The sequence below is a fragment of the Heterodontus francisci genome, chromosome 18 (assembly GCF_036365525.1).
Source record: "Heterodontus francisci isolate sHetFra1 chromosome 18, sHetFra1.hap1, whole genome shotgun sequence".
Taxonomy (NCBI): domain Eukaryota; kingdom Metazoa; phylum Chordata; class Chondrichthyes; order Heterodontiformes; family Heterodontidae; genus Heterodontus; species Heterodontus francisci.
This window is the reverse complement of record NC_090388.1, coordinates 84,883,089-85,027,267: the sequence shown is the minus strand read 5'-3', so window position 1 is coordinate 85,027,267 and position 144,179 is coordinate 84,883,089.

The following is a 144,179-nucleotide window of genomic DNA, read 5'->3' as shown; positions in this document are numbered from 1 at the left end:
CAGATAGAGGGCACCTCAACCAAGCTGGGACCAATATCTTGTCAGGAAGGTTTGCTAGTGATGTCAGAGAGGGTTTAAGCTGGCTTGGTGGGTGGATGGGAACCTGAGAGTAAATTCAAAAGGGAGAGAAGCAAAGTTGGAAATGGAAGGCAGGAAATTAGTGATTATGGAAGGCAGAGGAAGAAAACGCTAAAAAAAAATAGACAACAAAGGAGTTTGGTGGTGCTTGAAGCTATATAACTTCAATGCAAAGAATCTGGTGAATAAGGCAGATGAGCTGAGGGCATAGATAGACACTTGGAAATATGATATAATTATTACTGAAACATGGCTTAAAGAAGGACAGGAATGGCAGCTCATCATTCCTGGTTACAGGGTTTTCCAATGAAATAGGGGATAAAAAAGAGGAAGGGTCACAATATTGGTTAAAGAATTAATCACAGCTGTGAGGAGGGATGATATGATGGATGGAGCATCATATGAGGCCATATGGGTTAAACTGAGGAACAAAAAAGGAGCAGTCACACTGCTGGGAGTGTACTATAGACCCCCAAACAGTCAGAGGGAGATAGAAGAGCAGATATGTAGGCAAATCTCTGAGAAGAGCAGAAAGCATAGGGCAGTATTAGTCGGAGATTTCAACTACTCTAATATTAACTGGGACAAAATCAGTGTAAAAAGTACAGTGGATGCAGAATTCTTAAAATGGATTCAGAACTTTTATAGCCAGTACATAGCAAGCTCAAAAAGAAAAGGGGCTGTTTTGGATTTAGTTTTAGGGAATGAAGCTGGGCAGGTGGAAAGGGTATCAGTGGGAAAATATTTTAGTGATAATGATCATAATTCAGTTAGATTTAGAGTAGTTATGGCAAAGGACAAAGATAGACCAAGAGGAGAAAATTTAAAATGGGGAAAGGACAATTATACTAAGCTGTGATTTGGCAGCTTGAAGGTAAATCAGTGTCAGAGCAGTTGGAGGCATTCAAGAAGGAGATAGAGAGGTTTCAGAACTACAATGTTCCCCCAAAGAAAGAGGATAGGACTCTGAAACCTAGACTCTTTGACATCCAGGGTAGGAGTGGGAAAAAAAGGGGAGGGGCGGCAGTATTGGTTAAGGTGATCACTGCAGTGCTGGAGAAAAAGGATGTCCCAGAGGGGTCGAGGACAGAATCTATTTGGCTACAGCTAAGGAATAAAAAAGGTACAAATACATTGCTCGGTGTTGTCTATAGGCCACCAACTAGTGGAAAGGATGTGGAGGAACAAATTTGCAAGGAAATTACAGAGAGGTGCAAAAATTATAGGGTAGTTATAATGAGGGAATTTAATTATTCAAACATAGACTGAGATAGTAGTAGTGAAAAGGGCAGTGAGGTGCAAGAGTTCCGGGAGTATGCTTCTAGTCCAACGAGAAAGGAGGCAAAGCCAGACCAGGTTCTTGGGAATGAGGTGGGCCAAGTGGATCAAATATCAGTAGAATATTTAGGGGATAGTGATCATTGTATCATAAAGTTTAGGCTGACTATGGAAAAGGACAAAGAACAATCCAGAGTAAGAATAATTAACTGGGGGTAAGCCAACTTCAATGGGCTAAGAATGGAGCTGGGGTGAATAAAGTGAAGTCAAATGCTGGCAGGAAAAACAATAGCTGAACAATGGGCTACCTTCAATGAAGAGATAGTTCGGGGACAGTCAAGGTATGTTCCCTCGAAGGGGAAAGGTCGGGTAAACAAATCCAGAGCTCCCTGGATGACAAAAGAGATATAGAGATTAAGATAAAGAAGAAAAAGTGTGTTTATGACAGATGCCAGGTAGAAAATACTATTGAGAATCAGGTTGAATATAGAAGGTCCGGAGGGGAAGTGAAAAAGCAAATAAGAGAATCCAAGAGAGAGCATGAAAAGAAACTGGCTGCTAACATTAAAGGAAATCCCAAAGTTTTCTCTAGTCATATAAATAGTAAAAGGGTAGTAAAAGGAGGAGTGGGGCTGATTAGGGACCATAAACGGGATTTACACATGGAGGCAGAGGGCATAGTTGAGGTATTAAATGAATACTTTGCATCTGTCTTTATCAAGAAAAAAGATGCAACCCAGGCAATGGTGAAAGAGGAGGTAAGTCAGACATTAGAAGGGTTTAAAATTGATAAAGAGGACGTATTACATAGTCTGTCTGTACTTAAAGTGGATAAAGTACCAGGGTCAGATGAGATGCATCCAAGGATACTGAGGGAAGTGAGGTGGAAATTGTGGAGGCACTGGCCATAAATTTTCAGTCTTCCTTCAACTCGGGGGTGGTGCCAGAGGACTGAGGAATTGCAAACATTACACCCTTGTTCAAAAAAGGGTGTAAAGATAAGCCCAGCAACTACAGACCAGTCAGTTTAACTTCGGTGGTGGGGAAACATCTAGAAAGAATAATTAGGGACAAAATTAATTGTCACATGGACAAATGCGGGTTAATCAAAGAAAGTCAGCATGGATTTCATAAGGGAAAATCATGTTTAACTAACAAAGCTAATTAACAAAGGTATAGCTCACGGAACAAAAGAGACGGTAGCAACACGGATACAAAATTGGCTGAGTGAGAGGAAACAAAGAGTAGTGGTTAATGGATGTTTTTTGGGCTGGAGGAGGGTTTGTCATGGAGTTCCCCAGGAGTTGGGCTGCCTGCTTTTCCTGATATATATTAATGGCCTGGACCTTGGTGTACAGGACACAATTTCAAAATGTGCAGGTGATATTTATTTTTATTTATTTATTTATTTTATTTAGAGATACAGCACTGAAACAGGCCCTTCGGCCCACCGAGTCTGTGCCGACCATCAACCACCCACCTATACTAATCCTACACTAATTCCATATTCCTACCACATCCCCACATTTCCCTACCACCTTCCTATACTAGGGGCAATTTATAATGGCTAATTTACCTATCAACCTGCAAGTCTTTGGCATGTGGGAGGAAACCGGAGCACCCGGAGGAAACCCACGCAGACACAGGGAGAACTTGCAAACTCCACACAGGCAGTACCCGGAATTGAACCCGGGTTGCTGGAGCTGTGAGGCTGCAGTGCTCACCACTGCGCCACTGTGCCGCCCTATATGAAACTTGGAAACATTGTGAACTGTGAGGAGGATAGTGCAGAACTCCAAAAGGACATAAGACAAAATACTGTGGATGCTGGAACTCTGAAATAAGAACAGAAAGTGCCAGAAATACTCAGCAGGTCTGGTAGCATCTGTGGAGAGAGAAACAGAGTTACCGTTTCAGGGTCGCAAAAGGACACAGACAAGTTGGTGGAATGGGAGCACAGGTGGCAGATGAAGTTCAATGTAGAGAAATGTGAAATGTTACATTTTGGTAGGAAGAACATGGAGAGACATTATAAAATAAAAGGTACAATTCTAAAGTGGGTGCAGGAGCAGAGAAGCCTGGGTGTATATGTGCATAAGTTATTGAAGGTCCTATACCACGGTCATGTACGCCTTCTAGAGTGCTTCCATCAGCGCTGCCTCCCAGCATTCTCAAGATCTGCTGGCAGGACCACATCACAAACACTGAAGTCCTGGAAGCAGGCAACATCACCAGGATTGAGGCCATCCTCCTACAAAGCCAACTCCATTGGGAGGGTCACATTGCCCGGATGGACGACAGTCACCTGCCCAAGATCGTGTTGTATGGAGACCTGACCACGGGTAAAAAGAACAGAGGGGCCCCTTGCAAACATTTCAAGGACTCCCTGAAGAAGCCCCTCTCTGTGTGCCACATCGACCATCGCCAGTGGGAAGTGCAGGTCAGATCGTGATGCCTGGAGATGCTACATAGGGCTACAGATACCTTTGAGACTGAGCAAAGAACCAGCATGAAAGAGAAAAGGAGGAGAAGGATAGATCCAATTGCCCCCAGCAGTGACTACACCTTCATTTGTACCCGCTGTGGGAGAATCTGCCGGTCGCGGATAGACCTGACTAGCCACCAGTGGGCTTGCAACCGATGTCTACAACCTTCCCAAAATCTTCGTCCACGAAGAAATGCCAAGAGAGGAGCATTGGAGGTGGCAGGACAGGTTGAGAGCGAGGTTAATAAAGCATACAGTATTCTGGGCTTTATTAATAGGGGCATAGAGTACAAGAGCAAGGAGGTTATGTTGAACTTGTATTTCAACATATTTCAATTGTATTTTCACTACTTTCGCCTCAGCTGGAGTATTGCATCCAGTTCTGGACACCGTACTTTAGGAAGGATGTGAAAGCGTTAGAGAGGGTGCAGAAAAGATTCATGAGAATGGTTCCAGGAATTTCAGTTATGAAGATAGATTGGAGAAGTTAGGACTGGTTTCCTTGAAGAGAAGGCTGAGAGGTGATTTGATAGAGGTATTCAAAATCATGAGGGGTCTAGACAGAGAAGATAGAGAGAAACTGTTCCCACTGGTGAAAGGATCGAGAACGAGAGGGCACAGATTTAAAGTAATTGGTAAAAGCAGCAAAAAATGACATGAGGATAAATATTTTTCATGCAGCGAGTGGTTAAGGTCTGGAATGTGCTACCTGAGAGTGTGGTGGAGGCAGGTTCAATTGAAGCATTCAAAAGGGAATTAGACAGTTATATGAAAAGAAACAATGTGCAGGGTAACTGGGAGAAGGTGGGGGAGTGGCGCTTGTGAATTGTTCTTTCGGAGAGTCGGTGCAGACACGATGTGCTGAATGCCCTTCTTCTGTGCTGTAACAATTCTGTGACTCTGTGATTCCTGCCATCAGGGCTGAAAGAGAGAGACGATGCACTTTGGCAGGTGGCAAGACCCGGGACAGCGTATTGCAAGCGGCAGCCAGTCAAGAGGCCCCACTAGGGCTGCTGTTCAATTAATGATAGTGGCTTGCTTCTGGGCCAGTAACTCAGCAGCACCACTGCTACTGGTGGCCATTGCTAAGGCTACAATTCCAGGGAGAGAGTGCCTCAATGGCAAGGCATCCTCGAAGAGGCGGATGGTTTCTGTGGGGAAGTCGAGGCCTGGCAACCAGACTGGGGGGTGGGGAGGGGGCAGGGGTCATTGGGCACCGATGGCACAGATGCTGTGAGGGCAGCCATTGCCGCCGAGGGACCCCTTCATGGGTCATGGAGTTCCTATAAAGGTAGGCTACCAGGTTTCACCCTGCAGACTTCACAGGTGGCGGCAGGCCCTCTCGAGATGGGCAAAATGCCCATGGAGGTGGGAAGTAGCCCTTAATTCCTCAATTGACCACTTAAGTGGTTCAATTGGCCAGTGAGAGGCCAGGTTGTCAGTTTTCCCACAGCTGGCAATATGGCATGGTGGCAGGAAGATATCAGGCCACTGCCGCCTCCATCAATTTTTTCAGCTGTCCCGCCTTCCAGCCCGTTGCCAATCGGCCAGAGTCTGTTTCCCATGCTAAAACTAGAGGGCACAGATTTAAGGTGAGAGGGAGGAGGTTTAAAGGGGATCAAAGGGGTAAATTTTTCACACAAAGAATAGTGGGTATCTGGAATGAGCTGCCTGAGGAGGTGGTGGAGGCAGGAACAGTAGCGACATTTAAGAGGCATCTGGACAGGTACTTGAATGAGCAAGGCATAGAGGGATATGGAATTAATGCAGGCAGGTGGGATTAGTATAGATAGGCATTGTGGTCGACATGGACACGGTGGGCCGAAGGGCCTGTTTTTATGCTGTACGGCTGTATGACTCTATGACTAAAACTCAACCCTTGGATATGCACTTGAAGTGCCCTAACCTACAGGGCAACAGAGCAAGAGCTGGAAAGTGGGAATCAACTGGATAACTCTTTTGCCCAGCACTGACATGATGGGCTGAACGGCCTTCTTCTGTGCTGTAAATGTTCTATGTTTCTATGTGAGTGCCTCTGCTAAGGCTAGCATCTATTGCCCAATCCGAATAAACCTTTAAGTTCTTGCTTTTCCATTTCAGTGGGCAGATCAAAGTCAATCACATCGGTGTGGGAATGAGATCTTGTAAGGATGGCACATTTCCTTCCCTAAGTGCCATCGTGTCAATTGAGCAGCTTTATTGTCACTTTGACTGATACCAGCTTTTTAACTCTGCTTTAAAATGAACTGAAATACACCAGCTGCCTTGTTGAGCTGTCATATTATAGAAGCATCCAGTCCCGGAGGAGGCCATGCAGGCCATCGTGCCTGTGCCAGCATTTTGAAAGAGCTATCCAATTCATCCCACTCTCCTGCTCTTTCCCGATAGACCTGTAAATTTCTCAACTTTTGAAATTTGCCTTTGAATCTGCTTTGACCATCCTTTCAGGCAGCGCATTTCAGATCACACCAACTCGCTGTGTGAAAAGAATTCTCTGAAATTTCTGCTACATAATTGTATCTCTTATCTTCCAGGGTCTAGGTTTCACAATGAATCCGATGTCTTCCACTACACTTCCCTTGTTTCTCAGGAGTCCGGGATCCACTGTGCACTTCCTTGCCTCTCATTGAATATCCCTCTTCTGACAAGAGCCAGGCTTCCACACCCCTCGCCTGACGTCACATATCCCTCATTGCCCTGGAATAGGATTCATCTATTTGTCCCTCACTTTCAACAGCACATCTCCCAGGAAGCAGGCTGCCATTGTGTATTCTGCAGTTTCCAGGAGTCAGGCTTCCTATCCAGGTTGTGTTTCAGCCAGCATCACTTCCACTACTGCCTCTAATAGCTTGGAGAGTGGACAGGGGGAATCCTGTGCCCAGCAGTGAACCTCAGAGTCATTATACAAAGATTTACAGTTCTGGTGGGTGGGCACAGAACATCTGGTGCATCTCAAAATGGCCAACATTGCTCCATTGGCTCTCCTTTTCTTCCTTGAATCACAGAATGGTTACAGTAGAGAAGGAGGCCATTCGGCCCATTGTGTCTTGAGCTCCTCTCTCCTCAGTCATCTTAACCTGCATACGAAAGCATAGACATGGAAGGATTAAGGCCTGCCCATTGTCACATTCTAATCAGCCCAACCATGCATCTGCATTGATGCAGTAGAGTCATAGAGTCATAGAGTTATACAGCACAGAAACAGGCCCTTCGATCTATCGTGTCTATGCAGCATGGCTCTATAGTAGTACCAGATACACTCTTGTATCCCAGGAGATGCTCACTCACTCTCTTGGGTAGGCGCCCCTGCCTCACCATCAGCTATGGTGCAGCCGACTTGTTGCCCTGCCAGATCCTCGGCCTCCTCCTCCATCGGGGTGAGGCCATGGAGATCAGGCCATGGTCTTGGCATGCTCCTTCCTATTGTGGGCTGTCTTCTCCTGTAGACACAATGATGAACAAAGTTAGACTCCCAGTGGGGAAAAGCCCCAGACTTCTGATAGTGATATTCCAGCGAGCCACGACAGGGGCACACAAACGTCACCCTTGTGGGACTATAGCAGGGGAATGCATTGACAGACAGGTACCTCTCACTGAGATGCAGCCATCCTCAGGCCCCATTCCCAACTTCAGCACCCTATTGCCAAGGCTGGGTGCTCCTTCCTTCTCCAGCAAACATAGCCTCTCGCTCTGACACAAACTAGTCCCAAAGGGTTGGAAGTGTATGGCACACTCACCTTGAAGACCCGATCAGGTCATTGACTCTTTTCCGGCATTGGATCCATGTCCTTGGAGTGACCCCATAGCTGCTGACCTACTCTGCTACCTCCATCCAGGCTTGTTTGATCAGGTGGGCTGGTCTCCTAAACTCATCCCTTCAGCAATTCAGCCTATAGGCGTCCGATCAGATCCCGAGCAGTACTGAATGCAGGGTCTGTGGAACAGCTGGCAGCAGCAGGCAGGGGCTCTGAAGCAACAGGCAGCAGCAGGCAGGGGTTGTGGAAAAACAGGCAGCAGCAGGAAGGGGCTGTGGAACAGGAGGGAGCGGCAGGCAGGGGCTCTGAAACAACAGGCAGCAGCAGGCAGGGGCTGTGGAACAACAGGCCGCAGCAGGCATGGGCTGCGGAACAGAAGGGAGCATCAGGCAGGGGCTCTGAAACAACAGGCAAATGCAAGCAGGGGCTGTGGAACAACAGGCAGCAGCAGGCATGGACTGAGGAACAGTAGGGAGCATCAGGCAGGGGCTCTGAAACATCAGGCAGCAGCAGGCACGGGCTGTGGAACAACAGGCAGCAGCAGGCAGGGGCTGTGGAACAACAGGCAGCAGCAGGCAGGGGCTGTGGAGCAACATGAGGCAACAGGCAGGGGCTCTGGAAGAACAGGCAGCAGCAGGCAGGGGCTGTGGAACAACAGGCAGCAGCAGGCAGGGGCTGTGGAACAACACGAGGCAACAGGTAGGGTCTCTGGAAGAACAGGCAGCAGCAGGCAGGGGCTCTGGAACAGCAGGCAGCAGCAGGCAGGGGCTCTGAAACAACAAGCAGCAGCAGGCAGGGGCTGTGGAAAAACAGGCAGCAGCAGGCAGGGGCTGTGGAACAACACGAGGCAACAGGCTGAGACTCAGGGACAACAGGCAGCAGTAGGAAGCAAGGGCTGTGGAACAACAGGCAGCAGCAGGCAGGGGCTGTGGAACAGCAGGCAGCAGCAGGCAGGGGCTGTGGAACAGCAGGCAGCAGAAGGCAGGGGCTGTGGAACAACAGGAGGCAGAAGGCAGGGGCTGTGGCACAGCAGGCAGCAGCAGGCAGGGGCTGTGGAAAAGCAGGCAGCAGCAGGCAGCAGCTGTGGAACAACAGGCAGCAGCAGGCAGAGGCTCTGGAACAGCAGGGAGCCGAAGGCAGGGACCCTGAAACAGCAGGCAGCCGCAGGCAGGGGCTGTTGAAAAGCAGGCAGCAGCAGGCAGGAGCTGTGGAACAAAAGGCAGCAGACGGCAGGTGCTGGAGAAAAACAGGCAGCAGCTGCCAGGGGCTCTGGAACAGCAGGCAGCAGCAGGCAGGGGCTGTGGAAAAACAGGCAGCAGCAGGCAGGTGCTGGGGACCAACAGGCAGCAGCATGCAGGGGCTCTAGAACAACAGGTGGCAACAGGCAGGGGCTCTGGAAGAACAGGCAGCAGAAGGCAGGGGCTGGGGAACAACAGGCAGCAGCAGGCAGGGGCTATGGAACAACAGGCAGCAGCAGGCAGGGGCTCTGGAACAGCATGCAGCAGCAGGCAGGGGCTGGGGAACAACACGCAGCAGCAGGCAGAGGCTGTGGAAAAGCAGGCACAGCAGGCAGGGGCAGTGGAACAACAGGCAGCAGCAGGCAGGGGCTATGGAACAACAGGCAGCAGCAGGCAGGGGCTGGGGAACAACAGGCAGCAGAAGGCAGGGGCTCTGGAACAGCATGCAGCAGCAGGCAGGGGCTGGGGAACAACACGCAGCAGCAGGCAGAGGCTGTGGAAAAGCAGGCACAGCAGGCAGGGGCAGTGGAACAACAGGCAGCAGCAGGCAGGGGCTCTGAAACAACAGGCAGCAGCAGGCAGGGGCTGGGGAACAACAGGCAGCAGAAGGCAGGAGCTCTGGAACAGCATGCAGCAGCAGGCAGGGGCTGGGGAACAACAGGCAGCAGCAGGCAGAGGCTGTGGAAAAGCAGGCACAGCAGGCAGGGTCTGTGGAACAACAGGCAGCAGCAGGCAGTGGCTCTGAAACAACAGGCAGCAGTAGGCAGGGGCTGGGGAGCAACAGGCAGCAGCAGGCAGTGGTTGTGGAACAACAGGCAGCAGCAGGCAGGGGTTGTGGAAGAACAGGCAGCAGCAGGCAGGGGCTCTGGAACAGCATGCAGCAGCAGGCAGGGGCTGGGGAACAACACGCAGCAGCAGGCAGAGGCTGTGGAAAAGCAGGCACAGCAGGCAGGGGCAGTGGAACAACAGGCAGCAGCAGGCAGGGGCTATGGAACAACAGGCAGCAGCAGGCAGGGGCTGGGGAACAACAGGCAGCAGAAGGCAGGGGCTCTGGAACAGCATGCAGCAGCAGGCAGGGGCTGGGGAACAACACGCAGCAGCAGGCAGAGGCTGTGGAAAAGCAGGCACAGCAGGCAGGGGCAGTGGAACAACAGGCAGCAGCAGGCAGGGGCTATGGAACAACAGGCAGCAGAAGGCAGGGGCTCTGGAACAGCATGCAGCAGCAGGCAGGGGCTGGGGAACAACAGGCAGCAGCAGGCAGGGACTGTGGAACAGCAGGCAGCAGCAGGCAGGGGCTGTGGAACAACAGGCAGCAGCAGAAGGCAGGGGTGTGGAACAACAGTCAGCCGAAGGCAGGGGCTGTGGAACAGCAGGCAGCAGCAGGCAGGGGCTCTGGAACAACAGGCAGCAGCAGACAGGGACCTGGAATAACAGGCAGCAGCCGGCAGGAGCTCTGGAACAACGGGCAGGAGCTCTGGAACAACAGGCAGCAGTAGGCAGGGGCTCTGGAGCAACAGGCAGCAGCAGGCAGGGACAACAGGCAGCAGCAGCAACCGGCAGGAGCTCTGGAACAACGGGCAGCAGCAGGCAGGAGCTCTGGAACAACGGGCAGCAGCAGGCAGGAGCTCTGGAACAACAGACAGCTGCACGCAGGGGCTCTGGAACAGGAGGGATCAGCAGGCCGGGGCTCTGGAACAACAGGCAGCAGCAGCAGGCAGGGGCTCTGGAACAGTAGGGATCAGCAGGCAGGGGCTCTGGAACAACAGGCAGCAGCACGCAGGGGCTCTGGAACAACAGGCAGCAGCAGGCAGGGGCTCTGGAACAACGGATAGCAGCAGGCAGGGACTCTGGAACAACAGGCAGCAGCAGGCTGGGGCTCTGGAAAAGGAGGGAGCAGCAGGTAGGTTGTCTGGAATAACAGGCAACAGCAGGCATGGGCTCTGAAACAGGAGGGAGTAGCAGCAGGCAGGGGCTCTGGAATAACAGGCAACAACAGGCAGGGGCTTCGGAACAACAGGCACAGCAGGCAGGGACTGTGGATCAGGAGGAAGCAGCAGGCAGGGGCTCTTGAGCAACAGACAGCAGCAGACAGGGGCTGTGGAACAGCAGGCAGCAGCAGGTAGGGGCTGTGGAACTACAGGCAGCAGCAGGCAGGGGCTCTGAAACAAAAGGCAGCAGCAGGCAGGGGCTCTGGAGCAACAGGTAGCAGCAGGCAGGGGCTGTGGAAAAATAGGCAGCAGCAGGCAGGGGCTCTGGAACAGCTGGCAGCAGCAGGTAGGGGCTGTGGAACTACAGGCAGCAGCAGGCAGGGGCTATGGAATAACAGGCAGCAGCGGGCAGGGGCTCTGCAACAACAGGCAGCAGCAGGCAGGGGCTCTCGAACAACTGGCAGCAGCAGGCCTGGGCTCTGGAACAACAGGAGGCAACAGGCAGGGGCTCTGGAACAACAGGCAGCAGCAGGCAGGGGCTCTGGAATAACAGGCATCAGCGGGAAGGGGCTCTGGAACAACAGGCAGCAGCAGGCAGGGGCTGTGGAACAACAGGTAGCAGCCGCCAGGAGCTCAGGAAAAACAGGCAGCAGCAGGCAGGGTCTCTGGAATAACAGGCAACAGCAGACAGGGTCTGTGGAACAGCAGGCAGCAGCTGAGAGGGGACCTGCAATAACAGGCAACAGCAGGCAGTGGCTGTGGAACAGCAGGGAGCCGAAGGCAGGGGCTCTGGGATAGCTGGCAGCAGTAGGCAGGAGACCTGGAATAACAGGCAGCAGCAGGCAGGGGCTGTGGAACAACAGGCAGCAGCAGGCAGGGGCTCTGACACAACAGGCAGCAGAAGGCAGGGGCTCTGGAACAACAGGAGGCAGCAGGCATGGGCTCTGGAAGAACAGGCAGCAGCAGGCAGGGGCTCTGGAACGACAGGCAGCAGCAGGCAGCGGCTGTGGAACAACAGGCAGCAGCAGGCAGGGGCTGTGGAACAACACGAGACAACAGGCTGGGGCTCAGGGACAACAGGCAGCAGCAGAAGGCAAGGGCTGTGGAACAACAGGCAGCAGAAGGCAGGGGCTGTGGAACAACAGGCAGCAGAAGGCAGGGGCTCAGGAACAACAGGCAGCAGCAGGCAGGGACCTGGAATAACAGGCAGCAGCAGGCAGGAGCTCTGGAACAGCAGGCGTCAACCGGCAGGAGATTTGGAACAACAGGCAGCATCAGGCAGGGGCTGTGAAACAACAGGCAGCAGCAGACAGGGGCTGTCGAACAACAGGCAGCAGAAGGCAGGGGCTGTGGAACAACAGGCAGCAGAAGGCAGGGGCTGGGGAACAACAGGCAGCAGAAGGCAGGGGCTGGGGAGCAACAGGCAGCAGAAGGCAGGGGCTGGGGAGCAACAGGCAGCAGCAGGCAGGGGCTGTGGATCAACAGGCAGCAGCAGGCAGGGGCTCTGGAACAACAGGCAGCAGCAGGCAGGGGCTGTGGAACAACAGGCAGCAGAAGGCAGGGGCTGTGGATCAACAGGCAGCAGAAGACAGGGGCTGGGGAACAACAGGCAGCAGCAGGCAGGGGCTGTGGAACAACAGGCAGCAGGAGGAAGGGGCTCTGGAACAACAGGAGGCAACAGTCAGGGGCTCTGAAAGAACAGGCAACAGAAGGCAGGGGCAGGGGAACAACAGGAGGCAACAGTCAGGAGCTCTGGAAGAACAGGCAACAGAAGGCAGGGGCTGTGGAACAACAGGCAGCAGAAGGCAGGGGCTCTGGAACAACAGGCAGCAGCAGGCAGGGGCTCTGGAACAACAGGAGGCAACAGTCAGGGGCTCTGGAAGAACAGGCAACAGAAGGCAGGGGCTGGGGAACAACAGGCAGCAGTAGGCAGGGGCTGTGGAAAAGCAGGCACAGCAGGCAGGGGCTGTGGAACAACAGGCAGCAGCAGGCAGGGGCTGGGAAACAACAGGCAGCAGCAGGCAGGGGCTGTGGAACAACAGGAGGCAGAAGGCAGGGGCTGTGGCACAGCAGGCAGCAGCAGGCAGGGGCTGTGGAAAAGCAGGCAGCAGCAGGCAGCAGCTGTGGAACAACAGGCAGCAGCAGGCAGAGGCTCTGGAACAGCAGGGAGCCGAAGGCAGGGACCCTGAAACAGCAGGCAGCCGCAGGCAGGGGCTGTTGAAAAGCAGGCAGCAGCAGGCAGGAGCTGTGGAACAAAAGGCAGCAGACGGCAGGTGCTGGAGAAAAACAGGCAGCAGCTGCCAGGGGCTCTGGAACAGCAGGCAGCAGCAGGCAGGGGCTGTGGAAAAACAGGCAGCAGCAGGCAGGTGCTGGGGACCAACAGGCAGCAGCATGCAGGGGCTCTAGAACAACAGGTGGCAACAGGCAGGGGCTCTGGAAGAACAGGCAGCAGAAGGCAGGGGCTGGGGAACAACAGGCAGCAGCAGGCAGGGGCTATGGAACAACACGCAGCAGCAGGCAGGGGCTCTGGAACAGCATGCAGCAGCAGGCAGGGGCTGGGGAACAACACGCAGCAGCAGGCAGAGGCTGTGGAAAAGCAGGCACAGCAGGCAGGGGCAGTGGAACAACAGGCAGCAGCAGGCAGGGGCTATGGAACAACAGGCAGCAGCAGGCAGGGGCTGGGGAACAACAGGCAGCAGAAGGCAGGGGCTCTGGAACAGCATGCAGCAGCAGGCAGGGGCTGGGGAACAACAGGCAGCAGCAGGCAGAGGCTGTGGAAAAGCAGGCACAGCAGGCAGGGGCAGTGGAACAACAGGCAGCAGCAGGCAGGGGCTCTGAAACAACAGGCAGCAGCAGGCAGGGGCTGGGGAACAACAGGCAGCAGAAGGCAGGAGCTCTGGAACAGCATGCAGCAGCAGGCAGGGGCTGGGGAACAACAGGCAGCAGCAGGCAGAGGCTGTGGAAAAGCAGGCACAGCAGGCAGGGTCTGTGGAACAACAGGGAGCAGCAGGCAGTGGCTCTGAAACAACAGGCAGCAGTAGGCAGGGGCTGGGGAGCAACAGGCAGCAGCAGGCAGTGGTTGTGGAACAACAGGCAGCAGCAGGCAGGGGTTGTGGAAGAACAGGCAGCAGCAGGCAGGGGCTGTGGAACAGCAGGCAGCGGAAGGCAGGGGCTGTGGAACAACAGGCAGCAGCAGAAGGCAAGGGCTGTGGAACAACAGGCAGCAGCAGGCAGGGACTGTGGAACAGCAGGCAGCAGCAGGCAGGGGCTGTGGAACAACAGGCAGCAGCAGAAGGCAGGGGTGTGGAACAACAGTCAGCCGAAGGCAGGGGCTGTGGAACAGCAGGCAGCAGCAGGCAGGGGCTCTGGAACAACAGGCAGCAGCAGACAGGGACCTGGAATAACAGGCAGCAGCCGGCAGGAGCTCTGGAACAACGGGCAGGAGCTCTGGAACAACAGGCAGCAGTAGGCAGGGGCTCTGGAGCAACAGGCAGCAGCAGGCAGGGACAACAGGCAGCAGCAGCAACCGGCAGGAGCTCTGGAACAACGGGCAGCAGCAGGCAGGAGCTCTGGAACAACGGGCAGCAGCATGCAGGAGCTCTGGAACAACAGGCAGCAGCAGCAGGCAGGGGCTCTGGAACAGTAGGGATCAGCAGGCAGGGGCTCTGGAACAACAGGCAGCAGCACGCAGGGGCTCTGGAACAACAGGCAGCAGCAGGCAGGGGCTCTGGAACAACGGATAGCAGCAGGCAGGGACTCTGGAACAACAGGCAGCAGCAGGCTGGGGCTCTGGAAAAGGAGGGAGCAGCAGGTAGGTTGTCTGGAATAACAGGCAACAGCAGGCATGGGCTCTGAAACAGGAGGGAGTAGCAGCAGGCAGGGGCTCTGGAATAACAGGCAACAACAGGCAGGGGCTTCGGAACAACAGGCACAGCAGGCAGGGACTGTGGATCAGGAGGAAGCAGCAGGCAGGGGCTCTTGAGCAACAGACAGCAGCAGGCAGGGGCTGTGGAACAGCAGGCAGCAGCAGGTAGGGGCTGTGGAACTACAGGCAGCAGCAGGCAGGGGCTCTGAAACAAAAGGCAGCAGCAGGCAGGGGCTCTGGAGCAACAGGTAGCAGCAGGCAGGGGCTGTGGAAAAATAGGCAGCAGCAGGCAGGGGCTCTGGAACAGCTGGCAGCAGCAGGTAGGGGCTGTGGAACTACAGGCAGCAGCAGGCAGGGGCTATGGAATAACAGGCAGCAGCGGGCAGGGGCTCCAACAACAGGCAGCAGCAGGCAGGGGCTCTCGAACAACTGGCAGCAGCAGGCATGGGCTCTGGAACAACAGGAGGCAACAGGCAGGGGCTCTGGAACAACAGGCAGCAGCAGGCAGGGGCTCTGGAATAACAGGCATCAGCGGGAAGGGGCTCTGGAACAACAGGCAGCAGCAGGCAGGGGCTGTGGAACAACAGGTAGCAGCCGCCAGGAGCTCAGGAAAAACAGGCAGCAGCAGGCAGGGTCTCTGGAATAACAGGCAACAGCAGACAGGGTCTGTGGAACAGCAGGCAGCAGCTGAGAGGGGACCTGCAATAACAGGCAACAGCAGGCAGTGGCTGTGGAACAGCAGGGAGCCGAAGGCAGGGGCTCTGGGATAGCTGGCAGCAGTAGGCAGGAGACCTGGAATAACAGGCAGCAGCAGGCAGGGGCTGTGGAACAACAGGCAGCAGCAGGCAGGGGCTCTGACACAACAGGCAGCAGAAGGCAGGGGCTCTGGAACAACAGGAGGCAGCAGGCATGGGCTCTGGAACGACAGGCAGCAGCAGGCAGCGGCTGTGGAACAACAGGCAGCAGCAGGCAGGGGCTGTGGAACAACACGAGACAACAGGCTGGGGCTCAGGGACAACAGGCAGCAGCAGAAGGCAAGGGCTGTGGAACAACAGGCAGCAGAAGGCAGGGGCTGTGGAACAACAGGCAGCAGAAGGCAGGGGCTCAGGAACAACAGGCAGCAGCAGGCAGGGACCTGGAATAACAGGCAGCAGCAGGCAGGAGCTCTGGAACAGCAGGCGTCAACCGGCAGGAGATCTGGAACAACAGGCAGCATCAGGCAGGAGCTCTGAAACAACAGGCAGCAGCAGACAGGGGCTGTCGAACAACAGGCAGCAGAAGGCAGGGGCTGTGGAACAACAGGCAGCAGAAGGCAGGAGCTCTGGAACAACATGCAGCAACCGGCAGAAGCTCTGGAACAATAGGCAGCAGCAGGCAGGGGCTCTGAAACAACAGGCAGCAGCAGGCCGCGGCTGTGGAACAACAGGCAGCAGAAGGCAGGGGCTGTGGAACAACAGGCAGCAGAAGGCAGGGGCTGGGGAACAACAGGCAGCAGCAGGCAGGGGCTGTGGAACAACAGGCAGCAGATGGCAGACGCTAGGGAACTACAGGCAGCAGCAGGCAGGGGCTCTGGAACAGCATGCAGCAGCAGGCAGCAGCTGCCAGGGGCTGTGGAACAAGAGGCAGCAGCAGGCAGGTGCTCTGGAACAACAGGAGGCAACAGTCAGGGGCTCTGGAAGAACAGGCAACAGAAGGCAGCGGCTGGGGAACAACAGGAGGCAACAGTCAGGGGCTCTGGAAGAACAGGCAACAGAAGGCAGGGGCTGGGGAACAACAGGAGGAAACAGTCAGGGGCTCTGGAAGAACAGGCAACAGAAGGCAGGGGCTGGGGAACAACAGGCAGCAGAAGGCAGGGGCTGGGGAACAACAGGCAGCAGCAGGCAGGGGCTGTGGAACAACAGGCAGCAGAAGGCAGGGGCTGGGGAACAACAGGGAGGAGAAGGCAGGGGCTCTGGAACAACAGGCAGCACCCGGCAGGAGCTCTGGAACAACACGCAGCAGCAGGCAGGGGCTCTGAAACAACAAGCGGCAGCAGGCAGGGGCTGTGGAACAGCAGGCAGCAGAAGGCAGGGGCTGTGGAACAACAGGCAGCAGAAGGCAGGGGCAGGGAACAACAGGCAGGGGCTGTGGAACAACAGGCAGCAGAAGGCAGACGCTGGGGAACTACAGGCAGCAGCAGGCAGGTGCACTGGAACAGCAGGCAGCAGCAGGCAGCAGCTGGCAGGGGCTGTGGAACAACAGGCAGGAGCAGGCAGCGGCTCTGGAACAACAGGAGGCAACAGTCAGGGGCTCTGGAACAACAGGCAAAAGAAGGCAGGGGCTGGGGAACAACAGGCAGCAGAAGGCAGGGGCTGGGGAACAACAGGCAGCAGCAGGCAGGGGCTGTGGAACAACAGGCAGCAGAAGGCAGGGGCTGGGGAACAGCAGGGAGCAGAAGGCAGGGGCTCTGGAACAACAGGCAGCAGCAGGCAGGGGCTCTGGAACAACAGGAGGCAACAGTCAGGGGCTCTGGAAGAAGAGGCAACAGAAGGCAGGGGCTGGGGAACAACGGGCAGCAGAAGGCATGGGCTGGGGAACAACAGGCAGCAGATGGCAGGGGTTGTGGAAAAACAGGCAGCAGCAGGCAGGGGCTCTGGAACAACAGGCAGCAGCAGGCATGGGCTGTGGAACAACACGAGGCAACAGGCAGGGGCTCTGGAAGAACAGGCAGCAGCAGGCAGGGGCTGTGGAACAACAGGCAGCAGGAGGAAGGGGCTCTGGAACAACAGGAGGCATCAGTCAGGGGCTCTGGAAGAACAGGCAACAGAAGGCAGCGGCTGGGGAACAACAGGAGGCAACAGTCAGGGGCTCTGGAAGAACAGGCAACAGAAGGCAGGGGCTGGGGAACAACAGGCAGCAGAAGGCATGGGCTGGGGAACAACAGGCAGCAGCAGGCAGGGGCTGTGGAACAACAGGCAGCAGAAGGCAAGGGCTGGGGAACAACAGGCAGCAGAAGGCAGGGGCTCTGGAACAGCATGAAGCAGCAGGCAGGGGCTGGGGAACAACAGGCAGCAGGAGGAAGGGGCTCTGGAACAACAGGAGGCAACAGTCAGGGGCTCTGGAAGAACAGGCAACAGAAGGCAGCGGCTGGGGAACAACAGGAGGCAACAGTCAGGGGCTGTGGAAGAACAGGCAGCAGAAGGCAGGGGCTGTGGAACAACACGAGGCAACAGGCAGGGGCTCTGGAAGAACAGGCAGCAGCAGGCAGGGGCTGTGGAACAACAGGCAGCAGGAGGAAGGGGCTCTGGAACAACAGGAGGCAACAGTCAGGGGCTCTGGAAGGACAGGCAACAGAAGGCAGCGGCTGGGGAACAACAGGAGGCATCAGTCAGGGGCTCTGGAAGAACAGGCAACAGAAGGCAGGGGCTGGGGAACAACAGGCAGCAGAAGGCATGGGCTGGGGAACAACAGGCAGCAGCAGGCAGGGGTTGTGGAACAACAGGCAGCAGAAGGCAAGGGCTGGGGAACAACAGGCAGCAGAAGGCAGGAGCTCTGGAACAGCATGAAGCAGCAGGCAGGGGCTGGGGAACAACAGGCAGCAGCAGGCAGGGGCTGTGGAAAAGCAGGCAGCAACAGGCAGGGGCTGTGTAACAACAGGCAGCAGCAGGCATGGGCTGTGGAACAACACGAGGCAACAGGCAGGGGCTCTGGAAGAACAGGCAGCAGCAGGCAGGGGCTGTGGAACAACAGGCAGCAGGAGGAAGGGGCTCTGGAACAACAGGAGGCAACAGTCAGGGGCTCTGGAAGAACAGGCAACAGAAGGCAGCGGCTGGGGAACAACAGGAGGCAACAGTCAGGGGCTCTGGAAGAACAGGCAACAGAAGGCAGGGGCTGGGGAACAACAGGCAGCAGAAGGCATGGGCTGGGGAACAACAGGCAGCAGCAGGCAGGGGCTGTGGAACAACAGGCAGCAGAAGGCAAGGGCTGGGGAACAACAGGCAGCAGAAGGCAGGGGCTCTGGAACAGCATGAAGCAGCAGGCAGGGGCTGGGGAACAACAGGCAGCAGGAGGAAGGGGCTCTGGAACAACAGGAGGCAACAGTCAGGGGCTCTGGAAGAACAGGCAACAGAAGGCAGCGGCTGGGGAACAACAGGAGGCAACAGTCAGGGGCTGTGGAAGAACAGGCAGCAGCAGGCAGGGGCTGTGGAACAACAGGCAGCAGGAGGAAGGGGCTCTGGAACAACAGGAGGCAACAGTCAGGGGCTCTGGAAGGACAGGCAACAGAAGGCAGCGGCTGGGGAACAACAGGAGGCATCAGTCAGGGGCTCTGGAAGAACAGGCAACAGAAGGCAGGGGCTGGGGAACAACAGGCAGCAGAAGGCATGGGCTGGGGAACAACAGGCAGCAGCAGGCAGGGGTTGTGGAACAACAGGCAGCAGAAGGCAAGGGCTGGGGAACAACAGGCAGCAGAAGGCAGGAGCTCTGGAACAGCATGAAGCAGCAGGCAGGGGCTGGGGAACAACAGGCAGCAGCAGGCAGGGGCTGTGGAAAAGCAGGCAGCAACAGGCAGGGGCTGTGTAACAACAGGCAGCAGCAGGCAGTGGCTCTGAAACAGTAGGCAGCAGCAGGCAGGGGCTGTGGAACAGCAGGCAGCAGAAGGCAGGGGCTGTGTAACAACAGGCAGAAGCAGGCAGGAGCTCTGGAACAACAGGCAGCACCCGGCAGGAGCTCTGGAACAACACGCAGCAGCAGGCAGGGGCTCTGAAACAACAGGCAGCAGCAGGCAGGGGCTGTGGAACAGCAGGCAGCAGAAGGCAGGGGCTGTGGAACAACAGGCAGCAGAAGGCAGGGGCTGGGGAACAACAGGCAGCAGCAGGCAGGGGCTGTGGAACAACAGGCAGCAGATGGCAGGGGCTGTGGAACAGCAGCAGAAGGCAGGGGCTGGGGAACAACAGGCAGCAGCAAGCAGGGGCTGTGGAACAACAGGCAGCAGAAGGCAGTGGCTGTGGAAGAACAGGCAGCAGCAGGCAGGGGCTGTGGAAAAGCAGGCAGCAGCAGGCAGGAGCTGTGGAACAGCAGGCAGCAGCAGGCAGGAGCTGTGGAACAACAGGCAGCAGCAGGCAGGACCTCTGGAACTGCAGGCAGCAGCCGGCAGGGGCTCAGGAACAACAGGCAGCAGCAGGCAGGGACCTGGAATAACAGGCAGCAGCAGGCAGGAGCTCTGGAACAACAGGCAGCACCCGGCAGGAGCTCTGGAACAACACGCAGCAGCAGGCAGGGGCTCTGAAACAACAGGCAGCAGCAGGCAGGGGCTGTGGAACAGCAGGCAGCAGAACGCAGGGGCTGTGGAACAACAGGCAGCAGAAGGCAGGGGCTGGGGAACAACAGGCAGCAGCAGGCAGGGGCTGTGGAACAACAGGCAGCAGATGGCAGGGGCTGTGGAACAGCAGCAGAAGGCAGGGGCTGGGGAACAACAGGCAGCAGCAAGCAGGGGCTGTGGAACAACAGGCAGCAGAAGACACTGGCTGTGGAACAGCAGGCAGCAGCAGGCAGGGGCTGTGGAACAACAGGCAGCAGAAGGCAAGGGCTGGGGAACAACAGGCAGCAGAAGGCAGGAGCTCTGGAACAACATGAAGCAGCAGGCAGGGGCTGGGGAACAACAGGCAGCAGCAGGCAGGGGCTGTGGAAATGCAGGCAGCAGCAGGCAGGGGCTGTGTAACAACAGGCAGAAGCAGGCAGGGGCTCTGAAACAGCAGGCAGCAGCAGGCAGGGGCTGTGGAACAACACGAGGCAACAGGCTGGGCTCAGGGACAACAGGGAGCAGCAGGTAGGGGCTGTGGAACAACAGGCAGCAGAAGGCAGGGGCTGTGGAACAGCAGGCAACAGCAGGCAGGGGCTGTGGAACAGCAGGCAGCAGAAGGCAGGGGCTGTGGAACAGCAGCAGAAGGCAGGGGCTGGGGAACAACAGGCAGCAGCAGGCAGGGGCTGTGGAACAACAGGCAGCAGAAGGCAGGGGCTGTGGAACAGCAGGCAGCAGCAGGCAGGGGCTGTGGAAAAGCAGGCAGCAGCAGGCAGGAGCTGTGGAACAGCAGGCAGCAGCAGGCAGGGGCTGTGGAACAACAGGCAGCAGCAGGCAGGACCTCTGGAACTGCAGGCAGCAGCAGGCAGGGGCTCAGGAACAACAGTCAGCAGCAGGCAGGGACCTGGAATAACAGGCAGCAGCAGGCAGGAGCTCTGGAACAACAGGCAGCACCCGGCAGGAGCTCTGGAACAACACGCAGCAGCAGGCAGGGGCTCTGAAACAACAGGCAGCAGCAGGCAGGGGCTGTGGAACAGCAGGCAGCAGAACGCAGGGGCTGTGGAACAACAGGCAGCAGAAGGCAGGGGCTGGGGAACAACAGGCAGCAGCAGGCAGGGGCTGTGGAACAACAGGCAGCAGATGGCAGGGGCTGTGGAACAGCAGCAGAAGGCAGGGGCTGGGGAACAACAGGCAGCAGCAAGCAGGGGCTGTGGAACAACAGGCAGCAGAAGGCACTGGCTCTGGAACAGCAGGCAGCAGCAGGCAGGGGCTGTGGAAAAGCAGGCAGCAGCAGGCAGGAGCTGTGGAACAGCAGGCAGCAGCAGGCAGGGGCTGTGGAACAACAGGCAGCAGCAGGCAGGACCTCTGGAACTGCAGGCAGCAGCAGGCAGGGGCTCAGGAACAACAGGCAGCAGCAGGCAGGGACCTGGAATAACAGGCAGCAGCAGGCAGGAGCTCTGGATCAACAGGCAGCACCCGGCAGGAGCTCTGGAACAACACGCAGCAGCAGGCAGGGGCTCTGAAACAACAGGCAGCAGCAGGCAGGGGCTGTGGAACAGCAGGCAGCAGAACGCAGGGGCTGTGGAACAACAGGCAGCAGAAGGCAGGGGCTGGGGAACAACAGGCAGCAGCAGGCAGGGGCTGTGGAACAACAGGCAGCAGATGGCAGGGGCTGTGGAACAGCAGCAGAAGGCAGGGGCTGGGGAACAACAGGCAGCAGCAAGCAGGGGCTGTGGAACAACAGGCAGCAGAAGGCACTGGCTGTGGAACAGCAGGCAACAGCAGGCAGGGGCTGTGGAAAAGCAGGCAGCAGCAGGCAGGAGCTGTGGAACAGCAGGCAGCAGCAGGCAGGGGCTGTGGAACAACAGGCAGCAGCAGGCAGGACCTCTGGAGCTGCAGGCAGCAGCAGGCAGGGGCTCAGGAACAACAGGCAGCAGCAGGCAGGGGCTCGGGAACAGGCAGCAGCAGACAGGGACCTGGAATAACAGGCAGCAGAAGTCAAGGGCTGTGGAACAACAGGCAGCAGAAGGCAGGGGCTGTGGAACAGCTGGCAGCAGCATGCAGGGGCTCGGGAACAGGCAGCAGCAGACAGGGACCTGGAATAACAGGCAGCAGAAGTCAAGGGCTGTGGAACAACAGGCAGCAGAAGGCAAGGGCTGTGGAATAACAGGCAGCAGAAGGCAGGGGCTGTGGAACAGCAGGCAGCGGCTGGCAGGGGCTGTGGAACAGTAGGCAGCAGAAGTCAAGGGCTGTGGAACAACAGGCAGCAGAAGGCAGGGGCTGTGGAATAGCAGGCAGCAGAAGTTAAGGGCTGTGGAACAACAGGCAGCAGGAGGAAGGGGCTCTGGAACAACAGGAGGCAACAGTCAGGGTCTCTGGAAGAACAGGCAACAGAAGGCAGCGGCTGGGGAACAACAGGAGGCAACAGTCAGGGGCTGTGGAAGAACAGGCAGCAGCAGGCAGGGGCTGTGGAACAACAGGCAGCAGGAGGAAGGGGCTCTGGAACAACAGGAGGCAACAGTCAGGGGCTCTGGAAGGACAGGCAACAGAAGGCAGCGGCTGGGGAACAACAGGAGGCATCAGTCAGGGGCTCTGGAAGAACAGGCAACAGAAGGCAGGGGCTGGGGAACAACAGGCAGCAGAAGGCATGGGCTGGGGAACAACAGGCAGCAGCAGGCAGGGGTTGTGGAACAACAGGCAGCAGAAGGCAAGGGCTGGGGAACAACAGGCAGCAGAAGGCAGGAGCTCTGGAACAGCATGAAGCAGCAGGCAGGGGCTGGGGAACAACAGGCAGCAGCAGGCAGGGGCTGTGGAAAAGCAGGCAGCAACAGGCAGGGGCTGTGTAACAACAGGCAGCAGCAGGCAGTGGCTCTGAAACAGTAGGCAGCAGCAGGCAGGGGCTGTGGAACAGCAGGCAGCAGAAGGCAGGGGCTGTGTAACAACAGGCAGAAGCAGGCAGGAGCTCTGGAACAACAGGCAGCACCCGGCAGGAGCTCTGGAACAACACGCAGCAGCAGGCAGGGGCTCTGAAACAACAGGCAGCAGCAGGCAGGGGCTGTGGAACAGCAGGCAGCAGAAGGCAGGGGCTGTGGAACAACAGGCAGCAGAAGGCAGGGGCTGGGGAACAACAGGCAGCAGCAGGCAGGGGCTGTGGAACAACAGGCAGCAGATGGCAGGGGCTGTGGAACAGCAGCAGAAGGCAGGGGCTGGGGAACAACAGGCAGCAGCAAGCAGGGGCTGTGGAACAACAGGCAGCAGAAGGCAGTGGCTGTGGAAGAACAGGCAGCAGCAGGCAGGGGCTGTGGAAAAGCAGGCAGCAGCAGGCAGGAGCTGTGGAACAGCAGGCAGCAGCAGGCAGGAGCTGTGGAACAACAGGCAGCAGCAGGCAGGACCTCTGGAACTGCAGGCAGCAGCCGGCAGGGGCTCAGGAACAACAGGCAGCAGCAGGCAGGGACCTGGAATAACAGGCAGCAGCAGGCAGGAGCTCTGGAACAACAGGCAGCACCCGGCAGGAGCTCTGGAACAACACGCAGCAGCAGGCAGGGGCTCTGAAACAACAGGCAGCAGCAGGCAGGGGCTGTGGAACAGCAGGCAGCAGAACGCAGGGGCTGTGGAACAACAGGCAGCAGAAGGCAGGGGCTGGGGAACAACAGGCAGCAGCAGGCAGGGGCTGTGGAACAACAGGCAGCAGATGGCAGGGGCTGTGGAACAGCAGCAGAAGGCAGGGGCTGGGGAACAACAGGCAGCAGCAAGCAGGGGCTGTGGAACAACAGGCAGCAGAAGACACTGGCTGTGGAACAGCAGGCAGCAGCAGGCAGGGGCTGTGGAACAACAGGCAGCAGAAGGCAAGGGCTGGGGAACAACAGGCAGCAGAAGGCAGGAGCTCTGGAACAGCATGAAGCAGCAGGCAGGGGCTGGGGAACAACAGGCAGCAGCAGGCAGGGGCTGTGGAAATGCAGGCAGCAGCAGGCAGGGGCTGTGTAACAACAGGCAGAAGCAGGCAGGGGCTCTGAAACAGCAGGCAGCAGCAGGCAGGGGCTGTGGAACAACACGAGGCAACAGGCTGGGCTCAGGGACAACAGGGAGCAGCAGGTAGGGGCTGTGGAACAACAGGCAGCAGAAGGCAGGGGCTGTGGAACAGCAGGCAACAGCAGGCAGGGGCTGTGGAACAGCAGGCAGCAGAAGGCAGGGGCTGTGGAACAGCAGCAGAAGGCAGGGGCTGGGGAACAACAGGCAGCAGCAGGCAGGGGCTGTGGAACAACAGGCAGCAGAAGGCAGGGGCTGTGGAACAGCAGGCAGCAGCAGGCAGGGGCTGTGGAAAAGCAGGCAGCAGCAGGCAGGAGCTGTGGAACAGCAGGCAGCAGCAGGCAGGGGCTGTGGAACAACAGGCAGCAGCAGGCAGGACCTCTGGAACTGCAGGCAGCAGCAGGCAGGGGCTCAGGAACAACAGTCAGCAGCAGGCAGGGACCTGGAATAACAGGCAGCAGCAGGCAGGAGCTCTGGAACAACAGGCAGCACCCGGCAGGAGCTCTGGAACAACACGCAGCAGCAGGCAGGGGCTCTGAAACAACAGGCAGCAGCAGGCAGGGGCTGTGGAACAGCAGGCAGCAGAACGCAGGGGCTGTGGAACAACAGGCAGCAGAAGGCAGGGGCTGGGGAACAACAGGCAGCAGCAGGCAGGGGCTGTGGAACAACAGGCAGCAGATGGCAGGGGCTGTGGAACAGCAGCAGAAGGCAGGGGCTGGGGAACAACAGGCAGCAGCAAGCAGGGGCTGTGGAACAACAGGCAGCAGAAGGCACTGGCTCTGGAACAGCAGGCAGCAGCAGGCAGGGGCTGTGGAAAAGCAGGCAGCAGCAGGCAGGAGCTGTGGAACAGCAGGCAGCAGCAGGCAGGGGCTGTGGAACAACAGGCAGCAGCAGGCAGGACCTCTGGAACTGCAGGCAGCAGCAGGCAGGGGCTCAGGAACAACAGGCAGCAGCAGGCAGGGACCTGGAATAACAGGCAGCAGCAGGCAGGAGCTCTGGATCAACAGGCAGCACCCGGCAGGAGCTCTGGAACAACACGCAGCAGCAGGCAGGGGCTCTGAAACAACAGGCAGCAGCAGGCAGGGGCTGTGGAACAGCAGGCAGCAGAACGCAGGGGCTGTGGAACAACAGGCAGCAGAAGGCAGGGGCTGGGGAACAACAGGCAGCAGCAGGCAGGGGCTGTGGAACAACAGGCAGCAGATGGCAGGGGCTGTGGAACAGCAGCAGAAGGCAGGGGCTGGGGAACAACAGGCAGCAGCAAGCAGGGGCTGTGGAACAACAGGCAGCAGAAGGCACTGGCTGTGGAACAGCAGGCAACAGCAGGCAGGGGCTGTGGAAAAGCAGGCAGCAGCAGGCAGGAGCTGTGGAACAGCAGGCAGCAGCAGGCAGGGGCTGTGGAACAACAGGCAGCAGCAGGCAGGACCTCTGGAGCTGCAGGCAGCAGCAGGCAGGGGCTCAGGAACAACAGGCAGCAGCAGGCAGGGGCTCGGGAACAGGCAGCAGCAGACAGGGACCTGGAATAACAGGCAGCAGAAGTCAAGGGCTGTGGAACAACAGGCAGCAGAAGGCAGGGGCTGTGGAACAGCAGGCAGCAGCATGCAGGGGCTCGGGAACAGGCAGCAGCAGACAGGGACCTGGAATAACAGGCAGCAGAAGTCAAGGGCTGTGGAACAACAGGCAGCAGAAGGCAAGGGCTGTGGAATAACAGGCAGCAGAAGGCAGGGGCTGTGGAACAGCAGGCAGCGGCTGGCAGGGGCTGTGGAACAGTAGGCAGCAGAAGTCAAGGGCTGTGGAACAACAGGCAGCAGAAGGCAGGGGCTGTGGAATAGCAGGCAGCAGAAGTTAAGGGCTGTGGAACAACAGGCAGCAGAAGGCAGGGGCTGTGGAACAGCAGGCAGCAGCCGGCAGGAGCATTGGAACAACGGGCAGCTGCAGGCAGGTGATCTGGAACAACAGGCAGCAGCAGGCAGGAAGTCGGGAACAGCAGGCAGCAGCAGGCAGGGGCTCTGGAACAGGAGGGATCAGCAGGCAGGGGCACCGGAACAACAGGCAGCAGCAGGCAGGGGCTCACGAACAGGAGGGATCAGCAGGCAGGGGCTCTGGAACAACAGGCAGCAGCGCGCAGTCACTCTGTAACAACAGGCAGCAGAAGGCTGGGGCTCTGGAACAACGGGTAGCAGCAGGCAGGGGCTCTGGAACAACAGGGAGCAGCAGGCAAGGACTCTGGAACAACGGGGAGCTGCAGGCAGGGACTCTGGAACAACAGGCAGCAGCAGGCTGGGGCTCTGGAAAAGGAGGGAGCAGCAGGCAGGGACTCTGGAATAACAGGCAACAACAGGCAGGGGCTTTGGATCTAGAGGAAGCAGCAGGCAGGGGCTCTGGAACAGCTGGCAGCAGCAGGTAGGGGCTGTGGAACTACAGGCAGCAGCAGGCAGGGGCTCTGAAACAACAGGTAGCAGCAGGCAGGGGCTGTGGAAAAATAGGCAGCAGCAGGCAGGGGCTCTGGTACAACAGTCAGCCGCAGGCAGGAATTCTGGAGCAACAGGCAGCAGCAGGCAGGGGCTCTGGAATAACAGGCAACATCAGGCAGGGGCCTCGGAACAACAGGCAGCAGCATGCAGGGACTCTGGAACAACAGGCAGCAGAAGGCTGGGGCTCTGGAACAACGGGTAGCAGCAGGCAGGGGCTCTGGAAAAACAGGGAGCAGCAGGAAAGGGTTCTGGAACAGGAGGGGTAAGCAGGCAGGGGCTCTGGAACAACAGGCAGCAGCACGCAGGGACTCTGGAACAACAGGCAGCAGAAGGCTGGGGCTCTGGAACAACGGGTAGCTGCAGGCAGGGACTCTGGAACAACAGGCAGCAGCAGGCTGGGGCTCTGGAAAAGGAGGGAGCAGCAGGCAGGGGATTTCTCTGCAGAGACATACCTGCCATGGAGTGCATTCTCTCCACAAAGACATTCCTGACATGGAGTGCTCTCTCCCTGCTGAGACATTCTGAGATGGAGTGCACTCTCTCTACATGAACATTCCTGACATGGAGTGCACTCTCTCGACAGAGACATTTCTGACATGGCGTGCACTCGCTCGACAGAACCATTCCTGACATGGAGTGCTCTCTCCCTGCTGAGACATTCCGGAAATGGAGCGCACACTCTCCACAGAGACATTTCTGACATAGAGTGCACTCTCTCCACAGAACCATTCCTGACATGGAATGCACTCTCTCTACAGAGATATTCCTGACATAGAGTGCACTCTATCCAAAGAACCATTCCTGACATGGAGTGCACTCTCTCCACAGAGACATTTCTGACATGGAGTGCACTCTCTCCACAGAGATATTCCTGACATGGAGTGCACTCTCTCCACAGAACCATTCCTGACGTGGAGTGCACTCTCTCCACAGAGATATTCCTGACATGGAGTGCACTCTCTCGACAGAGACATTCCTGACATGGAGTGCACTCTCTCGACAGAGACATTCCTGACATGGAGTGCACTCTCTCGACAGAGACATTTCTGACATGGAGTGCAATCACTCTGCAGAGACATACCTGACATGGGGTGCAATCTCTCAACAGAGACATTTCTGACATGGAGTGCACTCTCTCGACAGAGATATTTCTGACATGGAGTGCACTCACTCTGCAGAGACATACCTGACATGGAGTGCTCTCTCCCTGCTGAGACATTCCGGAAATGGAGTGCACACTCTCCACAGAGACATTTCTGACATGGAGTGCAATCTCTCTACAGAGATTTTCCTGACATGGACTGCACTCTCTCCACAGAGACATTCCTGACATGGAGCGCACATTCTCTACAGAGACATTCCTGACATGGACTGCAGTCTCTCCACAGAGACATTCCTGACATGGAGTGCTCTCTCCCTGCTGAGACATTCCGGAAATGGAGTGCACTCTCTCTACAGAGACATTCCTGACATGGAGTGCACTCACTCCGCAGAGACATACCTGACATGGAGTGCACTCTCTCCACAGAACCATTCCTGACATGGAGTGCTCTCTCCCTGCTGAGACATTCCTGACATGGAGTGCACACTCTCCACAGAGACATTTCTGACATGAAGTGCAATCGCTCTGCAGAGACATTTCTGACATGGAGTGCACTCTCCCTACTGAGACATTTCTGACTTGGAGTGCACTCTCTCGACAGAGACATTCCTGACATGGAGTGCACTCTCTCCACAGAGACATTTCTGACATGGAGGGCAATCTCTCTTCAGAGACATTTCTGACATGGAGTGCACTCTCCCGACTGAGACATTTCTGACTTGGAGTGCACTCTCTCGACAGAGACATTCCTGACATGGAGTGCACTCTCTCCACAGAGACATTTCTGACATGGAGGGCACTCTCGCTGCAGAGACATTCCTGACATCGAGTGTATTCTCTCTGCAGAGACATTCCTGACATGGAGTGCACTCTCTCCACAGAGACATTTCTGACATGGAGAGCAATCTATCCACAGAGACATTTCTGACTTGGAGAGCTCAGTCTCTGCAGAGACATTCCTGACATGGAGTGCACTCTCCCGACAGAGACATTCCTGATATGGAGTGCACTCTCTCTGCAGAGACATTTCTGACATGGAGAGCAATCTCTCTTCAGAGACATTTCTGACATGGAGTGCACTCTCTCCACAGAGAGATTTCTGACTTGGAGAGCACATTCTCTACAGAGACATTACGGACATGGGGTGCACTCTCTCAGCAGAGACATTCCTGACATCGAGTGCACTCTCTCTACAGAGACATTCCTGACATGGAGGGCACTCTCTCTACAGAGACATTTCTGACACGGAGTGCACTCTCTCCACAGAGACATTTCTGACATGGAATGCACTCTCTCCACAGAACCATTCCTGACATGGAGTGCTCTCTCCCTGCTGAGACATTCCGGAAATGGAGTGCACACTCTCCACAGAGACATTTCTGACATGGAGGGCACTCTCTCTACAGAGACATTTCTGACATGGAGTGCACTCTCTCCACAGAGACATTTCTGACATGGAGTGCACTCTCTCGACAGAGACATTCCTGACATGGAGTGCACTCTCCCTGCTGAGACATTCCGGAAATGGAGTGCACACTCTCCACAGAGACATTCCTGACATGGAGGGCACTCTCTCCACAGAGACATTTCTGGCATGGAATGCACTCTCTCTACAGAGATATTCCTGACATGGAGTGCACTCTCCCTGCTGAGACATTCCGGAAATGGAGTGCACACTCTCCACAGAGACATTCCTGACATGGAGGGCACTCTCTCCACAGAGACATTTCTGACATGGAATGCACTCTCTCTACAGAGATATTCCTGACATGGAGTGCACTCTCTCCACAGAACCATTCCTGACATGGAGTGCACTCTCTCCACAGAGACATTTCTGACATGGAGTGCACTCTCTCCACAGAGATATTCCTGACATGGAGTGCACTCTCTCCACAGAACCATTCCTGACGTGGAGTGCACTCTCTCCACAGAGATATTCCTGACATGGAGTGCACTCTCTCGACAGAGACATTCCTGACATGGAGTGCACTCTCTCGACAGAGACATTTCTGACATGGAGTGCAATCACTCTGCAGAGACATACCTGACATGGAGTGCAATCTCTCAACAGAGACATTTCTGACATGGAGTGCACTCTCTCGACAGAGACATTTCTGACATGGAGTGCACTCACTCTGCAGAGACATACCTGACATGGAGTGCTCTCTCCCTGCTGAGACATTCCGTAAATGGAGTGCACACTCTCCACAGAGACATTTCTGACATGGAGTGCACTCTCCCTACTGAGACATTTCTGACTTGGAGTGCACTCTCTCTACAGAGACATTTCTGACATGGAGCGCACATTCTCTACAGAGACATTCCTGACATGGAGTGCAATCTCTCTACAGAGATTTTCCTGACATGGACTGCACTCTCTCCACAGAGACATTCCTGACATGGAGCGCACATTCTCTACAGAGACATTCCTGACATGGACTGCAGTCTCTCCACAGAGACATTACTGACATGGAGTGCTCTCTCCCTGCTGAGACATTCCGGAAATGGAGTGCACTCTCTCTACAGAGACATTCCTGACATGGAGTGCACTCACTCTGCAGAGACATACCTGACATGGAGTGCACTCTCTCCACAGAACCATTCCTGACATGGAGTGCTCCCTCCCTGCTGAGACATTCCGGAAATGGAGTGCACACTCTCCACAGAGACATTTCTGACATGAAGTGCAATCGCTCTGCAGAGACATTTCTGACATGGAGTGCACTCTCCCTACTGAGACATTTCTGACTTGGATTGCACTCTCTCGACAGAGACATTCCTGACATGGAGTGCACTCTCTCCACAGAGACATTTCTGACATGGAGTGCACTCTCCCTACTGAGACATTTCTGACTTGGAGTGCACTCTCTCGACAGAGACATTCCTGACATGGAGTGCACTCTCTCCACAGAGACATTTCTGAAATGGAGGGCACTCTCGCTGCAGAGACATTCCTGACATCGAGTGTACTCTCTCTGCAGAGACATTCCTGACATGGAGTGCACTCTCTCCACAGAGACATTTCTGACATGGAGAGCAATCTCTCTTCAGAGACATTTCTGACATGGAGTGCACTCTCTCCACAGAGAGATTTCTGACTTGGAGAGCACATTCTCTCCAGAGACATTACGGACATGGAGTGCACTCTCTCTGCAGAGACATTCCTGACATCGAGTGCACTCTCTCTACAGAGACATTCCTGACATGGAGGGCACTCTCTCGACAGAGACATTTCTGACATGGAGTGCACTCTCTCCACAGAGACATTTCTGACATGGAGTGCACTCTCTCCACAGAACCATTCCTGACATGGAGTGCTCTCTCCCTGCTGAGACATTCCGGAAATGGAGTGCACACTCTCCACAGAGACATTTCTGACATGGAGGGCACTCTCTCTACAGAGACATTTCTGACATGGAGTGCACTCTCTCGACAGAGACATTCCTGACATGGAGTGCACTCTCCCTGCTGAGACATTCTGGAAATGGAGTGCACACTCTCCACAGAGACATTCCTGACATCGAGTGCACTCTCTCTACAGAGACATTCCTGACATGGAGTGCACTCTCCCTACTGAGACATTGCTGACATGGAGGGAACTCTCGCTGCAGAAACATTCCTGAAATCGAAAGTACTCTCTCCACAGAGACATTCCTGACATGGAGTGCACTCTCTCAACAGAGACATTTCTGACATGGAGTGCACTCTCTCGACAGAGACATTTCTGACATGGAGTGCACTCACTCTGCAGAGACATACCTGACATGGAGTGCTCTCTCCCTGCTGAGACATTCTGGAAATGGAGTGCACACTCTCCACAGAGACATTTCTGACATGGAGTGCACTCTCCCTACTGAGACATTTCTGACTTGGAGTGCACTCTCTCTACAGAGACATTTCTGACATGGAGCGCACATTCTCTACAGAGACATTCCTGACATGGAGTGCAATCTCTCTACAGAGATTTTCCTGACATGGACTGCACTCTCTCCACAGAGACATTCCTGACATGGAGCGCACATTCTCTACAGAGACATTCCTGACATGGACTGCAGTCTCTCCACAGAGACATTCCTGACATGGAGTGCTCTCTCCCTGCTGAGACATTCCGGAAGTGGAGTGCACTCTCTCTACAGAGACATTCCTGACATGGAGTGCACTCACTCTGCAGAGACATACCTGACATGGAGTGCACTCTCTCCACAGAACCATTCCTGACATGGAGTGCTCTCTCCCTGCTGAGACATTCCGGAAATGGAGTGCACACTCTCCACAGAGACATTTCTGACATGAAGTGCAATCGCTCTGCAGAGACATTTCTGACATGGAGTGCACTCTCCCTACTGAGACATTTCTGACTTGGATTGCACACTCTCGACAGAGACATTCCTGACATGGAGTGCACTCTCTCCACAGAGACATTTCTGACATGGAGTGCACTCTCCCTACTGAGACATTTCTGACTTGGAGTGCACTCTCTCGACAGAGACATTCCTGACATGGAGTGCACTCTCTCCACAGAGACATTTCTGAAATGGAGGGCACTCTCGCTGCAGAGACATTCCTGACATCGAGTGTACTCTCTCTGCAGAGACATTCCTGACATGGAGTGCACTCTCTCCACAGAGACATTTCTGACATGGAGAGCAATCTCTCTTCAGAGACATTTCTGACATGGAGTGCACTCTCCCGACAGAGACATTCCTGATATGGAGTGCACTCTCTCGACAGAGACATTCCTGACATGGAGTGCACTCACTCTGCAGAGACATACCTGACATGGAGTGCACTCTCTCCACAGAACCATTCCTGACATGGAGTGCTCTTTCCCTGCTGAGACATTCCGGAAATGGAGTGCACACTCTCCACAGAGACATTTCTGACATGAAGTGCAATCGCTCTGCAGAGACATTTCTGACATGGAGTGCACTCTCCCTACTGAGACATTTCTGACTTGGATTGCACTCTCTCGACAGAGACATTCCTGACATGGAGTGCACTCTCTCCACAGAGACATTTCTGACATGGAGTGCACTCTCCCTACTGAGACATTTCTGACTTGGAGTGCACTCTCTCGACAGAGACATTCCTGACATGGAGTGCACTCTCTCCACAGAGACATTTCTGACATGGAGGGCACTCTCGCTGCAGAGACATTCCTGACATCGAGTGTACTCTCTCTGCAGAGACATTCCTGACATGGAGTGCACTCTCTCCACAGAGACATTTCTGACATGGAGAGCAATCTCTCTTCAGAGACATTTCTGACATGGAGTGCACTCTCTCCACAGAGAGATTTCTGACTTGGAGAGCACATTCTCTCCAGAGACATTACGGACATGGAGTGCACTCTCTCTGCAGAGACATTCCTGACATCGAGTGCATTCTCTCTACAGAGACATTCCTGACATGGAGGGCACTCTCTCGACAGAGACATTTCTGACATGGAGTGCACTCTCTCCACAGAGACATTTCTGACATGGAGTGCACTCACTCTGCAGAGACATACCTGACATGGAGTGCTCTCTCCCTGCTGAGACATTCCGGAAATGGAGTGCACACTCTCCACAGAGACATTTCTGACATGGAGTGCACTCTCCCTACTGAGACATTTCTGACTTGGAGTGCACTCTCTCTACAGAGACATTTCTGACATGGAGCGCACATTCTCTACAGAGACATTCCTGACATGGAGTGCAATCTCTCAACAGAGATTTTCCTGACATGGACTGCACTCTCTCCACAGAGACATTCCTGACATGGAGCGCACATTCTCTACAGAGACATTCCTGACATGGACTGCAGTCTCTCCACAGAGACATTCCTGACATGGAGTGCTCTCTCCCTGCTGAGACATTCCGGAAATGGAGTGCACTCTCTCTACAGAGACATTCCTGACATGGAGTGCACTCACTCTGCAGAGACATACCTGACATGGAGTGCACTCTCTCCACAGAACCATTCCTGACATGGAGTGCTCTCTCCCTGCTGAGACATTCCGGAAATGGAGTGCACACTCTCCACAGAGACATTTCTGACATGAAGTGCAATCGCTCTGCAGAGACATTTCTGACATGGAGTGCACTCTCCCTACTGAGACATTTCTGACTTGGATTGCACACTCTCGACAGAGACATTCCTGACATGGAGTGCACTCTCTCCACAGAGACATTTCTGACATGGAGTGCACTCTCCCTACTGAGACATTTCTGACTTGGAGTGCACTCTCTCGACAGAGACATTCCTGACATGGAGTGCACTCTCTCCACAGAGACATTTCTGAAATGGAGGGCACTCTCGCTGCAGAGACATTCCTGACATGGAGTGCACTCTCTCCACAGAGACATTTCTGACATGGAGAGCAATCTCTCTTCAGAGACATTTCTGACATGGAGTGCACTCTCCCGACAGAGACATTCCTGATATGGAGTGCACTCTCTCTACAGAGACATTCCTGACATGGAGTGCACTCACTCTGCAGAGACATACCTGACATGGAGTGCACTCTCTCCACAGAACCATTCCTGACATGGAGTGCTCTTTCCCTGCTGAGACATTCCGGAAATGGAGTGCACACTCTCCACAGAGACATTTCTGACATGAAGTGCAATCGCTCTGCAGAGACATTTCTGACATGGAGTGCACTCTCCCTACTGAGAGATTTCTGACTTGGATTGCACTCTCTCGACAGAGACATTCCTGACATGGAGTGCACTCTCTCCACAGAGACATTTCTGACATGGAGTGCACTCTCCCTACTGAGACATTTCTGACTTGGAGTGCACTCTCTCGACAGAGACATTCCTGACATGGAGTGCACTCTCTCCACAGAGACATTTCTGACATGGAGGGCACTCTCGCTGCAGAGACATTCCTGACATCGAGTGTACTCTCTCTGCAGAGACATTCCTGACATGGAGTGCACTCTCTCCACAGAGACATTTCTGACATGGAGAGCAATCTCTCTTCAGAGACATTTCTGACATGGAGTGCACTCTCTCCACAGAGAGATTTCTGACTTGGAGAGCACATTCTCTCCAGAGACATTACGGACATGGAGTGCACTCTCTCTGCAGAGACATTCCTGACATCGAGTGCACTCTCTCTACAGAGACATTCCTGACATGGAGGGCACTCTCTCGACAGAGACATTTCTGACATGGAGTGCACTCTCTCCACAGAGACATTTCTGACATGGAGTGCACTCTCTCCACAGAACCATTCCTGACATGGAGTGCTCTCTCACTGCTGAGACATTCCGGAAATGGAGTGCACACTCTCCACAGAGACATTTCTGACATGGAGGGCACTCTCTCTACAGAGACATTTCTGACATGGAGTGCACTCTCTCGACAGAGACATTCCTGACATGGAGTGCACTCTCCCTGCTGAGACATTCTGGAAATGGAGTGCACACTCTCCACAGAGACATTCCTGACATCGAGTGCACTCTCTCTACAGAGACATTCCTGACATGGAGTGCACTCTCCCTACTGAGACATTGCTGACATGGAGGGAACTCTCGCTGCAGAAACATTCCTGAAATCGAAAGTACTCTCTCCACAGAGACATTCCTGACATGGAGTGCACTCTCTCAACAGAGACATTTCTGACATGGAGTGCACTCTCTCGACAGAGACATTTCTGACATGGAGTGCACTCACTCTGCAGAGACATACCTGACATGGAGTGCTCTCTCCCTGCTGAGACATTCCGGAAATGGAGTGCACACTCTCCACAGAGACATTTCTGACATGGAGTGCACTCTCCCTACTGAGACATTTCTGACTTGGAGTGCACTCTCTCTACAGAGACATTTCTGACATGGAGCGCACATTCTCTACAGAGACATTCCTGACATGGAGTGCAATCTCTCTACAGAGATTTTCCTGACATGGACTGCACTCTCTCCACAGAGACATTCCTGACATGGAGCGCACATTCTCTACAGAGACATTCCTGACATGGACTGCAGTCTCTCCACAGAGACATTCCTGACATGGAGTGCTCTCTCCCTGCTGAGACATTCCGGAAATGGAGTGCACTCTCTCTACAGAGACATTCCTGACATGGAGTGCACTCACTCTGCAGAGACATACCTGACATGGAGTGCACTCTCTCCACAGAACCATTCCTGACATGGAGTGCTCTCTCCCTGCTGAGACATTACGGAAATGGAGTGCACACTCTCCACAGAGACATTTCTGACATGAAGTGCAATCGCTCTGCAGAGACATTTCTGACATGGAGTGCACTCTCCCTACTGAGACATTTCTGACTTGGATTGCACACTCTCGACAGAGACATTCCTGACATGGAGTGCACTCTCTCCACAGAGACATTTCTGACATGGAGTGCACTCTCCCTACTGAGACATTTCTGACTTGGAGTGCACTCTCTCGACAGAGACATTCCTGACATGGAGTGCACTCTCTCCACAGAGACATTTCTGACATGGAGGGCACTCTCGCTGCAGAGACATTCCTGACATCGAGTGTACTCTCTCTGCAGAGACATTCCTGACATGGAGTGCACTCTCTCCACAGAGACATTTCTGACATGGAGAGCAATCTCTCTTCAGAGACATTTCTGACATGGAGTGCACTCTCTCCACTGAGAGATTTCTGACTTGGAGAGCACATTCTCTCCAGAGACATTACGGACATGGAGTGCACTCTCTCTGCAGAGACATTCCTGACATCGAGTGCACTCTCTCTACAGAGACATTCCTGACATGGAGGGCACTCTCTCGACAGAGACATTTCTGACATGGAGTGCACTCTCTCCACAGAGACATTTCTGACATGGAGTGCACTCTCTCCACAGAACCATTCCTGACATGGAGTGCTCTCTCCCTGCTGAGACATTCCGGAAATGGAGTGCACACTCTCCACAGAGACATTTCTGACATGGAGGGCACTCTCTCTACAGAGACATTTCTGACATGGAGTGCACTCTCTCGACAGAGACATTCCTGACATGGAGTGCACTCTCCCTGCTGAGACATTCTGGAAATGGAGTGCACACTCTCCACAGAGACATTCCTGACATCGAGTGCACTCTCTCTACAGAGACATTCCTGACATGGAGTGCACTCTCCCTACTGAGACATTGCTGACATGGAGGGAACTCTCGCTGCAGAAACATTCCTGAAATCGAAAGTACTCTCTCCACAGAGACATTCCTGACATGGAGTGCACTCTCTCAACAGAGACATTTCTGACATGGAGTGCACTCTCTCGACAGAGACATTTCTGACATGGAGTGCACTCACTCTGCAGAGACATACCTGACATGGAGTGCTCTCTCCTTGCTGAGACATTCCGGAAATGGAGTGCTCACTCTCCACAGAGACATTTCTGACATGGAGTGCACTCTCCCTACTGAGACATTTCTGACTTGGAGTGCACTCTCTCTACAGAGACATTTCTGACATGGAGCGCACATTCTCTACAGAGACATTCCTGACATGGAGTGCAATCTCTCTACAGAGATTTTCCTGACATGGACTGCACTCTCTCCACAGAGACATTCCTGACATGGAGCGCACATTCTCTACAGAGACATTCCTGACATGGACTGCAGTCTCTCCACAGAGACATTCCTGACATGGAGTGCTCTCTCCCTGCTGAGACATTCCGGAAATGGAGTGCACTCTCTCTACAGAGACATTCCTGACATGGAGTGCACTCACTCTGCAGAGACATACCTGACATGGAGTGCACTCTCTCCACAGAACCATTCCTGACATGGAGTGCTCTCTCCCTGCTGAGACATTACGGAAATGGAGTGCACACTCTCCACAGAGACATTTCTGACATGAAGTGCAATCGCTCTGCAGAGACATTTCTGACATGGAGTGCACTCTCCCTACTGAGACATTTCTGACTTGGATTGCACACTCTCGACAGAGACATTCCTGACATGGAGTGCACTCTCTCCACAGAGACATTTCTGACATGGAGTGCACTCTCCCTACTGAGACATTTCTGACTTGGAGTGCACTCTCTCGACAGAGACATTCCTGACATGGAGTGCACTCTCTCCACAGAGACATTTCTGAAATGGAGGGCACTCTCGCTGCAGAGACATTCCTGACATCGAGTGTACTCTCTCTGCAGAGACATTCCTGACATGGAGTGCACTCTCTCCACAGAGACATTTCTGACATGGAGAGCAATCTCTCTTCAGAGACATTTCTGACATGGAGTGCACTCTCCCGACAGAGACATTCCTGATATGGAGTGCACTCTCTCTACAGAGACATTTCTGACATGGACAGCAATCTCTCTTCAGAGACATTTCTGACATGGAGTGCACTCTCTCCACAGAGAGATTTCTGACTTGGAGAGCACATTCTCTACAGAGACATTACGGACATGGAGTGCACTCTCTCTGCAGAGACATTCCTGACATCGAGTGCACTCTCTCTACAGAGACATTCCTGACATGGAGGGCACTCTCTCTACAGAGACATTTCTGACATGGAGTGCACTCTCTCCACAGAGACATTTCTGACATGGAGTGCACTCTCCCTACTGAGACATTTCTGACTTGGACTGCACACTCTCGACAGAAACATTCCTGACATGGAGTGCACTCTCTCCACAGAGACATTTCTGACATGGAGTGCACTCTCCCTACTGAGACATTTCTGACTTGGAGTGCACTCTCTCGACAGAGACATTCCTGACATGGAGTGCACTCTCTCCACAGAGACATTTCTGACATGGAGGGCACTCTCGCTGCAGAGACATTCCTGACATCGAGTGTACTCTCTCTGCAGAGACATTCCTGACATGGAGTGCACTCTCTCCACAGAGACATTTCTGACATGGAGAGCAATCTCTCTTCAGAGACATTTCTGACATGGAGTGCACTCTCTCCACAGAGAGATTTCTGACTTGGAGAGCACATTCTCTCCAGAGACATTACGGACATGGAGTGCACTCTCTCTGCAGAGACATTCCTGACATCGAGTACACTCTCTCTACAGAGACATTCCTGACATGGAGGGCACTCTCTCGACAGAGACATTTCTGACATGGAGTGCACTCTCTCCACAGAGACATTTCTGACATGGAGTGCACTCTCTCCACAGAACCATTCCTGACATGGAGTGCTCTCTCCCTGCTGAGACATTCCGGAAATGGAGTTCACACTCTCCACAGAGACATTTCTGACATGGAGGGCACTCTCTCTACAGAGACATTTCTGACATGGAGTGCACTCTCTCGACAGAGACATTCCTGACATGGAGTGCACTCTCCCTGCTGAGACATTCTGGAAATGGAGTGCACACTCTCCACAGAGACATTCCTGACATCGAGTGCACTCTCTCTACAGAGACATTCCTGACATGGAGTGCACTCTCCCTACTGAGACATTGCTGACATGGAGGGAACTCTCGCTGCAGAAACATTCCTGAAATCGAAAGTACTCTCTCCACAGAGACATTCCTGACATGGAGTGCACTCTCTCAACAGAGACATTTCTGACATGGAGTGCACTCTCTCGACAGAGACATTTCTGACATGGAGTGCACTCACTCTGCAGAGACATACCTGACATGGAGTGCTCTCTCCCTGCTGAGACATTCCGGAAATGGAGTGCACACTCTCCACAGAGACATTTCTGACATGGAGTGCACTCTCCCTACTGAGACATTTCTGACTTGGAGTGCACTCTCTCTACAGAGACATTTCTGACATGGAGCGCACATTCTCTACAGAGACATTCCTGACATGGAGTGCAATCTCTCTACAGAGATTTTCCTGACATGGACTGCACTCTCTCCACAGAGACATTCCTGACATGGAGCGCACATTCTCTACAGAGACATTCCTGACATGGACTGCAGTCTCTCCACAGAGACATTCCTGACATGGAGTGCTCTCTCCCTGCTGAGACATTCCGGAAATGGAGTGCACTCTCTCTACAGAGACATTCCTGACATGGAGTGCACTCACTCTGCAGAGACATACCTGACATGGAGTGCACTCTCTCCACAGAACCATTCCTGACATGGAGTGCTCTCTCCCTGCTGAGACATTACGGAAATGGAGTGCACACTCTCCACAGAGACATTTCTGACATGAAGTGCAATCGCTCTGCAGAGACATTTCTGACATGGAGTGCACTCTCCCTACTGAGACATTTCTGACTTGGATTGCACACTCTCGACAGAGACATTCCTGACATGGAGTGCACTCTCTCCACAGAGACATTTCTGACATGGAGTGCACTCTCCCTACTGAGACATTTCTGACTTGGAGTGCACTCTCTCGACAGAGACATTCCTGACATGGAGTGCACTCTCTCCACAGAGACATTTCTGAAATGGAGGGCACTCTCGCTGCAGAGACATTCCTGACATCGAGTGTACTCTCTCTGCAGAGACATTCCTGACATGGAGTGCACTCTCTCCACAGAGACATTTCTGACATGGAGAGCAATCTCTCTTCAGAGACATTTCTGACATGGAGTGCACTCTCCCGACAGAGACATTCCTGATATGGAGTGCACTCTCTCTACAGAGACATTTCTGACATGGACAGCAATCTCTCTTCAGAGACATTTCTGACATGGAGTGCACTCTCTCCACAGAGAGATTTCTGACTTGGAGAGCACATTCTCTACAGAGACATTACGGACATGGAGTGCACTCTCTCTGCAGAGACATTCCTGACATCGAGTGCACTCTCTCTACAGAGACATTCCTGACATGGAGGGCACTCTCTCTACAGAGACATTTCTGACATGGAGTGCACTCTCTCAACAGAGACATTTCTGACATGGAGTGCACTCTCCCTACTGAGACATTTGTGACTTGGATTGCACACTCTCGACAGAGACATTCCTGACATGGAGTGCACTCTCTCCACAGAGACATTTCTGACATGGAGTGCACTCTCCCTACTGAGACATTTCTGACTTGGAGTGCACTCTCTCGACAGAGACATTCCTGACATGGAGTGCACTCTCTCCACAGAGACATTTCTGACATGGAGGGCACTCTCGCTGCAGAGACATTCCTGACATCGAGTGTACTCTCTCTGCAGAGACATTCCTGACATGGAGTGCACTCTCTCCACAGAGACATTTCTGACATGGAGAGCAATCTCTCTTCAGAGACATTTCTGACATGGAGTGCACTCTCTCCACAGAGAGATTTCTGACTTGGAGAGCACATTCTCTCCAGAGACATTACGGACATGGAGTGCACTCTCTCTACAGAGACATTCCTGACATGGAGGGCACTCTCTCGACAGAGACATTTCTGACATGGAGTGCACTCTCTCCACAGAGACATTTCTGACATGGAGTGCACTCTCTCCACAGAACCATTCCTGACATGGAGTGCTCTCTCCCTGCTGAGACATTCCGGAAATGGAGTTCACACTCTCCACAGAGACATTTCTGACATGGAGGGCACTCTCTCTACAGAGACATTTCTGACATGGAGTGCACTCTCTCGACAGAGACATTCCTGACATGGAGTGCACTCTCCCTGCTGAGACATTCTGGAAATGGAGTGCACACTCTCCACAGAAACATTCCTGACATGGAGTGCACTCTCTCCACAGAGACATTTCTGACATGGAGTGCACTCTCCCTACTGAGACATTTCTGACTTGGAGTGCACTCTCTCGACAGAGACATTCCTGACATGGAGTGCACTCTCTCCACAGAGACATTTCTGACATGGAGGGCACTCTCGCTGCAGAGACATTCCTGACATCGAGTGTACTCTCTCTGCAGAGACATTCCTGACATGGAGTGCACTCTCTCCACAGAGACATTTCTGACATGGAGAGCAATCTCTCTTCAGAGACATTTCTGACATGGAGTGCACTCTCTCCACAGAGAGATTTCTGACTTGGAGAGCACATTCTCTCCAGAGACATTACGGACATGGAGTGCACTCTCTCTGCAGAGACATTCCTGACATCGAGTGCACTCTCTCTACAGAGACATTCCTGACATGGAGGGCACTCTCTCGACAGAGACATTTCTGACATGGAGTGCACTCTCTCCACAGAGACATTTCTGACATGGAGTGCACTCTCTCCACAGAACCATTCCTGACATGGAGTGCTCTCTCCCTGCTGAGACATTCCGGAAATGGAGTTCACACTCTCCACAGAGACATTTCTGACATGGAGGGCACTCTCTCTACAGAGACATTTCTGACATGGAGTGCACTCTCTCGACAGAGACATTCCTGACATGGAGTGCACTCTCCCTGCTGAGACATTCTGGAAATGGAGTGCACACTCTCCACAGAGACATTCCTGACATCGAGTGCACTCTCTCTACAGAGACATTCCTGACATGGAGTGCACTCTCCCTACTGAGACATTGCTGACATGGAGGGAACTCTCGCTGCAGAAACATTCCTGAAATCGAAAGTACTCTCTCCACAGAGACATTCCTGACATGGAGTGCACTCTCTCAACAGAGACATTTCTGACATGGAGTGCACTCTCTCGACAGAGACATTTCTGACATGGAGTGCACTCACTCTGCAGAGACATACCTGACATGGAGTGCTCTCTCCCTGCTGAGACATTCCGGAAATGGAGTGCACACTCTCCACAGAGACATTTCTGACATGGAGTGCACTCTCCCTACTGAGACATTTCTGACTTGGAGTGCACTCTCTCTACAGAGACATTTCTGACATGGAGCGCACATTCTCTACAGAGACATTCCTGACATGGAGTGCAATCTCTCTACAGAGATTTTCCTGACATGGACTGCACTCTCTCCACAGAGACATTCCTGACATGGAGCGCACATTCTCTACAGAGACATTCCTGACATGGACTGCAGTCTCTCCACAGAGACATTCCTGACATGGAGTGCTCTCTCCCTGCTGAGACATTCCGGAAATGGAGTGCACTCTCTCTACAGAGACATTCCTGACATGGAGTGCACTCACTCTGCAGAGACATACCTGACATGGAGTGCACTCTCTCCACAGAACCATTCCTGACATGGAGTGCTCTCTCCCTGCTGAGACATTACGGAAATGGAGTGCACACTCTCCACAGAGACATTTCTGACATGAAGTGCAATCGCTCTGCAGAGACATTTCTGACATGGAGTGCACTCTCCCTACTGAGACATTTCTGACTTGGATTGCACACTCTCGACAGAGACATTCCTGACATGGAGTGCACTCTCTCCACAGAGACATTTCTGACATGGAGTGCACTCTCCCTACTGAGACATTTCTGACTTGGAGTGCACTCTCTCGACAGAGACATTCCTGACATGGAGTGCACTCTCTCCACAGAGACATTTCTGAAATGGAGGGCACTCTCGCTGCAGAGACATTCCTGACATCGAGTGTACTCTCTCTGCAGAGACATTCCTGACATGGAGTGCACTCTCTCCACAGAGACATTTCTGACATGGAGAGCAATCTCTCTTCAGAGACATTTCTGACATGGAGTGCACTCTCCCGACAGAGACATTCCTGATATGGAGTGCACTCTCTCTACAGAGACATTTCTGACATGGACAGCAATCTCTCTTCAGAGACATTTCTGACATGGAGTGCACTCTCTCCACAGAGAGATTTCTGACTTGGAGAGCACATTCTCTACAGAGACATTACGGACATGGAGTGCACTCTCTCTGCAGAGACATTCCTGACATCGAGTGCACTCTCTCTACAGAGACATTCCTGACATGGAGGGCACTCTCTCTACAGAGACATTTCTGACATGGAGTGCACTCTCTCAACAGAGACATTTCTGACATGGAGTGCACTCTCCCTACTGAGACATTTGTGACTTGGATTGCACACTCTCGACAGAGACATTCCTGACATGGAGTGCACTCTCTCCACAGAGACATTTCTGACATGGAGTGCACTCTCCCTACTGAGACATTTCTGACTTGGAGTGCACTCTCTCGACAGAGACATTCCTGACATGGAGTGCACTCTCTCCACAGAGACATTTCTGACATGGAGGGCACTCTCGCTGCAGAGACATTCCTGACATCGAGTGTACTCTCTCTGCAGAGACATTCCTGACATGGAGTGCACTCTCTCCACAGAGACATTTCTGACATGGAGAGCAATCTCTCTTCAGAGACATTTCTGACATGGAGTGCACTCTCTCCACAGAGAGATTTCTGACTTGGAGAGCACATTCTCTCCAGAGACATTACGGACATGGAGTGCACTCTCTCTACAGAGACATTCCTGACATGGAGGGCACTCTCTCGACAGAGACATTTCTGACATGGAGTGCACTCTCTCCACAGAGACATTTCTGACATGGAGTGCACTCTCTCCACAGAACCATTCCTGACATGGAGTGCTCTCTCCCTGCTGAGACATTCCGGAAATGGAGTTCACACTCTCCACAGAGACATTTCTGACATGGAGGGCACTCTCTCTACAGAGACATTTCTGACATGGAGTGCACTCTCTCGACAGAGACATTCCTGACATGGAGTGCACTCTCCCTGCTGAGACATTCTGGAAATGGAGTGCACACTCTCCACAGAGACATTCCTGACATCGAGTGCACTCTCTCTACAGAGACATTCCTGACATGGAGTGCACTCTCCCTACTGAGACATTGCTGACATGGAGGGAACTCTCGCTGCAGAAACATTCCTGAAATCGAAAGTACTCTCTCCACAGAGACATTCCTGACATGGAGTGCACTCTCTCAACAGAGACATTTCTGACATGGAGTGCACTCTCTCGACAGAGACATTTCTGACATGGAGTGCACTCACTCTGCAGAGACATACCTGACATGGAGTGCTCTCTCCCTGCTGAGACATTCCGGAAATGGAGTGCACACTCTCCACAGAGACATTTCTGACATGGAGTGCACTCTCCCTACTGAGACATTTCTGACTTGGAGTGCACTCTCTCTACAGAGACATTTCTGACATGGAGCGCACATTCTCTACAGAGACATTCCTGACATGGAGTGCAATCTCTCTACAGAGATTTTCCTGACATGGACTGCACTCTCTCCACAGAGACATTCCTGACATGGAGCGCACATTCTCTACAGAGACATTCCTGACATGGACTGCAGTCTCTCCACAGAGACATTCCTGACATGGAGTGCTCTCTCCCTGCTGAGACATTCCGGAAATGGAGTGCACTCTCTCTACAGAGACATTCCTGACATGGAGTGCACTCACTCTGCAGAGACATACCTGACATGGAGTGCACTCTCTCCACAGAACCATTCCTGACATGGAGTGCTCTCTCCCTGCTGAGACATTACGGAAATGGAGTGCACACTCTCCACAGAGACATTTCTGACATGAAGTGCAATCGCTCTGCAGAGACATTTCTGACATGGAGTGCACTCTCCCTACTGAGACATTTCTGACTTGGATTGCACACTCTCGACAGAGACATTCCTGACATGGAGTGCACTCTCTCCACAGAGACATTTCTGACATGGAGTGCACTCTCCCTACTGAGACATTTCTGACTTGGAGTGCACTCTCTCGACAGAGACATTCCTGACATGGAGTGCACTCTCTCCACAGAGACATTTCTGAAATGGAGGGCACTCTCGCTGCAGAGACATTCCTGACATCGAGTGTACTCTCTCTGCAGAGACATTCCTGACATGGAGTGCACTCTCTCCACAGAGACATTTCTGACATGGAGAGCAATCTCTCTTCAGAGACATTTCTGACATGGAGTGCACTCTCCCGACAGAGACATTCCTGATATGGAGTGCACTCTCTCTACAGAGACATTTCTGACATGGACAGCAATCTCTCTTCAGAGACATTTCTGACATGGAGTGCACTCTCTCCACAGAGAGATTTCTGACTTGGAGAGCACATTCTCTACAGAGACATTACGGACATGGAGTGCACTCTCTCTGCAGAGACATTCCTGACATCGAGTGCACTCTCTCTACAGAGACATTCCTGACATGGAGGGCACTCTCTCTACAGAGACATTTCTGACATGGAGTGCACTCTCTCAACAGAGACATTTCTGACATGGAGTGCACTCTCCCTACTGAGACATTTGTGACTTGGATTGCACACTCTCGACAGAGACATTCCTGACATGGAGTGCACTCTCTCCACAGAGACATTTCTGACATGGAGTGCACTCTCCCTACTGAGACATTTCTGACTTGGAGTGCACTCTCTCGACAGAGACATTCCTGACATGGAGTGCACTCTCTCCACAGAGACATTTCTGACATGGAGGGCACTCTCGCTGCAGAGACATTCCTGACATCGAGTGTACTCTCTCTGCAGAGACATTCCTGACATGGAGTGCACTCTCTCCACAGAGACATTTCTGACATGGAGAGCAATCTCTCTTCAGAGACATTTCTGACATGGAGTGCACTCTCTCCACAGAGAGATTTCTGACTTGGAGAGCACATTCTCTCCAGAGACATTACGGACATGGAGTGCACTCTCTCTGCAGAGACATTCCTGACATCGAGTGCACTCTCTCTACAGAGACATTCCTGACATGGAGGGCACATTCTCTACAGAGACATTCCTGACATGGACTGCAGTCTCTCCACAGAGACATTCCTGACATGGAGTGCACTCTCTCAACAGAGACATTTCTGACATGGAGTGCACTCTCTCGACATAGACATTTCTGACATGGAGTGCACTCACTCTGCAGAGACATACCTGACATGGAGTGCTCTCTCCCTGCTGAGACATTCCGGAAATGGAGTGCACACTCTCCACAGAGACATTTCTGACATGGAGTGCACTCTCCCTACTGAGACATTTCTGACTTGGAGTGCACTCTCTCTACAGAGACATTTCTGACATGGAGCGCACATTCTCTACAGAGACATTCCTGACATGGAGTGCAATCTCTCTACAGAGATTTTCCTGACATGGACTGCACTCTCTCCACAGAGACATTCCTGACATGGAGCGCACATTCTCTACTGAGACATTCCTGACATGGACTGCAGTCTCTCCACAGAGACATTCCTGACATGGAGTGCTCTCTCCCTGCTGAGACATTCCGGAAATGGAGTGCACTCTCTCTACAGAGACATTCCTGACATGGAGTGCACTCACTCTGCAGAGACATACCTGACATGGAGTGCACTCTCTCCACAGAACCATTCCTGACATGGAGTGCTCTCTCCCTGCTGAGACATTACGGAAATGGAGTGCACACTCTCCACAGAGACATTTCTGACATGAAGTGCAATCGCTCTGCAGAGACATTTCTGACATGGAGTGCACTCTCCCTACTGAGACATTTCTGACTTGGATTGCACACTCTCGACAGAGACATTCCTGACATGGAGTGCACTCTCTCCACAGAGACATTTCTGACATGGAGTGCACTCTCCCTACTGAGACATTTCTGACTTGGAGTGCACTCTCTCGACAGAGACATTCCTGACATGGAGTGCACTCTCTCCACAGAGACATTTCTGAAATGGAGGGCACTCTCGCTGCAGAGACATTCCTGACATCGAGTGTACTCTCTCTGCAGAGACATTCCTGACATGGAGTGCACTCTCTCCACAGAGACATTTCTGACATGGAGAGCAATCTCTCTTCAGAGACATTTCTGACATGGAGTGCACTCTCCCGACAGAGACATTCCTGATATGGAGTGCACTCTCTCTACAGAGACATTTCTGACATGGACAGCAATCTCTCTTCAGAGACATTTCTGACATGGAGTGCACTCTCTCCACAGAGAGATTTCTGACTTGGAGAGCACATTCTCTACAGAGACATTACGGACATGGAGTGCACTCTCTCTGCAGAGACATTCCTGACATCGAGTGCACTCTCTCTACAGAGACATTACTGACATGGAGGGCACTCTCTCTACAGAGACATTTCTGACATGGAGTGCACTCTCTCCACAGAGACATTTCTGACATGGAGTGCACTCTCCCTACTGAGACATTTCTGACTTGGATTGCACTCTCTCGACAGAGACATTCCTGACATGGAGTGCACTCTCTCCACAGAGACATTTCTGACATGGAGTGCACTCTCCCTACTGAGACATTTCTGACTTGGAGTGCACTCTCTCGACAGAGACATTCCTGACATGGAGTGCACTCTCTCCACAGAGACATTTCTGACATGGAGGGCACTCTCGCTGCAGAGACATTCCTGACATCGAGTGTACTCTCTCTGCAGAGACATTCCTGACATGGAGTGCACTCTCTCCACAGAGACATTTCTGACATGGAGAGCAATCTCTCTTCAGAGACATTTCTGACATGGAGTGCACTCTCTCCACAGAGAGATTTCTGACTTGGAGAGCACATTCTCTCCAGAGACATTACGGACATGGAGTGCACTCTCTCTGCAGAGACATTCCTGACATCGAGTGCACTCTCTCTACAGAGACATTCCTGACATGGAGGGCACTCTCTCGACAGAGACATTTCTGACATGGAGTGCACTCTCTCCACAGAGACATTTCTGACATGGAGTGCACTCTCTCCACAGAACCATTCCTGACATGGAGTGCTCTCTCCCTGCTGAGACATTCCGGAAATGGAGTGCACACTCTCCACAGAGACATTTCTGACATGGAGGGCACTCTCTCTACAGAGACATTTCTGACATGGAGTGCACTCTCTCGACAGAGACATTCCTGACATGGAGTGCACTCTCCCTGCTGAGACATTCTGGAAATGGAGTGCACACTCTCCACAGAGACATTCCTGACATCGAGTGCACTCTCTCTACAGAGACATTCCTGACATGGAGTGCACTCTCCCTACTGAGACATTGCTGACATGGAGGGAACTCTCGCTGCAGAAACATTCCTGAAATCGAAAGTACTCTCTCCACAGAGACATTCCTGACATGGAGTGCACTCTCTCAACAGAGACATTTCTGACATGGAGTGCACTCTCTCGACAGAGACATTTCTGACATGGAGTGCACTCACTCTGCAGAGACATACCTGACATGGAGTGCTCTCTCCCTGCTGAGACATTCCGGAAATGGAGTGCACACTCTCCACAGAGACATTTCTGACATGGAGTGCACTCTCCCTACTGAGACATTTCTGACTTGGAGTGCACTCTCTCTACAGAGACATTTCTGACATGGAGCGCACATTCTCTACAGAGACATTCCTGACATGGAGTGCAATCTCTCTACAGAGATTTTCCTGACATGGACTGCACTCTCTCCACAGAGACATTCCTGACATGGAGCGCACATTCTCTACAGAGACATTCCTGACATGGACTGCAGTCTCTCCACAGAGACATTCCTGACATGGAGTGCACTCTCTCCACAGAGACATTTCTGACATGGAGTGCACTCTCCCTACTGAGACATTTCTGACTTGGAGTGCACTCTCTCGACAGAGACATTCCTGACATGGAGTGCACTCTCTCCACAGAGACATTTCTGAAATGGAGGGCACTCTCGCTGCAGAGACATTCCTGACATCGAGTGTACTCTCTCTGCAGAGACATTCCTGACATGGAGTGCACTCTCTCCACAGAGACATTTCTGACATGGAGAGCAATCTCTCTTCAGAGACATTTCTGACATGGAGTGCACTCTCCCGACAGAGACATTCCTGATATGGAGTGCACTCTCTCTACAGAGACATTTCTGACATGGACAGCAATCTCTCTTCAGAGACATTTCTGACATGGAGTGCACTCTCTCCACAGAGAGATTTCTGACTTGGAGAGCACATTCTCTACAGAGACATTACGGACATGGAGTGCACTCTCTCTGCAGAGACATTCCTGACATCGAGTGCACTCTCTCTACAGAGACATTCCTGACATGGAGGGCACTCTCTCTACAGAGACATTTCTGACATGGAGTGCACTCTCTCCACAGAGACATTTCTGACATGGAGTGCACTCCCTCCACAGAACCATTCCTGACATGGAGTGCTCTCTCCCTGCTGAGACATTCCGGAAATGGAGTGCACACTCTCCACAGAGACATTTCTGACATGGAGGGCACTCTCTCTACAGAGACATTTCTGACATGGAGTGCACTCTCTCGACAGAGACATTCCTGACATGGAGTGCACTCTCCCTGCTGAGACATTCCGGAAATGGAGTGCACACTCTCCACAGAGACATTCCTGACATCGAGTGCTCTCTCTCTACAGAGACATTCCTGACATGGAGTGCACTCTCCCTACTGAGACATTGCTGACATGGAGGGAACTCTCGATGCAGAAACATTCCTGAAATCGAAAGTACTCTCTCCACAGAGACATTCCTGACATGGAGTGCACTCTCTCTACAGAGACATTTCTGACATGGAGAGCAATTGCTCTTCCGAGACATTTCTGACATGGAGTGCACTCTCTCCACAGAACCATTCCTGACATGGAGTGCTCTCTCCCTGCAGAGTCATTCCGGAAATGGAGTGCACACTCTCCACAGAGACATTCCTGACATGGAGTGCACTCACTCTGCAGAGACATTCCTGACATGGAGTGCACTCTCTCCACAGAACCATTCCTGACATGGAGTGCTCTCTCCCTGCTGAGACATTCCGGACATGGAGTGCACTCTCTCCACAGAACCATTCCTGACATGGAGTGCTCTCTCCCAGCTGAGACATTCCGGAAATGGAGTGCACACTCTCCTCAGAGAAATTCCTGACATGGAGTGCACTCTCTCTACAGAGACATTCCTGACATGGAGTGCACTCTCTCCACAGAACCATTCCTGACATGGAGTGCTCTCTCCCAGCTGAGACATTCCGGAAATGGAGTGCACACTCTCCACAGAGAAATTCCTGACATGGAGTGCACTCTCCCTACTGAGACATTTCTGACTTGGAGTGCCGTCTCTCTACAGAGAAATTCCCGACATGGAGTGCACTCTCAAGAGAGAGACATTCCTGACATGGAGTGCACTCTCTCCACAGAGACATTCCTGACATGGAGTGCACTCTCTCTACAGAGACATTCCTGATATGGAGTGCAAACTCTATTCAGGACATTCCTGACATGGAGAGCAATCTCTCGACAGAGACATTTCTGACATGGAGTGCACTCTCTCTTCAGAGACATTTCTGACATGGATTGCACTCTCTCCACAGAGACATTCCTGACATGGTGTGCACTCTCTCGACAGAGATATTTCTGACATGGAGTGCACTCTCTCGACATAGACATTTCTGACATGGAGTGCACTCTCTCTGCAGAGACATTTCTGACATGGATTGCACTCTCTCCACAGAGACATTCCTGACATGGTGTGCACTCTCTCCACAGAACCATTCCTGACATGGAGTGCACTCTCTCCACAGAACCATTCCTGACATGGAGTGCTCTCTCCCTGCTGAGACATTCCGGAAATGGAGTGCACACTCTCCACAGAGACATTTGTGACATGGAGGGCACTCTCTCGACAGAGACATTCCTGACATGGAGTGCACTCTCTCCACAGAGACATTTCTGACATGGAGGGCAATCTCTCTTCAGAGACATTTCTGACATGGAGTGCACTCTCCCGACTGAGACATTTCTGACTTGGAGTGCACTCTCTCGACAGAGACATTCCTGACATGGAGTGCACTCGCTCCATAGAGACATTTCTGACATGGAGGGCACTCTCGCTGCAGAGACATTCCTGACATCGAGTGTATTCTCTCTGCAGAGACATTCCTGACATGGAGTGCACTCTCTCCACAGAGACATTTCTGACATGGAGAGCAATCTATCCACAGAGACATTTCTGACTTGGAGAGCTCAGTCTCTGCAGAGACATTCCTGACATGGAGTGCACTCTCCCGACAGAGACATTCCTGATATGGAGTGCACTCTCTCTGCAGAGACATTTCTGACATGGAGAGCAATCTCTCTTCAGAGACATTTCTGACATGGAGTGCACTCTCTCCACAGAGAGATTTCTGACTTGGTGAGCACATTCTCTACAGAGACATTACGGACATGGAGTGCACTCTCTCAGCAGAGACATTCCTGACATCTAGTGCACTCTCTCTACAGAGACATTCCTGACATGGAGGGCACTCTCTCTACAGAGACATTTCTGACACGGAGTGCACTCTCTCCACAGAGACATTTCTGACATGGAATGCACTCTCTCCACAGAACCATTCCTGACATGGAGTGCTCTCTCCCTGCTGAGACGTTCTGGAAATGGAGTGCACACTCTCCACAGAGACATTTCTGACATGGAGGGCACTCTCTCTACAGAGACATTTCTGACATGGAGTGCACTCTCTCCACAGAGACATTTCTGACATGGAGGGCACTCTCTCCACAGAGACATTTCTGACATGGAATGCACTCTCTCTACAGAGATATTCCTGACATGGAGTGCACTCTCTCCACAGAACCATTCCTGACATGGAGTGCACTCTCTCCACAGAGACATTTCTGACATGGAGTGCACTCTCTCCACAGAGATATTCCTGACATGGAGTGCACTCTCTCCACAGAACCATTCCTGACGTGGAGTGCACTCTCTCCACAGAGATATTCCTGACATGGAGTGCACTCTCTCGACAGAGACATTCCTGACATGGAGTGCACTCTCTCGACAGAGACATTTCTGACATGGAGTGCAATCACTCTGCAGAGACATACCTGACATGGAGTGCAATCTCTCAACAGAGACATTTCTGACATGGAGTGCACTCTCTCGACAGAGACATTTCTGACATGGAGTGCACTCACTCTGCAGAGACATACCTGACATGGAGTGCTCTCTCCCTGCTGAGACATTCCGTAAATGGAGTGCACACTCTCCACAGAGACATTCCTGACATGGAGTGCACTCTCTCCACAGAGACATTTCTGAAATGGAGGGCACTCTCGCTGCAGAGACATTCCTGACATCGAGTGTACTCTCTCTGCAGAGACATTCCTGACATGGAGTGCACTCTCTCCACAGAGACATTTCTGACATGGAGAGCAATCTCTCTTCAGAGACATTTCTGACATGGAGTGCACTCTCCCGACAGAGACATTCCTGATATGGAGTGCACTCTCTCTACAGAGACATTTCTGACATGGACAGCAATCTCTCTTCAGAGACATTTCTGACATGGAGTGCACTCTCTCCACAGAGAGATTTCTGACTTGGAGAGCACATTCTCTACAGAGACATTACGGACATGGAGTGCACTCTCTCTGCAGAGACATTCCTGACATCGAGTGCACTCTCTCTACAGAGACATTACTGACATGGAGGGCACTCTCTCTACAGAGACATTTCTGACATGGAGTGCACTCTCTCCACAGAGACATTTCTGACATGGAGTGCACTCTCCCTACTGAGACATTTCTGACTTGGATTGCACTCTCTCGACAGAGACATTCCTGACATGGAGTGCACTCTCTCCACAGAGACATTTCTGACATGGAGTGCACTCTCCCTACTGAGACATTTCTGACTTGGAGTGCACTCTCTCGACAGAGACATTCCTGACATGGAGTGCACTCTCTCCACAGAGACATTTCTGACATGGAGGGCACTCTCGCTGCAGAGACATTCCTGACATCGAGTGTACTCTCTCTGCAGAGACATTCCTGACATGGAGTGCACTCTCTCCACAGAGACATTTCTGACATGGAGAGCAATCTCTCTTCAGAGACATTTCTGACATGGAGTGCACTCTCTCCACAGAGAGATTTCTGACTTGGAGAGCACATTCTCTCCAGAGACATTACGGACATGGAGTGCACTCTCTCTGCAGAGACATTCCTGACATCGAGTGCACTCTCTCTACAGAGACATTCCTGACATGGAGGGCACTCTCTCGACAGAGACATTTCTGACATGGAGTGCACTCTCTCCACAGAGACATTTCTGACATGGAGTGCACTCTCTCCACAGAACCATTCCTGACATGGAGTGCTCTCTCCCTGCTGAGACATTCCGGAAATGGAGTGCACACTCTCCACAGAGACATTTCTGACATGGAGGGCACTCTCTCTACAGAGACATTTCTGACATGGAGTGCACTCTCTCGACAGAGACATTCCTGACATGGAGTGCACTCTCCCTGCTGAGACATTCTGGAAATGGAGTGCACACTCTCCACAGAGACATTCCTGACATCGAGTGCACTCTCTCTACAGAGACATTCCTGACATGGAGTGCACTCTCCCTACTGAGACATTGCTGACATGGAGGGAACTCTCGCTGCAGAAACATTCCTGAAATCGAAAGTACTCTCTCCACAGAGACATTCCTGACATGGAGTGCACTCTCTCAACAGAGACATTTCTGACATGGAGTGCACTCTCTCGACAGAGACATTTCTGACATGGAGTGCACTCACTCTGCAGAGACATACCTGACATGGAGTGCTCTCTCCCTGCTGAGACATTCCGGAAATGGAGTGCACACTCTCCACAGAGACATTTCTGACATGGAGTGCACTCTCCCTACTGAGACATTTCTGACTTGGAGTGCACTCTCTCTACAGAGACATTTCTGACATGGAGCGCACATTCTCTACAGAGACATTCCTGACATGGAGTGCAATCTCTCTACAGAGATTTTCCTGACATGGACTGCACTCTCTCCACAGAGACATTCCTGACATGGAGCGCACATTCTCTACAGAGACATTCCTGACATGGACTGCAGTCTCTCCACAGAGACATTCCTGACATGGAGTGCACTCTCTCCACAGAGACATTTCTGACATGGAGTGCACTCTCCCTACTGAGACATTTCTGACTTGGAGTGCACTCTCTCGACAGAGACATTCCTGACATGGAGTGCACTCTCTCCACAGAGACATTTCTGAAATGGAGGGCACTCTCGCTGCAGAGACATTCCTGACATCGAGTGTACTCTCTCTGCAGAGACATTCCTGACATGGAGTGCACTCTCTCCACAGAGACATTTCTGACATGGAGAGCAATCTCTCTTCAGAGACATTTCTGACATGGAGTGCACTCTCCCGACAGAGACATTCCTGATATGGAGTGCACTCTCTCTACAGAGACATTTCTGACATGGACAGCAATCTCTCTTCAGAGACATTTCTGACATGGAGTGCACTCTCTCCACAGAGAGATTTCTGACTTGGAGAGCACATTCTCTACAGAGACATTACGGACATGGAGTGCACTCTCTCTGCAGAGACATTCCTGACATCGAGTGCACTCTCTCTACAGAGACATTCCTGACATGGAGGGCACTCTCTCTACAGAGACATTTCTGACATGGAGTGCACTCTCTCCACAGAGACATTTCTGACATGGAGTGCACTCCCTCCACAGAACCATTCCTGACATGGAGTGCTCTCTCCCTGCTGAGACATTCCGGAAATGGAGTGCACACTCTCCACAGAGACATTTCTGACATGGAGGGCACTCTCTCTACAGAGACATTTCTGACATGGAGTGCACTCTCTCGACAGAGACATTCCTGACATGGAGTGCACTCTCCCTGCTGAGACATTCCGGAAATGGAGTGCACACTCTCCACAGAGACATTCCTGACATCGAGTGCTCTCTCTCTACAGAGACATTCCTGACATGGAGTGCACTCTCCCTACTGAGACATTGCTGACATGGAGGGAACTCTCGATGCAGAAACATTCCTGAAATCGAAAGTACTCTCTCCACAGAGACATTCCTGACATGGAGTGCACTCTCTCTACAGAGACATTTCTGACATGGAGAGCAATTGCTCTTCCGAGACATTTCTGACATGGAGTGCACTCTCTCCACAGAACCATTCCTGACATGGAGTGCTCTCTCCCTGCAGAGTCATTCCGGAAATGGAGTGCACACTCTCCACAGAGACATTCCTGACATGGAGTGCACTCACTCTGCAGAGACATTCCTGACATGGAGTGCACTCTCTCCACAGAACCATTCCTGACATGGAGTGCTCTCTCCCTGCTGAGACATTCCGGACATGGAGTGCACTCTCTCCACAGAACCATTCCTGACATGGAGTGCTCTCTCCCAGCTGAGACATTCCGGAAATGGAGTGCACACTCTCCTCAGAGAAATTCCTGACATGGAGTGCACTCTCTCTACAGAGACATTCCTGACATGGAGTGCACTCTCTCCACAGAACCATTCCTGACATGGAGTGCTCTCTCCCAGCTGAGACATTCCGGAAATGGAGTGCACACTCTCCACAGAGAAATTCCTGACATGGAGTGCACTCTCCCTACTGAGACATTTCTGACTTGGAGTGCCGTCTCTCTACAGAGAAATTCCCGACATGGAGTGCACTCTCAAGAGAGAGACATTCCTGACATGGAGTGCACTCTCTCCACAGAGACATTCCTGACATGGAGTGCACTCTCTCTACAGAGACATTCCTGATATGGAGTGCAAACTCTATTCAGGACATTCCTGACATGGAGAGCAATCTCTCGACAGAGACATTTCTGACATGGAGTGCACTCTCTCTTCAGAGACATTTCTGACATGGATTGCACTCTCTCCACAGAGACATTCCTGACATGGTGTGCACTCTCTCGACAGAGATATTTCTGACATGGAGTGCACTCTCTCGACATAGACATTTCTGACATGGAGTGCACTCTCTCTGCAGAGACATTTCTGACATGGATTGCACTCTCTCCACAGAGACATTCCTGACATGGTGTGCACTCTCTCCACAGAACCATTCCTGACATGGAGTGCACTCTCTCCACAGAACCATTCCTGACATGGAGTGCTCTCTCCCTGCTGAGACATTCCGGAAATGGAGTGCACACTCTCCACAGAGACATTTGTGACATGGAGGGCACTCTCTCGACAGAGACATTCCTGACATGGAGTGCACTCTCTCCACAGAGACATTTCTGACATGGAGGGCAATCTCTCTTCAGAGACATTTCTGACATGGAGTGCACTCTCCCGACTGAGACATTTCTGACTTGGAGTGCACTCTCTCGACAGAGACATTCCTGACATGGAGTGCACTCTCTCCATAGAGACATTTCTGACATGGAGGGCACTCTCGCTGCAGAGACATTCCTGACATCGAGTGTATTCTCTCTGCAGAGACATTCCTGACATGGAGTGCACTCTCTCCACAGAGACATTTCTGACATGGAGAGCAATCTATCCACAGAGACATTTCTGACTTGGAGAGCTCAGTCTCTGCAGAGACATTCCTGACATGGAGTGCACTCTCCCGACAGAGACATTCCTGATATGGAGTGCACTCTCTCTGCAGAGACATTTCTGACATGGAGAGCAATCTCTCTTCAGAGACATTTCTGACATGGAGTGCACTCTCTCCACAGAGAGATTTCTGACTTGGTGAGCACATTCTCTACAGAGACATTACGGACATGGAGTGCACTCTCTCAGCAGAGACATTCCTGACATCTAGTGCACTCTCTCTACAGAGACATTCCTGACATGGAGGGCACTCTCTCTACAGAGACATTTCTGACACGGAGTGCACTCTCTCCACAGAGACATTTCTGACATGGAATGCACTCTCTCCACAGAACCATTCCTGACATGGAGTGCTCTCTCCCTGCTGAGACGTTCTGGAAATGGAGTGCACACTCTCCACAGAGACATTTCTGACATGGAGGGCACTCTCTCTACAGAGACATTTCTGACATGGAGTGCACTCTCTCCACAGAGACATTTCTGACATGGAGGGCACTCTCTCCACAGAGACATTTCTGACATGGAATGCACTCTCTCTACAGAGATATTCCTGACATGGAGTGCACTCTCTCCACAGAACCATTCCTGACATGGAGTGCACTCTCTCCACAGAGACATTTCTGACATGGAGTGCACTCTCTCCACAGAGATATTCCTGACATGGAGTGCACTCTCTCCACAGAACCATTCCTGACGTGGAGTGCACTCTCTCCACAGAGATATTCCTGACATGGAGTGCACTCTCTCGACAGAGACATTCCTGACATGGAGTGCACTCTCTCGACAGAGACATTTCTGACATGGAGTGCAATCACTCTGCAGAGACATACCTGACATGGAGTGCAATCTCTCAACAGAGACATTTCTGACATGGAGTGCACTCTCTCGACAGAGACATTTCTGACATGGAGTGCACTCACTCTGCAGAGACATACCTGACATGGAGTGCTCTCTCCCTGCTGAGACATTCCGTAAATGGAGTGCACACTCTCCACAGAGACATTTCTGACATGGAGTGCACTCTCCCTACTGAGACATTTCTGACTTGGAGTGCACTCTCTCTACAGAGACATTTCTGACATGGAGCGCACATTCTCTGCAGAGACATTCCTGACATGGAGTGCAATCTCTCTACAGAGATTTTCCTGACATGGACTGCACTCTCTCCACAGAGACATTCCTGACATGGAGCGCACATTCTCTACAGAGACATTCCTGACATGGACTGCAGTCTCTCCACAGAGACATTACTGACATGGAGTGCTCTCTCCCTGCTGAGACATTCCGGAAATGGAGTGCACTCTCTCTACAGAGACATTCCTGACATGGAGTGCACTCACTCTGCAGAGACATACCTGACATGGAGTGCACTCTCTCCACAGAACCATTCCTGACATGGAGTGCTCTCTCCCTGCTGAGACATTCCGGAAATGGAGTGCACACTCTCCACAGAGACATTTCTGACATGAAGTGCAATCGCTCTGCAGAGACATTTCTGACATGGAGTGCACACTCCCTACTGAGACATTTCTGACTTGGATTGCACTCTCTCGACAGAGACATTCCTGACATGGAGTGCACTCTCTCCACAGAGACATTTCTGACATGGAGTGCACTCTCCCTACTGAGACATTTCTGACTTGGAGTGCACTCTCTCGACAGAGACATTCCTGACATGGAGTGCACTCTCTCCACAGAGACATTTCTGACATGGAGGGCACTCTCGCTGCAGAGACATTCCTGACATCGAGTGTACTCTCTCTGCAGAGACATTCCTGACATGGAGTGCACTCTCTCCACAGAGACATTTCTGACATGGAGAGCAATCTCTCTTCAGAGACATTTCTGACATGGAGTGCACTCTCTCCACAGAGAGATTTCTGACTTGGAGAGCACATTCTCTCCAGAGACATTACGGACATGGAGTGCACTCTCTCTGCAGAGACATTCCTGACATCGAGTGCACTCTCTCTACAGAGACATTCCTGACATGGAGGGCACTCTCTCGACAGAGACATTTCTGACATGGAGTGCACTCTCTCCACAGAGACATTTCTGACATGGAGTGCACTCTCTCCACAGAACCATTCCTGACATGGAGTGCTCTCTCCCTGCTGAGACATTCCGGAAATGGAGTGCACACTCTCCACAGAGACATTTCTGACATGGAGGGCACTCTCTCTACAGAGACATTTCTGACATGGAGTGCACTCTCTCGACAGAGACATTCCTGACATGGAGTGCACTCTCCCTGCTGAGACATTCTGGAAATGGAGTGCACACTCTCCACAGAGACATTCCTGACATCGAGTGCACTCTCTCTACAGAGACATTCCTGACATGGAGTGCACTCTCCCTACTGAGACATTGCTGACATGGAGGGAACTCTCGCTGCAGAAACATTCCTGAAATCGAAAGTACTCTCTCCACAGAGACATTCCTGACATGGAGTGCACTCTCTCAACAGAGACATTTCTGACATGGAGTGCACTCTCTCGACAGAGACATTTCTGACATGGAGTGCACTCACTCTGCAGAGACATACCTGACATGGAGTGCTCTCTCCCTGCTGAGACATTCCGGAAATGGAGTGCACACTCTCCACAGAGACATTTCTGACATGGAGTGCACTCTCCCTACTGAGACATTTCTGACTTGGAGTGCACTCTCTCTACAGAGACATTTCTGACATGGAGCGCACATTCTCTACAGAGACATTCCTGACATGGAGTGCAATCTCTCTACAGAGATTTTCCTGACATGGACTGCACTCTCTCCACAGAGACATTCCTGACATGGAGCGCACATTCTCTACAGAGACATTCCTGACATGGACTGCAGTCTCTCCACAGAGACATTCCTGACATGGAGTGCTCTCTCCCTGCTGAGACATTCCGGAAATGGAGTGCACTCTCTCTACAGAGACATTCCTGACATGGAGTGCACTCACTCTGCAGAGACATACCTGACATGGAGTGCACTCTCTCCACAGAACCATTCCTGACATGGAGTGCTCTCTCCCTGCTGAGACATTCCGGAAATGGAGTGCACACTCTCCACAGAGACATTTCTGACATGAAGTGCAATCGCTCTGCAGAGACATTTCTGACATGGAGTGCACTCTCCCTACTGAGACATTTCTGACTTGGATTGCACACTCTCGACAGAGACATTCCTGACATGGAGTGCACTCTCTCCACAGAGACATTTCTGACATGGAGTGCACTCTCCCTACTGAGACATTTCTGACTTGGAGTGCACTCTCTCGACAGAGACATTCCTGACATGGAGTGCACTCTCTCCACAGAGACATTTCTGAAATGGAGGGCACTCTCGCTGCGGAGACATTCCTGACATCGAGTGTACTCTCTCTGCAGAGACATTCCTGACATGGAGTGCACTCTCTCCACAGAGACATTTCTGACATGGAGAGCAATCTCACTTCAGAGACATTTCTGACATGGAGTGCACTCTCCCGACAGAGACATTCCTGATATGGAGTGCACTCTCTCTACAGAGACATTTCTGACATGGACAGCAATCTCTCTTCAGAGACATTTCTGACATGGAGTGCACTCTCTCCACAGAGAGATTTCTGACTTGGAGAGCACATTCTCTACAGAGACATTACGGACATGGAGTGCACTCTCTCTGCAGAGACATTCCTGACATCGAGTCCACTCTCTCTACAGAGACATTCCTGACATGGAGGGCACTCTCTCTACAGAGACATTTCTGACATGGAGTGCACTCTCTCCACAGAGACATTTCTGACATGGAGTGCACTCCCTCCACAGAACCATTCCTGACATGGAGTGCTCTCTCCCTGCTGAGACATTCCGGAAATGGAGTGCACACTCTCCACAGAGACATTTCTGACATGGAGGGCACTCTCTCTACAGAGACATTTCTGACATGGAGTGCACTCTCTCGACAGAGACATTCCTGACATGGAGTGCACTCTCCCTGCTGAGACATTCCGGAAATGGAGTGCACACTCTCCACAGAGACATTCCTGACATCGAGTGCTCTCTCTCTACAGAGACATTCCTGACATGGAGTGCACTCTCCCTACTGAGACATTGCTGACATGGAGGGAACTCTCGCTGCAGAAACATTCCTGAAATCGAAAGTACTCTCTCCACAGAGACATTCCTGACATGGAGTGCACTCTCTCTACAGAGACATTTCTGACATGGAGAGCAATTGCTCTTCAGAGACATTTCTGACATGGAGTGCACTCTCTCCACAGAACCATTCCTGACATGGAGTGCTCTCTCCCTGCAGAGTCATTCCGGAAATGGAGTGCACACTCTCCACAGAGACATTCCTGACATGGAGTGCACTCACTCTGCAGAGACATTCCTGACATGGAGTGCACTCTCTCCACAGAACCATTCCTGACATGGAGTGCTCTCTCCCTGCTGAGACATTCCGGACATGGAGTGCACTCTCTCCACAGAACCATTCCTGACATGGAGTGCTCTCTCCCAGCTGAGACATTCCGGAAATGGAGTGCACACTCTCCACAGAGAAATTCCTGACATGGAGTGCACTCTCTCTACAGAGACATTCCTGACATGGAGTGCACTCTCTCCACAGAACCATTCCTGACATGGAGTGCTCTCTCCCAGCTGAGACATTCCGGAAATGGAGTGCACACTCTCCACAGAGAAATTCCTGACATGGAGTGCACTCTCTCTACAGAGACATTCCTGACATGGAGTGCACTCTCTCCACAGAACCATTCCTGACATGGAGTGCTCTCTCCCAGCTGAGACATTCCGGAAATGGAGTGCACACTCTCCACAGAGAAATTCCTGACATGGAGTGCACTCTCCCTACTGAGACATTTCTGACTTGGAGTGCCGTCTCTCTACAGAGAAATTCCCTACATGGAGTGCACTCTCGAGAGAGAGACATTCCTGACATGGAGTGCACTCTCTCCACAGAGACATTCCTGACATGGAGTGCACTCTCTCCACAGAGACATTCCTGATATGGAGTGCAAACTCTATTCAGGACATTCCTGACATGGAGAGCAATCTCTCGACAGAGACATTTCTGACATGGAGTGCACTCTCTCTTCAGAGACATTTCTGACATGGATTGCACTCTCTCCACAGAGACATTTCTGACATGGAGTGCACTCTCTCTGCAGAGACATTTCTGACATGGATTGCACTCTCTCCACAGAGACATTCCTGACATGGTGTGCACTCTCTCCACAGAACCATTCCTGACATGGTGTGCACTCTCTCGACAGAGATATTTCTGACATGGAGTGCACTCTCTCTGCAGAGACATTTCTGACATGGAGTGCACTCTCTGTGCAGAGACATTTCTGACATGGATTGCACTCTCTCCACAGAGACATTCCTGACATGGTGTGCACTCTCTCCACAGAACCATTCCTGACATGGAGTGCACTCTCTCCACAGAACCATTCCTGACATGGAGTGTACTCTCTCCACAGAACCATTCCTGACATGGAGTGCTCTCTCCCTGCTGAGACATTCCGGAAATGGAGTGCACACTCTCCACAGAGACATTTCTGACATGGAGGGCACTCTCTCGACAGAGACATTTCTGACATGGAGTGCACTCTCTCCACAGAGACATTTCTGACATGGAGGGCAATCTCTCTTCAGAGACATTTCTGACATGGAGTGCACTCTCCCGACTGAGACATTTCTGACTTGGAGTGCACTCTCTTGACAGAGACATTCCTGACATGGAGTGCACTCTCTCCACAGAGACATTTCTGACATGGAGGGCACTCTCGCTGCAGAGACATTCCTGACATCGAGTGTATTCTCTCTGCAGAGACATTCCTGACATGGAGAGCAATCTATCCACAGAGACATTTCTGACTTGGAGAGCACATTCTCTACAGAGACATTACGGACATGGAGTGCACTCTCTCAGCAGAGACATTCCTGACATCGAGTGCACTCTCTCTACAGAGACATTCCTGACATGGAGGGCACTCTCTCTACAGAGACATTTCTGACACGGAGTGCACTCTCTCCACAGAGACATTTCTGACATGGATTGCACTCTCTCCACAGAGACATTCCTGACATGGTGTGCACTTTCTCAACAGAATCATTCCTAACATGGAGTGCACTCTCTCGACATAGACATTTCTGACATGGAGTGCACTCTCTCTGCAGAGACATTTCTGACATGGAGTGCCCTTTCTCTGCAGAGACATACCTGACATGGAGTGCACTCTCTCCACAGAGACATTCCTGACATGGAGTGCTCTCTTCCTGCTGAGAGATTCTGGAAATGGAGTGCACTCTCTCCACAGAGACATTCCTGACATGGAGTGCACTCTCCCTGCGGTGACACTTCTGAGATGGAGTGCACTCTCTCTACAGAGATATTGCTGACATGGAGTGCACTCTCTCCACAGAACCATTCCTGACATGGAGTGCTCTCTCCCTGCTGAGAAATTCTGGAAATGGAGTGCACACTCACCACGGAGACATTTCTGACATGGAGTGCACTCTCTCTACAGAGATATTGCTGACATGGAGTGCACTCTCTCCACAGAACCATTCCTGACATGGAGTGCTCTCTCCCTGCTGAGAAATTCCGGAAATGGAGTGCAATCTCTCTACAGAGACATTCCTTACATGGAGTGAACTCACTCGACAAGGACATACCTGACATGGAGGGCACTCTCTCCACAGAACCATTCCTGACATGGAGTGCACTCTCTCCACAGAGACATTTCTGACATGGAGTGCAATCACTCTGCAGAGACATTCCCGACATCGAGTGCACTCTCTCTCTCTCGAGAGACATTCCTGACATGGAGGGCACTCTCGCTGCAGAGACTTTCCTGAAATCGAGTGTACTCTCTCTGCAGAGACATTCCTGACATGGAGTGCACTCTCTCTTCAGAGACATTTCTGACATGGAGTGCACTCTCTCAACAGAGACTTACCTGACATGGAGAGCAAACTCTCTTCAGAGACATTCCTGACATGGAGTGCAATCTTTCTACAGAGACATTCCTGACATGGAGTGCACTCTCTCAACAGAGACATTCCTGACATGGAGTGCACTCTCTCTTCAGAGACATTTCTGACATGGAGTGCAATCTCTCCAGAGAGACATTTCTGACATGGTGTGCACTCTCTGCACCGAGACATTCCTGACATGGAGTGCTCTCTCCCTTTTGAGACATTCTGGAAATGGAGTGCACTCTCTCCACAGAGACATCCCTGACATGGTGTGCACTCTCTGCACAGAGACATTCCTGACATGGAGTGCTCTCTCCCTTTTGAGACATTCTGGAAATGGAGTGCACTTTCTCCACCGACACATTCCTGACATGGAATGCACTCTCTCTACAGAGACATTTCTGACATGGAGTGCCCTTTCTCTGCAGAGACATCCCTGACATGGAGTGCACTCTCTCCACAGAGACATTCCTGACATGGAGTGCACACTCCCTACGGAGACATTTCTGAGATGGAGTGCACTCTCTCTCCAGAGATATTCCTGATACGGAGTGCACTCTCTCCACAGAACCATTCCTGACATGGAGTGCTCTCTCGCTGCTGTGACATTCTGGAAATGGAGTGCACACGCTCTACAGAGAAATTCCTGACATGGAGTGCACTCTCTTTGCAGAGACATTCCTGACATGGAGTGCACTCACTCTGCAGAGACATTCCTGACATGGAGTGCACTCTCTCAACAGAGACATTTCTGACATGGAGAGCACTCTCTCCACAGAGACATTTCTGACATGGAGTCCATTCACTCTGCAGAGACATACCTGACATGGAGTGCACTTTCTCAACAGAGACATTTCTGACATGGTGTGCACTCTCTCCACAGAGACATTCGTGACATGGAGTGCACTCTCTCCACAGAGACATACCTGACATGGAGTGCACTCTCTCAACAGAGACATTTCTGACATGGAGAGCACTCTCTCCACAGAGACATTTCTGACAGGGAGTCCATTCACTCTGCAGAGACATACCTGACATGGAGTGCACTCTCTCGACAGAGAAATTCCTGACATGGAGTGCACTCTCTCGACAGAGACATTTCTGACATGGAGTGCACTCTCTCGACAGAAACATTCCTGACATGGAGTGCACTCTCTCGACATAGACATTTCTGACATGGAGTGCACTCTCTCTGCATAGACATTTCTGACATGGAGTGCCCTTTCTCTGCAAAGACATACCTGACATGGAGTGCACTCTCTCCACAGAACCATTCCTGACATGGAGTGCTCTCTCCCTGCTGAGACATTCCGGAAATGGAGTGCACACTCTCCACAGAGACATTTCTGACATGGAGTGCACTCTCCCTACTTAGACATTTCTGACTTGGAGTGCACTCTCTCCACAGAGACATTCCTGACATGGAGTGCATTCTCTCCAGAGAGACGTTCCTGACATGGAGTGCACTCTCCCTACGGAGACATTTCTGACATGGAGTGCATTCTCTCTGCAGAGACATTTCTGACATGGAGTGCACTCTCTCTGCAGTGGCATTCCTGACATGCATTGCACTCTCCCTACTGAGACATTCCTGACATGGAGTGCAATCTCTCCACAGAGACATTTCTGACATGGCGTGCACTCTCTCTGCAGAGACATTTCTGACATGGAGTGCGCTTTCTCTACAGAGCCATATCTGACATGGAGTGCACTGGCTCCACAGAGACGTTCCAGACATGGAGTGCCCTCTCCCTCCAGAGATATTTCTGACATGGAGCGCTCTCTAAATACAGAGACATTCCAGACATTGAGTGCAGTCTCTCTGCAGAGACATATCTGACATGGAGTGCTCTCTCCCGACTGAGACATTTCTGACATGGAGTGCACTCTCTCTGCACAGACATTTCTGACATGGAGTGCAATTTCCCTGCAGAGACATTTCTGAAATGGAGTGCACTGGCTCCACAGAGACATTTCGGACATGGAGTGCACTCTCTCTGCAGAGACATTTCTGACATGGAGAGCAATATCTCTTCAGAGTCATTTCTGACATGGAGTGCAATGTCTCTACAGAAACATTCTGAGATGGAGTGCACACTCTCCACAGAGTCATTCCAGACATGGAGTGCACTCTCCCTTCAGAGACATTCATGACATGGAGTGCAATCTCACTACCGAGACATTTCATGCATCGAGTGCCGAATCACTACAGAGACATTCCTGACATGGAGTGCACGTTCTCGACAGAGACATATGTGACATGGAGTGCAATCGCACCACAGAGACATTCCTGACATGGGGTTCACTCCCTCAACAGAGTTATTCCTGACATGGAGAGCAATCTATCGCCAGAGACATTTCAGACATGGAGTGCACTCTCCCTACTGAGAAATTCCTGACATGGAGTGCGTTCTCTCCACAGAAACATTCCTGACATGGACTGCATTCTCTCTACAGAGACATTCCTGATATGGAGTGCTCTCTCTCTACAGAGACATTTCTGACATGGAGAGCATCTCTCTTCAGAGACATTTCTGACATGGAGTGCACTCTCTCTACAGAGACATTCCTGATATGGAGTGCACTCTCTCCACAGAGACATTTCTGACATGGAGAGCACACTCTCGACAGAGACATTTCTGACATGGTTTGCACTCTCTGTGCAGAGACATTCCTGACATCGAGTGCAATCTCTCTGCAGAGACATTCCTGACATGGAGTGCACTCTCTCAACAGAGACTTACCTGACATGGAGTGCACTCTCTCTTCAGAGACATTTCTGACATGGAGTGCAATCTCTCCAGAGAGACATTTCTGACATGGTGTGCACTCTCTCTTCAGAGACATTCCTGACATGGAGTGCAATCTCTCCAGAGAGACATTTCTGACATGGTGTGCACTCTCTCCAGAGAGACATTTCTGACATGGTGTGCACTCTCTCGACAGAGACATTCCTGACATGGAGTGCACTCTCTCTGCAGAGACATTTCTGACATGGAGTGCCCTTACTCTGCAGAGACATCCCTGACATGGAGTGCACTCTCTCCAGAGAGACATTTCTGACATGGTGTGCACTCTCTCGACAGAGACATTCCTGACATGGAGTGCACTCTCTGCACAGAGACATTCCTGACATGGAGTGCTCTCTCCCGTTTGAGACATTCTGGAAATGGAGTGCAATCTCTCCACAGAGTCATTCCTGACATGGAATGCACTCTCTCTGCAGAGACATTTCTGACATGGAGTGCCCTTACTCTGCAGAGACATCCCTGACATGGAGTGCACTCTCTCCACAGAGACATTCCTGACATGGAGTGCTCTCTCCCTGCTGAGACATTCTGTAAATGGAGTGCAATCTCTCCACAGAGACATTCCTGACATGGAGTGCACACTCCCTACGGAGACATTTCTGAGATGGAGTGCACTCTCTCTCCAGAGATATTCCTGATATGGAGTGCACTCTCTACACAGAACCATTCCTGACATGGAGTGCTCTCTCCCTGCTGTGACATTCCGGAAATGGAGTGCACACTCTCTACAGAGAAATTCCTGACATGGAGTGCACTCTCTTTGCAGAGACATTCCTGACATGGAGTGCACTCACTCTGCAGAGACATACCTGACATGGAGTGCACTCTCTCAACAGAGACATTTCTGACATGGAGAGCACTCTCTCCACAGAGACATTTCTGACATGGAGTCCATTCACTCTGCAGAGACATACCTGACATGGAGTGCACTCTCTCAACAGAGACATTTCTGACATGGAGTGCACTCTCTCCACAGAGACATTCCTGACATGGAGTGCACTCTCTCCACAGAGACATTCCTGACATGGAGTGCACTCTCTCGACAGAGACATTCCTGACATGGAGTGCACTCTCTCAACAGAACCATTCCTGACATGGAGTGCTCTCTCCCTGCTGAGACATTCCGGAAATGGAGTGCACACTCTCCACAGAGACATTTCTGACATGGAGTGCACTCTCCCTACTTAGACATTTCTGACTTGGAGTGCACTCTCTCCACAGAGACATTCCTGACATGGAGTGCATTCTCTCTAGAGAGACATTCCTGACATGGAGTGCACTCTCCCTACGGAGACATTTCTGACATGGAGTGCACTCTCTCTTCAGAGACATTTCTGACATGGAGTGTACTCTCTCTGCAGTGGCATTCCTGACATGCAGTGCACTCTCCCTACTGAGACATTCCTGACATGGAGTGCACTCTCCCTACTGAGACATTCCTGACATGGAGTGCAATCTCTCCACAGAGACATTCCTGATATGGAGTGCACTCTCTCTCTACAGAGACATTTCTGACATGGAGAGCATCTCTCTTCAGAGACATTTCTGACATGGAGTGCACTCTCTCCACAGAGACATTTCTGACATGGAGAGCACACTCTCGACAGAGACATTTCTGACATGGTTTGCACTCTCTGTGCAGAGACATTCCTGACATCGAGTGCAATCTCTCTGCAGAGACATTCCTGACATGGAGTGCACTCTCTCAACAGAGACTTACCTGACATGGAGTGCACTCTCTCCACAGAGACATTCCTGACATGGAGTGCACTCTCTCGACAGAGACATTCCTGACATGGAGTGCATTCACACTGCAGAGACATACCTGACATGGAGTGCACTCTCTCCACAGAACCATTCCTGACATGGAGTGCTCTCTCCCTGCTGAGACATTCCGGAAATGGAGTGCACACTCTCCACAGAGACATTTCTGACATGGAGTGCACTCTCCCTACTTAGACATTTCTGACTTGGAGTGCACTCTCTCCACAGAGACATTCCTGACATGGAGTGCATTCTCTCTAGAGAGACATTCCTGACATGGAGTGCACTCTCCCTACGGAGACATTTCTGACATGGAGTGCACTCTCTCTTCAGAGACATTTCTGACATGGAGTGTACTCTCTCTGCAGTGGCATTCCTGACATGCAGTGCACTCTCCCTACTGAGACATTTCTGACATGGAGTGCACTCTCCCTACTGAGACATTCCTGACATGGAGTGCAATCTCTCCACAGAGACATTTCTGACATGGCATGCACTCTCTCTGCAGAGACATTTCTGACATGGAGTGCGCTTTCTCTACAGAGCCATATCTGACATGGAGTGCACTGGCTCCACAGAGACATTCCTGACATGGGGTTCACTCCCTCAACAGAGTTATTCCTGACATGGAGAGCAATCTATCGCCAGAGACATTTCTGACATGGAGTGCACTCTCCCTACTGAGAAATTCCTGACATGGAGTGCGTTCTCTCCACAGAAACATTCCTGACATGGACTGCATTCTCTCTACAGAGACATTCCTGATATGGAGTGCTCTCTCTCTACAGAGACATTTCTGACATGGAGAGCATCTCTCTTCAGAGACATTTCTGACATGGAGTGCACTCTCTCTACAGAGACATTCCTGATATGGAGTGCACTCTCTCTCTACAGAGACATTTCTGACATGGAGAGCATCTCTCTTCAGAGACATTTCTGACATGGAGTGCACTCTCTCCACAGAGACATTTCTGACATGGAGAGCACACTCTCGACAGAGACATTTCTGACATGGTTTGCACTCTCTGTGCAGAGACATTCCTGACATCGAGTGCAATCTCTCTGCAGAGACATTCCTGACATGGAGTGCACTCTCTCAACAGAGACTTACCTGACATGGAGTGCACTCTCTCTTCAGAGACATTTCTGACATGGAGTGCAATCTCTCCAGAGAGACATTTCTGACATGGTGTGCACTCTCTCTTCAGAGACATTCCTGACATGGAGTGCAATCTCTCCAGAGAGACATTTCTGACATGGTGTGCACTCTCTCGACAGAGACATTCCTGACATGGAGTGCACTCTCTGCACAGAGACATTCCTGACATGGAGTGCTCTCTCCCTTTTGAGACATTCTGGAAATGGAGTGCAATCTCTCCACAGAGTCATTCCTGACATGGAGTGCACTCTCTGCACAGAGACATTCCTGACATGGAGTGCTCTCTCCCTTTTGAGACATTCTGGAAATGGAGTGCAATCTCTCCACAGAGTCATTCCTGACATGGAATGCACTCTCTCTGCAGAGACATTTCTGACATGGAGTGCCCTTACTCTGCAGAGACATCCCTGACATGGAGTGCACTCTCTCCACAGAGACATTCCTGACATGGAGTGCTCTCTCCCTGCTGAGACATTCTGTAAATGGAGTGCAATCTCTCCACAGAGACATTCCTGACATGGAGTGCACACTCCCTACGGAGACATTTCTGAGATGGAGTGCACTCTCTCTCCAGAGATATTCCTGATATGGAGTGCACTCTCTACACAGAACCATTCCTGACATGGAGTGCTCTCTCCCTGCTGTGACATTCCGGAAATGGAGTGCACACTCTCTACAGAGAAATTCCTGACATGGAGTGCAATCTCTTTGCAGAGACATTCCTGACATGGAGTGCACTCACTCTGCAGAGACATACCTGACATGGAGTGCACTCTCTCAACAGAGACATTTCTGACATGGAGAGCACTCTCTCCACAGAGACATTTCTGACATGGAGTCCATTCACTCTGCAGAGACATACCTGACATGGAGTGCACTCTCTCAACAGAGACATTTCTGACATGGAGTGCACTCTCTCCACAGAGACATTCCTGACATGGAGTGCACTCTCTCCACAGAGACATTCCTGACATGGAGTGCACTCTCTCGACAGAGACATTCCTGACATGGAGTGCATTCACACTGCAGAGACATACCTGACATGGAGTGCACTCTCTCCACAGAACCATTCCTGACATGGAGTGCTCTCTCCCTGCTGAGACATTCCGGAAATGGAGTGCACACTCTCCACAGAGACATTTCTGACATGGAGTGCATTCTCTCTAGAGAGACATTCCTGACATGGAGTGCACTCTCCCTACGGAGACATTTCTGACATGGAGTGCACTCTCTCTTCAGAGACATTTCTGACATGGAGTGTACTCTCTCTGCAGTGGCATTCCTGACATGCAGTGCACTCTCCCTACTGAGACATTCCTGACATGGAGTGCACTCTCCCTACTTAGACATTTCTGACTTGGAGTGCACTCTCTCCACAGAGTCATTCCTGACATGGAGTGCATTCTCTCTAGAGAGACATTCCTGACATGGAGTGCACTCTCCCTACGGAGACATTTCTGACATGGAGTGCACTCTCTCTTCAGAGACATTTCTGACATGGAGTGTACTCTCTCTGCAGTGGCATTCCTGACATGCAGTGCACTCTCCCTACTGAGACATTCCTGACATGGAGTGCACTCTCCCTACTGAGACATTCCTGACATGGAGTGCAATCTCTCCACAGAGACATTTCTGACATGGCATGCACTGGCTCAACAGAGACGTTCCAGACATGGAGTGCCCTCTCCCTCCACAGACATTTCTGACATGGAGCGCTCTCTATCCACAGAGACATTCCAGACATTGAGTGCACCCTCGCTGCAGAGACATTTCGGACATGGAGTGCACTCTCTCTGCAGAGACATTTCTGACATTGAGAGCAATCTCTCTTCAGAGTCATTTCTGACATGGAGTGCAATGTCTCTACAGAAACATTCTGAGATGGAGTTCACACTCTCCACAGAGTCATTCCAGACATGGAGTGCACTCTCCCTTCAGAGACATTCATGACATGGAGTGCAATCTCACTACCGAGACATTTCATGCATCGAGTGCCGAATCACTACAGAGACATTCCTGACATGGAGTGCACGTTCTCGACAGAGACATATGTGACATGGAGTGCAATCGCTCCACAGAGACATTCCTGACATGGAGTTCACTCCCTCAACAGAGTTATTCCAGACATAGAGAGCAATCTATCGCCAGAGACATTTCTGACATGGAGTGCACTCTCCCTACTGAAAAATTCCTGACATGGAGTGCGTTCTCTCCACAGAGACATTCCTGACATGGACTGCATTCTCTCTCGACAGAGACATTCCTGTCATGGAGTGCACTCTCTCTACAGAGACATTTCAGACATGGAGTGCACTGACTCCACAGAGACATTCCAGACATGGAGTGCACTCTCGCTACCGAGGCATTCCTGACATGGAGTGCACTGTCTCCACAGAGACATTCCAGACATGGACTGCACTCTCCCGACAGAAACATTCCTGACATGGAGTGCAGTCTCTCTCCCGAGACATTTCTTACATCGAGTGCCCACTCTCCACAGAGACATTTCTGACATGATTTGCACTCTCTCGCCAGAGACATTTCTGACATTTTGAGCAATCTCTCTACAGAGACATTCCTGACATGGAGAGCAATCTCTCCACCGTGACATTCCTGCCATGGAGTGCAATCTCTCTGCAGAGACATTTCTGACCTGGAGAGCAATCTCTCTACAGAGACATTCCTGACATGGAGCGCACTCTCTCTGCAGAGACATTCCTGACATCGAGTGCACTCTCTCTGCAGAGACATTCCTGACATGGAGTGCACTCTCTCTACAGAGACATTCCTGACATGGAGTGCACTCTCTCTACAGAGACATTTCTGACATGGAGTGCACTCTCACCACAGAGACATTTCTGACATGGAGTGCACTCTCTCGACAGAGACATTCCTGACATGGAGTGCACTCTCTCCACAGAGACATTCCTGACATGGTGTGCTCTCTCCCTGCTGAGACATTCTGGAAATGGAGTGCACTCTCTCCACAGAGACATTCCTGACATGGAGTGCACTCTCTCGACAGAGACATTTCTGACATGGAGTGCACTCTCTCTACAGAGACATTCCTGACATGGAGTGCACTCTCTCCACAGAGACATTCCTGACATGGAGTTCTCTTTCCCTGCTGAGACATTCTGGAAATGGAGTGCACTCTCTCCACAGAGACATTCCTGATATGGAGTGCACTCTCTCGACAGAGACATTTCTGACATGGAGAGCAATCTCTCTTCAGAGACATTTCTGACATGGAGTGCAAACTCTATTCAGGACATTCCTGACATAGAGAGCAATCTCTCGACAGAGACATTTCTGACATGGAGTGCACTCTCTCTTCAGAGACATTTCTGACATGGATTGCACTCTCTCCACAGAGACATTTCTGACATGGAATGCACTCTCTCTACAGAGACATTTCTGACATGGAGTGCCCTTTCTCTGCAGAGACATCCCTCTCATGGAGTGCACTCTCTCCACAGAGACATTCCTGACATGGAGTGCTCTCTCCCTGCTGAGACATTCTGTAAATGGAGTGCAATCTCTCCACAGAGACATTCCTGACATGGAGTGCACACTCCCTACGGAGACATTTCTGACATGGAGTGCACTCTCTCGACATAGACATTTCTGACATGGAGTGCAATCACTCTGCAGAGACATTCCTGACATGGAGGGCACTCTCTCCACAGAGACATTTCTGACATGGAGAGAACATTCTCTACAGAGACATTTCTGACATGGAGTGCACTCTCTGTGCAGAGACATTCCTGACATCGAGTGCAATCTCTCTTCAGAGACATTCCTGACATGGAGTGCACTCTCTCTACAGAGACTTACCTGACATGGAGTGCAAACTCTCTTCAGAGACATTCCTGACATGGAGTGCAATCTCTCTTCAGAGACATTTCTGACATGGAGTGCAATCTTTCTGCAGAGACATTCCTGACATGGAGTGCACTCTCTCAACAGAGACATTTCTGACATGGAGTGCACTCTCTCTTCAGAGACATTTCTGACATGGAGTGCAATCTCTCCAAAGAGACATTTCTGACATGGTGTGCACTCTCTGCACAGAGACATTCCTGACATGGAGTGCTCTCTCCCTTTTGAGACATTCTGGAAATGGAGTGCACTCTCTCCACAGAGACATTCCTGACATGGAGTGCACTCTCTGCACAGAGACATTCCTGACATGGAGTGCTCTCTCCCTTTTGAGACATTCTGGAAATGGAGTGCACTCTCTCCACAGAGACATTCCTGACATGGAATGCACTCTCTCTACAGAGACATTTCTGACATGGAGTGCCCTTTCTCTGCAGAAACATCCCTGACATGGAGTGCACTCTCTCCGCAGAGACATTCCTGACATGGAGTGCTCTCTCTCTGCTGAGACATTCTGTAAATGGAGTGCAATCTCTCCACAGAGACATTCCTGACATGGAGTGCACACTCCCTACGGAGACATTTCTGAGATGGAGTGCACTCTCTCTCCAGAGATATTCCTGATATGGAGTGCACTCTCTCCACAGAACCATTCCTGACATGGAGTCCTCTCTCCCTGCTGTGACATTCCGGAAATGGAGTGCACACTCTCTACAGAGAAATTCCTGACATGGAGTGCACTCTCTTTGCAGAGACATTCCTGACATGGAGTGCACTCACTCTGCAGAGACATACCTGACATGGAGTGCACTCTCTCAACAGAGACATTTCTGACATGGAGAGCACTCTCTCCACAGAGACATTTCTGACATGGAGTCCATTCACTCTGCAGAGACATACCTGACATGGAGTGCACTCTCTCAACAGAGACATTTCTGACATGGAGTGCACTCTCTCCACAGAGACATTCCTGACATGGAGTGCACTCTCTCCACAGAGACATTCCTGACATGGAGTGCACTCTCTCGACAGAGAGATTCCTGACATGGAGTGCACTCACACTGCAGAGACATACCTGACATGGAGTGCACTCTCTCCACAGAACCATTCCTGACATGGAGTGCTCTCTCCCTGCTGAGACATTCCGGAAATGGAGTGCACACTCTCCACAGAGACATTTCTGACATGTAGTGCATTCTCTCCAGAGAGACATTCCTGACATGGAGTGCACTCTCCCTACGGAGACATTTCTGACATGGAGTGCACTCTCTCTGCACAGACATTTCTGACATGGAGTGCAATTTCCCTGCAGAGTCATTTCTGAAATGGAGTGCACTGGCTCCACAGAGACGTTCCAGACATGGAGTGCCCTCTCCCTCCAGAGACATTTCTGACATGGAGCGCTCTCTATCCACAGAGACATTCCAGACATTGAGTGCAGTCTCTCTGCAGAGACATATCTGACATGGAGTGCTCTCTCCCGACTGAGACATTTCTGACATGGAGTGCACTCTCTCTGCACAGACATTTCTGACATGGAGTGCAATTTCCCTGCAGAGACATTTCTGAAATGAAGTGCACTGGCTCCACAGAGACATTCCAGACATGGAGTGCCCTCTCCCTCCAGAGACATTTCTGACATGGAGCGCTCTCTATCCACAGAGACATTCCAGACATTGAGTGCACCCTCGCTGCAGAGACATTTCGGACATGGAGTGCACTCTCTCTGCAGAGACATTTCTGACATGGAGAGCAATCTCTCTTCAGAGTCATTTCTGACATGGAGTGCAATGTCTCTACAGAAACATTCTGAGATGGAGTTCACACTCTCCACAGAGTCATTCCAGACATGGAGTGCACTCTCCCTTCAGAGACATTCATGACATGGAGTGCAATCTCACTAGCGAGACATTTCATGCATCGAGTGCCGAATCACTACAGAGACATTCCTGGCATGGAGTGCACGTTCTCGACAGAGACATATGTGACATGGAGTGCACTCTCTCCACAGAGACATTCCTGACATGGAGTGCTCTCTCCCTGCTGAGACATTCTGTAAATGGAGTGCAATCTCTCCACAGAGACATTCCTGACATGGAGTGCACACTCCCTACGGAGACATTTCTGACATGGAGTGCACTCTCTCGACATAGACATTTCTGACATGGAGTGCAATCACTCTGCAGAGACATTCCTGACATGGAGGGCACTCTCTCCACAGAGATATTTCTGACATGGAGAGAACATTCTCTACAGAGACATTTCTGACATGGAGTGCACTCTCTGTGCAGAGACATTCCTGACATCGAGTGCAATCTCTCTTCAGAGACATTCCTGACATGGAGTGCACTCTCTACAGAGACATTCCTGACATGGAGTGCACTCTCTCAACAGAGACTTACCTGACATGGAGTGCAAACTCTCTTCAGAGATTTTCCTGACATGGAGTGCAATCTCTCTTCAGAGACATTTCTGACATGGAGTGCAATCTTTCTGCAGAGACATTCCTGACATGGAGTGCACTCTCTCAACAGAGACATTTCTGACATGGAGTGCACTCTCTCTTCAGAGACATTTCTGACATGGAGTGCAATCTCTCCAAAGAGACATTTCTGACATGGTGTGCACTCTCTGCACAGAGACATTCCTGACATGGAGTGCTCTCTCCCTTTTGAGACATTCTGGAAATGGAGTGCACTCTCTCCACAGAGACATTCCTGACATGGAGTGCACTCTCTGCACAGAGACATTCCTGACATGGAGTGCTCTCTCCCTTTTGAGACATTCTGGAAATGGAGTGCACTCTCTCCACAGAGACATTCCTGACATGGAATGCACTCTCTCTACAGAGACATTTCTGACATGGAGTGCCCTTTCTCTGCAGAAACATCCCTGACATGGAGTGCACTCTCTCCACAGAGACATTCCTGACATGGAGTGCTCTCTCCCTGCTGAGGCATTCTGTAAATGGAGTGCAATCTCTCCACAGAGACATTCCTGACATGGAGTGCACACTCCCTACGGAGACATTTCTGAGATGGAGTGCACTCTCTCTCCAGAGATATTCCTGATATGGAGTGCACTCTCTCCACAGAACCATTCCTGACATGGAGTCCTCTCTCCCTGCTGTGACATTCCGGAAATGGAGTGCACACTCTCTACAGAGAAATTCCTGACATGGAGGGCACTCTCTTTGCAGAGACATTCCTGACATGGAGTGCACTCACTCTGCAGAGACATACCTGACATGGAGTGCACTCTCTAAACAGAGACATTTCTGACATGGAGAGCACTCTCTCCACAGAGACATTTCTGACATGGAGTCCATTCACTCTGCAGAGACATACCTGACATGGAGTGCACTCTCTCAACAGAGACATTTCTGACATGGAGTGCACTCACTCCACAGAGACATTCCTGACATTGAGTGCACTCTCTCCACAGAGACATTCCTGACATGGAGTGCACTCTGTCGACAGAGAGATTCCTGACATGGAGTGCACTCACACTGCAGAGACATACCTGACATGGAGTGCACTCTCTCCACAGAACCATTCCTGACATGGAGTGCTCTCTCCCTGCTGAGACATTCCGGAAATGGAGTGCACACTCTCCACAGAGACATTTCTGACATGTAGTGCATTCTCTCCAGAGAGACATTCCTGACATGGAGTGCACTCTCCCTACGGAGACATTTCTGACATGGAGTGCACTCTCTCTGCACAGACATTTCTGACATGGAGTGCAATTTCCCTGCAGAGTCATTTCTGAAATGGAGTGCACTGACTCCACAGAGACGTTCCAGACATGGAGTGCCCTCTCCCTCCAGAGACATTTCTGACATGGAGCGCTCTCTATCCACAGAGACATTCCAGACATTGAGTGCAGTCTCTCTGCAGAGACATATCTGACATGGAGTGCTCTCTCCCGACTGAGACATTTCTGACATGGAGTGCACTCTCTCTGCACAGACATTTCTGACATGGAGTGTAATTTCCCTGCAGAGACATTTCTGAAATGAAGTGCACTGGCTCCACAGAGACATTCCAGACATGGAGTGCCCTCTCCCTCCAGAGACATTTCTGACATGGAGCGCTCTCTATCCACAGAGACATTCCAGACATTGAGTGCACCCTCGCTGCAGAGACATTTCGGACATGGAGTGCACTCTCTCTGCAGAGACATTTCTGACATGGAGAGCAATCTCTCTTCAGAGTCATTTTTGACATGGAGTGCAATGTCTCTGCAGAAACATTCTGAGATGGAATGCACACTCTCCACAGAGTCATTCCAGACATGGAGTGCACTCTCCCTTCAGAGACATTCATGACATGGAGTGCAATCTCACTACCGAGACATTTCATGCATCGAGTGCCGAATCACTACAGAGACATTCCTGGCATGGAGTGCACGTTCTCGACAGAGACATATGTGACATGGAATGCAATCGCTCCACAGAGACATTCCTGACATGGAGTTCACTCCCTCAACAGAGTTATTCTGACATGGAGAGCAATCTATCGCCAGAGACATTTCTGACATCGAGTGCCCACTCTCCACAGAGACATTTCTGACATGATTTGCACTCTCTCGACAGAGACATTTCTGACATGGAGAGCAATCTCTCTGCAGAGACATTCCTGACATGGAGAGCAATCTCTCTACAGAGACATTCCTGACATGGAGTGCACTCTCTCTGCAGAGACATTCCTGACATCGAGTGCACTCTCTCTGCAGAGACATTCCTGACATGGAGTGCACTCTCTCTACAGAGACATTCCTGACATGGAGTGCACTCTCTCGACAGAGACATTTCTGACATGGAGTGCACTCTCTCCACAGAGACATTTCTGACATGGAGTGCACTCTCTCTACAGAGACATTCCTGACATGGATTGCACTCTCTCCACAGAGACATTCCTGGCATGGAGTGCTCTCTCCCTGCTGAGACATTCTGGAAATGGAGTGCACTCTCTCCACAGAGACATTCCTGACATGGAGTGCACTCTCTCGACAGAGACATTTCTGACATGGAGTGCACTCTCTCGACAGAGACATTTCTGACATGGAGAGCACTCTCTCCACAGAGACATTCCTGACATGGAGTTCTCTCTCCCTGCTGAGACATTCTGGAAATGGAGTGCACTCTCTCCACAGAGACATTCCTGATATGGAGAGCACTCTCTCCACAGAGACATTCCTGACATGGAGTTCTCTCTCCCTGCTGAGACATTCCTGATATGGAGTGCACTCACTCTACAGAGATATTTCTGACATGGAGAGCAATCTCTCTTCAGAGACATTTCTGACATGGAGTGCAAACTCTATTCAGGACATTCCTGACATAGAGAGCAATCTCTCGACAGAGACATTTCTGACATGGAGTGCACTCTCTCTTCAGAGACATTTCTGACATGGATTGCACTCTCTCCACAGAGACATTTCTGACATGGTGTGCACACTCTCCACAGAGACATTCCTGACATGGAGTGCACTCTCTCTGCAGAGACATTTCTGACATGGAGTGCACTCTCTCTCGAGAGAGACATTCCTGACATGGCGGGCACTCTCGCTGCAGAGACTTTCCTGAAATCGAGTGTACTCTCTCTGCAGAGAAATTCCTGACATGGAGTGCACTCTCTCTACAGAGACATTCCTGATATGGAGTGCACTCTCTCTACAGAGACATTTCTGACATGGAGAGCAATCTCTCTTCAGAGACATTTATGACATGGAGTGCACTCTCTCCGCAGAGACATTTCTGACATGGAGAGCACACTCTCTACAGAGACATTTCTGACATGGAGTACACTCTCTGTGCAGAGACATTCCTGACATCGAGTGCAATCTCTCTACAGAGACATTCCTGACATGGAGTGCACTCTCTCGACAGAGACATTCCTGACATGGAGTGCACTCTCTCGACAGAGACATTCCTGACATGGAGTGCACTCTCTCAACAGAGACTTACCTGACATGGAGTGCAAACTCTCTTCAGAGACATTCCTGACATGGAGTGCAATCTCTCTTCAGAGACATTTCTGACATGGAGTGCAATCTTTCTACAGAGACATTCCTGACATGGAGTGCACTCTCTCTGCAGAGACATTCCTGACATCGAGTGCACTCTCTCTGCAGAGACATTCCTGACGTGGAGTGCACTCTCTCGACAGAGACATTTCTGACATGGAGTGCACTCTCTCCACAGAGACATTTCTGACATGGATTGCACTCTCTCCACAGAGACATTCCTGGCATTGAGTGCTCTCTCCCTGCTGAGACATTCTGGAAATGGAGTGCACTCTCTCCACAGAGACATTCCTGACATGGAGTGCACTCTCTCCACAGAGACATTTCTGACATGGAGTTCACTCTCTCGACAGAGACATTCCTGACATGGATTGCACTCTCTCCACAGAGACATCCCTGGCATGGAGTGCTCTCTCCCTGCTGAGACATTCTGTAAATGGAGTGCACTCTCTCCACAGAGACATTCCTGACATGGTGTGCACTCTCTCGACAGAGACATTTCTGACATGGAGTGCACTCTCTCTACAGAGACATTCCTGACATGGAGTTCTCTCTCCCTGCTGAGACATTCCTGACATCGAGTGCACTCTCTCTGCAGAGACATTCCTGACATGGAGTGCACTCTCTCGACAGAGACATTTCTGACATGGAGTGCACTCTCTCCACAGAGACATTTCTGACATGGAGTGCACTCTCTCTACAGAGACATCCCTGACATCGAGTGCACTCTCTCTGCAGAGACATTCCTGACATCGAGTGCACTCTCTCTGCAGAGACATTCCTGACATCGAGTGCACTCTCTCTGCAGAGACATTCCTGACGTGGAGTGCACTCTCTCGACAGAGACATTTCTGACATGGAGTGCACTCTCTCCACAGAGACATTTCTGACATGGAGTGCACTCTCTCTACAGAGACATTCCTGACATGGATTGCACTCTCTCCACAGAGACATTCCTGGCATGGAGTGCTCTCTCCCTGCTGAGACATTCTGGAAATGGAGTGCACTCTCTCCACAGAGACATTCCTGACATGGAGTGCACTCTCTCCACAGAGACATTTCTGACATGGAGTGCACTCTCTCGACAGAGACATTCCTGACATGGATTGCACTCTCTCCACAGAGACATTCCTGGCATGGAGTGCTCTCTCCCTGCTGAGACATTCTGTAAATGGAGTGCACTCTCTCCACAGAGACATTCCTGACATGGAGTGCACTCTCTCGACAGAGACATTTCTGACATGGAGTGCACTCTCTCCACAGAGACATTCCTGGCATGGAGTGCTCTCTCCCTGCTGAGACATTCTGGAAATGGAGTGCACTCTCTCCACAGAGACATTCCTGACATGGAGTGCACTCTCTCGACAGAGACATTTCTGACATGGAGTGCACTCTCTCCACAGAGACATTTCTGACATGGAGTGCACTCTCTCTACAGAGACATTCCTGACATGGATTGCACTCTCTCCACAGAGACATTCCTGGCATGGAGTGCTCTCTCCCTGCTGAGACATTCTGGAAATGGAGTGCACTCTCTCCACAGAGACATTCCTGACATGGAGTGCACTCTCTCCACAGAGACATTTCTGACATGGAGTGCACTCTCTCGACAGAGACATTCCTGACATGGATTGCACTCTCTCCACAGAGACATTCCTGGCATGGAGTGCTCTCTCCCTGCTGAGACATTCTGTAAATGGAGTGCACTCTCTCCACAGAGACATTCCTGACATGGAGTGCACTCTCTCGACAGAGACATTTCTGACATGGAGTGCACTCTCTCTACAGAGACATTCCTGACATGGAGTTCTCTTTCCCTGCTGAGACATTCCTGACATCGAGTGCACTCTCTCTGCAGAGACATTCCTAACATGGAGTGCACTCTCTCTACAGAGACATTCCTGACATGGATTGCACTCTCTCCACAGAGACATTCCTGGCATGGAGTGCTCTCTCCCTGCTGAGACATTCTGGAAATGGAGTGCACTCTCTCCACAGAGACATTCCTGACATGGAGTGCACTCTCTCGACAGAGACATTTCTGACATGGAGTGCACTCTCTCCACAGAGACATTTCTGACATGGAGTGCACTCTCTCTACAGAGACATTCCTGACATGGATTGCACTCTCTCCACAGAGACATTCCTGGCATGGAGTGCTCTCTCCCTGCTGAGACATTCTGGAAATGGAGTGCACTCTCTCCACAGAGACATTCCTGACATGGAGTGCACTCTCTCGACAGAGACATTTCTGACATGGAGTGCACTCTCTCCACAGAGACATTTCTGACATGGAGAGCACTCTCTCCACAGAGACATTCCTGACATGGAGTTCTCTCTCCCTGCTGAGACATTCTGGAAATGGAGTGCACTCTCTCCACAGAGACATTCCTGATATGGAGTGCACTCTCTCTACAGAGACATTTCTGACATGGAGAGCAATCTCTCTTCAGAGACATTTCTGACATGGAGTGCAAACTCTATTCAGGACATTCCTGACAAAGAGAGCAATCTCTCGACAGAGACATTTCTGACATGGATTGCACTCTCTCCACAGAGACATTTCTGACATGGTGTGCACACTCTCCACAGAGACATTCCTGACATGGAGTGCACTCTCTCTACAGAGACATTTCTGACATGGAGTGCACTCTCTCTCGAGAGAGACATTCCTGACATGGAGGGCACTCTCGCTGCAGAGACTTTCCTGAAATCGAGTGTACTCTCTCTGCAGAGACATTCCTGACATGGAGTGCACTCTCTCTACAGAGACATTCCTGATATGGTGTGCACTCTCTCTACAGAGACATTTCTGACATGGAGAGCAATCTCTCTTCAGAGACATTTCTGACATGGAGTGCACTCTCTCCGCAGAGACATTTCTGACATGGAGAGCACACTCTCTACAGAGACATTTCTGACATGGAGTGCACTCTCTGTGCAGAGACATTCCTGACATCGAGTGCAATCTCTCTACAGAGACATTCCTGACATGGAGTGCACTCTCTCGACAGAGACATTCCTGACATGGAGTGCACTCTCTCAACAGAGACTTACCTGACATGGAGTGCAAACTCTCTTCAGAGACATTCCTGACATGGAGTGCAATCTCTCATCAGAGACATTTCTGACATGGAGTGCAATCTTTCTACAGAGACATTCCTGACATGGAGTGCACTCTCTCTGCAGAGACATTCCTGACATCGAGTGCACTCTCTCTGCAGAGACATTCCTGACATGGAGTGCACTCTCTCGACAGAGACATTTCTGACATGGAGTGCACTCTCTCCACAGAGACATTTCTGACATGGAGTGCACTCTCTCTGCAGAGACATTCCTGACATGGATTGCACTCTCTCCACAGAGACATTCCTGGCATGGAGTGCTCTCTCCCTGCTGAGACATTATGGAAATGGAGTGCACTCTCTCCACAGAGACATTCCTGACATGGAGTGCACTCTCCCGACTTAGACATTTCTGACTTGGAGTGCACTCTCTCCACAGAGACATTCCTGACATGGAGTGCACTCTCCCTACGGAGACATTTCTGACATGGAGTGCACTCTCTCTGCAGAGACATTTCTGACATGGAGTGCACTCTCTCTGCAGTGGCATTCCTGACATGCAGTGCACTCTCCCTACTGAGACATTCCTGACATGGAGTGCACTCTCCCTACTGAGAAATTCCTGACATGGAGTGCAATCTCTCCACAGAGACATTTCTGACATGGCGTGCACTCTCTCTGCAGAGACATTTCTGACATGGAGTGCGCTTTCTCTACAGAGCCATATCTGACATGGAGTGCACTGGCTCCACAGAGACGTTCCAGACATGGAGTGCTCTCTCCCTGCTGAGACATTATGGAAATGGAGTGCACTCTCTCCACAGAGACATTCCTGACATGGAGTGCACTCTCCCGACTTAGACATTTCTGACTTGGAGTGCACTCTCTCCACAGAGACATTCCTGACATGGAGTGCATTCTCTCCAGAGAGACATTCCTGACATGGAGTGCACTCTCCCTATGGAGACATTTCTGACATGGAGTGCACTCTCTCTGCAGAGACATTTCTGACATGGAGTGCACTCTCTCTGCAGTGGCATTCCTGACATGCAGTGCACTCTCCCTACTGAGACATTCCTGACATGGAGTGCACTCTCCCTACTGAGAACTTCCTGACATGGAGTGCAATCTCTCCACAGAGACATTTCTGACATGGCGTGCACTCTCTCTGCAGAGACATTTCTGACATGGAGTGCGCTTTCTCTACAGAGCCATATCTGACATGGAGTGAACTGGCTCCACAGAGACGTTCCAGACATGGAGTGCCCTCTCCCTCCAGAGACATTTCTGACATGGAGCGCTCTCTATCCACAGAGACATTCCAGACATTGAGTGCGGTCTCTCTGCAGAGACATATCTGACATGGAGTGCTCTCTCCCGACTGAGACATTTCTGACATGGAGTGCACTCTCTCTGCACAGACATTTCTGACATGGAGTGCAATTTCCCTGCAGAGACATTTCTGAAATGGAGTGCACTGGCTCCACAGAGACATTCCAGACATGGAGTGCCCTCTCCCTCCAGAGACATTTCTGACATGGAGCGCTCTCTATCCACAGAGACATTCCAGACATTGAGTGCACCCTCGCTGCAGAGACATTTCGGACATGGAGTGCACTCTCTCTGCAGAGACATTTCTGACATGGAGAGCAATCTCTCTTCAGAGTCATTTCTGACATGGTGTGCAATGTCTCTACAGAAACATTCTGAGATGGAGTTCACACTCTCCACAGAGTCATTCCAGACATGGAGTGCACTCTCCCTTCAGAGACATTCATGACATGGAGTGCAATCTCACTACCGAGACATTTCATGCATCGAGTGCCGAATCACTACAGAGACATTCCTGACATGGAGTGCACGTTCTCGACAGAGACATATGTGACATGGAGTGCAATCGCACCACAGAGACATTCCTGACATGGAGTTCACTCCCTCAACAGAGTTATTCCTGACATGGAGAGCAATCTATCGCCAGAGACATTTCTGACATGGAGTGCACTCTCCCTACTGAGAAATTCCTGACATGGAGTGCGTTCTCTCCACAGAGACATTCCTGACATGGACTGCATTCTCTCTCGACAGAGACATTCCTGTCATGGAGTGCACTCTCTCTGCAGAGACATTTCAGACATGGAGTGCACTGACTCCACAGAGACATTCCAGACATGGAGTGCACTCTCGCTACCGAGGCATTCCTGACATGGAGTGCACTGTCTCCACAGAGACATTCCAGACATGGACTGCACTCTCCCGACAGAGACATTCCTGACATGGAGTGCAGTCTCTCTCCCGAGACATTTCTGACATCGAGTGCCCACTCTCCACAGAGACATTTCTGACATGATTTGCACTCTCTCGACAGAGACATTTCTGACATGGAGAGCAATCTCTCTGCAGAGACATTCCTGACATGGAGAGCAATCTCTCCACCGTGACATTCCTGCCATGGAGTGCAATCTCTCGACAGAGACATTTCTGACCTGGAGAGCAATCTCTGTACAGAGACATTCCTGACATGGAGAGCACTCTCTCTACAGAGACATTCCTGACATGGAGTGCACTCTCTCTACAGAGACATACCTGACATGGAGTGCACTCTCTCTACAGAGACATTCCTGACATGGAGTGCACTCTCTCTACAGAGACTTTTCTGACATGGAGTGCACTCTCTCAACAGAGACATTCCTGACATGGAGTGCTCTCTCCCTGCTGAGACATTCTGGAAATGGAGTGCACTCTCTCCACAGAGACATTCCTGACATGGAGTGCACTCTCTCGACAGAGACATTTCTGACATGGAGTGCACTCTCTCGACAGAGACATTCCTGACATGGAGTTCTCTCTCCCTGCTGAGACATTCTGGAAATGGAGTGCACTCTCTCCACAGAGACATTCCTGACATGGAGTGCACTCTCTCGACAGAAACATTCCTGACATGGAGTGCACTCTCTCGACAGAGACATTTCTGACATGGAGTGCACTCTCTCCACAGAGACATTTCTGACATGGAGTGCTCTCTCCCTGCTGAGACGTTCTGGAAATGGAGTGCACTCTCTCCACAGAGACATTTCTGACATGGAGTGCTCTCTCCCTGCTGAGACGTTCTGGAAATGGAGTGCACTCTCTCCACAGAGACTTTCCTGACATGGAGTGCACTCTCCCGACGGAGACATTTCTGAGATGGAGTGCACTCTCTCTACAGAGATAGTCCTGACATGGAGTGCACTTTCTCCACAGAACCATTCCTGACATGGAGTGCTCTCTCCCTGCTGAGACATTCCGGAAATGGAGTGCACACTCTCCACACTGAAATTTCTGACATGGAGTGCACTCACTCTGCAGAGACATACCTGACATGGAGTGCACTCTCTCAACAGAGACATTTCTGACATGGAGTGCACTCTCTCCACAGAGACATTTCTGACATGGAGTGCACTCTCTTGACAAAGACATTCCTGACATGGAGTGCACTCTCTCCACAGAGACATTCCTGACATGGAGTGCACTCTCTCCACAGAACCATTCCTGACATGGAGTGCTCTCTCCCTGCTGAGACATTCCGGAAATGGAGTGCACACTCTCCACAGAGACATTCCTGAGATGCAGTTGACTCTCTCTCGAGAGACAATCCTGACATGGAGTTCATTCTCTCTGGAGAGACATTCCTGACATGGAGTGCACTCTCGCTACGGAGACATTTCTGACATGGAGTGCACTCTCTCTGCAGTGACATTTCTGACATGGAGTGCACTCTCCCTACGGAGACAGTTCTGACATTCAGTGCACTCTCTCTGGAGAGACATTCCTGACATGCAGTGCACTTTCTCGACCGAGACATTCTGAGATGGAGTGCACTCTCTCCACAGAGATAGTCCTGACATGGAGTGCACTCTCTCCACAGAGCCATTCCTGACATGGAGTGTAATCTCTCTACAGAGACATTCCTGACATGGAGTGCACTCACTCTGCAGAGACATACCTGACATGGTGTGCACTCTCTCAACAGAGACATTTCTGACATGGAGTGCACTCTCTCCACAGAGACATTTCTGACATGGAGTGCACTCTCTCTACAGAGACATTCCTGACATGGAATGCACTCTCTCCACAGAGACATTCCTGACATTGAGTGCACTCTCTCCACTGAACCATTCCTGACATGGAGTGCTCTCTCCCTGCTGAGACATTCCGGAAATGGAGTGCACTCTCTCTATAGAGACATTCCTGACATGGAGTGCACTCACTCTGCAGAGACATACCTGACATGGAGTGCACTCTCTCCACAGAAACATTCCTGACATGGAGTGCATTCTCTCTGGAGAGACATTCCTGACATGGAGTGCACTTTCTCGACCGAGACATTCTGAGATGGAGTGCACTCTCTCTGCAGTGGCATTCCTGACATGGAGTGCACTCTCTCTGCAGTGGCATTCCTGACATGCAGTGCACTCTCCCTACTGAGACATTCCTGACATGGAGTGCACTCTCCCTACTGAGAAATTCCTGACATGGAGTGCAATCTCTCCACAGAGACATTTCTGACATGGCGTGCACTCTCTCTGCAGAGACATTTCTGACATGGAGTGCGCTTTCTCTACAGAGCCATATCTGACATGGAGTGCACTGGCTCCACAGAGACGTTCCAGACATGGAGTGCCCTCTCCCTCCAGAGACATTTCTGACATGGAGCGCTCTCTATCCACAGAGACATTCCAGACATTGAGTGCGGTCTCTCTGCAGAGACATATCTGACATGGAGTGCTCTCTCCCGACTGAGACATTTCTGACATGGAGTGCACTCTCTCTGCACAGACATTTCTGACATGGAGTGCAATTTCCCTGCAGAGACATTTCTGAAATGGAGTGCACTGGCTCCACAGAGACATTCCAGACATGGAGTGCCCTCTCCCTCCAGAGACATTTCTGACATGGAGCGCTCTCTATCCACAGAGACATTCCAGACATTGAGTGCACCCTCGCTGCAGAGACATTTCGGACATGGAGTGCACTCTCTCTGCAGAGACATTTCTGACATGGAGAGCAATCTCTCTTCAGAGTCATTTCTGACATGGAGTGCAATGTCTCTACAGAAACATTCTGAGATGGAGTTCACACTCTCCACAGAGTCATTCCAGACATGGAGTGCACTCTCCCTTCAGAGACATTCATGACATGGAGTGCAATCTCACTACCGAGACATTTCATGCATCGAGTGCCGAATCACTACAGAGACATTTCTGACATGGAGTGCACGTTCTCGACAGAGACATATGTGACATGGAGTGCAATCGCACCACAGAGACATTCCTGACATGGAGTTCACTCCCTCAACAGAGTTATTCCTGACATGGAGAGCAATCTATCGCCAGAGACATTTCTGACATGGAGTGCACTCTCCCTACTGAGAAATTCCTGACATGGAGTGCGTTCTCTCCACAGAGACATTCCTGACATGGACTGCATTCTCTCTCGACAGAGACATTCCTGTCATGGAGTGCACTCTCTCTGCAGAGACATTTCAGACATGGAGTGCACTGACTCCACAGAGACATTCCAGACATGGAGTGCACTCTCGCTACCGAGGCATTCCTGACATGGAGTGCACTGTCTCCACAGAGACATTCCAGACATGGACTGCACTCTCCCGACAGAGACATTCCTGACATGGAGTGCAGTCTCTCTCCCGAGACATTTCTGACATCGAGTGCCCACTCTCCACAGAGACATTTCTGACATGATTTGCACTCTCTCGACAGAGACATTTCTGACATGGAGAGCAATCTCTCTGCAGAGACATTCCTGACATGGAGAGCAATCTCTCGACAGAGACATTTCTGACCTGGAGAGCAATCTCTGTACAGAGACATTCCTGACATGGAGAGCACTCTCTCTACAGAGACATTCCTGACATGGAGTGCACTCTCTCTACAGAGACATACCTGACATGGAGTGCACTCTCTCTACAGAGACATTCCTGACATGGAGTGCACTCTCTCTACAGAGACATTTCTGACATGGAGTGCACTCTCTCAACAGAGACATTCCTGACATGGAGTGCTCTCTCCCTGCTGAGACATTCTGGAAATGGAGTGCACTCTCTCCACAGAGACATTCCTGACATGGAGTGCACTCTCTCGACAGAGACATTTCTGACATGGAGTGCACTCTCTCGACAGAGACATTCCTGACATGGAGTTCTCTCTCCCTGCTGAGACATTCTGGAAATGGAGTGCACTCTCTCCACAGAGGCATTCCTGACATGGAGTGCACTCTCTCGACAGAAACATTCCTGACATGGAGTGCACTCTCTCGACAGAGACATTTCTGACATGGAGTGCACTCTCTCCACAGAGACATTTCTGACATGTAGTGCTCTCTCCCTGCTGAGACGTTCTGGAAATGGAGTGCACTCTCTCCACAGAGACTTTCCTGACATGGAGTGCACTCTCCCGACGGAGACATTTCTGAGATGGAGTGCACTCTCTCTACAGAGATAGTCCTGACATGGAGTGCACTCTCTCCACAGAACCATTCCTGACATGGAGTGCTCTCTCCCTGCTGAGACATTCCGGAAATGGAGTGCACACTCTCCACACTGAAATTTCTGACATGGAGTGCACTCACTCTGCAGAGACATACCTGACATGGAGTGCACTCTCTCAACAGAGACATTTCTGACATGGAGTGCACTCTCTCCACAGAGACATTTCTGACATGGAGTGCACTCTCTTGACAAAGACATTCCTGACATGGAGTGCACTCTCTCCACAGAGACATTCCTGACATGGAGTGCACTCTCTCCACAGAACCATTCCTGACATGGAGTGCTCTCTCCCTGCTGAGACATTCCAGAAATGGAGTGCACACTCTCCACAGAGACATTCCTGAGATGCAGTGCACTCTCTCTCGAGAGACAATCCTGACATGGAGTTCATTCTCTCTGGAGAGACATTCCTGACATGGAGTGCACTCTCGCTACGGAGACATTTCTGACATGGAGTGCACTCTCTCTGCAGTGACATTTCTGACATGGAGTGCACTCTCCCTACGGAGACAGTTCTGTCATTCAGTGCACTCTCTCTGGAGAGACATTCCTGACATGCAGTGCACTTTCTCGACCGAGACATTCTGAGATGGAGTGCACTCTCTCCACAGAGATAGTCCTGACATGGAGTGCACTCTCTCCACAGAGCCATTCCTGACATGGAGTGTACTCTCTCTACAGAGACATTCCTGACATGGAGTGCACTCACTCTGCAGAGACATACCTGACATGGTGTGCACTCTCTCAACAGAGACATTTCTGACATGGAGTGCACTCTCTCCACAGAGACATTTCTGACATGGAGTGCACTCTCTCTACAGAGACATTCCTGACATGGAATGCACTCTCTCCACAGAGACATTCCTGACATTGAGTGCACTCTCTCCACAGAACCATTCCTGACATGGAGTGCTCTCTCCCTGCTGAGACATTCCGGAAATGGAGTGCACTCTTTCTATAGAGACATTCCTGACATGGAGTGCACTCACTCTGCAGAGACATACCTGACATGGAGTGCACTCTCTCCACAGAAACATTCCTGACATGGAGTGCATTCTCTCTGGAGAGACATTCCTGACATGGAGTGCACTTTCTCGACCGAGACATTCTGAGATGGAGTGCACTCTCTCTGCAGTGGCATTCCTGACATGGAGTGCACTCTCCCTACTGAGACATTCCTGACATGGAGTGCACTCTCCCTACTGAGACATTCCTGACATGGAGTGCAATCTCTCCCAGTGACATTCCTGATATGGAGTGCACTCTCTTGACAGAGACATTTCAGGGTGTGCACTCTCTCTCTAGAGCCATATCTGACATGGAGTGCACTCTCTCTGCTGAGACATTCCAGACATGGAGTGCCCTCTCCCTCCAGAGACATTTCTGACATGGAGCGCTCTCTATCCACAAAGACATTCCAGACATTGAGTGCAGTCTCTCTGCAGAGACATATCTGACATGGAGTGCTCTCTCCCGACTGAGACATTTCAGACATGGAGTGCACTCTCGCTACAGAGGCATTCCTGACATGGAGTGCACTGTCTCCACTGAGACATTCCAGACATGGACTGCATTCTCCCGACAGAGACATTCCTGACATGGAGTGCTGCCTCTCTCCCGAGACATTCCTGACATCAGTGCCCACTCTCCACAGAGACATTTCTGACATGGTTTGTACTCTCTCGACAGAGGCATTTCTGACATGGAGAGCAATCTCTCTACAGAGATATTCCAGGCATGGAGAGCAATGTCTCCACCGTGACATTCCTGACATGGAGTGCAATCTTTCTACAGAGACATTCCTGACATGGAGTGCACTCTCGCGACGGAGACATTTCTGACATGGTGTGCACTCTCTCTGCAGTGACATTTCTGACATGGAGTGCACTCTCCCTACGGAGGCAGTTCTGACATTCAGTGCACTCTCTCTAGAGAGACATTCCTGACATGCAGTGCACTTTCTCGACCGAGACGTTCTGAGATGGAGTGCACTCTCTGTGCAGTGGCATTCCTGACATGGAGTGCACTCTCCCTACTGAGACATTCCTGACATGGAGTGCACTCTCCCTACGGAGACATTTCTGAGATGGAGTGCACTCTCTCTCCAGAGATAGTCCTGACATGGAGTGCACTCTCTGCACAGAACCTATCCTGACATGGAGTGCACTCTCTCTACAGAGACATTCCTGACATGGAGTGCACTCACTCTGCAGAGACATACCTGACATGGTGTGCACTCTCTCAACAGAGACATTTCTGACATGGAGTGCACTCTCTCCACAGAGACATTCCTGACATGGAGTGCACTCACTCTGCAGAGACATACCTGACATGGTGTGCACTCTCTCAACAGAGACATTTCTGACATGGAGTGCACTCTCTCTACAGAGACATTCCTGGCATGGAGTGCACTCTCTCCACAGAGACATTCCTGACATGGAGTGCACTCTCTCCACAGAACCATTCCTGACATGGAGTGCTCTCTCCCTGCTGAGACATTCCGGAAATGGAGTGCACTCTCTCTATAGAGACATTCCTGACATGGAGTGCACTCACTCTGCAGAGACATACCTGACATGGAGTGCACTCTCTCCACAGGAACATTCCTGACATGGAGTGCACTCTCTCTCGAGAGACAATCCTGACATGGAGTGCATTCTCTCTGGAGAGACATTCCTGACATGGAGTGCACTTTCTCGACCGAGACATTCTGAGATGGAGTGCACTCTCTCTGCAGTGGCATTCCTGACATGGAGTGCACTCTCCCGACTGAGACATTCATGACATGGAGTGCACTCTCCCTACTGAGACATTCCTGACATGGAGTGCAATCTCTCCACAGAGACATTCCTGATATGGAGTGCACTCTCTTGACAGAGACATTTCAGGGAGTGCACTCTCTCTCCAGAGCCATATCTGACATGGAGTGCACTCTCTCTGCTGAGACATTCCTGACATGGAGTGCACTATCTCTATGGAGACATTTATGACATGGAGTGCCATCTCTCCACAGAGACATTACTGACTTGGAGTGCAGTCTCTGTACAGAGACATTCCTGACTTGGAGTGCACTCTCTCTACAGAGCTATATCTGAAATGGAGTGCACTGGCTCCACAGAGACATTCCAGACATGGAGTGCCCTCTCCCTCCAGAGACATTTCTGACATGGAGCGCTCTCTATCCACAGAGACATTCCAGACATTGAGTGCAGTCTCTCTGCAGAGACATATCTGACATGGAGTGCTCTCTCCCGACTGAGACATTTCAGACATGGAGTGCACCCTCGCTGCAGAGACATTTCGGACATGGAGTGCACTCTTTCTACAGAGACATTTCTGACATGGAGTGCAATGTCTCTACAGACATATTCTGAGATGGAGTGCACTCTCTCCACAGAGTCATTCCAGACATGGAGTGCACTCTCCCTTCAGAGACATTCCTGACATGGAGTGCAATCTCACTACCGAGACATTCCTGACCTGGAGAGCAATCTCTCTGCAGAGACATTTCTGACCTGGAGAGCAATCTCTCCACAGAGACATTTCTGACATGGAGAGCACTCTCACTGCAGAGACATTTCTGACATGGAGTGCACTCTCTCTTCAGAGACATTCCTGACATGGAGTGCACTCTCTCCACAGAGACATTCCTGACATGGAGTTCTCTCTCCCTGCTGAGACATTCCGGAAATGGAGTGCACACTCTCCACAGAGACATTGCTGACATGGAGTGCACTCTCTCTATAGAGACATTCCTGACATGGAGTGCACGCTCTCTACAGCGACATTCCTGACATGGAGTGCACTCACTCTGCAGAGACATACCTGACATGGAGTGCACTCTCTCCATAGAACCATTCCTGACATGGAGTGCACTCTCTCTCTCGAGAGACAATCCTGACATGGAGTGCATTCTCTCTGGAGAGACATTCCTGACATGGAGTGCACTCTCGCTACGGAGACATTTCTGACATGGAGTGCACTCTCTCTGCAGTGACATTTCTGACATGGAGTGCACTCTCCCTACGGAGACAGTTCTGACATTCAGTGCACTCTCTCTAGAGAGACATTACTGACACGCAGTGCACTTTCTCGACCGAGACATTCTGAGATGGAGTGCACTCTCTCTGCAGTGGCATTCCTGACATTGAGTGCACTCTCTGCACAGAACCATTCCTGACATGGGGTGCAATCTCTCTACAGAGACATTCCTGACATGGAGTGCACTCTCCCTACGGAGACATTTCTGAGATGGAGTGCACTCTCTCTGCAGAGATAGTCCTGACATTAAGTGCACTCTCTGCACAGAACCATTCCTGACATGGAGTGCAATCTCTCTACAGAGACATTCCTGACATGGAGTGCACTCACTCTGCAGAGACATACCTGACATGGTGTGCACTCTCTCAACAGAGACATTTCTTACATGGAGTGCACTCTCTCCACAGAGACATTTCTGACATGGAGTGCACTCTCTCTACAGAGACATTCCTGACATGGAGTGCACTCTCTCCACAGAGACATTCCTGACATGGAGTGCACTCTCTCCACCGAACCATTCCTGACATGGAGAGCTCTCTCGCTGCTGAGACATTCCGGAAATGGAGTGCACTCTCTCTATAGAGACATTCCTGACATGGAGTGCAATCTCCCCACAGAGACATTCCTGATATTGAGTGCACTCTCTTGACAGAGACACTTCAGGGAGTGCACTCTCTCTCCAGAGCCATATCTGACATGGAGTGCACTCTCTCTGCTGAGACATTCCTGACATGGAGTGCACTATCTCTATGGAGACATTTATGACATGGAGTGCCATCTCTCCACAGAGACATTACTGACTTGGAGTGCAGTCTCTGTACAGAGACATTCCTGACTTGGAGTGCACTCTCTCTACAGAGCTATATCTGAAATGGAGTGCACTGGCTCCACAGAGACATTCCAGACATGGAGTGCCCTCTCCTTCCAGAGACATTTCTGACATGGAGCGCTCTCTATCCACAGAGACATTCCAGACATTGAGTGCAGTCTCTCTGCAGAGACATATCTGACATGGAGTGCTCTCTCCCGACTGAGACATTTCAGACATGGAGTGCACCCTCGCTACAGAGACATTTCGGACATGGAGTGCACTCTTTCTACAGAGATATTTCTGACATGGAGTGCAATGTCTCTACAGACATATTCTGAGATGGAGTGCACTCTCTCCACAGAGTCATTCCAGACATGGAGTGCACTCTCCCTTCAGAGACATTCCTGACATGGAGTGCAATCTCACTACCGAGACATTCCTGACCTGGAGAGCAATCTCTCTGCAGAGACATTTCTGACCTGGAGAGCAATCTCTCCACAGAGACATTTCTGACATGGAGAGCACTCTCTCTGCAGAGACATTTCTGACATGGAGAGCAATCTCTCTACAGAGACATTTCTGACATGGAGAGCAATCTCTCTTCAGAAACATTACTGACATGGAGTGCACTCTCTCAACAGAAACATTCCTGACATGGAGTGCACTCTCTCAACAGAGACATTCCTGACATGGAGAGCAATCTCTCTACAGAGACATTTCTGACATGGAGTGCAATCTCTCCACAGAGACATTTCTGACCTGGAGAGCAATCTCTCTGCAGAGACATTTCTGACATGGAGTGCAATCTCTCTACAGAGACATTTCTGACATGGAGAGCAATCTCTCTTCAGAGAAATTCCTGACATGGAGTGCAATCTCTCCACAGAGACATTTCTGACCTGGAGAGCAATCTCTCTGCAGAGACATTTCTGACCTGGAGAGCAATCTCTCTGCAGAGACATTCCAGACATGGAGTGCACTCTCGCTACAGAGGCATTCCTGACATGGAGTGCACTGTCTCCACTGAGACATTCCAGACATGGACTGCACTCTCCCGACAGAGACATTCCTGACATGGAGTGCTGTCTCTCTCCCGAGACATTCCTGACATCAGTGCCCACTCTCCACAGAGACATTTCTGACATGGTTTGTACTCTCTCGACAGAGACATTTCTGACATGGAGAGCAATCTCTCTACAGAGATATTCCTGGCATGGAGAGCAATGTCTCCACCGTGACATTCCTGACATGGAGTGCAATCTTTCGAAAGAGACATTCCTGACATGGAGAGCAATCTCTCTTCAGAGACATTCCTGACATGGAGTGCACACTCTCCACAGAGACATTTCTGACATGGAGAGCAATCTCTCTTCAGAGACATTCCTGACATGGAGTGCAATCTCTCTACTGAGACATTTCTGACCTGGAGAGCATCTCTCTACAGAGACATTCCTGACATCGAGTGCCCACTCTCCACAGAGATATTTCTGACATGGAGTGCACTCTCTCTACAGAGACATTTCTGACATAGAGTGCAATCTCTCGACAGAGACATTTCTGACATGGAGTGCATTCTATCTGCAGAGACATTTCTGACATGGAGTGCACTCTCTCGACAGAGACATTCCTGACATGGAGTGCACTCTCTCCACAGAGACATTCCTGACATGGAGTGCTCTCTCCCTGCTGAGACATTCTGGAAATGGAGTGCACTCTCTCCACAGAGACATTCCTGACATGGAGTGCACTCTCTCGACAGAGACATTTCTGACATGGAGTGCACTCTCTCTTCAGAGACATTCCTGACATGGAGTGCACTCTCTCCACAGAGACATTCCTGACATGGAGTTCTCTCTCCCTGCTGAGACATTCCGGAAATGGAGTGCACACTCTCCACAGAGACATTCCTGACATGGAGTGCACTCTCTCTATAGAGACATTCCTGACATCGAGTGCACGCTCTCTACAGAGACATTCCTGACATGGAGTGCACTCACTCTGCAGATACATACCTGACATGGAGTGCACTCTCTCCATAGAACCATTCCTGACATGGAGTGCACTCTCTCTCTCGAGAGACAATCCTGACATGGAGTGCATTCTCTCTGGAGAGACATTCCTGACATGGAGTGCACTCTCGCTACGGAGACATTTCTGACATGGAGTGCACTCTCTCTGCAGTGACATTTCTGACATGGAGTGCACTCTCCCTACGGAGACAGTTCTGACATTCAGTGCACTCTCTCCCGAGAGACATTCCTGACACGCAGTGCACTTTCTCGACCGAGACATTCTGAGATGGAGTGCACTCTCTCTGCAGTGGCATTCCTGACATTGAGTGCACTCTCTGCACAGAACCATTCCTGACATGGAGTGCAATCTCTCTACAGAGACATTCCTGACATGGAGGGCACTCTCCCTACGGAGACATTTCTGAGATGGAGTACACTCTCTCTGCAGAGATAGTCCTGACATTAAGTGCACTCTCTGCACAGAACCATTCCTGACATGGAGTGCAATCTCTCTACAGAGACATTCCTGACATGGAGTGCACTCACTCTGCAGAGACATACCTGACATGGTGTGCACTCTCTCAACAGAGACATTTCTGACATGGAGTGCACTCTCTCCACAGAGACATTTCTGACATGGAGTGCACTCTCTCTACAGAGACATTCCTGACATGGAGTGCACTCTCTCCACAGAGACATTCCTGACATGGAGTGCACTCTCTCCACAGAACCATTCCTGACATGGAGAGCTCTCTCGCTGCTGAGACATGCCGGAAATGGAGTGCACTCTCTCTATAGAGACATTCCTGACATGGAGTGCAATCTCTCCACAGAGACATTCCTGATATTGAGTGCACTCTCTTGACAGAGACATTTCAGGGAGTGCACTCTCTCTCCAGAGCCATATCTGACATGGAGAGCTCTCTCGCTGCTGAGACATTCCGGAAATGGAGTGCACTCTCTCTATAGAGACATTCCTGACATGGAGTGCACTCTCTCTACAGAGACATTCCTGACATGGAGTGCACTCACTCTGCAGAGACATACCTGACATGGAGTGCACTCTCTCCACAGAAACATTCCTGACATGGAGTGCACTCTCTCTCTCGAGACAATCCTGACATGGAGTGCATTCTCTCTGGAGAGACATTCCTGACATGGAGTGCACTTTCTCGACCGAGACATTCTGAGATGGAGTGCACTCTCTCTGCAGTGGCATTCCTGACATGGAGTGCACTCTCCCTACTGAGACATTCCTGACATGGAGTGCACTCTCCCTACTGAGACATCCTGACATGGAGTGCAATCTCTCCACAGAGACATTCCTGATATGGAGTGCACTCTCTTGACAGAGACATTTCAGGGAGTGCACTCTCTCTCCAGAGCCATATCTGACATGGAGTGCACTGTCTCTGCTGAGACATTCCTGACATGGAGTGCACTCTCTCGACTGAGAATTTCCTGACATGGAGTGCACTATCTCTATGGAGACATATATGACATGGAGTGCCATCTCTCCACAGAGACATTACTGACTTGGAGTGCAGTCTCTGTACAGAGACATTCCTGACTTGGAGTGCACTCTCTCTACAGAGCTATATCTGAAATAGAGTGCACTGGCTCCACAGAGACATTCCAGACATGGAGTGCCCTCTCCCTCCAGAGACATTTCTGACATGGAGCGCTCTCTATCCACAGAGACATTCCAGACATTGAGTGCAGTCTCTCTGCAGAGACATATCTGACATGGAGTGCTCTCTCCCGACTGAGACACTTCAGACATGGAGTGCACCCTCGCTGCTGATACATTTCGGACATGGAGTGCACTCTTTCTACAGAGACATTTCTGACATGGAGTGCAATGTCTCTACAGACATATTCTGAGATGGAGTGCACTCTCTCCACAGAGTCATTCCAGACATGGAGTGCACTCTCCCTTCAGAGACATTCCTGACATGGAGTGCAATCTCACTACCGAGACATTCCTGAACTGGAGAGCAATCTCTCTGCAGAGACATTTCTGACCTGGAGAGCAATCTCTCCACAGAGACATTTCTGACATGGAGAGCACTCTCTCTGCAGAGACATTTCTGACATGGAGAGCAATCTCTCGACAGAGACATTTCTGACATGGAGAGCAATCTCTCTTCAGAAACATTTCTGACATGGAGAGCAATCTCTCAACAGAGACATTCCTGACATGGATTGCAATCTCTCTGCAGAGACATTTCTGACATGAAGAGCAATCTCTCTTCAGAAACATTACTGACATGGAGTGCACTCTCTCAACAGAGACATTCCTGACATGGAGTGCACTCTCTCAACAGAGACATTGCTGACATGGAGTGCACTCTCTCAACAGAGACATTCCTGACATGGAGAGCAATCTCTCTACAGAGACATTTCTGACATGGAGTGCAATCTCTCCACAGAGACATTTCTGACCTGGAGAGCAATCTCTCTGCAGAGACAATTCTGACATGGAGTGCAATCTCTCTGCAGAGACATTTCTGACATGGAGAGCAATCTCTCTTCAGAGAAATTCCTCACATGGAGTGCAATCTCTCCACAGAGACATTTCTGACCTGGAGAGCAATCTCTCTGCAGAGACATTTCTGACCTGGAGAGCAATCTCTCTGCAGAGACATTCCAGACATGGAGTGCACTCTCGCTAGAGGCATTCCTGACATGGAGTGCACTCTCCCGACAGAGACATTCCTGACACCAGTGCCCACTCTCCACAGAGACATTTCTGACATGGTTTGTACTCTCTCGACAGAGACATTTCTGACATGGAGAGCAATCTCTCTACAGAGACATTCCTGGCATGGAGAGCAATGACTCCACCATAACATTCCTGACATGGAGTGCAATCTTTCTACAGAGACATTCCTGACATGGAGAGCAATCTCTCTTCAGAGACATTCCTGACATGGAGTGCACACTCTCCACAGAGACATTTCTGACATGGAGAGCAATCTCTCTTCAGAGACATTCCTGACATGGAGTGCAATCTCTCTACTGAGACATTTCTGACCTGGATGGCAATCTCTCTACAGAGACATTCCTGACATCGAGTGCCCACTCTCCACAGAGATATTTCTGACATGGAGTGCACTCTCTCTACAGAGACATTCCTGACATGGAGTGCACTCTCTCTACAGAGACATTTCTGACATAGAGTGCAATCTCTCGACAGAGACATTTCTGACATGGAGTGCAATCTCTCGACAGAGACATTTCTGACATGGAGTGCAATCTCTCGACAGAGACATTTCTGACATGGAGTGCACTCTCTCCACAGAGACATTTCTGACATAGAGTGCAATCTCTCGACAGAGACATTTCTGACATGGAGTGCATTCTCTCTGCAGAGACATTTCTGACATGCATTGCACTCTCTCCACAGAGACATTCCTGACATGGAGTGCACTCTCTCCACAGAGACATTTCTGACATGGAGTGCATTCTCTCTGCAGAGACATTTCTGACATGCATTGCACTCTCTCTACAGAGACATTCCTGACATGGAGTGCACTCTCTCCACAGAGACATTTCTGACATGGTGTGCACTCTATCTACAGAGACATTCCTGACATGGAGTGCACTCTCTCCACAGAGACATTTCTGACATGGAGTGCATTCTCTCTGCAGAGACATTTCTGACATGCATTGCACTCTCTCTACAGAGACATTCCTGACATTGAGTGCACTCTCTCTGCAGAGACATTTCTGACATGGTGTGCACTCTATCTACAGAGACATTTCTGACATGGAGTGCACTCTCTCTGCAGAGACATTTCTCTCAAGCATTGCACTCTCTCCACAGAGACATTTCTGACATGGAGTGCACTCTCTCCACAGAGACATTTCTGACATGGTGTGCACTCTACCTACAGAGACATTTCTGACATGGAGAGCACTCTCTCTGCAGAGACATTTCTGACATGGTGTGCACTCTACCTACAGAGACATTTCTGACATGGAGTGCACTCTCTCTGCCGAGACATATCTGACATGGAGTGCAATCTCTCCACTGAGACATATGTGACATGGAGTGCACTCTCTCTGCAGAGACATTCCTGACTTGCAGTGCACTCTCTCCACAGAGTCATTCTGACATGGAGTGCACTGTCTCTGCTGAGACATTTCTGACATGGAGTGCAATGTCTCTACAGACACATTCTGAGATGGAGTGCACTCTCTCCACAGAGTCATTCCAGACATGGAGTGCAATCTCTCTGCACAGACATTTCTGACATGGAGTGCTCTCTCTCTACTTAGACATTTCTGACATGAAGAGCATTCTCTCTACAGAGACATTTCTGACATGGAGTGCACTCTCTCCACAGAGACATTTCTGACATGGAGTGCAATCTCTCTACAGAGACATTCTGACATGGAGTGCACTCTCTCCACAGAGACATATCTGACATAGAGTGCACTCTCTCTACAGAGACATTTCTGACAAGGAGTGCAATCTCTCTACAGAGACATTCCTGACATGGAGTGCACTCTCTCTGCAGAGACATTCCTGACATCGAGTGCACACTCTCTGCAGAGAGATATCTGACATGGAGTGCACTCTCTCTCCAGAGACATTATGACACGGAGTGCACTCTCCGTATAGAGACATACCTGTCTTGGAGTGCACTCTTCCTGCAGAGACATATCCGACATGGAGTGCAATCTCTCGACAGAGACATTTCTGTCATGGAGTGCACTGTCTCTGCAGAGACATTTTGAATGGTGTGCACTCTCTCCGCAGAGACATTTCTGACATGGAGTGCAATCTCTCTACAGAGACATATCCGACATGGAGTGCAATCTCTCTGCAGAGACATTTATGACATGGAGTGCAATCTCTCTTCAGAGACATTCCTGACATGGAGTGCAATCTCTCTACTGAGACATTTCTGACCTGGAGAGCAATCTCTCTACAGAGACATTCCTGACATCGAGTGCCCACTCTCCACAGAGACATTTCTGACATGGAGTGCACTCTCTCTACAGAGACATTCCTGACATGGAGTGCACTCTCTCGACAGAGACATTTCTGACATAGAGTGCAATCTCTCGACAGAGACATTTCTGACATGGAGTGCATTCTCTCTGCAGAGACATTTCTGACATGCATTGCACTCTCTCTACAGAGACATTCCTGACATGGAGTGCACTCTGTCCACAGAGACATTTCTGACATGGAGTGCACTCTATCTACAGAGACATTTCTGACATGGAGTGCACTCTCTCTGCAGAGACATTTCTCTCAAGCATTGCACTCTCTCTGCAGAGACATTCCTGACATGGAGTGCACTCTCTCCACAGAGACATTTCTGACATGGAGTGCACTCTCTCCACAGAGACATTTCTGACATGGTGTGCACTCTACCTACAGAGACATTTCTGACATGGAGTGCACTCTATCTACAGAGACATAGCTGACATGGAGTGCAATCTCTCGACAGAGACATTCCTGACATGGAGTGCTCTCTCTCTGCAGAGACATTCCTGACATGGAGTGCACTGTCTCTACTGAGACATATGTGACATGGAGTGCACTCTCTCTGCAGAGACATTCCTGACTTGCAGTGCACTCTCTCCACAGAGACATTCTGACATGGAGTGCACTGTCTCTGCTGAGACATTTCTGACATGGAGTGCAATGTCTCTACAGACACATTCTGAGATGGAGTGCACTCTCTCCACAGAGTCATTCCAGGCATGGAGTGCAATCTCTCTGCACAGACATTTCTGACATGGAGTGCTCTCTCCCTTCTTAGACATTTCTGACATGGAGAGCATTCTCTCTACAGAGACATTTCTGACATGGAGTGTACTCTCTCTGCAGAGACATGTCTGACATGGAATGCACTCTCTCGACAGAGACATTTCTGACAAGGAGTGCAATCTCTCTACAGAGACATTCCTGACATGGAGTGCACTCTCTCTGCAGAGACATTCCTGACATCGAGTGCAATCTCTCTACAGAGACATTCTGACATGGAGTGCACTCTCTCTACAGAGACATATCTGACATAGAGTGCACTCTCTCTGCAGAGACATTTCTGACAAGGAGTGCAATCTCTCGACAGAGACATTCCTGACATGGAGGGCAATCTCTCTGCAGAGACATTCCTGACATCGAGTGCACACTCTCTGCAGAGAGATATCTGACATGGAGTGCACTCTGTCTCCAGAGACATTATGACACGGAGTGCACTCTCCGTATAGAGACATACCTGTCTTGGAGTGCACTCTTCCTACAGAGACATTTCTGACATGGAGTGCACTCTCTCTGCAGAGACATTTCTCTCAAGCATTGCACTCTCTCTGCAGAGACATTCCTGACATGGAGTGCACTGTCTCCACAGAGACATTTCTGACATGGTGTGCACTCTCTCCACAGAGACATTTCTGACATGGTGTGCACTCTACCTACAGAGACATTTCTGACATGGAGTGCACTCTCTCTGCAGAGACATTCCTGACATCGAGTGCACACTCTCTGCAGAGAGATATCTGACATGGAGTGCACTCTCTCTCCAGAGACATTATGACACGGAGTGCACTCTCCGTATAGAGACATACCTGTCTTGGAGTGCACTCTTCCTGCAGAGACATATCCGACATGGAGTGCAATCTCTCGACAGAGACATTTCTGTCATGGAGTGCACTGTCTCTGCAGAGACATTTTGAATGGCGTGCACTCTCTCCGCAGAGACATTTCTGACATGGAGTGCAATCTCTCTACAGAGACATATCCGACATGGAGTGCAATCTCTCTGCAGAGACATTTATGACATGGAGTGCAATCTCTCTTCAGAGACATTCCTGACATGGAGTGCAATCTCTCTACTGAGACATTTCTGACCTGGAGAGCAATCTCTCTACAGAGACATTCCTGACATCGAGTGCCCACTCTCCACAGAGACATTTCTGACATGGAGTGCACTCTCTCTACAGAGACATTCCTGACATGGAGTGCACTCTCTCGACAGAGACATTTCTGACATAGAGTGCAATCTCTCGACAGAGACATTTCTGACATGGAGTGCATTCTCTCTGCAGAGACATTTCTGACATGCATTGCACTCTCTCTACAGAGACATTCCTGACATGGAGTGCACTCTCTCCACAGAGACATTTCTGACATGGAGTGCACTCTATCTACAGAGACATTTCTGACATGGAGTGCACTCTCTCTGCAGAGACATTTCTCTCAAGCATTGCACTCTCTCTGCAGAGACATTCCTGACATGGAGTGCACTCTCTCCACAGAGACATTTCTGACATGGAGTGCACTCTCTCCACAGAGACATTTCTGACATGGTGTGCACTCTACCTACAGAGACATTTCTGACATGGAGTGCACTCTCTCTGCCGAGACATATCTGACATGGAGTGCAATCTCTCGACAGAGACATTCCTGACATGGAGTGCTCTCTCTCTGCAGAGACATTCCTGACATGGAGTGCACTATCTCTACTGAGACATATGTGACATGGAGTGCACTCTCTCTGCAGAGACATTCCTGACTTGCAGTGCACTCTCTCCACAGAGACATTCTGACATGGAGTGCACTGTCTCTGCTGAGACATTTCTGACATGGAGTGCAATGTCTCTACAGACACATTCTGAGATGGAGTGCACTCTCTCCACAGAGTCATTCCAGGCATGGAGTGCAATCTCTCTGCACAGACATTTCTGACATGCAGTGCTCTCTCCCTACTTAGACATTTCTGACATGGAGAGCATTCTCTCTACAGAGACATTTCTGACATGGAGTGTACTCTCTCTGCAGAGACATGTCTGACATGGAATGCACTCTCTCGACAGAGACATTTCTGACAAGGAGTGCAATCTCTCTAAAGAGACATTCCTGACATGGAGTGCACTCTCTCTGCAGAGACATTCCTGACATCGAGTGCAATCTCTCTACAGAGACATTCTGACATGGAGTGCACTCTCTCTACAGAGACATATCTGACATAGAGTGCACTCTCTCTGCATAGACATTTCTGACAAGGAGTGCAATCTCTCGACAGAGACATTCCTGACATGGAGGGCAATCTCTCTGCAGAGACATTCCTGACATCGAGTGCACACTCTCTGCAGAGAGATATCTGACATGGAGTGCACTCTGTCTCCAGAGACATTATGACACGGAGTGCACTCTCCGTATAGAGACATACCTGTCTTGGAGTGCACTCTTCCTACAGAGACATTTCTGACATGGAGTGCACTCTCTCTGCAGAGACATTTCTCTCAAGCATTGCACTCTCTCTGCAGAGACATTCCTGACATGGAGTGCACTGTCTCCACAGAGACATTTCTGACATGGTGTGCACTCTCTCCACAGAGACATTTCTGACATGGTGTGCACTCTACCTACAGAGACATTTCTGACATGGAGTGCACTCTCTCTGCCGAGACATATCTGACATGGAGTGCAATCTCTCGACAGAGACATTCCTGACATGGAGTGCTCTCCCTCTGCAGAGACATTCCTGACATGGAGTGCACTCTCTCGACAGAGACATTTCTGACAAGGAGTGCAATCTCTCTACAGAGACATTCCTGACATGGAGTGCACTCTCTCTGCAGAGACATTCCTGACATCGAGTGCAATCTCTCTACAGAGACATTCTGACATGGAGTGCACTCTCTCTACAGAGACATATCTGACATAGAGTGCACTCTCTCTGCAGAGACATTTCTGACAAGGAGTGCAATCTCTCGACAGAGACATTCCTGACATGGAGGGCAATCTCTCTGCAGAGACATTCCTGACATCGAGTGCACACTCTCTGCAGAGAGATATCTGACATGGAGTGCACTCTGTCTCCAGAGACATTATGACACGGAGTGCACTCTCCGTATAGAGACATACCTGTCTTGGAGTGCACTCTTCCTACAGAGACATTTCTGACATGGAGTGCACTCTCTCTGCAGAGACATTTCTGACATGGAGTGCTCTCTCCCTTCTTAGACATTTCTGACATGGAGAGCATTCTCTCTACAGAGACATTTCTGACATGGAGTGTACTCTCTCTGCAGAGACATGTCTGACATGAAATGCACTCTCTCGACAGAGACATTTCTGACAAGGAGTGCAATCTCTCTACAGAGACATTCCTGACATGGAGTGCACTCTCTCTGCAGAGACATTCCTGACATCGAGTGCAATCTCTCTACAGAGACATTCTGACATGGAGTGCACTCTCTCTACAGAGACATATCTGACATAGAGTGCACTCTCTCTGCAGAGACATTTCTGACAAGGAGTGCAATCTCTCGACAGAGACATTCCTGACATGGAGGGCAATCTCTCTGCAGAGACATTCCTGACATCGAGTGCACACTCTCTGCAGAGAGATATCTGACATGGAGTGCACTCTGTCTCCAGAGACATTATGACACGGAGTGCACTCTCCGTATAGAGACATACCTGTCTTGGAGTGCACTCTTCCTACAGAGACATTTCTGACATGGAGTGCACTCTCTCTGCAGAGACATTTCTCTCAAGCATTGCACTCTCTCTGCAGAGACATTCCTGACATGGAGTGCACTGTCTCCACAGAGACATTTCTGACATGGTGTGCACTCTCTCCACAGAGACATTTCTGACATGGTGTGCACTCTACCTACAGAGACATTTCTGACATGGAGTGCACTCTCTCTGCAGAGACATTCCTGACATCGAGTGCACACTCTCTGCAGAGAGATATCTGACATGGAGTGCACTCTCTCTCCAGAGACATTATGACACGGAGTGCACTCTCCGTATAGAGACATACCTGTCTTGGAGTGCACTCTTCCTGCAGAGACATATCCGACATGGAGTGCAATCTCTCGACAGAGACATTTCTGTCATGGAGTGCACTGTCTCTGCAGAGACATTTTGAATGGCGTGCACTCTCTCCACAGAGACATTTCTGACATGGAGTGCAATCTCTCTACAGAGACATATCCGACATGGAGTGCAATCTCTCTGCAGAGACATTTATGACATGGAGTGCAATCTCTCTTCAGAGACATTCCTGACATGGAGTGCAATCTCTCTACTGAGACATTTCTGACCTGGAGAGCAATCTCTCTACAGAGACATTCCTGACATCGAGTGCCCACTCTCCACAGAGACATTTCTGACATGGAGTGCACTCTCTCTACAGAGACATTCCTGACATGGAGTGCACTCTCTCGACAGAGACATTTCTGACATAGAGTGCAATCTCTCGACAGAGACATTTCTGACATGGAGTGCATTCTCTCTGCAGAGACATTTCTGACATGCATTGCACTCTCTCTACAGAGACATTCCTGACATGGAGTGCACTCTCTCCACAGAGACATTTCTGACATGGAGTGCACTCTATCTACAGAGACATTTCTGACATGGAGTGCACTCTCTCTGCAGAGACATTTCTCTCAAGCATTGCACTCTCTCTGCAGAGACATTCCTGACATGGAGTGCACTCTCTCCACAGAGACATTTCTGACATGGAGTGCACTCTCTCCACAGAGACATTTCTGACATGGTGTGCACTCTACCTACAGAGACATTTCTGACATGGAGTGCACTCTCTCTGCCGAGACATATCTGACATGGAGTGCAATCTCTCGACAGAGACATTCCTGACATGGAGTGCTCTCTCTCTGCAGAGACATTCCTGACATGGAGTGCACTATCTCTACTGAGACATATGTGACATGGAGTGCACTCTCTCTGCAGAGACATTCCTGACTTGCAGTGCACTCTCTCCACAGAGACATTCTGACATGGAGTGCACTGTCTCTGCTGAGACATTTCTGACATGGAGTGCAATGTCTCTACAGACACATTCTGAGATGGAGTGCACTCTCTCCACAGAGTCATTCCAGGCATGGAGTGCAATCTCTCTGCACAGACATTTCTGACATGCAGTGCTCTCTCCCTACTTAGACATTTCTGACATGGAGAGCATTCTCTCTACAGAGACATTTCTGACATGGAGTGTACTTTCTCTGCAGAGACATGTCTGACATGGAATGCACTCTCTCGACAGAGACATTTCTGACAAGGAGTGCAATCTCTCTAAAGAGACATTCCTGACATGGAGTGCACTCTCTCTGCAGAGACATTCCTGACATCGAGTGCAATCTCTCTACAGAGACATTCTGACATGGAGTGCACTCTCTCTGCAGAGACATATCTGACATAGAGTGCACTCTCTCTGCAGAGACATTTCTGACAAGGAGTGCAATCTCTCGACAGAGACATTCCTGACATGGAGGGCAATCTCTCTGCAGAGACATTCCTGACATCGAGTGCACACTCTCTGCAGAGAGATATCTGACATGGAGTGCACTCTGTCTCCAGAGACATTATGACACGGAGTGCACTCTCCGTATAGAGACATACCTGTCTTGGAGTGCACTCTTCCTACAGAGACATTTCTGACATGGAGTGCACTCTCTCTGCAGAGACATTTCTCTCAAGCATTGCACTCTCTCTGCAGAGACATTCCTGACATGGAGTGCACTGTCTCCACAGAGACATTACTGACATGGTGTGCACTCTCTCCACAGAGACATTTCTGACATGGTGTGCACTCTACCTACAGAGACATTTCTGACATGGAGTGCACTCTCTCTGCCGAGACATATCTGACATGGAGTGCAATCTCTCGACAGAGACATTCCTGACATGGAGTGCTCTCCCTCTGCAGAGACATTCCTGACATGGAGTGCACTATCTCTACTGAGACATATGTGACATGGAGTGCACTCTCTCTGCAGAGACATTCCTGACTTGCAGAGCACTCTCTCCACAGAGACATTCTGACATGGACTGCACTGTCTCTGCTCAGACATTTCTGACATGGAGTGCAATGTCTCTACAGACACATTCTGAGATGGAGTGCAATCTCTCCACCGAGTCATTCCAGGCATGGAGTGCAATCTCTCTGCACAGACATTTCTGACATGGAGTGCTCTCTCCCTACTTAGACATTTCTGACATGGAGAGCATTCTCTCTACAGAGACATTTCTGACATGGAGTGTACTCTCTCTGCAGAGACATGTCTGACATGGAATGCACTCTCTCTACAGAGACATTTCTGACATGGAGTGCACTCTCTCTACAGAGACATTTCTGACATGGAGTGCACTCTCTCCACAGAGACATTTCTGACATGGAGTGCAATCTCTCTACAGAGACATTCTGACATGGAGTGCACTCTCTCTACAGAGACATATCTGACATAGAGTGCACTCTCTCTGCAGAGACATTTCTGACAAGGAGTGCAATCTCTCGACAGAGACATTCCTGACATGGAGGGCAATCTCTCTGCAGAGACATTCCTGACATCGAGTGCACACTCTCTGCAGAGAGATATCTGACATGGAGTGCACTCTCTCTCCAGAGACATTATGACACGGAGTGCACTCTCCGTATAGAGACATACCTGTCTTAAGTGCACTCTTCCTACAGAGACATTTCTGACATGGAGTGCAATCTGTCCACAGTGACATTTCTGACATGGAGAGCAATCTCTCTTCAGAGACATTCCTGACATGGAGTGCAATCTCTCTACTGAGACATTTCTGACCTGGAGAGCAATCTCTCTGCAGAGACATTTCTGACATCGAGTGCCCACTCTCCACAGAGATATTTCTGACATGGAGTGCACTCTCTCTACAGAGACATTTCTGACATCGAGTGCAATCTCTCGACAGAGACCTTTCTGACATGGAGTGCATTCTCTCTGCAGAGACATTTCTGACATGCATTGCAGTCTCTCTACAGAGACATTCCTGACATGGAGTGCACTCTCTCCACAGAGACATTTCTGACATGGAGTGCACTCTATCTACAGAGACATTTCTGACATGGAGTGCACTCTCTCTGCAGAGACATTTCTCTCAAGCATTGCACTCTCTCTGCAGAGACATTCCTGACATGGAGTGCACTCTCTCCACAGAGACATTTCTGACATGGAGTGCACTCTCTCCACAGAGACATTTCTGACATGGTGTGCACTCTACCTCCAGAGACATTTCTGACATGGAGTGCACTCTCTCTGCAGAGACATATCTGACATGGAGTGCAATCTCTCGACAGAGACATTCCTGACAAGGAGTGCTCTCTCTCTGCAGAGACATTCCTGACACGGAGTGCACTATCTCTACTGAGACATATGTGACATGGAGTGCACTCTCTCTGCAGAGACATTCCTGACTTGCAGTGCACTCTCTCCACAGAGACATTCTGACATGGAGTGCACTGTCTCTGCTGAGACATTTCTGACATGGAGTGCAATGTCTCTACAGATACATTTTGAGATGGAGTGCACTCTCTCCACAGGGTCATTCCAGACATGGAGTGCAATCTCTCTGCATAGACATTTCTGACATGGAGTGCTCTCTCCCTACTGAGACATTTCTGACATGGAGAGCATTCTCTCTACAGAGACATTTCTGACATGGAGTGTACTCTCTCTGCAGAGACATGTCTGACATGGAATGCACTCTCTCTACAGAAACAATTCTGACATGGAGTGCACTCTCTCTACAGAGACATTTCTGACATGGAGTGCACTCTCTCTCCAGAGACATTTCTGACATCGAGTGCAATCTCTCTACAGAGACATTCCTGACATGGAGTGCACTCTCTCTGCAGAGACATTCCTGACATGGAGTGCACACTCTCTGCAGAGAGATATCTGACATGGAGTGCACTCTCTCTCCTGAGACATTATGACACGGAGTGCACACTCCGTATAGAGACATACCTGTCTTGGAGTGCCCTCTTCCTACAGAGACATATCCGACATGCAGTGCAATCTCTCTACAGAGACATTTCTGACATGGAGTGCACTCTCTCTACAGAGACATTTCTGACATGGAGAGCAATCACTCTACAGAGACATTTCTGACATGGAGAGCAATCTCTCCTCAGAGACATTTCTGACATTGAGAGCACTATCTCTGCAGAGACATTCCTGACATGGAGTGCAATCTCTCCAAAGAGACATTTCTGACATGGAGAGCAATCTCTCCACAGAGACATTTCTGACATGGAGTGCAATCTCTCCACAGAGACATTACTGACATGGAGTGCAATGTCTGAACAGAGACATTACTGTTTTGGAGTGAATCTCTCCACAGAGACACTACTGACATGGAGTGTAATCTCTCGACAGAGACATTACTGTTTTGGAGTGCAATCTCTCCACAGAGACATTACTGACATGGAGTGTAATCTCTCGACAGAGACATTGCTGACATGGAGAGCAATCTATCAACAGAGACATTTCTGACATGGAGAGCAATCTCTCTACAGAGACATTTCAGACATGGAGTGCACTCTCTCCACAGAGACAGTTCTGACATGGAGAGCAATCTCTCCACAGAGACATTTCTGACATGGAGTGCACTCTCTCTACAGAGACATTTCTGACATGGAGAGCAATCACTCTCCAGAGACATTTCTGACATGGAGAGCACTCTCTCTGCAGAGACATTCCTGACATGCAGTGCAATGTCTCCACAGAGACATTTCTGACATGGAGAGCAATCTCTCCACAGAGACATTTCTGACATGTCGAGCAATCTCTTTACAGAGACATTTCTGACATGGAGAGCAATCTCTCCACAGAGACATTACTGACATGGAGTGCAATTTCTCGACGGAGACATTACTGTTTTGGAGTGAAATCTCTCCACAGAGACATTACTGACATGCAGTGTAATCTCTCGACAGAGACATTTCTGACAGGAAAGCAATCTATCAACAGAGACATTTCTGACATGGAGAGCAATCTATCAACAGAGACATTTCTGACAAGAAGTCCACTCTCTCCACATAGACATTTCTGACATTGAGAGGAATCTCCCTGCAGAGACATTTCTGACATGGAGTGCACTCTCTCCACAGAGACAGTTCTGACATGGAAGAGCAATCTCTCCACAGAGACATTTCTGACATGGAGTGCACTCTCTCCACAGAGACATTTCTGACATGGAGAGCAATCACTCTACAGAGACATTTCTGACATGGAGAGCAATCTCTCCACAGAGACATTTCTGACATGGAGAGCACTCTCTCGACAGAGACATTCCTGACATGGAGAGCAATCTCTCCAAAGAGACATTTCTGACATGGAGAGCAATCTCTCCACAGAGACATTCCAGACATGGAATGCACGCTCCCGATAGACACATTCCTGACATGGAGTGCACTCTCTCCACAGAGACATTTCTGACATGGAGTGCAATCTCCCTGCAGGAACATTACTGACATGGAGAGCATTCTCTCCACGGAGACATTTCTGACATGGAGAGCAATCTCTCAACAGAGACATTTCTGACATGGACAGCAATCTCACCACAGAGACATTTCTGACATGAAGTGTACTCTCTCCACAGAGACGTTTCGGACATGGAGAGCAATCACTCTGCAGAGACATTTCTGACATGGAGAGCACTCTCTCTGCAGAGACATTCCTGTCATGGAGTGCAATCTCTCCACGGAGACATTTCTGACATGGAGAGCAATCTCTCCACAGAGACATTTCTGACATGGAGTGCACTCACTCGACAGAGACATTTCTGACATGGAGAGCAATCACTCTGCAGAGACATTCTGACATGGAGAGCACTCTCTCTGCAGAGACATTCCTGTCATGGAGTGCAATCTCTCCACGGAGACATTTCTGACATGGAGAGCAATCTCTCCACAGAGACATTTCTGACATGGAGTGCACTCTCTCAACAGAGAAATTCCTGACATGGATAGCAATCTCTCTGCAGAGACATTCCTGACATGGAGTGCACTCTCTCCACAGAGGCATTTCTGACATGGAGTGCACTCTCCCGCTCTCCCGATAGAGACATTCCTGACATGGAGAGCAATCTCTCTGCAGAGACATTTCTGACATGGAGTGCACTGTCTGCACAGAGACAATTCTGACATGGAGGGCAATCTCTCTCCAGCGACATTTCTGACATGGAGCGCAATCTCTCCAAAGAGACATTTCTGACATGGAGAGCAATCTCTCCACAGAGACATTTCTGACATGGAGTGCAATCTCTCCACAGAGACATTACTGACATGGAGTGCAATGTCTCGACAGAGACATTACTGTTTTGGAGTGAATCTCTCCACAGAGACATTACTGACATGGAGTGTAATCTCTCGACAGAGACATTACTGTTTTGGAGTGCAATCTCTACACAGAGACATTACTGACATGGAGTGTAATCTCTCGACAGAGACATTTCTGACATGGAGAGCAATCTATCAACAGAGACATTTCTGACATGGAGAGCAATCTCTCTACAGAGACATTTCTGACATGGAGTGCACTCTCTCCACAGAGACAGTTCTGACATGGAGAGCAATCTCTCTACAGAGACATTTCTGACATGGAGTGCACTCTCTCTACAGAGACATTTCTGACATGGAGAGCAATCACTCTCCAGAGACATTTCTGACATGGAGAGCAATCACTCCTCAGAGACATTTCTGACATGGAGAGCACGCCCTCTGCAGAGACATTCCTGACATGCAGTGCAATCTCTCCACAGAGACATTTCTGACATGGAGAGCAATCTCTCCACAGAGACATTTCTGACATGGAGAGCAATCTCCCTGCAGAGACATTCCTGACATGGAGTGCACTCTCCCGATAGAGACATTCCTGACATGGAGTGCAATCTCTCTGCAGAAACATTACTGACATGGAGAGCAATCTCTCTACAGAGACATTTCTGACATGGAGAGCAATCTCTCTACAGAGACATTTCTTACATGGAGAGCAATCTATCCACAGAGACATTTCTGACATGGAGAGCAATCTCTCCACAGAGACATTCCTGACATGGAGAGCAATCTCTCTACAGAGACATTTCTGACATGGTGAGCAATCTCTCTTCAGAGACATTTCTGACATGGAGTGCACTCTCTCCCCAGAGACATTTCTGACATGGAGTGCACTCTCTCCACAGAGACAGTTCTGACATGGAGAGCAATCTCTCTACAGAGACAATTCTGACATGGAGTGCACTGTCTCCACATAGACATTTCTGACATGGAGAGCTCTCTCTACATAGACATTTCTGACATGGAGAGCAATCTCTCCACAGAGACATTTCTGACATGGAGAGCAATCTCTCCACAGAGACATTTCTGACATGTAGTGCACTCTCTCGACAGAGACATTCCTGACATGGAGTGCAATCTCTCCACAGAGACATTTCTGACATGGAGTGCACTCTCCCGCTCTCCCGATGGAGACATTCTGAGATGGAGTGCAATCTCTCTGCAGAGACATTTCTGACATGGAGTGCACTGTCTCCACAGAGACATTTCTGACATGGAGAGCAATTTCTCTCCAGAGACATTTCTGACATGGAGAGCAATCTCTCCACAGAGATATTTCTGACATGGAGTGCACTCTCTCAACAGAGACATTTCTGACATGTCGAGCAATCTCTTTACAGAGACATTTCTGACATGGAGAGCAATCTCTCCACAGAGACATTACTGACATGGAGTGCAATTTCTCGACAGAGACATTACTGTTTTGGAGTGAAATCTCTCCACAGAGACATTACTGACATGCAGTGCAATCTCTCGACAGAGACATTTCTGACAGGAAAGCTATCTATCAACAGAGACATTTCTGACATGGAGAGCAATCTATCAACAGAGACATTTCTGACAAGAAGTCCACTCTCTCCACATAGACATTTCTGACATTGAGAGGAATCTCCCTGCAGAGACATTTCTGACATGGAGTGCACTCTCTCCACAGAGACAGTTCTGACATGGAAGAGCAATCTCTCTACAGAGACATTTCTGACATGGAGTGCACTCTCTCTACAGAGACATTTCTGACATGGAGAGCAATCACTCTACAGAGACATTTCTGACATGGAGAGCAATCTCTCCTCAGAGACATTTCTGACATTGAGAGCACTATCTCTGCAGAGACATTCCTGACATGGAGTGCAATCTCTCCAAAGAGGCATTTCTGACATGGAGAGCAATCTCTCCACAGAGACACTTCTGACATGGAGTGTAATCTCTCGACAGAGACATTTCTGACATGGAGAGCAATCTATCAACAGAGACATTTCTGACATGGAGAGCAATCTCTCTACAGAGACATTTCTGACATGGAGTGCACTCTCTCCACAGAGACAGTTCTGACATGGAGAGCAATCTCTCTACAGAGACATTTCTGACATGGAGTGCACTCTCTCTACAGAGACATTTCTGACATGGAGAGCAATCACTCTCCAGAGACATTTCTGACATGGAGAGCAATCACTCCTCAGAGACATTTCTGACATGGAGAGCACTCTCTCTGCAGAGACATTCCTGACATGCAGTGCAATCTCTCCACAGAGACATTTCTGACATGGAGAGCAATCTCTCCACAGAGACATTTCTGACATGGAGAGCACTCTCTCGACATAGACATTCCTGACATGGAGAGCAATCTCCCTGCACAGACATTCCTGTCTTGGAGTGCAATCTCTCTGCAGAAACATTACTGACATGGAGAGCAATCTCTCTACAGAGACATTTCTGACATGGAGAGCAATCTCTCTACAGAGACATTTCTTACATGGAGAGCAATCTCTCCACAGAGACATTTCTGACATGGAGAGCAATCTCTCCACAGAGACATTCCTGACATGGAGAGCAATCTCTCTACAGAGACATTTCTGACATGGTGAGCAATCTCTCTTCAGAGACATTTCTGACATGGAGTGCACTCTCTCTCCAGAGACATTTCTGACATGGAGTGCACTCTCTCCACAGAGACAGTTCTGACATGGAGAGCAATCTCTCTGCAGAGACAATTCTGACATGGAGTGCACTGTCTCCACAGAGACATTTCTGACATGGAGAGCTCTCTCTACATAGACATTTCTGACATGGAGAGCAATCTCTCCACAGAGACATTTCTGACATGGAGAGCAATCTCTCCACAGAGACATTTCTGACATGTAGTGCACTCTCTCGACAGAGACATTCCTGACATGGAGTGCAATCTCTCCACAGAGACATTTCTGACATGGAGTGCACTCTCCCGCTCTCCCGATAGAGACATTCCTGACATGGAGTGCAATCTCTCTGCAGAGACATTTCTGACATGGAGTGCACTGTCTCCACAGAGACATTTCTGACATGGAGAGCAATTTCTCTCCAGAGACATTTCTGACATGGAGAGCAATCTCTCCACAGAGATATTTCTGACATGGAGTGCACTCTCTCAACAGAGACATTTCTGACATGTCGAGCAATCTCTTTACAGAGACATTTCTGACATGGAGAGCAATCTCTCCACAGAGACATTACTGACATGGAGTGCAATTTCTCGACAGAGACATTACTGTTTTGGAGTGAAATCTCTCCACAGAGACATTACTGACATGCAGTGTAATCTCTCGACAGAGACATTTCTGACAGGAAAGCTATCTATCAACAGAGACATTTCTGACATGGAGAGCAATCTATCAACAGAGACATTTCTGACAAGAAGTCCACTCTCTCCACATAGACATTTCTGACATTGAGAGGAATCTCCCTGCAGAGACATTTCTGACATGGAGTGCACTCTCTCCACAGAGACAGTTCTGACATGGAAGAGCAATCTCACCACAGAGACATTTCTGACATGGAGTGCACTCTCTCCACAGAGACATTTCTGACATGGAGAGCAATCACTCTGCAGAGACATTTCTGACATGGAGAGCACTCTCTCGACAGAGACATTCCTGACATGGAGAGCAATCTCTCCAAAGAGACATTTCTGACATGGAGTGCAATCTCTCCACAGAGACATTCCAGACATGGAATGCACGCTTCCGATAGAGACATTCCTGACATGGAGTGCACTATCTCTACTGAGACATATGTGACATGGAGTGCACTCTCTCTGCAGAGACATTCCTGACTTGCAGTGCACTCTCTCCACAGAGACAGTTCTGACATGGAGAGCAATCTCTCTACAGAGACATTTCTGACATGGAGTGCACTCTCTCTACAGAGACATTTCTGACATGGAGAGCAATCACTCTCCAGAGACATTTCTGACATGGAGAGCAATCACTCCTCAGAGACATTTCTGACATGGAGAGCACTCTCTCTGCAGAGACATTCCTGACATGCAGTGCAATCTCTCCACAGAGACATTTCTGACATGGAGAGCAATCTCTCCACAGAGACATTTCTGACATGGAGAGCACTCTCTCGACATAGACATTCCTGACATGGAGAGCAATCTCCCTGCACAGACATTCCTGTCTTGGAGTGCAATCTCTCTGCAGAAACATTACTGACATGGAGAGCAATCTCTCTACAGAGACATTTCTGACATGGAGAGCAATCTCTCTACAGAGACATTTCTTACATGGAGAGCAATCTCTCCACAGAGACATTTCTGACATGGAGAGCAATCTCTCCACAGAGACATTCCTGACATGGAGAGCAATCTCTCTACAGAGACATTTCTGACATGGTGAGCAATCTCTCTTCAGAGACATTTCTGACATGGAGTGCACTCTCTCTCCAGAGACATTTCTGACATGGAGTGCACTCTCTCCACAGAGACAGTTCTGACATGGAGAGCAATCTCTCTGCAGAGACAATTCTGACATGGAGTGCACTGTCTCCACAGAGACATTTCTGACATGGAGAGCTCTCTCTACATAGACATTTCTGACATGGAGAGCAATCTCTCCACAGAGACATTTCTGACATGGAGAGCAATCTCTCCACAGAGACATTTCTGACATGTAGTGCACTCTCTCGACAGAGACATTCCTGACATGGAGTGCAATCTCTCCACAGAGACATTTCTGACATGGAGTGCACTCTCCCGCTCTCCCGATAGAGACATTCCTGACATGGAGTGCAATCTCTCTGCAGAGACATTTCTGACATGGAGTGCACTGTCTCCACAGAGACATTTCTGACATGGAGAGCAATTTCTCTCCAGAGACATTTCTGACATGGAGAGCAATCTCTCCACAGAGATATTTCTGACATGGAGTGCACTCTCTCAACAGAGACATTTCTGACATGTCGAGCAATCTCTTTACAGAGACATTTCTGACATGGAGAGCAATCTCTCCACAGAGACATTACTGACATGGAGTGCAATTTCTCGACAGAGACATTACTGTTTTGGAGTGAAATCTCTCCACAGAGACATTACTGACATGCAGTGTAATCTCTCGACAGAGACATTTCTGACAGGAAAGCTATCTATCAACAGAGACATTTCTGACATGGAGAGCAATCTATCAACAGAGACATTTCTGACAAGAAGTCCACTCTCTCCACATAGACATTTCTGACATTGAGAGGAATCTCCCTGCAGAGACATTTCTGACATGGAGTGCACTCTCTCCACAGAGACAGTTCTGACATGGAAGAGCAATCTCACCACAGAGACATTTCTGACATGGAGTGCACTCTCTCCACAGAGACATTTCTGACATGGAGAGCAATCACTCTGCAGAGACATTTCTGACATGGAGAGCACTCTCTCGACAGAGACATTCCTGACATGGAGAGCAATCTCTCCAAAGAGACATTTCTGACATGGAGTGCAATCTCTCCACAGAGACATTCCAGACATGGAATGCACGCTTCCGATAGAGACATTCCTGACATGGAGTGCACTATCTCTACTGAGACATATGTGACATGGAGTGCACTCTCTCTGCAGAGACATTCCTGACTTGCAGTGCACTCTCTCCACAGAGACATTCTCACATGGAGTGCACTGTCTCTGCTGAGACATTTCTGACATGGAGTGCAATGTCTCTACAGATACATTCTGAGATGGAGTGCACTCTCTCCACAGGGTCATTCCAGACATGGAGTGCAATCTCTCTGCACAGACATTTCTGACATGGAGCGCTCTCTCCCTACTGAGACATTTCTGACATGGAGAGCATTCTCTCTACAGAGACATTTCTGACATGGAGTGTACTCTCTCTGCTGAGACATGTCTGACATGGAATGCACTCTCTCTACAGAGACAATTCTGACATGGAGTGCACTCTCTCTACAGAGACATTTCTGACATGGAGTGCACTCTCTCTGCAGAGACATTTCTGACATCGAGTGCAATCTCTCTACAGAGACATTCCTGACATGGAGTGCACTCTCTCTGCAGAGACATTCCTGACATGGAGTGCACACTCTCTGCAGAGAGATATCTGACATGGAGTGCACTCTCTCTCCTGAGACATTATGACACGGAGTGCACACTCCGTATAGAGACATACCTGTCTTGGAGTGCACTCTTCCTACAGAGACATATCCGACATGCAGTGCAATCTCTCTACAGAGACATTTCTGACATGGAGTGCACTCTCTCTACAGAGACATTTCTGAAATGGAGAGCAATCACTCTACAGAGACATTTCTGACATGGAGAGCAATCTCTCCTCAGAGACATTTCTGACATTGAGAGCACTATCTCTGCAGAGACATTCCTGACATGGAGTGCAATCTCTCCAAAGAGACATTTCTGACATGGAGAGCAATCTCTCCACAGAGACATTTCTGACATGGAGTGCAATCTCTCCACAGAGACATTACTGACATGGAGTGCAATGTCTGGACAGAGACATTACTGTTTTCGAGTGAATCTCTCCACAGAGACATTACTGACATGGAGTGTAATCTCTCGACAGAGACATTACTGTTTTGGAGTGCAATCTCTCCACAGAGACATTACTGACATGGAGTGTAATCTCTCGACAGAGACATTTCTGACATGGAGAGCAATCTATCAACAGTGACATTTCTGACATGGAGAGCAATCTCTCTACAGAGACATTTCTGACATGGAGTGCACTCTCTCCACAGAGACAGTTCTGACATGGAGAGCAATCTCTCTACAGAGACATTTCTGACATGGAGTGCACTCTCTCTACAGAGACATTTCTTACATGGAGTGCAATCTCTCCACAGAGACATTTCTGACATGGAGAGCAATCTCTCCACAGAGACATTCCTGACATGGAGAGCAATCTCTCTACAGAGACATTTCTGACATGGTGAGCAATCTCTCTTCAGAGACATTTCTGACATGGAGTGCACTTCCTCTACAGAGACATTTCTGACATGGAGTGCACTCTCTCCACAGAGACAGTTCTGACATGGAGAGCAATCTCTCTACAGAGACAATTCTGACATGGAGTGCACTGTCTCCACAGAGACATTTCTGACATGGAGAGCTCTCTCTACATAGACATTTCTGACATGGAGAGCAATCTCTCCACAGAGACATTTCTGACATGGAGAGCAATCTCTCCACAGAGACATTTCTGACATGTAGTGCACTCTCTCGACAGAGACATTCCTGACATGGAGTGCAATCTCTCCACAGAGACATTTCTGACATGGAGTGCAGTCTCCCGCTCTCCCGATAGAGACATTCCTGACATGGAATGCAATCTCTCCGCAGAGACATTTCTGACATGGAGTGCACTGTCTCCACAGAGACATTTCTGACATGGAGAGCAATTTCTCTCCAGAGACATTTCTGACATGGAGAGCAATCTCTCCACAGAGATATTTCTGACATGGAGTGCACTCTCTCAACAGAGACATTTCTGACATGTCGAGCAATCTCTTTACAGAGACATTTCTGACATGGAGAGCAATCTCTCCACAGAGACATTACTGACATGGAGTGCAATTTCTCGACGGAGACATTACTGTTTTGGAGTGAAATCTCTCCACAGAGACATTACTGACATGCAGTGTAATCTCTCGACAGAGACATTTCTGACAGGAAAGCAATCTATCAACAGAGACATTTCTGACATGGAGAGCAATCTCTCCACAGAGACATTTCTGACATGGAGTGCAATCTCTCCACAGAGACATTACTGACATGGAGTGCAATGTCTCGACAGAGACATTACTGTTTTGGAGTGAATCTCTCCACAGAGACATTACTGACATGGAGTGTAATCTCTCGACAGAGACATTACTGTTTTGGAGTGCAATCTCTCCACAGAGACATTACTGACATGGAGTGTAATCTCTCGACAGAGACATTTCTGACATGGAGAGCAATCTATCAACAGAGACATTTCTGACATGGAGAGCAATCTCTCTACAGAGACATTTCTGACATGGAGTGCACTCTCTCCACAGAGACATTTCTGACATGGAGAGCACTCTCTCGACATAGACATTCCTGACATGGAGAGCAATCTCCCTGCACAGACATTCCTGTCTTGGAGTGCAATCTCTCTGCAGAAACATTACTGACATGGAGAGCAATCTCTCTACAGAGACATTTCTGACATGGAGAGCCATCTCTCTACAGAGACATTTCTTACATGGAGAGCAATCTCTCCACAGAGACATTTCTGACATGGAGAGCAATCTCTCCACAGAGACATTCCTGACATGGAGTGTAATCTCTCTACAGAGACATTTCTGACATGGTGAGCAATCTCTCTTCAGAGACATTTCTGACATGGAGTGCACTCTCTCTCCAGAGACATTTCTGACATGGAGTGCACTCTCTCCACAGAGACAGTTCTGACATGGAGAGCAATCTCTCTACAGAGACAATACTGACATGGAGTGCACTGTCTCCACAGAGACATTTCTGACATGGAGTGCACTCTCTCTACAGAGACATTTCTGACATGGAGAGCAATCACTCTCCAGAGACATTTCTGACATGGAGAGCAATCACTCCTCAGAGACATTTCTGACATGGAGAGCACTCTCTCTGCAGAGACATTCCTGACATGCAGTGCAATCTCTCCACAGAGACATTTCTGACATGGAGAGCAATCTCTCCACAGAGACATTTCTGACATGGAGAGCACTCTCTCCACAGAGACATTTCTGACATGGAGAGCACTCTCTCGACATAGACATTCCTGACATGGAGAGCAATCTCCCTGCACAGACATTCCTGTCTTGGAGTGCAATCTCTCTGCAGAAACATTACTGACATGGAGAGCAATCTCTCTACAGAGACATTTCTGACATGGAGAGCAATCTCTCTACAGAGACATTTCTTACATGGAGTGCAATCTCTCCACAGAGACATTTCTGACATGGAGAGCAATCTCTCCACAGAGACATTCCTGACATGGAGAGCAATCTCTCTACAGAGACATTTCTGACATGGTGAGCAATCTCTCTTCAGAGACATTTCTGACATGGAGTGCACTCTCTCTCCAGAGACATTTCTGACATGGAGTGCACTCTCTCCACAGAGACAGTTCTGACATGGAGAGCAATCTCTCTACAGAGACAATTCTGACATGGAGTGCACTGTCTCCACAGAGACATTTCTGACATGGAGAGCTCTCTCTACATAGACATTTCTGACATGGAGAGCAATCTCTCCACAGAGACATTTCTGACATGGAGAGCAATCTCTCCACAGAGACATTTCTGACATGTAGTGCACTCTCTCGACAGAGACATTCCTGACATGGAGTGCAATCTCTCCACAGAGACATTTCTGACATGGAGTGCAGTCTCCCGCTCTCCCGATAGAGACATTCCTGACATGGAATGCAATCTCTCTGCAGAGACATTTCTGACATGGAGAGCAATTTCTCTCCAGAGACATTTCTGACATGGATAGCAATCTCTCCACAGAGATATTTCTGACATGGAGTGCACTCTCTCAACAGAGACATTTCTGACATGTCGAGCAATCTCTTTACAGAGACATTTCTGACATGGAGAGCAATCTCTCCACAGAGACATTACTGACATGGAGTGCAATTTCTCAACGGAGACATTACTGTTTTGGAGTGAAATCTCTCCACAGAGACATTACTGACATGCAGTGTAATCTCTCGACAGAGACATTTCTGACAGGAAAGCAATCTATCAACAGAGACATTTCTGACATGGAGAGCAATCTATCAACAGAGACATTTCTGACAAGAAGTCCACTCTCTCCACATAGACATTTCTGACATTGAGAGGAATCTCCCTGCAGAGACATTTCTGACATGGAGTGCACTCTCTCCACAGAGACAGGTCTGACATGGAAGAGCAATCTCTCCACAGAGACATTTCTGACATGGAGTGCACTCTCTCCACAGAGACATTTCTGACATGGAGAGCAATCACTCTACAGAGACATTTCTGACATGGAGAGCAATCTCTCCACAGAGACATTTCTGACATGGAGAGCACTCTCTCGACAGAGACATTCCTGACATGGAGAGCAATCTCTCCAAAGAGACATTTCTGACATGGAGAGCAATCTCTCCACAGAGAAATTCCAGACATGGAATGCACGCTCCCGATAGACACATTCCTGACATGGAGTGCACTCTCTCCACAGAGACATTTCTGACATGGAGTGCAATCTCCCTGCAGAAACATTACTGACATGGAGAGCAATCTCTCCACGGAGACATTTCTGACATGGAGAGCAATCTCTCAACAGAGACATTTCTGACATGGACAGCAATCTCACCACAGAGACATTTCTGACATGAAGTGTACTCTCTCCACAGAGACGTTTCGGACATGGAGAGCAATCACTCTGCAGAGACATTTCTGACATGGAGAGCACTCTCTCTGCAGAGACATTCCTGTCATGGAGTGCAATCTCTCCACGGAGACATTTCTGACATGGAGAGCAATCTCTCCACAGAGACATTTCTGACATGGAGTGCACTCACTCGACAGAGACATTTCTGACATGGAGAGCAATCACTCTGCAGAGACATTTCTGACATGGAGAGCACTCTCTCTGCAGAGACATTCCTGTCATGGAGTGCAATCTCTCCACGGAGACATTTCTGACATGGAGAGCAATCTCTCCACAGAGACATTTCTGACATGGAGTGCACTCTCTCAACGGAGAAATTCCTGACATGGAGAGCAATCTCTCTGCAGAGACATTCCTGACATGGAGTGCAATCTCTCCACAGAGGCATTTCTGACATGGAGTGCACTCTCCCGCTCTCCCGATAGAGACATTCCTGACATGGAGAGCAATCTCTCTGCAGAGACATTTCTGACATGGAGTGCACTGTCTGCACAGAGACAATTCTGACATGGAGGGCAATCTCTCTCCAGCGACATTTCTGACATGGAGCGCAATCTCTCCAAAGAGACATTTCTGACATGGAGAGCAATCTCTCCACAGAGACATTTCTGACATGGAGTGCAATCTCTCCACAGAGACATTACTGACATGGAGTGCAATGTCTCGACAGAGACATTACTGTTTTGGAGTGAATCTCTCCACAGAGACATTACTGACATGGAGTGTAATCTCTCGACAGAGACATTACTGTTTTGGAGTGCAATCTCTCCACAGAGACATTACTGACATGGAGTGTAATCTCTCGACAGAGACATTTCTGACATGGAGAGCAATCTATCAACAGAGACATTTCTGACATGGAGAGCAATCTCTCTACAGAGACATTTCTGACATGGAGTGCACTCTCTCCACAGAGACAGTTCTGACATGGAGAGCAATCTCTCTACAGAGACATTTCTGACATGGAGTGCACTCTCTCTACAGAGACATTTCTGACATGGAGAGCAATCACTCTCCAGAGACATTTCTGACATGGAGAGCAATCACTCCTCAGAGACATTTCTGACATGGAGAGCACTCTCTCTGCAGAGACATTCCTGACATGCAGTGCAATCTCTCCACAGAGACATTTCTGACATGGAGAGCAATCTCTCCACAGAGACATTTCTGACATGGAGAGCACTCTCTCGACATAGACATTCCTGACATGGAGAGCAATCTCCCTGCACAGACATTCCTGTCTTGGCGTGCAATCTCTCTGCAGAAACATTACTGACATGGAGAGCAATCTCTCTACAGAGACATTTCTGACATGGAGAGCCATCTCTCTACAGAGACATTTCTTACATGGAGAGCAATCTCTCCACAGAGACATTTCTGACATGGAGAGCAATCTCTCCACAGAGACATTCCTGACATGGAGTGTAATCTCTCTACAGAGACATTTCTGACATGGTGAGCAATCTCTCTTCAGAGACATTTCTGACATGGAGTGCACTCTCTCTCCAGAGACATTTCTGACATGGAGTGCACTCTCTCCACAGAGACAGTTCTGACATGGAGAGCAATCTCTCTACAGAGACAATTCTGACATGGAGTGCACTGTCTCCACAGAGACATTTCTGACATGGAGTGCACTCTCTCTACAGAGACATTTCTGACATGGAGAGCAATCACTCTCCAGAGACATTTCTGACATGGAGAGCAATCACTCCTCAGAGACATTTCTGACATGGAGAGCACTCTCTCTGCAGAGACATTCCTGACATGCAGTGCAATCTCTCCACAGAGACATTTCTGACATGGAGAGCAATCTCTCCACAGAGACATTTCTGACATGGAGAGCACTCTCTCGACATAGACATTCCTGACATGGAGAGCAATCTCCCTGCACAGACATTTCTGTCTTGGAGTGCAATCTCTCTGCAGAAACATTACTGACATGGAGAGCAATCTCTCTACAGAGACATTTCTGACATGGAGAGCCATCTCTCTACAGAGACATTTCTTACATGGAGAGCAATCTCTCCACAGAGACATTTCTGACATGGAGAGCAATCTCTCCACAGAGACATTCCTGACATGGAGTGTAATCTCTCTACAGAGACATTTCTGACATGGTGAGCAATCTCTCTTCAGAGACATTTCTGACATGGAGTGCACTCTCTCTCCAGAGACATTTCTGACATGGAGTGCACTCTCTCCACAGAGACAGTTCTGACATGGAGAGCAATCTCTCTACAGAGACAATTCTGACATGGAGTGCACTGTCTCCACAGAGACATTTCTGACATGGAGAGATCTCTCTACATAGACATTTCTGACATGGAGAGCAATCTCTCCACAGAGACATTTCTGACATGGAGTGCACTCTCTCTGCAGAGACATTTCTGACATGGAGTGCACTGTCTCCACAGAGACATTTCTGACATGGAGTGCACACTCTCGACAGAGACATTCCTGACATGGAGTGCAATCTCTCCACAGAGACATTTCTGACATGGAGTGCACTCTCCCGCTCTCCCGATAGAGACATTCCTGACATGGAGTGCAATCTCTCTGCAGAGACATTTCTGACATGGAGTGCACTGTCTCCACAGAGACATTTCTGACATGGAGAGCAATTTCTCTCCAGAGACATTTCTGACATGGAGAGCAATCTCTCCACAGAGATATTTCTGACATGGAGTGCACTCTCTCTGCAGAGACATTTCTGACATGGAGTGCACTGTCTCCACAGAGACATTTCTGACATGGAGAGCAATTTCTCTCCAGAGACATTTCTGACATGGAGAGCAATCTCTCCACAGAGATATTTCTGACATGGAGTGCACTCTCTCAACAGAGACATTTCTGACATGTCGAGCAATCTCTTTACAGAGACATTTCTGACATGGAGAGCAATCTCTCCACAGAGACATTACTGACATGGAGTGCAATTTCTCGACAGAGACATTACTGTTTTGGAGTGAAATCTCTCCACAGAGACATTACTGACATGCAGTGTAATCTCTCGACAGAGACATTTCTGACAGGAAATCAGTCTATCAACAGAGACATTTCTGACATGGAGAGCAATCTATCAACAGAGACATTTCTGACAAGAAGTCCACTCTCTCCACATAGACATTTCTGACATTGAGAGGAATCTCCCTGCAGAGACATTTCTGACATGGAGTGCACTCCCTCTGCAGAGACATTCCTGTCATGGAGTGCAATCTCTCCACGGAGATATTTCTGACATGGAGAGCAATCTCTCCACAGAGACATTTCTGACATGGAGTGCACTCTCTCAACAGAGAAATTCCTGACATGGAGAGCAATCTCTCTGCAGAGACATTCCTGACATGGAGTGCACTCTCTCCACAGAGGCATTTCTGACATGGAGTGCACTCTCCCGCTCTCCCGATAGAGACATTCCTGACATGGAGAGCAATCTCTCTGCAGAGACATTTCTGACATGGAGTGCACTGTCTGCACAGAGACAATTCTGACATGGAGGGCAATCTCTCTCCAGCGACATTTCTGACATGGAGCGCAATCTCTCCAAAGAGACATTTCTGACATGGAGAGCAATCTCTCCACAGAGACATTTCTGACATGGAGTGCAATCTCTCCACAGAGACATTACTGACATGGAGTGCAATGTCTCGACAGAGACATTACTGTTTTGGAGTGAATCTCTCCACAGAGACATTACTGACATGGAGTGTAATCTCTCGACAGAGACATTACTGTTTTGGAGTGCAATCTCTCCACAGAGACATTACTGACATGGAGTGTAATCTCTCGACAGAGACATTTCTGACATGGAGAGCAATCTATCAACAGAGACATTTCTGACATGGAGAGCAATCTCTCTACAGAGACATTTCTGACATGGAGTGCACTCTCTCCACAGAGACAGTTCTGACATGGAGTGCACTCTCTCTACAGAGACATTTCTGACATGGAGAGCAATCACTCTCCAGAGACATTTCTGACATGGAGAGCAATCACTCCTCAGAGACATTTCTGACATGGAGAGCACTCTCTCTGCAGAGACATTCCTGACATGCAGTGCAATCTCTCCACAGAGACATTTCTGACATGGAGAGCAATCTCTCCACAGAGACATTTCTGACATGGAGAGCACTCTCTCGACATAGACATTCCTGACATGGAGAGCAATCTCCCTGCACAGACATTCCTGTCTTGGCGTGCAATCTCTCTGCAGAAACATTACTGACATGGAGAGCAATCTCTCTACAGAGACATTTCTGACATGGAGAGCCATCTCTCTACAGAGACATTTCTTACATGGAGAGCAATCTCTCCACAGAGACATTTCTGACATGGAGAGCAATCTCTCCACAGAGACATTCCTGACATGGAGTGTAATCTCTCTACAGAGACATTTCTGACATGGTGAGCAATCTCTCTTCAGAGACATTTCTGACATGGAGTGCACTCTCTCTCCAGAGACATTTCTGACATGGAGTGCACTCTCTCCACAGAGACAGTTCTGACATGGAGAGCAATCTCTCTACAGAGACAATTCTGACATGGAGTGCACTGTCTCCACAGAGACATTTCTGACATGGAGTGCACTCTCTCTACAGAGACATTTCTGACATGGAGAGCAATCACTCTCCAGAGACATTTCTGACATGGAGAGCAATCACTCCTCAGAGACATTTCTGACATGGAGAGCACTCTCTCTGCAGAGACATTCCTGACATGCAGTGCAATCTCTCCACAGAGACATTTCTGACATGGAGAGCAATCTCTCCACAGAGACATTTCTGACATGGAGAGCACTCTCTCGACATAGACATTCCTGACATGGAGAGCAATCTCCCTGCACAGACATTTCTGTCTTGGAGTGCAATCTCTCTGCAGAAACATTACTGACATGGAGAGCAATCTCTCTACAGAGACATTTCTGACATGGAGAGCCATCTCTCTACAGAGACATTTCTTACATGGAGAGCAATCTCTCCACAGAGACATTTCTGACATGGAGAGCAATCTCTCCACAGAGACATTCCTGACATGGAGTGTAATCTCTCTACAGAGACATTTCTGACATGGTGAGCAATCTCTCTTCAGAGACATTTCTGACATGGAGTGCACTCTCTCTCCAGAGACATTTCTGACATGGAGTGCACTCTCTCCACAGAGACGGTTCTGACATGGAGAGCAATCTCTCTACAGAGACAATTCTGACATGGAGTGCACTGTCTCCACAGAGACATTTCTGACATGGAGAGATCTCTCTACATAGACATTTCTGACATGGAGAGCAATCTCTCCACAGAGACATTTCTGACATGGAGTGCACTCTCTCTGCAGAGACATTTCTGACATGGAGTGCACTGTCTCCACAGAGACATTTCTGACATGGAGTGCACACTCTCGACAGAGACATTCCTGACATGGAGTGCAATCTCTCCACAGAGACATTTCTGACATGGAGTGCACTCTCCCGCTCTCCCGATAGAGACATTCCTGACATGGAGTGCAATCTCTCTGCAGAGACATTTCTGACATGGAGTGCACTGTCTCCACAGAGACATTTCTGACATGGAGAGCAATTTCTCTCCAGAGACATTTCTGACATGGAGAGCAATCTCTCCACAGAGATATTTCTGACATGGAGTGCACTCTCTCTGCAGAGACATTTCTGACATGGAGTGCACTGTCTCCACAGAGACATTTCTGACATGGAGAGCAATTTCTCTCCAGAGACATTTCTGACATGGAGAGCAATCTCTCCACAGAGATATTTCTGACATGGAGTGCACTCTCTCAACAGAGACATTTCTGACATGTCGAGCAATCTCTTTACAGAGACATTTCTGACATGGAGAGCAATCTCTCCACAGAGACATTACTGACATGGAGTGCAATTTCTCGACAGAGACATTACTGTTTTGGAGTGAAATCTCTCCACAGAGACATTACTGACATGCAGTGTAATCTCTCGACAGAGACATTTCTGACAGGAAATCAGTCTATCAACAGAGACATTTCTGACATGGAGAGCAATCTATCAACAGAGACATTTCTGACAAGAAGTCCACTCTCTCCACATAGACATTTCTGACATTGAGAGGAATCTCCCTGCAGAGACATTTCTGACATGGAGTGCACTCTCTCTGCAGAGACATTCCTGTCATGGAGTGCAATCTCTCCACGGAGACATTTCTGACATGGAGAGCAATCTCTCCACAGAGACATTTCTGACATGGAGTTCACTCTCTCCACAGAGGCATTTCTGACATGGAGTGCACTCTCCCGCTCTCCCGATAGAGACATTCCTGACATGGAGAGCAATCTCTCTGCAGAGACATTTCTGACATGGAGTGCACTGTCTGCACAGAGACAATTCTGACATGGAGGGCAATCTCTCTCCAGCGACATTTCTGACATGGAGCGCAATCACTCCAAAGAGACATTTCTGACATGGAGAGCAATCTACCAACAGAGACATTTCTGACATGGAGTGCAATCTCTCCACAGAGACATTACTGACATGGAGTGCAATGTCTCGACAGAGACATTACTGTTTTGGAGTGAATCTCTCCACAGAGACATTACTGACATGGAGTGTAATCTCTCGACAGAGACATTACTGTTTTGGAGTGCAATCTCTCCACAGAGACATTACTGACATGGAGTGTAATCTCTCGACAGAGACATTTCTGACATGGAGAGCAATCTATCAACAGAGACATTTCTGACATGGAGTGCACTCTCTCTCCAGAGACATTTCTGACATGGAGTGCACTCTCTCCACAGAGACAGTTCTGACATGGAGAGCAATCTCTCTACAGAGACAATTCTGACATGGAGTGCACTGTCTCCACAGAGACATTTCTGACATGGAGTGCACTCTCTCTACAGAGACATTTCTGACATGGAGAGCAATCACTCTCCAGAGACATTTCTGACATGGAGAGCAATCACTCCTCAGAGACATTTCTGACATGGAGAGCACTCTCTCTGCAGAGACATTCCTGACATGCAGTGCAATCTCTCCACAGAGACATTTCTGACATGGAGAGCAATCTCTCCACAGAGACATTTCTGACATGGAGAGCACTCTCTCGACATAGACATTCCTGACATGGAGAGCAATCTCCCTGCACAGACATTTCTGTCTTGGAGTGCAATCTCTCTGCAGAAACATTACTGACATGGAGAGCAATCTCTCTACAGAGACATTTCTGACATGGAGAGCCATCTCTCTACAGAGACATTTCTTACATGGAGAGCAATCTCTCCACAGAGACATTTCTGACATGGAGAGCAATCTCTCCACAGAGACATTCCTGACATGGAGTGTAATCTCTCTACAGAGACATTTCTGACATGGTGAGCAATCTCTCTTCAGAGACATTTCTGACATGGAGTGCACTCTCTCTCCAGAGACATTTCTGACATGGAGTGCACTCTCTCCACAGAGACAGTTCTGACATGGAGAGCAATCTCTCTGCAGAGACAATTCTGACATGGAGTGCACTGTCTCCACAGAGACATTTCTGACATGGAGAGATCTCTCTACATAGACATTTCTGACATGGAGAGCAATCTCTCCACAGAGACATTTCTGACATGGAGTGCACTCTCTCTGCAGAGACATTTCTGACATGGAGTGCACTGTCTCCACAGAGACATTTCTGACATGGAGTGCACACTCTCGACAGAGACATTCCTGACATGGAGTGCAATCTCTCCACAGAGACATTTCTGACATGGAGTGCACTCTCCCGCTCTCCCGATAGAGACATTCCTGACATGGAGTGCAATCTCTCTGCAGAGACATTTCTGACATGGAGTGCACTGTCTCCACAGAGACATTTCTGACATGGAGAGCAATTTCTCTCCAGAGACATTTCTGACATGGAGAGCAATCTCTCCACAGAGATATTTCTGACATGGAGTGCACTCTCTCTGCAGAGACATTTCTGACATGGAGTGCACTGTCTCCACAGAGACATTTCTGACATGGAGAGCAATTTCTCTCCAGAGACATTTCTGACATGGAGAGCAATCTTTCCACAGAGATATTTCTGACATGGAGTGCACTCTCTCAACAGAGACATTTCTGACATGTCGAGCAATCTCTTTACAGAGACATTTCTGACATGGAGAGCAATCTCTCCACAGAGACATTACTGACATGGAGTGCAATTTCTCGACAGAGACATTACTGTTTTGGAGTGAAATCTCTCCACAGAGACATTACTGACATGCAGTGTAATCTCTCGACAGAGACATTTCTGACAGGAAATCAGTCTATCAACAGAGACATTTCTGACATGGAGAGCAATCTATCAACAGAGACATTTCTGACAAGAAGTCCACTCTCTCCACATAGACATTTCTGACATTGAGAGGAATCTCCCTGCAGAGACATTTCTGACATGGAGTGCACTCTCTCTGCAGAGACATTCCTGTCATGGAGTGCAATCTCTCCACGGAGACATTTCTGACATGGAGAGCAATCTCTCCACAGAGACATTTCTGACATGGAGTGCACTCTCTCAACAGAGAAATTCCTGACATGGAGAGCAATCTCTCTGCAGAGACATTCCTGACATGGAGTGCACTCTCTCCACAGAGGCATTTCTGACATGGAGTGCACTCTCCCGCTCTCCCGATAGAGACATTCCTGACATGGAGAGCAATCTCTCTGCAGAGACATTTCTGACATGGAGTGCACTGTCTGCACAGAGACAATTCTGACATGGAGGGCAATCTCTCTCCAGCGACATTTCTGACATGGAGCGCAATCTCTCCAAAGAGACATTTCTGACATGGAGAGCAATCTCTCCACAGAGACATTTCTGACATGGAGTGCAATCTCTCCACAGAGACATTACTGACATGGAGTGCAATGTCTCGACAGAGACATTACTGTTTTGGAGTGAATCTCTCCACAGAGACATTACTGACATGGAGTGTAATCTCTCGACAGAGACATTACTGTTTTGGAGTGCAATCTCTCCACAGAGACATTACTGACATGGAGTGTAATCTCTCGACAGAGACATTTCTGACATGGAGAGCAATCTATCAACAGAGACATTTCTGACATGGAGTGCACTCTCTCTCCAGAGACATTTCTGACATGGAGTGCACTCTCTCCACAGAGACAGTTCTGACATGGAGAGCAATCTCTCTACAGAGACAATTCTGACATGGAGTGCACTGTCTCCACAGAGACATTTCTGACATGGAGTGCACTCTCTCTTCAGAGACATTTCTGACATGGAGAGCAATCACTCTCCAGAGACATTTCTGACATGGAGAGCAATCACTCCTGAGAGACATTTCTGACATGGAGAGCACTCTCTCTGCAGAGACATTCCTGACATGCAGTGCAATCTCTCCACAGAGACATTTCTGACATGGAGAGCAATCTCTCCACAGAGACATTTCTGACATGGAGAGCACTCTCTCGACATAGACATTCCTGACATGGAGAGCAATCTCCCTGCACAGACATTTCTGTCTTGGAGTGCAATCTCTCTGCAGAAACATTACTGACATGGAGAGCAATCTCTCTACAGAGACATTTCTGACATGGAGAGCCATCTCTCTACAGAGACATTTCTTACATGGAGAGCAATCTCTCCACAGAGACATTTCTGACATGGAGAGCAATCTCTCCACAGAGACATTCCTGACATGGAGTGTAATCTCTCTACAGAGACATTTCTGACATGGTGAGCAATCTCTCTTCAGAGACATTTCTGACATGGAGTGCACTCTCTCTCCAGAGACATTTCTGACATGGAGTGCACTCTCTCCACAGAGACATTTCTGACATGGAGAGATCTCTCTACATAGACATTTCTGACATGGAGAGCAATCTCTCCACAGAGACATTTCTGACATGGAGTGCACTCTCTCTGCAGAGACATTTCTGACATGGAGTGCACTGTCTCCACAGAGACATTTCTGACATGGAGTGCACACTCTCGACAGAGACATTCCTGACATGGAGTGCAATCTCTCCACAGAGACATTTCTGACATGGAGTGCACTCTCCCGCTCTCCCGATAGAGACATTCCTGACATGGAGTGCAATCTCTCTGCAGAGACATTTCTGACATGGAGTGCACTGTCTCCACAGAGACATTTCTGACATGGAGAGCAATTTCTCTCCAGAGACATTTCTGACATGGAGAGCAATCTCTCCACAGAGATATTTCTGACATGGAGTGCACTCTCTCTGCAGAGACATTTCTGACATGGAGTGCACTGTCTCCACAGAGACATTTCTGACATGGAGAGCAATTTCTCTCCAGAGACATTTCTGACATGGAGAGCAATCTTTCCACAGAGATATTTCTGACATGGAGTGCACTCTCTCAACAGAGACATTTCTGACATGTCGAGCAATCTCTTTACAGAGACATTTCTGACATGGAGAGCAATCTCTCCACAGAGACATTACTGACATGGAGTGCAATTTCTCGACAGAGACATTACTGTTTTGGAGTGAAATCTCTCCACAGAGACATTACTGACATGCAGTGTAATCTCTCGACAGAGACATTTCTGACAGGAAATCAGTCTATCAACAGAGACATTTCTGACATGGAGAGCAATCTATCAACAGAGACATTTCTGACAAGAAGTCCACTCTCTCCACATAGACATTTCTGACATTGAGAGGAATCTCCCTGCAGAGACATTTCTGACATGGAGTGCACTCTCTCTGCAGAGACATTCCTGTCATGGAGTGCAATCTCTCCACGGAGACATTTCTGACATGGAGAGCAATCTCTCCACAGAGACATTTCTGACATGGAGTGCACTCTCTCAACAGAGAAATTCCTGACATGGAGAGCAATCTCTCTGCAGAGACATTCCTGACATGGAGTGCACTCTCTCCACAGAGGCATTTCTGACATGGAGTGCACTCTCCCGCTCTCCCGATAGAGACATTCCTGACATGGAGAGCAATCTCTCTGCAGAGACATTTCTGACATGGAGTGCACTGTCTGCACAGAGACAATTCTGACATGGAGGGCAATCTCTCTCCAGCGACATTTCTGACATGGAGCGCAATCTCTCCAAAGAGACATTTCTGACATGGAGAGCAATCTCTCCACAGAGACATTTCTGACATGGAGTGCAATCTCTCCACAGAGACATTACTGACATGGAGTGCAATGTCTCGACAGAGACATTACTGTTTTGGAGTGAATCTCTCCACAGAGACATTACTGACATGGAGTGTAATCTCTCGACAGAGACATTACTGTTTTGGAGTGCAATCTCTCCACAGAGACATTACTGACATGGAGTGTAATCTCTCGACAGAGACATTTCTGACATGGAGAGCAATCTATCAACAGAGACATTTCTGACATGGAGAGCAATCTCTCTACAGAGACATTTCTGACATGGAGTGCACTCTCTCCACAGAGACAGTTCTGACATGGAGAGCAATCTCTCTACAGAGACATTTCTGACATGGAGTGCACTCTCTCTACAGAGACATTTCTGACATGGAGAGCAATCACTCTCCAGAGACATTTCTGACATGGAGAGCAATCACTCCTCAGAGACATTTCTGACATGGAGAGCACTCTCTCTGCAGAGACATTCCTGACATGCAGTGCAATCTCTCCACAGAGACATTTCTGACATGGAGAGCAATCTCTCCACAGAGACATTTCTGACATGGAGAGCACTCTCTCGACATAGACATTCCTGACATGGAGAGCAATCTCCCTGCACAGACATTCCTGTCTTGGAGTGCAATCTCTCTGCAGAAACATTACTGACATGGAGAGCAATCTCTCTACAGAGACATTTCTGACATGGAGAGCCATGTCTCTACAGAGACATTTCTTACATGGAGAGCAATCTCTCCACAGAGACATTTCTGACATGGAGAGCAATCTCTCCACAGAGACATTCCTGACATGGAGTGTAATCTCTCTACAGAGACATTTCTGACATGGTGAGCAATCTCTCTTCAGAGACATTTCTGACATGGAGTGCACTCTCTCTCCAGAGACATTTCTGACATGGAGTGCACTCTCTCCACAGAGACAGTTCTGACATGGAGAGCAATCTCTCTACAGAGACAATTCTGACATGGAGTGCACTGTCTCCACAGAGACATTTCTGACATGGAGAGCTCTCTCTACATAGACATTTCTGACATGGAGAGCAATCTCTCCACAGAGACATTTCTGACATGGAGTGCACTCTCTCTGCAGAGACATTTCTGACATGGAGTGCACTGTCTCCACAGAGACATTTCTGACATGGAGTGCACACTCTCGACAGAGACATTCCTGACATGGAGTGCAATCTCTCCACAGAGACATTTCTGACATGGAGTGCACTCTTCCGCTCTCCCGATAGAGACATTCCTGACATGGAGTGCAATCTCTCTGCAGAGACATTTCTGACATGGAGTGCACTGTCTCCACAGAGACATTTCTGACATGGAGAGCAATTTCTCTCCAGAGACATTTCTGACATGGAGAGCAATCTCTCCACAGAGATATTACTGACATGGAGTGCACTCTCTCTGCAGAGACATTTCTGACATGGAGTGCACTGTCTCCACAGAGACATTTCTGACATGGAGAGCAATTTCTCTCCAGAGACATTTCTGACATGGAGAGCAATCTCTCCACAGAGATATTTCTGACATGGAGTGCACTCTCTCAACAGAGACATTTCTGACATGTCGAGCAATCTCTTTACAGAGACATTTCTGACATGGAGAGCAATCTATCAACAGAGACATTTCTGACATGGAGAGCAATCTCTCCACAGAAACAGTTCTGACATGGAGAGCAATCTCTCTACAGAGACATTTCTGACATGGAGTGCACTCTCTCTACAGAGACATTTCTGACATGGAGAGCAATCACTCTCCAGAGACATTTCTGACATGGAGAGCAATCACTCCTCAGAGACATTTCTGACATGGAGAGCACTCTCTCTGCAGAGACATTCCTGACATGCAGTGCAATCTCTCCACAGAGACATTTCTGACATGGAGAGCAATCTCTCCACAGAGACATTTCTGACATGGAGAGCACTATCTCGACATAGACATTCCTGACATGGAGAGCAATCTCCCTGCACAGACATTCCTGTCTTGGAGTGCAATCTCTCTGCAGAAACATTACTGACATGGAGAGCAATCTCTCTACAGAGACATTTCTGACATGGAGAGCAATCTCTCTACAGAGACATTTCTTACATGGAGAGCAATCTCTCCACAGAGACATTTCTGACATGGAGAGCAATCTCTCCACAGAGACATTCCTGACATGGAGAGCAATCTCTCTACAGAGACATTTCTGACATGGTGAGCAATCTCTCTTCAGAGACATTTCTGACATGGAGTGCACTCTCTCTCCAGAGACATTTCTGACATGGAGTGCACTCTCTCCACAGAGACAGTTCTGACATGGAGAGCAATCTCTCTGCAGAGACAATTCTGACATGGAGTGCACTGTCTCCACAGAGACATTTCTGACATGGAGAGCTCTCTCTACATAGACATTTCTGACATGGAGAGCAATCTCTCCACAGAGACATTTCTGACATGGAGAGCAATCTCTCCACAGAGACATTTCTGACATGTAGTGCACTCTCTCGACAGAGACATTCCTGACATGGAGTGCAATCTCTCCACAGAGACATTTCTGACATGGAGTGCACTCTCCCGCTCTCCCGATAGAGACATTCCTGACATGGAGTGCAATCTCTCTGCAGAGACATTTCTGACATGGAGTGCACTGTCTCCACAGAGACATTTCTGACATGGAGAGCAATTTCTCTCCAGAGACATTTCTGACATGGAGAGCAATCTCTCCACAGAGATATTTCTGACATGGAGTGCACTCTCTCAACAGAGACATTTCTGACATGTCGAGCAATCTCTTTACAGAGACATTTCTGACATGGAGAGCAATCTCTCCACAGAGACATTACTGACATGGAGTGCAATTTCTCGACAGAGACATTACTGTTTTGGAGTGAAATCTCTCCACAGAGACATTACTGACATGCAGTGTAATCTCTCGACAGAGACATTTCTGACAGGAAAGCAATCTATCAACAGAGACATTTCTGACATGGAGAGCAATCTATCAACAGAGACATTTCTGACAAGAAGTCCACTCTCTCCACATAGACATTTCTGACATTGAGAGGAATCTCCCTGCAGAGACATTTCTGACATGGAGTGCACTCTCTCCACAGAGACAGTTCTGACATGGAAGAGCAATCTCTCCACAGAGACATTTCTGACATGGAGAGCACTCTCTCGACATAGACATTCCTGACATGGAGAGCAATCTCCCTGCACAGACATTCCTGTCTTGGAGTGCAATCTCTCTGCAGAAACATTACTGACATGGAGAGCAATCTCTCTACAGAGACATTTCTGACATGGAGAGCAATCTCTCTACAGAGACATTTCTTACATGGAGAGCAATCTCTCCACAGAGACATTTCTGACATGGAGAGCAATCTCTCCACAGAGACATTCCTGACATGGAGAGCAATCTCTCTACAGAGACATTTCTGACATGGTGAGCAATCTCTCTTCAGAGACATTTCTGACATGGAGTGCACTCTCTCTCCAGAGACATTTCTGACATGGAGTGCACTCTCTCCACAGAGACAGTTCTGACATGGAGAGCAATCTCTCTGCAGAGACAATTCTGACATGGAGTGCACTGTCTCCACAGAGACATTTCTGATATGGAGAGCTCTCTCTACATAGACATTTCTGACATGGAGAGCAATCTCTCCACAGAGACATTTCTGACATGGAGAGCAATCTCTCCACAGAGACATTTCTGACATGTAGTGCACTCTCTCGACAGAGACATTCCTGACATGGAGTGCAATCTCTCCACAGAGACATTTCTGACATGGAGTGCACTCTCCCGCTCTCCCGATAGAGACATTCCTGACATGGAGTGCAATCTCTCTGCAGAGACGTTTCTGACATGGAGTGCACTGTCTCCACAGAGACATTTCTGACATGGAGAGCAATTTCTCTCCAGAGACATTTCTGACATGGAGAGCAATCTCTCCACAGAGATATTTCTGACATGGAGTGCACTCTCTCAACAGAGACATTTCTGACATGTCGAGCAATCTCTTTACAGAGACATTTCTGACATGGAGAGCAATCTCTCCACAGAGACATTACTGACATGGAGTGCAATTTCTCGACAGAGACATTACTGTTTTGGAGTGAAATCTCTCCACAGAGACATTACTGACATGCAGTGTAATCTCTCGACAGAGACATTTCTGACAGGAAAGCAATCTATCAACAGAGACATTTCTGACATGGAGAGCAATCTATCAACAGAGACATTTCTGACAAGAAGTCCACTCTCTCCACATAGACATTTCTGACATTGAGAGGAATCTCCCTGCAGAGACATTTCTGACATGGAGTGCACTCTCTCCACAGAGACAGTTCTGACATGGAAGAGCAATCTCTCCACAGAGACATTTCTGACATGGATTGCACTCTCTCCACAGAGACATTTCTGACATGGAGAGCAATCACTCTACAGAGACATTTCTGACATGGAGAGCACTCTCTCGACAGAGATATTCCTGACATGGAGAGCAATCTTTCCAAAGAGACATTTCTGACATGGAGAGCAATCTCTCCACAGAGACATTCCAGACATGGAATGCACGCTCCCGATAGAGACATTCCTGACATGGAGTGCACTCTCTCCACAGAGACATTTCTGACATGGAGTGCACTCTCCCGCTCTCCCGATAGAGACATTCCTGACATGAAGTGCAATCTCCCTGCAGCAACATTACTGACATGGAGAGCAATCTCTCCACGGAGACATTTCTGACATGGAGAGCAATCTCTCAACAGAGACATTTCTGACATGGACAGGAATCTCACCACAGAGACATTTCTGACATGAAGTGTACTCTCTCCACAGAGACGTTTCGGACATGGAGAGCAATCACTCTGCAGAGACATTTCTGACATGGAGAGCACTCTCTCTGCAGAGACATTCCTGTCATGGAGTGCAATCTCTTCACGGAGACATTTCTGACATGTAGAGCAATCTCTCCACAGAGACATTTCTGACATGGAGTGCACTCACTCGACAGAGACATTTCTGACATGGAGAGCAATCACTCTGCAGAGACATTTCTGACATGGAGAGCACTCTCTCTGCAGAGACATTCCTGTCATGGAGTGCAATCTCTCCACGGAGACATTTCTGACATGGAGAGCAATCTCTCCACAGAGACATTTCTGATATGGAGTGCACTCTCTCAACAGAGAAATTCCTGACATGGAGAGCAATCTCTCTGCAGAGACATTCCTGACATGGAGTGCACTCTCTCCACAGAGGCATTTCTGACATGGAGTGCACTCTCCCGCTCGCCCGATAGAGACATTCCTGACATGGAGAGCAATCTCTCTGCAGAGACATTTCTGACATGGAGTGCACTGTCTGCACAGAGACAATTCTGACATGGAGGGCAATCTCTCTCCAGCGACATTTCTGACATGGAGCGCAATCTCTCCAAAGAGACATTTCTGACATGGAGAGCAATCTCTCCACAGAGACATTTCTGACATGGAGAGCAATCTCTCCACAGAGACATTTCTGACATGGAGTGCAATCTCTCCACAGAGACATTACTGACATGGAGTGCAATGTCTCGACAGAGACATTACTGTTTTGGAGTGAATCTCTCCACAGAGACATTACTGACATGGAGTGTAATCTCTCGACAGAGACATTACTGTTTTGAACTGCAATCTCTCCACAGAGACATTACTGACATGGAGTGTAATCTCTCGACAGAGACATTTCTGACATGGAGAGCAATCTATCAACAGAGACATTTCTGACATGGAGAGCAATCTCTCTACGGAGACATTTCTGACATGGAGTGCACTCTCTCCACAGAGACAGTTCTGACATGGAGAGCAATCTCTCTACAGAGACATTTCTGACATGGAGTGCACTCTCTCTACAGAGACATTTCTGACATGGAGAGCAATCACTCTCCAGAGACATTTCTGACATGGAGAGCAATCACTCCTCAGAGACATTCCTGACATGGAGAGCACTCTCTCTGCAGAGACATTCCTGACATGCAGTGCAATCTCTCCACAGAGACATTTATGACATGGAGAGCAATCTCTCCACAGAGACATTTCTGACATGGAGAGCAATCTCTCCACAGAGACATTTCTGACATGGTGAGCAATCTCTCTTCAGAGACATTTCTGACATGGAGTGCACTCTCTCTCCAGAGACATTTCTGACATGGAGTGCACTCTCTCCACAGAGACAGTTCTGACATGGAGAGCAATCTCTCCACAGAGACATTTCTGACATGGAGAGCAATCTCTCCACAGAGACATTTCTGACATGTAGTGCACTCTCTCGACAGAGACATTCCTGACATGGAGTGCAATCTCTCCACAGAGACATTTCTGACATGGAGTGCACTCTCCCGCTCTCCCGATAGAGACATTCCTGACATGGAGTGCAATCTCTCTGCAGAGACATTTCTGACATGGAGAGCAATCTCTCCACAGAGATATTTCTGACATGGAGTGCACTCTCTCAACAGAGACATTTCTGACATGTCGAGCAATCTCTTTACAGAGACATTTCTGACATGGAGAGCAATCTCTCCACAGAGACATTACTGACATGGAGTGCAATTTCTCGACAGAGACATTACTGTTTTGGAGTGCAATCTCTCCACAGAGACATTACTGACATGCAGTGTAATCTCTCGACAGAGACATTTCTGACAGGAAAGCAATCTATCAACAGAGACATTTCTGACATGGAGAGCAATCTATCAACAGAGACATTTCTGACAAGAAGTCCACTCTCTCCACATAGACATTTCTGACATTGAGAGGAATCTCCCTGCAGAGACATTTCTGACATGGAGTGCACTCTCTCCACAGAGACAGTTCTGACATGGAAGAGCAATCTCTCCACAGAGACATTTCTGACATGGAGTGCACTCTCTCCACAGAGACATTTCTGACATGGAGAGCAATCACTCTACAGAGACATTTCTGACATGGAGAGCAATCTCTCCACAGAGACATTTCTGACATGGAGAGCACTCTCTCGACAGAGACATTCCTGACATGGAGAGCAATCTCTCCAAAGAGACATTTCTGACATGGAGAGCAATCTCTCCACAGAGACATTCCAGACATGGAATGCACGCTCCCGCTAGAGACATTCCTGACATGGAGTGCACTCTCTCCACAGAGACATTTCTGACATGGAGTGCACTCTACCGCTCTCCCGATAGAGACATTCCTGACATGGAGTGCAATCTCCCTGCAGAAACATTACTGACATGGAGAGCAATCTCTCCACGGAGACATTTCTGACATGGAGAGCAATCTCTCAACAGAGACATTTCTGACATGGACAGCAATCTCTCCACAGAGACATTTCTGACATGAAGTGTACTCTCTCCACAGAGACGTTTCGGACATGGAGAGCAATCACTCTGCAGAGACATTTCTGACATGGAGAGCACTCTCTCTGCAGAGACATTCCTGTCATGGAGTACAATCTCTCCACGGAGACATTTCTGACATGGAGAGCAATCTCTCCACAGAGACATTTCTGACATGGAGTGCACTCACTCGACAGAGACATTTCTGACATGGAGAGCAATCACTCTGCAGAGACATTTCTGACATGGAGAGCACTCTCTCTGCAGAGACATTCCTGTCATGGAGTGCAATCTCTCCACAGAGACATTTCTGACATGGAGAGCAATCTCTCCACAGAGACATTTCTGACATGGAGTGCACTCTCTCAACAGAGAAATTCATGACATGGAGAGCAATCTCTCTGCACAGACATTCCTGACATGGAGTACACTCTCTCCACAGAGGCATTTCTGACATGGAGTGCACTCTCCCGCTCTCCCGATAGAGACATTCCTGACATGGAGAGCAATCTCTCTGCAGAGACATTTCTGACATGGAGTGCACTGTCTGCACAGAGACAATTCTGACATGGAGGGCAATCTCTCTCCAGCGACATTTCTGACATGGAGCGCAATCTCTCTACAGAGACATTTCTGACATGGAGAGCAATCTCTCCACAGAGGCATCACTGACATGGAGTGCAATCTCTCGACTGAGACATTACTGACATGGAGTGTAATCTCTCGACAAAGACATTTCTGACATGGAGAGCAATCCATCAACAGAGACATTTCTGACATGGAGTGCACTCTCTCCACAGAGACATTTCTGACAAGGAGAGTCATCTCTCTGCAGAGACATTTCTGACATGGAGTGCACTCTCTCCACAGAGACAGTTCTGACATGGAGTGCAATCTCTCCACAGAGACATTTCTGACATGGAGTGCACTCTCCCGCTCTCCCGATAGAGATATTCCTGACATGGAGAGCAATTTCTCTCCAGAGACATTTCTGACATGGAGAGCAATCTCTCTACAGAGACATTTCTGACATGGAGTGCACTCTCTCAACAGAGACATTTCTGACATGTCGAGCAATCTCTTGACAGAGACATTTCTGACATGGAGAGCAATCTCTCCACAGAGACATTACTGACATGGAGTGCAATGTCTCGACAGAGACATTACTGTTTTGTAGTGCAATCTCTCCACAGAGACATTACTGACATGGAGTGTAATCTCTCGACAGAGACATTTCTGACAGGAAAGCAATCTATCAACAGAGACATTTCTGACATGGAGAGCAATCTATCAACAGAGCCATTTCTGACATGGAGTTCACTCTCTCTGCAGAGACATTTCTGACATTGAGAGTAATCTCTCTGCAGAGACATTTCTGACATGGAGAGCAATCTCTCCAAAGAGACATTTCTGACATGGAGAGCAATCTCTCCACAGAGACATTCCAGACATGGAATGCACGCTCCCGATAGAGACATTCCTGACATGGAGTGCACTCTCTCCACAGAGACATTTCTGACATGGAGTGCACTCTCCCGCTCTCCCGATAGAGACATTCCTGACATGGAGTGCAATCTCCCTGCAGAAACATTACTGACATGGAGAGCAATCTCTCCACGGAGACATTTCTGACATGGAGAGCAATCTCTCAACAGAGACATTTCTGACATGGACAGCAATCTCTCCACAGAGACATTTCTGACATGAAGTGTACTCACTCCACAGAGACGTTTCGGACATGGAGAGCAATCACTCTGCAGAGACATTTCTGACATGGAGAGCACTCTCTCTGCAGAGACATTCCTGTCATGGAGTGCAATCTCTCCACGGAGACATTTCTGACATGGAGAGCAATCTCTCCACAGAGACATTTCTGACATGGAGTGCACTCTCTCAACAGAGAAATTCCTGACATGGAGAGCAATCTCTCTGCAGAGACATTCCTGACATGGAGAGCACTCTCTCTGCAGAGACATTCCTGTCATGGAGTGCAATCTCTCCACGGAGACATTTCTGACATGGAGAGCAATCTCTCCACAGAGACATTTCTGACATGGAGTGCACTCTCTCAACAGAGAAATTCCTGACATGGAGAGCAATCTCTCTGCAGAGACATTCCTGACATGGAGTGCACTCTCTCCACAGAGGCATTTCTGACATGGAGTGCACTCTCCCGCTCTCCCGATAGAGACATTCCTGACATGGAGAGCAATCTCTCTGCAGAGACATTTCTGACATGGAGTGCACTGTCTGCACAGAGACAATTCTGACATGGAGGGCAATCTCTCTCCAGCGACATTTCTGACATGGAGCGCAATCTCTCTACAGAGACATTTCTGACATGGAGAGCAATCTCTCGACTGAGACATTACTGACATGGAGTGTAATCTCTCGACAAAGACATTTCTGACATGGAGAGCAATCCATCAACAGAGACATTTCTGACATGGAGTGCACTCTCTCCACAGAGACATTTCTGACATGGAGAGTCATCTCTCTGCAGAGACATTTCTGACATGGAGTGCACTCTCTCCACAGAGACAGTTCTGACATGGAGTGCAATCTCTCCACAGAGACATTTCTGACATGGAGTGCACTCTCCCGCTCTCCCGATAGAGATATTCCTGACATGGAGAGCAATTTCTCTCCAGAGACATTTCTGACATGGAGAGCAACCTCTCTACAGAGACATTTCTGACATGGAGTGCACTCTCTCAACAGAGACATTTCTGACATGTCGAGCAATCTCTTGACAGAGACATTTCTGACATGGAGAGCAATCTCTCCACAGAGACATTACTGACATGGAGTGCAATGTCTCGACAGAGACATTACTGTTTTGGAGTGCAATCTCTCCACAGAGACATTACTGACATGGAGTGTAATCTCTCGACAGAGACATTTCTGACAGGAAAGCAATCTATCAACAGAGACATTTCTGACATGGAGAGCAATCTATCAACAGAGCCATTTCTGACATGGAGTTCACTCTCTCTAAGAGACATTTCTGACATTGAGAGTAATCTCTCTGCAGAGACATTTCTGACATGGAGAGCAATCTCTCCAAAGAGACATTTCTGACATGGAGAGCAATCTCTCCACAGAGACATTCCAGACATGGAGAGCAACCTCTCTGCAGAGACATTCCTGACATGGAATGCACGCTCCCGATAGAGACATTCCTGACATGGAGTGCACTCTCTCCACAGAGACATTTCTGACATGGAGAGCAATCTCTCAACAGAGACATTTCTGACATGGAGAGCAATCTCTCCACAGAGACATTTCTGACATGGAGAGCAATCTCTCAACAGAGACATTTCTGACATGGAGAGCAATCACTCTGCAGAGACATTTCTGACATGGAGAGCACTCTCTCTGCAAAGACATTCCTGTCATGGAGTGCA